Below are 103,232 nucleotides of genomic sequence, written 5' to 3'. Positions count from 1 at the left end.
CTGAGGAATGTATAGAAACCAACAAATCAGTTCAATCTTCACAAACAACATTCCGGACATTTGAATCCTGAGTGCTGTGTCTGGGCACCACCGATAGGCTAGCAAGTTTAAACCACGCTAAGCCTCTACTGTGACAGGCCAACTCTAAAGTTGGAACTACCTCTGTCACAGTATAAAAGAAGATGTCTGTACTATTTCAGTCAGTTTTCTGCTTTACCCTGCGTGGTGATACAGTGAACCCGTATATACGAAAATTGCATTTACCATTCTGAGCTTATGTTAAATAAAAATACTTAAAGTATATTCGGTGACTTTGAATCACATTTTATCCTGATACCAGATTTGATTGACGCAACCTTTGACAATCCGTCTTTCCAGTTGTTTGGGAGATGGGACTCCTGTATTGGCCTGGTCAGCCTTTGAAATGTGAGTTTTCCATCTTCTAGACTGGCTGGCCGTCAGGATTTGAGAGCACAGGCTACCCTAAGAAGTTGAGGAAAAATAACTAAACAATTTTTTTTAAATTATCACCTGAAACAAAATGTCATATTTACAATCTCCCAAAATAAATGTGATCACTGACGAGAGACAGGCTCTTCTCCATCTTGCGTTACTAACACTACACCTGTCTGTTCAGTAGCGGTGCAAGACTCTGTGAAGATGACGTACGCCGTAATTAAATAAATCACAAAGTAAATGGGGCGTCACTGAGGTAGCATGCAAGGCAGAGCAACGCAAAGTGAAGAAAAGCAAGCATGGCATAAGCAAAGCAATGCTACCCCTGCCTCTTCTGTACAGGAGATAGTATCATGCAATGGGAACAGAAGGGAGGAAGTTGTGTTGTGTAGGATGAGATTAGGGCATACAGGATTGAATTGTTCTTTTAAATTGATAGGGAAACATGGTACTGGAATGTGTGAATGGTAGAGGAAACGGTTGAACATGTATTATTTAGTGAATTTCTGACGTAGAAAGGAATATAATTTGATAGTGTCATAAAGGTTGGATGGGGATTGGGTGGATATTTTGGGTGAGGGGATGGGAGCAGTGAGGTTTGTAGTTTATTTTATTATAAATCCATGTTTAGTTTAAAAGCGACTCAAACGCCGATTTGGAAGTGTTTTTCTGTTGCTCATTGAAATCAAATTTTTCTAGTCTTAGAAATGTGTTTATTGACTGATTCTGCATTTTGTTAACGTTTGTCCCCCATGAGACACTGTAGACACCGAAGCCTATTTCACTTCCTCAGAATCCCCCAAAATAATCTAAGATAACTCAATAAATCTGTGATATATTTTGACGTTTTTACCGAGGATGTTTTGGTTGCGCAATTTTACATATAACTAAGGTGTTTGGTGCAGAATTTCTCAAGTAAAAAAAAGCGCAGGGTGTTGTATTATGTTAACAAAGTCGGAGCTGCTGGGCAGCTCACCCCTTGTGACTCATGGATGTTCCAAACTCCGTTTTAGTCAAGACTGACTTTGTCACCAAAATGATCCTATTTACACTTTGTAGTCAATTTTGACACTAGAATAACTGTTAGTGATTTATATCGATGCCACAGGCCGTTTTTCAAAGGGATCCGTTGCTTTTTAAAGGCAGTCACTCTTTAATAAGAGAATATAGTAGCGTCCCTCTGGGCACAGATGTCGGTTCAACGTAATTCCATTGAAATTACGTGGAAACCACGTTGATTCATCCAATGTGTGCCCAGTCTGGTAGGGAGCCTAATGTGACCGATGTGAAATGGCTAGCTAGTTAGTGGTAGTGCGAGCTAATAGCGTTTCAATCGGTGACTTCACTCGCTCTGAGGCCTTGAAGTAGTTGTTCCCCTTGCTCTGCAAGGGCCGTGGCTTTTGTGGAGCGATGGGTAACGATGCTTCGAGGGTGGCTGTTGTCGATGTGTGCAGAGGGTCCCTGGTTCGACCCCAGGTAGGGGTGAGGAGAGGGACGGAAGCTAAACTGTTACATTGGTGCCGTGACAAGGATCACTGGTTGCTGCGGAAAAGGAGGAGGTCAAAAGGGGGGTGAGTGTAACCGATGTGAAATGGTTAGCGGTGGTGCGCGCTAATAGCGTTTCAATCAGTAACGTCACTCGCTCTGAGGCCTTGACTAAACCCATTCGGAACTGGTCGGATCCTGACCCGGCCCTATCTGAGTAATGGAAGTATCAGATTTGTATTTATTTTTATGTTACTTTATTAACTGACTGATAAAGCGTGAGAGGAGGGAGAGAGAGGTGCCGCTCTAGACAGAGGGGAGAGTACTGTGAGCAAGTGACACTGGGAGCAGGGAGGGAGAGATGGCAACCAAGCCGACTTGCGCTAATGGTGCAAGACAACTGGGAACTCAGAAAAATACGAGGTCAAGTCATGATGTCAGTGGTCTTCAGGTCAGAAAGTTGGAGCTCTTGAAAGCTGCCCGAGTTGGAAAACAATTTTTCTCAGTCGGATGTAACGGCTGTCGCTCTCCTCATCCTCGGATGAGGTGAGGAGAGAAGGATCTTCAGACCAAAACGCAGCTTCAGGGAAATAAGCCATCTTTATTATAAATACGACGGCAACAAGAAACAAAACAAAACACTTTCAAAACTACAAAACAAGAAAACGACGTAGACGACAAAACCTGAACATGAACTTACTTAACTGAAACGTAAAACTCACGGACAGGAAACAGACTACATCGAAATGAAACAAACCGAAACCAGTCCCGTGTGGCGCAACGACATACACAAACACAGGAGACAATCACCCACAAACAAACAGTGAGAATGCCCTACCTAAATATGACTCTTGATTAGAGAAAAACGCAAACCACCTGCCTCTAATCAAGAGCCATACCAGGCAAACCAAAACCAACATAGAAACGAATAACATAGACTGCCCACCCAAAACACATGCCCTGACCATAAACACATAAAAACAACATAAAACAGGTCAGGACAGTTACAGTACCCCCCCCTCAAGATGCGCACGCCGGGCGCACAAGCACAAAGTCCAGGGGAGGGTCCGGGTGGGCAGTTGACCACGGTGGTGGTTCCGGCTCAGGACGCTGTCCCCATACCACCATAGTCACTCCCCTCTTCTGTCTACCCCTTCTACTGACCACCCTAACACTACCTTCCCCTAAATAAACAGCTAGCACCGGGACAAGGGGCAGCACCGGGACAAGGGGTAGCACCGGGACAAGGGGCAGCACCAGAACAAGGGGCAGCACCAGGATAAGGACCAGCACCGGAATAAGGGGCAGCACCGGGACAAGGGGCAGCACCGGGACAAGGGGCAGCACCGGGACAAGGGGCAGCACCGGGACAAGGGGCAGCACCGGGACAAGGGGCAACACCGGGACAAGGGGCAGATCCCGGCTGAAGGACTCTGGCAGGTCCTGTTTGGACGGCTCTGGCAGGTCCATGCAGGCTGACGGCTCTCGACGCTCATGGCAGACTGACGGCTCTCTACGCTCATGGCAGGCTGACGGCTCTCGACGCTCATGGCAGGCTGACGGCTCTCGACGCTCATGGCAGGCTGACGGCTCTCGACGCTCATGGCAGGCTGACGGCTCTCGACGCTCATGGCAGGCTGACGGCTCTCGACGCTCATGGCGCTCTGACGGCTCTGGCTGCTCATGGCTCTCTAACGGCTCTGGCTGCTCATGGCTCACTGACGGCTCTGGCTGCTCATGGCTCACTGACGGCTCTGGCTGCTCATGGCTCGCTGGCGGCTCTGGCTGCTCATGGCTCGCTGGCGGCTCTGGCAGATCCTGTCTGATTGGCGGCTCTGGCAGATCCTGTCTGGTTGGCGGCTCTGGCAGATCCTGTCTGGTTGGCGGCTCTGGCAGATCCTGTCTGGTTGGCGGCTCTGGCAGATCCTGTCTGGCGGGCGGCTCTAGCGGCTCCTGTCTGGCTGACGGCTCTAGCGGCTCCTGTCTGGCGGATGGCTCTGTAGGCTCATGGCAGACGGGCGGCTTTGCAGGCTCATGGCAGACGGGCGGCTTTGCAGGCTCCTGGCAGACGGATGGCTCAGATGGCGCTGGGGAGACGGATGGCTCAGATGGCGCTGGGGAGACGGATGGCTCAGATGGCGCTGGGGAGACGGATGGCTCAGATGGCGCTGGGGAGACGGATGGCTCTGGCCGGATACGGCGCACTGTAGACCTGGTGCGTGGTGCCGGAACTGGAGGCACCGGGCTAATGATAAGCACCTTCCTACTAGTGCGGGGAGCAGGGACAGGGCACACTGTATTCTCAAAGCCTACTCTATCCCTGATGCGTGGTACCGGCACTGGTGACACCGGGCTGAGGACAAGCACATCAGGATTAGTAGGGGGAGAAGATACAGTGGGTTCAGGGCTCTGGAGACGCACAGGTAGCTTAGTGCGTGGACCCGGAACTGGAGGCACCGGGCTAGATACACGCACTACAGGGAGAGTGCGTGGAGGAGGAACAGGGCTCAGGATACGCACTGGTAGCCTAGTGCGTAGTGTAGGCACTGTAGGTACTAGGCTGGGGCGGGGAGGTGGCGCCGGAAATACCGGACCGTGGAGGCGTACTGGCACTCTTGAGCATTGAGCTTGCCCAACCTTACCTGGTTGAATACCCCCGGTTGCCCGACCAGTGCGGGGAGGTGGAATAACCCGCACCGGGCTATGTAGGCGAACCGGGGAAACCATGCGTAAGGCAGGTGCCATGTATGCCGGCCCGAGGAGACGCACTGGAGACCAGACGCGTTGAGCCGGCCTCATGACACCTGGCTCAATACTCAATCTAGCCCTACCAGTGCGGGGAGGTGGAATAACCCGCACTGGGCTATGCACTCGTACAGGAGACACCGTGCGCTCTACTGCGTAACACGGCGCCTGCCCGTACTCCCGCTCTCCACGGTAAGCCTGGGAAGTGGGCGCAGGTCTCCTACCTGCCCTTGGCCCACTATCTCCTAGCCCCCCCCCAAGAAATTTTTGGGAATTACTCACGGGCTTTTTTGGCTTCCATGCCAGACGCGTTCCCTCATAGCTCCGGTTCCTCTCCTCGGTAGCCTCTGCTCTCCTCAGTGCCTCCACCTGTTCCCATGGCTTTTCGGGCTTCCAGCCACGTCTTCTTGCTGCCTCCTCAAACCACCGCTCCTGGGCTTTAGCTGCCTCCCTCTCTTCCTGGGAACGGCGATTTTCTCCTGCCTTAGCCCAGGGACCTTCTCCATTCATTATCTGCTCCCATGTCCAGAAATCCTTGTTTTTCTCCTGTCCCTTACTCCGTTTATTTTTCCCTTGCCGCTTGGTCTTAGCGTGGTGGGTGATTCTGTAACGGCTGTCGCTCTCCTCATCCTCGGATGAGGTGAGGAGAGAAGGATCTTCAGACCAAAACGCAGCTTCAGGGAAATAAGCCATCTTTATTATAAATACGACGGCAACAAGAAACAAAACAAAACACTTTCAAAACTACAAAACAAGAAAACGACGTAGACGACAAAACCTGAACATGAACTTACTTAACTGAAACGTAAAACTCACGGACAGGAAACAGACTACATCGAAATGAAACAAACCGAAACCAGTCCCGTGTGGCGCAACGACATACACAAACACAGGAGACAATCACCCACAAACAAACAGTGAGAATGCCCTACCTAAATATGACTCTTGATTAGAGAAAAACGCAAACCACCTGCCTCTAATCAAGAGCCATACCAGGCAAACCAAAACCAACATAGAAACGAATAACATAGACTGCCCACCCAAAACACATGCCCTGACCATAAACACATAAAAACAACATAAAACAGGTCAGGACAGTTACATCGGAGCTAGTTTTCTTTCAGAGTTCCCAGTTGTCTTGAACTCGGAAGTCTCTGATTTCCAAGTTCCTAGTTGTTTTGAATGTGGCATTATAGCTAGGTTATTTATCCTCAAATATGACTACGTAGTACCTGTCTTGACTGCATCAAACTGGGAGAAGCTAGTTAAGCTAGCTAGCTAGGCGAATTGAGGCTCCAGTGCGTGCTTTCTCATCCTACAGTTACAAATAACTGCATTCAGAATATTAAGTAGCAACCTACCTGTTGGCTCTTGGTCGTTGTAGCCTATCCTTCTTATTTAACTTTTAATTCCATAATTGTAATTCCATCTTCCATTGATTAGATATATTTTAACTTTTGCCAGACAGGCTCTATGACTGTAGCCTATTGCAGCTTTGATGACTTATGATTGGCCAACAACAACAAGCTATATGTGCCACGCTCCACTCTCGTGAAAAGCAAGAGCAGCAGCATATATTATAAAAATTATCCTCTGCAGCAGTCGCGTTCAGGTATGTACGGCCCTTCCGTACAAGTCAGTTAAATTACACATACCCCAGACTCTTGACAAACAGATCCGACCCAGACCTGTGACATTTCGAATTCATGATCCGGACCCGCTTGGTCCCGGATCTGGTATTCAGGTAGAGGTGGATCTGTGAAGACCTCTAGCTCACACTCCAGTACAGTAGGTGGTGATGTACACTACCATTCAAAAGTTTGGGGTCACTTAGAAATGTCCTTGTTTTTGAAAGAAAAGCTACTTTTTTGTCCATTTAAAATAAATCAAATTGATCAGAAATACAGTGTAGACATTGTTAATGTTGTACTATTGTAGCTGGAAATGGCAGATTTAAAAAAAATGGAATATCTACATAAGCGTACAGAGGCCCATTTATCAGCAACCATCACTCCTGTGTTCCAATGGCATGTTGTGTTAGCTAATCCAACTTGATTATTTTAAAAGGCTAATTGATCATTAGAAAACCCTTTTGCAATTATGGTAGCACAGCTGAAAACTGTTGTTATGATTAAAGAAGCAATAAAACTGGCCTTTAGACTAGTTTAGTATCTGGAGCATCAGCATTTGTGAGTTCGATTACAGGCTCAAAGTGGCCAGAAACAAATAACTTTCTTCTGAAACTCGTCAGTCTATTCTTGTTCTGAGAAATGAAGGCTATTCCATGCGAGAAATTGCCAAGAAACTGAAGATCTTGTACAACGCTGTGTACTAGTCCCTTCACAGAACAGCACAAACTGTCTCTAACTAGAATAGAAAGGAGTGGGAGGCCCCGGTGCACAACTGAGCAAGAGGACAAGTACATTAGAGTGTCTAGTTTGCGAAACAGATGCCTCACAAGTCCTCAACTGGCAGCTTCATTACATAGTACCCACAGAACACCAGTCTCAACATCAACAGTGAAGAGGCGACTCCGGGATGCTGGCCTTCTAGGCAGAGTTGCAAAGAAAAAGCCATATCTCAAACTGGCCAATAAAAAGAAAAGAATAAGATGGGCAAAATAACACAGACACTGGACAGAGGAACTCTGCCTAGAAGGCCAGCATCCTAGAGTCGCCTCTTCACTGTTGACATTGAGACTGGTGTTTTGCGGGTACTATTTAATGAAGCTTCCATTCAAATACTTGAATCAGTTATAGAACCCATTGGCCTTTATGGTTGTGAGGTCTGGGGTCCGCTCACCAACCAAGAATTCACAAAATTGGACAAACACCAAATTGAGAGACTGCATGCAGAATTCTGCAAAAATATCCTCTGCATAAAACACCAAATAATGCATGCAGAGCAGAATCAGGCCGATACCCGCTAATTATCAAAATTATCCAAATATTTTCTGGATCAAAATCCAGAAAATAACAGTTAAACTCTACAACCACTTAAAAGGAAGTGATTCCCTAATCTTCCATAACAAAGCCATCACCTACAGAGAGATGAAGCTGGAGAAGAGTCCCCAAAGAAAGCTGGTCCTGGGGCTTTGTTCACAAACAGACCAGAGCCCCAGGACAGCAACACAATTAGACCCAACTAAATCATGAGACAAGAAAAAGATAATTACTTGACACATTGGAAAGAATTAACAAAAAAACAGAGCAAACTAGAATGCTATTTGGCCCGAAACAGAGAGAACACAGTGGCAGAATATCTGACCAATGTGACTGACCCAAAATTAAGGAAAGCTTTGACTATGAACAGACTCAGTGAGCATAGCCTTGCTATTGAGAAAGGTCGCCGTAGGCAGACCTGGCTCTCAAGAGAAGACAGGCTATGTGCACACTGCCCACAACATGAGGTGGAAACTAAGTTGCATTTCCTAACCTAACATCGTTACAACACTGTATATATCCATATGACATTTGAAATGTCTTTTATTATTTAGGAACTTGTTTGATTGTAATATTTACTGTTCACTTTTTATTGTTTATTTCACTTGCTTTGCAAACGATGTGTAATGAGCTCGCACTCCAAAACAGTAGGTGGAAACACAGAGCTAGATAAGAGGAATACATGAATAGCGGAGGCCGTGACCAACGGACGTAACATTTTACATTTAACGTTGTTACAGGTGTCAAGCTTATGGGCATGTGGCAGCAGTGTGTAGGATGGAGGTTCCTAGGTGTGAGAAGTGTGCTAAAGGGCGTGAGATAAAGGAATGTGTAGCATTAGGGAAAGTAGTGGTATGTGTTAATTGTAGGGATGCCTTTGGTGCTGGGGATCAGAAATGTCCCGTGCGAGAGACTCAGGTTGAGGTTTCCAGGGTTACAGTAGTGCAGAAGTTGTCATATGTTGAGGCAGTGAAGAAAGTAGAGGAAGATGAGTCAAAGGGGAGTGATCCTGAGAGGAGTGGCGTGAGTAGTAGAACTGTACCAGTACAGAGGGGTAGGCCAATAATAAATATATGTTTCAGTAACATTGGATTTTTTAGCAATGGTTATCAGCTGTACTGCAGGGATGGAACATAAGTTGCAGAAAGTGGAGGTTGTGGTGGCAGCTGCAGAGATATTTCTGTGTGAGACTTGACATCAGAAGAGTTACAGGGTGTGTTGAGTGGTGATGTCCCATCCTTTCTGTTTGTTGGCATGAGGTAGGACTAATTAGATTTAAGTAGTGGAGTAGGGTGGTGTTTATTTTTTGAATTTGTGAGTTTAGTGTTAGATGGTAGGGTATCTGTAAAAACAATTTCAAGCAAAGTATAAGGGAGCTGTACTCGTCTAGTAGGTGGCAGTAATACAACATATTGGATGCCAACCCCCGTTAAACCTCGTCGAAGAAGGGTAGGGCGTGAATGGCCTCACACTCCAGTACAGAAGGTGGCGTTGTATGCACATCACGGTTGCGATCCGCCAATACAAAAATAATTTATCTTCAGTGCGTAAACGGAAGTGAACGGTGACCAAGAATAATTTCCACGTTAGCATTTTTGTTCTTTAAACGTTAATTATCACTCTGGAACTCAAAATATGACTAATTTAACTGTACAGCATCACGTTTACCTCAGATAGTCTTTAATTAACGTTGGAGACAGGACTTGGTTGATATACGTTATCTAGGGAACGTTAGCTAACTGCTAACATGGCTAACTGTATGGTTTTTCATACTCAAATAGCCTCCATCATGGAGGTGCTAGCGAATGCAGCCGTGGCAGATATCTGTAAACTCGTAGACGACGACTATGCAGTGTTTCGTTTGGAAATGACTCAAAGCCAGAAAGAGAACAGAGCATTGCGGAGGAAACTACAGCTACTGGAACTGAAGGTGGCACGAGAGCGCGTCCTCTCCAGTCGTCCCAGTAGTGTCAAGATCCTCGACAGACACAGAGGAATGGCAAGAGGTACATTTTGCTGGAGGCTGCGGGGCCTGTCGCCCCGTTTCGCTTTGCGCATGTGTGACCTTAGGTGCGTTATTAACCACTATGGTTAACCAGCATTCGGCCTTGTTCAGTTTTTAGATAGCTAAGTAATCAGGGGAATTATTGCATACTATCATATTCTAACCAGATTATTGATTTACTGCATTTCCTATTATTTACTCATCGAAAAAACAAAATAATGCATGGGACATAATCAATCTCTAATAGTATATCAAGGAGGTATGCGTGTTATCTTACATCCCTGCCAATTCTAGACACTGTCCGTGTCCAAATACCCATATTCTTGTACTAAATAGTATGCAAAAAAAGATAGACTTGAGTCAGAAAAGATGAGTGAATTCTACTAGATAAAACACCGAAATAAGTATACAGTATGCTAGAATTAGTATTTGGATACGGCCAGTGTCAATAGTAGTGATGCACTGATATGACATTTTTGGCCAATACAGATATCTGATATTTTCCTTGCCAAAATAAACAATACCAATAACCCGATATTTAAAATGTTTGCATCCTTTTAAGCATTCTAGTATAGTTAAAACACACATCGACACAGCGGTCTAAGGCACTGCATCTCAGTGCAAGAGGCGTAACAACAGTCCCTGGTTCGAATCCAGGCGGTATCACATCCTGCCGTGATTGGGACTCCCATAGGGCGGCGCACAATTGGCCCAGCATCGTCCGGGCCGTCATTGTAAATAAGAATTTGTTCTTAACTGACTTGTCTAGTTAAATAAAGGTTACACACACACACACACACACACCACTGTCCAAACAGTTATTTTGTTGGCATTTACGTATGTCCCCATTACCAGTAAAACATAATCGGAACCTATTTATTTCACTTACTTGCTGTGTTGTTCATTTGTTCAGTCGTTTTATTCTCAATCAGGGTTTCTATGGAATGTCGTTTCGGTCTTAGCGAGTCAAAAAAGACACTATGACCAATCAGGACCTGAATATGACTGCACGTCACATAATTGAACGCGTGCATTCGTTTTTTACGTAGTTATTACACATTGATTATGTCAACGATTCATTGATAAGTATGCTATGATGCTGGTGAAGTTGTCTCACGCACCTACAATGCTGGTCATAAAAATAAAAAAAAACTAGCTAGCTCATGGATGCAAACAATGTTCTTCCCCAAAAACATAGCAAAATGACAATCTGTTTCAGTAGCTATAGATAGCTAGCTAACTAAACTCAGCAAAAAAAGAAACGTCCTCTCACTGTCAACTGCGTTTATTTCCAGCAAACTTAACATGTGTAAATATTTCTATGAACATAACAAGATTCAACAACTGAGACATAAACTGAACAAGCTCCACAGACATGTGACTAACAGGAATGGAATAATGTGTCCCTGAACAAAGGGGGGGGTCAAAATCAAAAGTAAAAGTCAGTATCTGGTGTGGCCACCAGCTGCATTAAGTACTGCAGTGCATCTCCTCCTCATGGACAGCACCAGATTTGCCAGTTCTTGCTGTGAGCTGTTACCCCACTTTTCCACCAAGGCACCTGCAAATTCCCGTACATTTCCAGGGGGAATGGCCCTAGCCCTCACCCTCCAATCCAACAGGTCCCAGACGTGCTCATTGGGATTGAGATCCGGGCTCTTCTCTGGCCATTGCAGAACACTGACATTCCTGTCTTGCAGGAAATCACGCACAGAACGAGTAGTATGGCTGGTGGCATTGTCATGCTGGAGGATCATGTCAGGATGAGCCTGCAGGAAGGGTACCACATGAGGGAGGAGGATGTCTTCCCTGTAACGCACAGCGTTGAGATTACCTGCAATGACAACAAGCTCAGTCCGATGATGCTGTGACACCGCCCCAGACCATGACGGACCCTCCACCTCCAAATCGATCCCGCTCCAGAGTACAACAGGCCTCGGTGTAATGCTCATTCCTTCGATGATAAATGCGAATCCGACCATCACCCCTGGTGAGACAAAACCGTGACTCGTCAGTGAAGAGCACTTTTTGCTAGTCCTGTCTGGTCCAGCAACGGTGGGTTTGTGCCCATACACAACGTTGTTGCCGGTGATGTCTGGTGAGGACCTGCCTTACAACAGGCCTACAAGCCCTCAGTCCAGCCTCTCTCAGCCTATTGCGGACAGTCTGAGCACTGATGGAGGGATTGTGCGTTCCTGGTGTAACTCGGGCAGTTGTTGTTGCCATCCTGTACCTGTCCCGTAGGTGTGATGTTCGGATGTACCGATCCTGCGCAGGTGTTGTTACACGTGGCCTGCCACTGCGAGGACGATCAGCTGTCCGTCCTGTCTCCCTGTAGCGCTGTCTTAGGCGTCTCACAGTACGGACATTGCAATTTATTGCCCTGTTCACATCTACAGTCCTCATGCCTCCTTGCAGCATGCCTAAGGCACGTTCACGCAGATGAGCAGGGACCCTGGGCATCTTTCTTTTTGTGTTTTTCAGAGTCATTAAAAAGAACTCTTTAGTGTCCTAAGTTTTCATAACTGTGACCTTAATTGTCTACCAAGCTGTTAGTGTCTTAACGATCGTTCCACAGGTGCATGTTCATTAATTGTTTATGGTTCATTGAACAAGCATGGGAAACAGTGTTTAAACCCTTTACAATGAAGATCTGTGAAGTTATTTGGATTTTTACGAATTATCTTTGAAAGACAAGGTCCTGAAAAGGGATGTTTCTTTTTTTGCCAAGTTTAAATAGCTAGATATCATCATCTAAAATAACCTTAATTTATAAGACAGTTCTTATTTGATTAATGGTTTTCGGACTCATCTAGGTGAAGCTAGACACCATAAGGATTAGCCACAATAGTGGACTGTGGTTAGCCTTCAAAATAAATGTATGGCATAATTCTTTGTATTAATTTGCATCACTGTCAATGACATACTTTTATTTTGAAGGCAAACCGCAAAGTCCAATATTGTGCCTAATCCTTATTGTGGCTAGCTTCACAACACACAAACCGGTCCAGTTGAGCATCACTAGCCAGATGAAGCTAGCTGGCTGCTTATAACGTTAGCTTTGGGCAACAGGGTTAAGTAGCTGGCTAGCTATTTATTTTCATGAACTGAAGTTCAATTTCAATAGGTGAACAACAAGTAGCAACCTAGCTAATACTCACAAGGATTCCTTAATCATTGCTAAAAAGAATGAAAATGACTGCAGTTTCTACTGGTCATTGTTTTCAAGCTGGTTGTATTGGTGCTGGCTTGGTACCAAAGCTAAAGCTAGCTACCCCAGAAGTTGCGGTCCAACAAATTAGGCTTTATTACCAACGCAGTATTGTAAACACATCGTTCCTGGCCGGTGTTTGCTTGTTTGCAGACTTTTTTTACAGCTTTGACAGTGCTACTGTATCTTTTTTGACCACCAAATACCCAAACGGCTTTACATAGTATACATGTTGTGAAGCTAATAGCAGTGACGCTATTACTGTGTAACTCCGGTAGGGCAACATCTGAAAAATAGCGTACTTGGTAGTGTGTACCAGTGCTCGGCCAGTTGACGAAAGCCAACATCGCCCACGACAGGGAACGGTTGATTGTCAAGGGCAATGAATTCCATTATCTTGGCTTTAATGGATTTGTTCTTTGAGTTGTCTCACTGAAATTGTATTACTCTTTCAAATGACTGCTCGACTTAGCGTCATTACGTCATGTACCTACGTTATATAGGTAAGCACGGTAGCTTTGACATCGGTTTTTAATCATCGCCGTTATACTAGACATCGGGCTGATACCGATGTTGGCATTTTTAGATAATATCGGCCGACGTTCACCGATATATCGTGCATCCCTAGTCAATAGTGTACAATATACCGTTGAGCATTGACAGTAGCTAACCTAACCATCTCTTTTCCCCCCAATCACTCTCAGGTGAAGGACATCTCACTGGAGGCCACAGGAGCTTTGTGAAGCCAGCAGGACGCAATACATGGCGAGATGACCAACCAATCACTGTTGATGAGGGGAGTGGAACCTCAACCCAGCACGTTATTGTGATAGAGGTTAGTGTTGCATATAAAATGTTACTTTGTACAGCATGTCAAATGTGGCTCATTTTATTTCAGAAAGGCTATTCACTTCCTTACACGTACATCCTTATTTATCTGCCATAGGGGAGCTTGTGAGACTTCCCTATGACATTGTTATCCTATACAAATCATGTACCGGTAATAACCTCCTCTTCTTGTGTCAGTCTGTAGATGCAGAGGCTGCAGGGTCTGGGGTCAAGCTGGAGAGGTCTGAAGGAGAGGACCCAGGGCAAAGCAGAGACATCCAGACTGGAGCGGCTGGAGTGCTCCCTGTAGCCACGGAGGACCCCACCACCACGCCGCCCAGAACCCGACGCAGCATCACGGAGGTCTGTGGAACGCCGACCGCTGTCCTCAAGTCTGACACTGAGACCATAACTGTAGCACAAAGGCTTTTACAAACAGGATCTGACCACAGATCAGATCCAGAGAGACTGGGGCTGGGGCCACTGGGCTGTCCTCCTGCTCCTGGCTCAGAGTACCTACCGGTATTTCACCAGAGCCAGAAGACTAATTCCCGTGGAAATACTGATGGTGATGCGTTAGACACTGGCGGTGATGATCTGTCTTGTTTTTACACTACAGAGATGGACCCTGGCAACATATCCTTGGGTTTAGAGACACAGACTGATCTGTCTAGAGGGGACTGGAACCAATACAGCAGTAGTGTATACTCTGAAGGATGCCAAGATAAGAAAGGGGAGGTTATAGCGGTAGATGAAGTGAGTGTGAAAGTGGAGGGCGATGCTCCTCTTACATGGAATGCAGACGAGACTCACTTAGGAGAAGGACACTCACAAGGCAGAGATTTCTTAGATTACAGGGAAAGCTTAGAGACAAATCTAAATGTCTCGAGCCTCTCCCCTTTACACACGCTCAGTGATCGTGCCCCAGTGTCCACGTCGAAGGGGCCTTCCGATTCACACGGCCGCGTCCTTTTCGATCAGGTATTGAACTCAAATGACAGGGCTAGAGCCCAGGCTCAGGGAAGGGGAGCAACATCAGGCAATAGTAAAGAGAAACGGTTCCTCTGCATGTTCTGTAACAAAGGCTTCAGCTGCCTCCAGAAGGTGGAGATCCACCAGAGGGTCCACACAGGTGTGAAACCCTTCAGCTGTACCCAATGCGATATGCGCTTTGCTGAGGCTGGCAGCCTGAAGAGGCACCAGAGGGTCCACACAGGGGAGAAACCCTACAGCTGTACCCAGTGTCACATGCGCTTCACCCAGGCTGGCAGCCTGAAGAGGCACCTGAAGGTCCACATGGGAGAAAGGCTGTTCGCCTGAGGTTCTCAGAGAAGAGTTACCTCAGGATACCCTAGCAGAAAAACTATTCCACTTCATAGCTTATTACGTTTAGATCAAACCCTTCATTGTAGTGAGCAGAAAAGATCCACAGATGCATTTTGAATAACGAGAGTAAAAGATTTCATTGTTCAATATTTCTGGGTAGAATATTGTATCCAGACATTGTGTGATATACACTGAGTGTACAAAACATTAAGAACACATTGCTAATATCGAGTTGCATCCCCCTTTTTGCCCTCAAAACAACCTCAATTAGTCGGACATGGACTCGAAAGCGTTCCACAGGGATGCTGGCCCATGTTGACTCCAATGCTTCCGACAGTTATCAAGTTGGCTCTATGTCCTTGAGGTGGTGGACCATTCTTGATACACACGGATAACTGTTGAGCGTGAAAAACACAGCAGCGTTGCAGCTCTTGACACAAACCGGTACGCCTGGCACCTACTACCATACCTCCTTCAAAGGCACTTACATCTTTTGTCTTTCCCATTCATCCCTTGAATGGCACACATACACAATCCATGTCTCAATTGTCTCTAGGCTTAAACATCCTTCTTTAACCTGTCTCCTCCCCTTCATATACACTGATTGAAGTGGATTTAACAGCTGACATCAATAAGACATAGCTTTCACCTGGTCAGTCTGTCATGGAATGAGCAGGTGTTCTTAATGTTTTGTACGCTCAGTGTATAAAGAACATAAGCCTAAAAAGTCTGTTACATATTGTATGTGTACTGTGTAAGCTATATGATGTTTACAAATGCCTATTTCATTACATCCATTGAACTGCTTTCCCAAGACACTTTTAATGAAGAAATGAATACAATTTATCATGTTCACGCAGATTTTTAGTTGAGAAGTGCATATGTGGTTTTCATATGGTGTATTTAACACTTATGTTTAATGAACATAAAAGGATATTTTTCTAAGACGATCATTAAGACTCTTTAGTATACATCACATCTGATTTCACCCTATTCTGCATAAACAGAACTTTATAACCAATATACACTTGCTAAATATACCCACACACTAACAAACACTTACTGTAACACGTCAAAATAGTTTTGTCATGTTTGTCTGACTTTTAACTTATCGTAGCTGACTTATTTTTACCCACAACATCATATTTATGTCCATGATGAGTTTAAAAACAATTAAGTAATTCTGTAACTACAGTAAAGGACTCAAACGTAGTGGGGATGGGTAAACACTCCGGGGCCTTACTTGCAAAAATTTGAAAAAGGTTCAGATTTCTTTTTTTGTCACTGATCTACAGTGGAATTATGTTTTTACAAATTGATTAAAAAAGAAAAGCTGAAATGTCTTGAATCAGTAAGTATTCAAACCCTTTGTTATGGCAAGTAACAGTTCAGGAGTACAAATTTGCTTAACTCACATAATAAGTTGCATGGATTCACTCTGTGTGCAATAATTGTGTTTAACATGATTTTTTGCATGACTACCTCAACTCTACCCCACACATACAGTTATCTGTAAGGTCCCTCAGTTGAGCAGTGAGTTTCAAACACAGATTCAACAACAAAGACCATGGAGGTTTTCCAATTCATCACAAAGAAGGGTACCTATTGGTAGATTAAATGAAAAAAGCAGACATTGAATATCCCTTTCAAAATGGTGACGTTATTATATAATTACACTTTGGATGGTGTATCAATGCACTCAGTCACTACAAAGATACAGGCGTCCTTCCTAACTCAGTTGCCGGAGTGGAAGGAAACCGCTCAGGGATTTCACAATGAGGCCAATGGTGACTTTAAACCAGTTACAGAGTGTAATGGCTGTGATAGGAGAAACCTATGCATGGTCAACAACATTGCAGTTACTCCACAATACTTACCTAATTGACCAAGTGAAAAGGAGGAATCCTGTACAGAATAAGGCACTAAAGTAATACTGCAAAAATTGTGGCAAAGCAATTCACTTTTTGTCCTGAATACAAAGTGTTATGTTTGGGGCAAATCCAATAGAAAACATCACTCTCCATATTTTCAAGCATAGTGGTGGCTGCATCATGTTATGGGTTTGCTTGTAATCGTTAAGGACTGGGGAGTTTTTCAGCATAAAAAAGAAACAATAGAGCTAAGCACAGGTAAAATCCTAGAGGAAACCTGGTTCAGTCTACTTTCCACCAGACACTGGGAGATTAATTTACCTTTCAGCTGCGCAATAACTTAAAACACAAGACCAAACTACACTGGAGTTTTTTTTCTTCTATTTAACCTATATTTAACTAGAAAAGTCAGTTAAGAACAAATTCTTATTTACAATGATGTCCTACCCCGGGCCAAACCTGGACGACGCTGGGCCATTTGTATGCCGCCCTCTTGGACTCACAATCACGGTCGGATGTGATACAGCCTGCTTACCAAGAAGACAGTGAATGTTCTTGAGTGACCGAGTTACAGGTTTTCAAGCAGATTTAAGTCGAAACTATGGCAAGGCCTGAAAATGGTTGTCAAGCAATGATCAACAAACAATTTGACAGAGCTTAAAGAATAATGGGCAAGTGTTGCACAATCCAGGTGTGGAAAGCTCTAAGAGACTTAACCAGAAAGACTGATCCACTTGTCATGAATGGATGCCAGGACCTACCAGAAGGAGCAAAGGTTGGTATTGTAACATGTAAATCAATATGATTGCAATGGTTTAGATCTCCAAATGTAATTCACTGTTCACTTCATGCCTGACTACCCATCCACATCGCTCCGGTAGGTTTTGTCTGTCCTGTTCAAACTTCAACATAGTATCTGTTTGTGTGTGAGATATCACCTATTCTAACTGACATTGGTAATAGAACAGTGACTATGTTTGAATGGGTTCACAGATACAATGTAGAAAAATTGTAAAAATACAGAAAAACACTGGAATGAGTAGGTGTGTCCAAACTTCTGACTGGTACTGTATTTCATTACGCCATAAGTTATCTTCATACATTCTCGTTCCGCTACTGGACGGAGAGCATAGATGGAGAGCGTAGATTCTCGTCAGAGATCGCATTTATTTTGTGAAGTTGCAAAATATGACAATTTCATTCAGGACAGAAGAAACATTGTTTCAGTTGATAATAAAACATGTTTTGGTTACTTACTTTTTCCTTAACCTGTTTCTATAACTTTCCAGCAAGTCAAGCTATTTTACTAGCTAGCTAGATAAAAGCCAGGCTATATTGTAGCTAGTGACCTTCACCCCTAATAATTATCACAACAAACTAAGACTGGAGGCAACAGTCAATGTATAATTGGCTTAACAGCCAACGCGTTTTTTTTTGTTTTTTTTTTAAATATACAACTAAAATAGTACTCACTTATAGGTATGGGTAAATGTTTACAAGTTGCTAGCTATCCCATAAACCCATCTTCGAAAACCCCATAATTTAATCTTCTGTGGTTTGGTAACCTCCGATTCTTCGACGGACTCTGGCCGGACTAAAGAAGACTGCACAGGATGGAAAAATTCAAACGGAGCCTTCACTTGCATGGGGACGTTGCGATTCCACTCTGTGAATGACATCCAACGCAAGGTAATGGAGTGCTTGTGAATGAGGCATAATGCCTCGCTCACACAGGTTATTATTGTACTGTACATTTGACACAGTCTTCACAATCCACGAGGCGCATCACATCGAAAATAATCACACATTAGCAACTTCTTCGGTGGTTTATTACAAGTTGAAAAACATACAGTTTGACGCATACAGTTTGAAAAGCATACAGTTTGACGCAACCGGTGTGTACACGACTTTACACCGTGTAGCACCCACTTGAGTGATGCTACTCAAGAGCAGCCACAAAGGTCAGAATAGTTTATCACACTTCAGTTGCCACTTCTACGAGCTAACGCAGTCCTCTCTCCTCTTTTCCCCTCAAGCCAACTAACTGATTTGAATCATCAAAATGAAAAGATTATAATAAAAATATGAATAAAAAGAAAACAGGAAGTCAATTGAAACAATTGCATTACAAAAAAAACAACTAATGATGATAAATATAAAAAATGTGTACAGAAGGGATCAACCTCTGGCTGCTATTACGGCACCATGGCGACAAAAATCTCCCATGGCTGTATTAAACATTCCCACTCAATAATTGACTTACTCAGCCACACAAGTCACACACTCAAAGTTGGCTGTATTTATACTGATGTAGTCACTGTGTATATCAATGCAACAACAACCAAAACATGCTAAAGTCACTTACCTCTTAACTATTTCTCAACAGAGCTCACAACACAAGTTTATCTGGGTTATTCTGATGAAACTGGCACTTGACAAAAAATAAATAATATATATATACACTGCTCAAAATAATAAAGGGAACACTTAAACAACACAATGTAACTCCAAGTCAATCACACTTCTGTGAAATCAAACTGTCCACTTAGGAAGCAACACTGATTGACAATAAATTTCACATGCTGTTGTGCAAATGGAATAGACAACAGGTGGAAATTATAGGCAATTAGCAAGACACCCCCAATAAAGGAGTGGTTCTGCAGGTGGTGACCACAGACCACTTCTCAGTTCCTATGCTTCCTTGCTGATGTTTTGGTCACTTTTGAATGCTGGCGGTGCTTTCACTCTAGTGGTAGCATGAGACGGAGTCTACAACCCACACAAGTGGCTCAGGTAGTGCAGCTCATCCAGGATGGCACATCAATGCGAGCTGTGGCAAGAAGGTTTGCTGTGTCTGTCAGCGTAGTGTCCAGAGCATGGAGGCGCTACCAGGAGACAGGCCAGTACATCAGGAGACGTGGAGGAGGCCGTAGGAGGGCAACAACCCAGCAGCAGGACCGCTACCTCCGCCTTTGTGCAAGGAGGAGCAGGAGGAGCACTGCCAGAGCCCTGCAAAATGACCTCCAGCAGGCCACAAATGTGCATGTGTCTGCTCAAACGGTCAGAAACAGACTCCATGAGGGTGGTATGAGGGCGCGACGTCCACAGGTGGGGGTTGTGCTTACAGCCCAACACCGTGCAGGACGTTTGGCATTTGCCAGAGAACACCAAGATTGGCAAATTCGCCACTGGCGCCCTGTGCTCTTCACAGATGAAAGCAGGTTCACACTGAGCACATGTGACAGACGTGACAGAGTCTGGAGACGCCGTGGAGAACGTTCTGCTGCCTGCAACATCCTCCAGCATGACCGGTTTGGCGGTGGGTCAGTCATGGTGTGGGGTGGCATTTCTTTGGGGGGCCGCACAGCCCTCCATGTGCTCGTCAGAGGTAGCCTGACTGCCATTAGGTACCGAGATGATATCCTCAGACCCCTTGTGAGACCATATGCTGGTGCGGTTGGCCCTGGGTTCCTCCTAATGCAAGACAATGCTAGACCTCATGTGGCTGGAGTGTGTCAGCAGTTCCTGCAAGAGGAAGGCATTGATGCTATGGACTGGCCCGCCCGTTCCCCAGACCTGAATCCAATTGAGCACATCTGGGACATCATGTCTCGCTCCATCCACCAACGCCACGTTGCACCACAGACGGTCCAGGAGTTGGCGGATGCTTTAGTCCAGGTCTGGGAGGAGATCCCTCAGGAGACCATCCGCCACCTCATCAGGAGCATGCCCAGGCGTTGTAGGGAGGTCATACAGGCACGTGGAGGCCACACACACTACTGAGCCTCATTTTGACTTGTTTTAAGGACATTACATCAAAGTTGGATCAGCCTGTAGTGTGGTTTTCCACTTGAATTTTGAGTGTGACTCCAAATCCAGACCTCCATGGGTTGATAAATTTGATTTCCATTGATAATTTTTTTGTGATTTTGTTGTCAGCACATTCAACTATGTAAAGAAAAAAGTATTTAATAAGAATATTTCATTCATTCAGATCTAGGATGTGTTATTTTAGTGTTCCCTTTATTTTTTTGAGCAGTGTATATACAGTACGATTCAAAAGTTTGGACACACCTACTCATTCCAGGGTTTTCTTTATTTTTACTATTTTCTACATTGTATAATAACAGTGAAGACATCAAAACTATGAAATAACACATGGAATCATGTAATAACCAAAAAAAGTCTTAAACAAATCAAAATACATTTTATATTTGCGATTCTTCCAAGTAGCCACCCTTTGCCTTGATGACAGCTTTGCTGGGAAATGGCTCATTTATTGTGTTTGGTTTCATCATTTTAAGAACGAAAATTGAATATAAACCAATTTTCTCGTTTATGGTTTCAAAATTGTGCGTCGAGGAACAGAAAACAAAATGTATCCCATGTTTTATTTCGTTCATACCCAGAAGTACACGTTAGTTATTCACAGTGCATAGGGGGTTTGTTTACAGTCTGGGTTGATCTGCACTGTCGGCAGCACATAGAAAGGATTAGACCTTTGTGTGACAGAAAGTAAAAAATAGTAATGTTAGCTAAGATGCTGAATTTACCATGAAATTAGCATTCCAATAGAACGAAATCAACAACTGAAATTGGCTTGCACTAGGTGGCTAGCTAGCTAATGTTAATGCTTGCAAGCTAGTAAGCTGGCTAACTGTCTATAGTCTGGCTATAGTCATGTTAGCTAGAAGTAGCTAGTAGAAGTAAGTTAGTCCCTCAACCTGCTAAGATGAAGCTGCCCAGCCAGAGGTACTTGATGCAGAAAGGTGACATTTCTCCATTACATTCTGTAGCTAACTTAGTTAGATCTTCTGGCTGACTAATGCTGGTGCTTATTGGCTGAGTAATAATGAACTGAAGTTACTGTAAATCGTTACATATCTGGCACTTTGCATAGCTATTGCTTACACATTCACTACAACAATATCCAGTTAAACTACAGTCAATGCTAATACTGTGTGTTTGTATGGGCGGGTGTGGATTCAGAATGTGCCTGCAGGCGAAGGGCACAGTATGGCATCTGAGCAGATCATCATGAACTTCATCCATAGTTTGCCTCTGAATTGGTGTCCACATCAGGCTATTTACTTGTTACATATTTGTTAGACTGTGTCCCTTTCACAGAATTTGAATGATCCCTCCACTGTCACATGCTCTCTCTGTTTGTCTACAGGATACATTAAGGGAAGTTGCTTTGTTGTAGGCACCAATCCCACACTGCCAAACAACTACTACTTCATCCCCATCATCCTAAACTTTTCGAACTTTTGTTCAAGTACTCTTTGATTAAATCGGATTGATTAAATGTTTCATTTGCAAGTGTGTTTTTTTATTGAAAGTTGCGGGTTGTCTCTTTGTATGGAGTTAAACGTTTCAAAGGATAACTTGAGCATGAAGTCCATTTCCCAGTTAGTTTTGGCTCAGAGTAAAACACCTCAATCCCTGTTCTAATTTCAACAAATTCAACAAACCTTTACATGGTGTAATAGCTGATACATTGGTCTATCAAAATCTACATTTCAAATGTTGTTAATATTAAGTCAAATATTTACTTGTTTAGTCGCAAACTGAAATTAAGCGAACTTTTAAAATTTTAGCTACCAGGAAATGGTGAAGCGATTTCTGCATAGTGCATCTTTAAGACAACATTTATCAAAACCTGGGCCCGTAGCCACAAAGAGTCTCAGAGTAGAAGTGCTCATCGAGAGGATCAGGTCCCCATCATAGACTTATTCATTATGATCTAAAAGGCTAAACTGATCCTAGATCATCACTCCTACTCTGAGATGCTTTGTGGATATGGGCCCTGACCTAATACACTACATGACCACTACATGCTCGTTGAACATCTCATTCCAAAATCATGGGCATTAATACGGAGTTGGTCCCCCCTTTGCTGCCATAACAGCCTCCACTCTTCTGGGAAGGCTTTCCACTAGATGTTGGAACATTGCTGCAGGGACTTGCTTCCATTCAGTCACAAGAGCGTTAGTGAGGTCGGGGACAAGCATTTCGCTACACCCACAATAACATCTGCTAAACTCGTCTATGTGATAAATACAATTTTGACTGATGTTGGACGATTAGGCCTGGCTCGCAGTCGGCATTCCAATTGATCCCAAAGGTGTTCGATAGGGTTGAGGTCAGGGCTCTATGCAGGCCAGTCAAGTTCTTCCACACCGAACTCAACAAACCATTTCTGTATGGACCTCCCTTTGTGCACGGGAGAATTGTCATGCTGAAACAGGAAAGGGCCTTCCCCAAACTGTTGCCACAAAGTTGGAAGCACAGAATCGTCTAGAATGTCATTGTATGCTGTAGCGTTAAGATTTCCCTTCACTGGAACTAAGGGGCCTAACCCGAACCATGAAAAACAGCACCAGACCATTATTCCTCCTCCACCAAACTTTACAGTTGGCACTATGCATTGGGCAGGTAATGTTCTCTTGGCATTCACCAAACCCAGATTTGTCCATTGGACTGCCAGATGGTGAAGTGTGATTCATCACTCCAGAGAACACGTTTCCACTGCTCCAGAGTCCAATGGCTTCGAACTTTACACCACTCCAGCCGACGCTTGGCATAGGGCATAGTGATCTTACGCTTGAGTGCGGCTGCTTGGCCACGGTAACCCATTTCATCAAGCTCCTGACGAACAGTTCTTGTGCTGACGTTGCTTCCAGAGGCAGTTTGTTACTCGGTAGTGAGTGTTGCAACCGAGGACAGACGATTTTTATGCGCTACTCACTTCAGCACTCGACAGTCCCGTTCTGTGAGTTTGTGGGGCCTACCACTTAGCGACTGAGCAGTTGTTGCTCCTAGACGTTTCCACTTAACAATAACAGCACTTACAGTTGACCAGGGCAGCTCTAGCAGGCAAGACATTTTTCGAACTGACTTGTTGGAGAGCTTGCATCCTATGACGGTGCCACGTTAAAAGTCACTGAGCTCTTCAGTAAGGCCATTCTACTGCCAATGTTTCTCTATGGAGATTACATGGCTGTGTGCTCGATTTTATACACCTGTCAGCAACCGGTGTGGCTGATATAGCCGAAGGGGTGTCAACGTACTTTTGTATATATAGTGTAACATGCAGACAATAGTTAACATTGGGCTCACCTCAGTGATATTGTGTGGTCCTATGTTGCTCAGCTGGTTCCTCTGTGGGTTCAGGAGGAGGTGTAGTCTGGTTGTCCTCCATGACCATGGTCCCCTCAGGGTTCCCCAGACCCTCCTCCTTCACCAGCAGCACCTCCTATTCCTGGGAGAGGTGATACAGATTACACTGACATACACTCCCTCAGGTACTTACACACAGATGAACACACATTAAACATGGAGTGCTTACCCATCCCCACTACATTTGAGTCCTATACTGTATTTACAGAATGACTTCATTGTTGTTAAACCCATCATGGTGGACACATATGATGTGGATAAATATGAGTCAGCTATGATAAGTCAAAAGTCATCAGACAAACCTGACTAAACTATTTTGACGTGTACAGTAGGTGTGTTAGTGTGGGTATATTTAGTAATTGTATATTGGTTATAAAGCTCTGTTGTGTGTATGTCGAATAGGGTGAGATCAGATGTAATGTATATTAAAGGGATTCTCAAATAACGAGAACAAAGTCAAAATGTTTATTTATTTAACATACACGTTTTAAATTCACCGTATAAAAACCACACATACATCTGCATGAACTTGATAAACTGCATTAATATACTCATTAAAAGTGTCTTGGGCAAAAAATGAAATATTGAAGGGAAGTAATGAAATAGGAATTTGTGAACATCATATAGCCTACACAGTACAAATACAATATGGCTTAGGCTTTTATATGCATTATATATCACTATATCTGGATGCAATATTCTACCCAGGAATATTTAACACTGAAATCTGTTACTCTCATTATTCCAAATGCATCTGTGGATCTTTTCTGTTGACAACATTCATCTTTGTCTTTAATGCAGGGTTTGATGTCAAAGTCAGAAGCTATCAAATGGAATGGTTACTTTCTATGTTATAGAGTGGAATGGTTTTTCTGCTGCTGTATCCTCAGGTAGTTACTCTCTGAATGGCCTCTCTCCCGTGTGGACCTTCAGGTGCATCTTCAGATGGTGCTGGTGGGAGAACCGCTTCTCACACTGTTGGCAGCTGTAGGGTTTCTCCCCTGTGTGGACCCTCTGGTGCCTCTTTAGGTTGCCAGCATGGGCGAACCGCATGTGACACTGGGTACAGCTGTAGGGTTTTTCCCCTGTGTGGACCCTCTGGTGGATCTCCACCTTCTGAGGGCAGCTGAAGCCTTTGTTACAGAACATGCAGAGGAATCGCTTCTCTTTACTGCCCGTTTTTGATCCCCCTCCCCGAGCCTTGGACCTTTGGTCGTTTGAGTTCAATACCTGATCGAATAGGCCTTGTGAATCGGAAGGTGCCATCGACATCGACACTGAGTGTAAAGAGGAGTTGGTTGTGACATTTAGATTTGTCTCTAAGTTTTCCCTGTAGTCTAAGAAGTCACTGCTGTTGCCCTGCGAGTGTCCTTCTCCTAAATGAGTCTCGACTTCATTCCATGTCAGAGGAGCATCGCCCTCCACTTTCACAGTCACATCATCTAAGGCCAGACCCTCCCCTTTCTCATCCAGGCACTCTTCAGAATACACACTACTACTGTACCGGTTCCAGTCCCCTCTCATTGGATTAGTCTGTGTATCTAAGCCCACAGGCATGTCACCAGGTATCATCCCAGTCTCGGCAGTGTAAGAACAAGATGGATCATTGCCAGTCTGTAATGCATTACCTGAGTCCTGATGGGAGAGAACCGTCCTCGGGTTACCGTAAAGTAAATACTCTGAGCTGGGAGAAGAACGACATCCCAGTCCCCCCAGCCCCAGTATCTCTGGGTCAGATCCTGTGTGTAAAATCCTTTGTGTTACAGTTAAAGTGTCTGTCTCTGACTTGAGGACGGCGTTCTGCGTTCCACTGTCCTCTGTGATGCTGCGTCGGAGCCTGGGCGGCACTAGGGTGGCGGTGGAGTCCTCTGTGGTTACAGGGGGCACTCCAGCCGCTCCAGTCTGGATGTTTCTGCTGTGTCGTGGGTCCTCCTCTCCTTCAGACCTCTCCAGCTTGACCCCAGGACCTGCAGCCTCTGCATCTGCAGGCTGACAAGGAGGAGGTTATTACCGGTATATGAGTAGGATTAGATAACAATGTCGTAGGGAAGTCTCACAAGCTCCCCTATGGCAGATAAATGAGGATGTAAGCAAGTGAATAGCCGAGGTGAGCCTTTCTGAAATAAATGGGATACATTTGATGTACTGTAATTTTGATGTAATACTATGACACTAACCTCTATCACGATAACGTGCTGGGTTGAGGTTCCACTCCCCTCGTCAACAGTGATTGGTTGGTCATCTCTACATGTTTTGTGTCCCACTTGCTTCACAAAGCCCCTGTAGCCTCCAGTGAGATGTCCTTCACCTGAGAGAGTGTTTGGGGGAAAATAGATGGTTAGGTTAGCCACTGTCAATGATCAACACTATAATGTACACTATTGACCATTTTGACACTGTCTAGAATTGACAAGGATGTAAGGTAACACATTGCATAACTTCTTGATATACAATTTATAGACTGATTGACTATGTTCCATGCAGCATATTGTTTTCAATAAGTAAATAATAGGAAATTCCGTAAATCAATTATCTGGTTAGAACATCATATTTTGTCTTTGTGCAAAATAGCCAAGCAATTATTGCATACTATCCAACAAACTGACCAAGACCCAATTCTGGTTAACCATATGTGGTTAAGACATCTAAAATCACATCGTGGAAAAAGCGACAGGCCCTGCAGGCTCTTCGTTCTGAAAAATGTACCTCTTGCCATTCCTCTGTATCGGTCGAGGATCTTGACACTACTGGGACGACTGGCGAGGACGCGCTCTCGCGTTGTTCTATCTGTGCGCTCCCGTGCAACCTTCGGTTCCAATAGGTGTAGTTTCCTCCGCAATGCCCTGTTCTCTTTCTGGCTTTGAGTTATTTCCAAACGAAACACTGCATAGTCGTCGTCTACGAGTTTACAGATATCTGCCACGGCTGCATTCGCTAGCACCTCCATGATGGAGGCTATTTGAGTGTGAAAAACCACACAGTTAGCCATGTTGGCTAATGTTCACAGCTAGCTAACTGGCGTTACCTATATAACATTTATCAACCAAGCCCTGTCTCCAACGCGAATTAAATACTACAGGGTGTAAGTATGTGCTTCTGTGCAGCTAATTGGTCATATTTTGAGTTCCAGTGTGTTAATAAACGTCCAAATAACACAAATAAAAATGCTAACGTGTAAATTGTACTTGGTCGCTGTTCACTTCCGGTTACACTGACGAGAAAGGGATCTTATTGGTTGGCGTCATAGCTCAAAGGGTTTTAAATGAAAAAAACGAAATATTCCAAGATCCAAGCCTCACGATATTGGCCGTTCGATAGCCAATGGGCTCTCAGCATCCCTTTCACCGCCGCGTTCGAGGAGAAGCAGTCTGCTTTTCGCATTGCCGTGTCCATCCAGGTATTACGATTGACTGACAGATAACAAACTAAATGCCACGCTATATGTGAACTAAGCAAGCTAGCTAACGAATTAGATATGGTTACGAGTATAATTTCTTATTTTCAGATACAAAAAAATAGAGCTAAAGTAGCATAATTGAAGTTGGTATGCTGCGTTGCACTTCATGGAATCAATAAAAAGCTGTCTACTTTGACAGACTGAGCAGTAGTCTACCACTGGAAGAAAGTGAAGACAACTAACGTTACTCAGTAAGGTAGCTAGTTACGATCAGTGGTTGGAAAAAGTACCTAATTGTCATACTTGAGTAAAAGTATAGATACCATAATCAAGTAAAAGTGGAAGTCACCCAGTAAAATACTACTTGAGTATAAGTCTAAAAGTATTTTTTTCTAAATACACTTAACTATAAAAAGTAAAAGTATAACTCATTTCAAATTCCTTATATTAAGCAAAGCAGACTGCATAATTTTCTTGTTTTAAAAATTTACGAATAGCCAGGGGTACACTCCAACACTTAGACATTATTTACAAATGAAGCATTTGTATTTAGTGAGTCTGCCAGATCAGAGGCAGTAGTGATGACCACGTGTTCTCTTGATATGTGCGACAATTTTGCTGTCCTGCTAAGCATTCACCATGTAAACAGTACTTTTGGGTGTCAGTGAAAATGTATGGAGTAAAAACGACATTACTTTCTTTAGGAATGTAGTGAAGTAAAAGTTGCCAAAAATATAAATATTAAAGTACAGATACCACAAAAAACGACTTAAGTAGTACTTTAAATTAAAGTATTTTTACTTAAGTACTTTACACCACTGGTTACTATAATGTATCTATCTGGCTATGATCTATTAATCTGATCCCTTCTAGAATGTCAACAAAATTACAAGATGTCTGTGCACTTGTAAGGTAATAATAGATAATTGACCTTATGGTAAATGCGAACTCTAAATTATTGTCATGTCTAGCATGGCATGTATTTAAAACGATTAAAGTTATTATATTAATGCCACTTTCACATTTATGTTTCCATCATTTTAAGATATGGCAATCAGCAGTAGAAACAATAACAATGCGGTTTCCCCGCCCCTGGTACGGCGAAAAGCTGAGAGATGGGCCTGGAGAAATGTAAACACTCAAATTCATAGACAGATCTATGGATGCAAGGACCGACCATCCACAGTTTTAACCATGTTTTGAGGAGATATTTTCTTTGTTTACAAACACTGTAAACAAACATTGGAGTTAAACAAGCTTGTATTTTGGGTTCTGATGGGGTGCGACAATTGAACTAAGCTCATGAGGCATTTACAATTTATATTATTCAATAATCAATGGATACATATAGTTAATTTATAAGTCCAAAAATGGATGTAGGAACTGCTGATTGCCCCTTTAAAGTCTGCACATTGGACAAACTATCTATCAATGCCAATTGGAGACTAGCCCATTGGAAGAAGAGGTCAACCACCTCAGGTGTCAACTGCCGGTCTCTTCCACCTCAGAAAATGCAGTGCCTTGCCCACACCCAAGGCAGTAACAAGGGAGAGGGAGGCAAAATCCCCAGTCGACCAAATAACAGACCATGCCAGAGAATAAAGAAACAAAGAAAGTAGTTTTATATTTGTATCTCACCTCCTTCCCTAAAAAAAAGTCATATTATGCAATAAAATGTAGCCTAAGCTATGATATTGGATAGCCTATTCTTATCAACTATCTATTTTCATAGTGTGAATGATGGAAAGTTATTTTTTTTTTTTAAATCAAATGATTAATTGGCATCAGGAAGGTGCCTGTAATGGTGTCCTGCAATAACTGTATTTATGCTCTGCAACCACATTCTCTGTGTCTACATTAATAGGTCATGGATAGGACACACTAGACAGGACCCACCAGACCTAGAGCCATCTTGGGTGGTGCTCACCCCAGGCTGGCAAACCTGGATAAGGTGTTCTTTGTCCTTGATGTGATGTTCCCCCAAGGTGACATTCTGGTGAAATCCACCCTACTGGTAATTTATAGTGTCTGCATATCATCAGTCTACCATCATTCTATCTACAGTATAACTGCACAATATCCTACAAAATAACATTTTATGGGTAGCCAGGCTGGGACTCCTTGGGGCAGCCAGTCCAACACCTTTGTCCAGGAGTGTCAAACTCAATTCCAGGAGAGACTTGTCTACTGGGTTATTACCTTTGAATTCATGTTCAATTAAGACCTGGAAAACCAGGTGAGAGTTCCAAACTAATAAACGGATACTCACCCCTCCAGGAATTGAGTTTGACACCCCTGCCTTAGTCCTTACATCATGAAGTCTGAGCATAACAATACATTTGAAATGCCTGAATTCAGGATCAATTGAGCTTTCCCAAAAAAGATGGTGGCTGGGATAGGTTAATTTGGATTGCAGATTTTCTGGAGAAGAAAAACGGTTATACGGCCCATTTAAACTTTATCTTTACTTCACGACATGCCACTGGCTTTGAGTAAGGCCAGTGTGTCTATGTATGCGGATGACTCAACACTATACACGTCAACTACTACAGCGACTGAAATGACTGCAACACTTAACAAAGAGCTGCAGTTAGTTTCGGAATGGGTGGCAAGGGATAAGTTCGTCCTAAATATTTCCAAAACTAAAAGCATTGTATTTGGGACAAATCATTCACCAAACCCTAAACCTCAACTACATCTCGTAATGAATAATGTGGACATTGAGCAAGTTGTGGTGACTAAACTGCTTGGAGTAACCCTGGATTGTAAACTGTCATGGTCAAAACATATTGATACAACAGTAGCTAAGATGGGGAGAAGTCTTTCCATAATAACGCCCAACTCTGCCTTCTTAACAACACTATCAACAAGGCAGGTCCTACAGGCCCTGGTTTTGTCGCACCTGGACTACTGTTCAGTCGTGTGGTCAGGTGCCAAAAAGAGGGACTTGGGAAAATTGCAGTTGGCTTAGAACAGGGCAGCACAGCTGGCCCTTAAAAGTACACGGAGAGCTAACATTAATGACATGCATGTCAATTTCTTATGGCTCAAAGTGGAAGAGAGATTGACTTCCTCATTACTTGCTTTTGTAAGAGGTGTTGACAAGCTGAATGTACCGAGCTGTCTGTTTAAAATGCTCGCAGAGCTCAGACACCCATGCATACCCCACAAGACATGCCACCAGAGGTCTCTTCACAGTCCCCAAGTCCAGAACAGACTATGGGAGGCGCACAGTACTACATAGAGCCATGACTATGTAACCGATGTGAAATGGCTAGCTAGTTAGCGGTGGTGCGCGCTAGCAGCCTTTCAGTCGGTGACGTCACTTGCTCTGAGACCTTGAAGTCGTGGTTCCCCTTGCTCAGCAAGGGCCGCGGCTTTTGTGGAGCGATGGGTAACGATGCTTCGTGGGTGACTGTTGTTGATATGTGCAGATGGTCCCTGGTTCGCGCCCGAGTCGGGGCGAGGGGACGGACTAAAGCTATACTGTTACAACAATGCAAATGAATTACTTAAAAATCATACAATGTGATTTTCTGAATTTTTGTTTTAGATTCCGTCTCTCACAGTTGAAGTGTACCTATGATAAAAATTACAGACCTCTACATGCTTTGTAAGTAGGAAAACCTGCAAAATCGGCAGTGTATCAAATACTTGTTCTCCCCACTGTATATGTCAACTTAAGAATAGTTCCCAGATATCCCCTGCGTACATCTCGAGTCACACTGCTACAATTTCTCCCGGTTGTGGACACTCCTATGTCTGATAAGGTTAGTCAGGAAGGAGAAGCTCTTGTAACATAGTTTGCACTTGAAGGGCTTGTCCTTGGTGTGAACGGTCTGGTGCTCCCTCAAATAGTCTGCTCTAGCGAAGCGCTTCCCACATGTGGGGCAGGCGTACGGCTTGTCGGCGTCCGTCCTAATACACGGCCTCCCACGTTGTGACCCAATGACACCAGACGAGGCAGAAGCAGGAGTCACCACCCTCAGGTGGTTAGTCTTTAAGCTCCCTCCTTGACCTCTAGCCATTGTTTGGGTGTTGTTGGGATTGTGTGCTGTGTTATAGGATAGGTACCTCTTGTGGTGAACGCTCATCCTGACCCTGTCTGTATTGGTGGGGTAACCATGAGGTAACTGAGGAAGGCTAGACCCAGGTCCAGGCCCTCTATGAACCCATTCTCCAGGCATTAGACAAGATCCTGAAGGAGAAGACAGACTTCCTGTTAGACTCTCACCGGGGATGTCTCCCACTACTCTCTGTGAAGACTGAAGCCCAGGGTGACCTGCTCTGTTCATCATGGATACTGTGGTGTTTGTATCATAGGAACAGGAGGGTCTATCTCTATCAGCCCCAGGCCCTGCTTCATCCCTGCACTGAGACTGTAAAGAGAAGGGTCTGGGCTGCAGACTGGATCCATGACTGGAGCCTCTGTCTATCTGATGACCAGTAGGACTGAGGTTGTTTAGTCCACCTGTCCACTGGTTGTGTTCTGTGTGGTGGTTGTGGTGGAGTCTCTGTCCCTCATGGTTCGGTTCTGTTTCTGACTCGGAAAGGAAAAGTGACGGCTCCTGATCCAGGGTCCTGATCCGGAGCCAAGGTTTGTGACCAGCCGCCTCAGAGGTCCAGTCTCGCCTGCCAGCAACACCGGATATCAGCGGGTCCTCATGGACTGCAGACTGTAAACACAAATTGTACAGAAGAGAATAAAGGTTTATATAAGAAACTCTGCTGTACACACAAAACATTACATGATATTATACTCTTAACTACTGTTCAAAAGTTTGGGGTCACTTAGAAATGTGCTTGTTTTTGAAAGAAAAGCACATTTTTTGTCCATTAAAATAAATCAAATTGATCAGAAATTACAGTGTAGACATTGTTAATGTTGTAAATGACTATTGTAGCTGTAAACGGCAGATTTTTTATGGAATATCTACATAGGCGTACGAGGCCCATTATCAGCAACCATCACACCTGTGTTCCAATGGCACGTTGTGTTAGCTAATCCAAGTTTATAATTTTAAAAGGCTAATTGATCATTAGAAAACACTTTTGCAAGTATGTTAACCTCTTTGGGGTAGGGGGCAGTATTTTAACGTCCGGATGAAAAGCGTGCCTAGAGTAAACTGCCTGCTACTCAGGCCCAGATGCTAGGATATGCATATTATTAGTAGATTTGGATAGAAAACACTCTGCAGTTTCTAAAACTGTTTGAATGATGTCTGTGAGTATAACATAACTCATATGGTAGGCAAAAACATGAGAAAATATCCAACCAGGAAGTGGGAAATCTGAGGTTTTTAGTTTTTCAACTCTTTGCTTATCCAAGATACAGTGGAAATGGGGTCATGTTGCACTTCCTAAGATTCCACTAGATGTCAACAGTCTTTAGAACCTTGTATGATGCTTCTACTGTGAAGTGGGGGCGAATGAGAGGGGATTGAATAAGGTCTGCCATGAGCTGAGTTCCAATGCATTTCTGAAGACAAAGGAATTCTCCGGTTTGAACATTATTGAAGATTTATGTTAAAAACGTCCTAAATATTGATTCTATACTTCGTTTGACATGTTTCTACGGACTGTAATATGACATTTCGTCTGAACTTTTGCCTGGACCTGCCCGCGCGTTGTGAGTTTAGATTGTGTACTGAACGCGCAAACAACAAGGAGGAATTTGGACATAAATGATGGACATTATCGAACAAAACAAACATGTATTGTGGAACTGGGATTCCTGGGAGTGCATTCTGATGAAGATCATCAAAGGTAAGTGAATATTTATAAATGCTATTTCTGACTTCTGTTGACTCCAACATGGCGGATAGCTCTTTGGGTTGATTTGTCGTCTGAGCGCCGTACTCAGATTATTGCATGGTTTGCTTTTTCCGTAAAGTTTTTTTGAAATCTGACAGCGGTTGCATTAAGGAGGAGTGGATCTAAAATTCCATGTATAACACTTGTATTTTCATCAACATTTATGATGATTATTTCTGTAAATTGATGTGGCTCTCTGCAAAATCACCGGATGTTTTGGAACTACTGAACATAACGCGCCAATGTAAACTCAGATTTTTGGATATAAATATGAACTTTACCGAACAAAACATACATGTATTGTGTAACATGAAGTCCTATGAGTGTCATCTGATGAAGATCATCAAAGGTTAGTAATTCATTTTATCTATATTTCTGCTTTTTGTGACTCCTCTCTTTGGCTGGAAAAATGGCTGTTTTTCTGTGACTTTGCTCTGACCTAACATAATCGTTTGGTTTGCTTTCGTCGTGAAGCCTTTTTGAAATCGGACACTGTGGCTGGATTTACAACAAGTGTATCTTTAAAATGGTGTAAAATACATGTATGTTTGAGGAATTTTAATTATGGGATTTCTGTTGTTTTGGCGCCCTGCAGTTTCACTGGCTGTTGACGAGGTGAGACGCTACCGTCCCACATACCCTAGAGAGGTTTTAACACAGCTGAAAACTGTTGTCCTGATTAAAGAAGCAATAAAACGGGCCTTCTTTAGGCTAGTTGAGCATCTGGAGCATCAGCATTTATGGGTTCGATTACAGGCTCAAAGTGGCCAGAAACAAAGAACTTTCTTCCAAAACTCGTCAGTCTATTCTTGTTCTGAGAAATGAAGGCTATTCCATGCGAGAAATTGCCAAGAAACTGAAGATCTCGTACAACGCTGTGTACTAGTCCCTTCACAGAACAGCACAAACGGGCTCTAACCAGAATAGAAAGAGTGGGAGGCCCCGGTGCACAACTGAACAAGAGGACAAGTACATTAGTGAAAAGGGAGGGGCATGTAAGAAAGAGCGAGAGAAAAGACAAAGAACTATGCTCATGGAAATGCTAATACTTTCAACATGAAAGGCCGCTGACTCTATTTCAACTAAACTACTGAAAGAGCTGCTTCCTGTGCCTGGCCCTCCTATGTTGAACATAATAAACACCTCCCTATCCACCGGATGTGTACCAAACTCACTAAAAGTGGCAGTAATAAAGCCTCTCTTCAAAAAGCCAAACCTTGACCCAGAAAATATTATTTTAACTAATTGGCCTATATCGAATCTCCAATTCCTCAACAAAAAAAAATGAAAAATCTGTTGCGCAGCAATTCACTGCCTTCCTGAAGACAAACAATGTATACGAAATGTCTGGTTTTAGACCCCATCGTAGCACTGAGACTGCACCCGTGACGGTGGTAAATTACCTTTTAATGGCATCAGACCAAGGCTCTGCATCTGTCCTCGTGCTCCTAGACCTTAGTGCTGCTTTTGATTCCATCGATCACCACATTCTTTTGGAGAGATTGGAAACCCAAATTGGTCTACACGGACAAGTTCTGGCTGGGTTTAGAGCTTATCTGTTGGAAAGATATCAGTTTGTCTCTGTGGATGGTTTGTCCTCTGACAAATCAACTGTAAATGTCGGTGTTCCTCAAAGTTACGTATTAGGACAACTATTGTTTTCACTATATATTTTACCTATTGGTGATGTCATTCGGAAACATAATGTAAACTTTCACTGCAATGCGGACGATACACAGCTGTACATTTCAATGAAACACGGTGAAGGCCCAAAATTGCCCACCCTGGAAGCCTGTGTTTCATACATAAGGAAGTGCATGGCGGCACATTTTTTACTTTTAAACTCGTACAAAACAGAAATGCTAGTTCTAGGTCCCAAGAAACAAAGATCTTCTGTTGGATCTGACAATTAACCTTGATGGTTGTACAGTTCTCTCAAATAAAACTGTGAAGGACCTCGGCGTTACTCTGGACCATGATCTCTCTTTTGACAAACATATCAAGACTGTTTTAAGGACAGCTTTTTTTCCATCTACGTAACATTGCAAAAATCTTAAACTTTCTGTCCAAAAATGATGCAGAAAAATTAATACATGCTTTTGTCACTTCTAGGTTAGACTACTGCAATGCTCTACTTTCCGGCTACCCGGATAAAGCACAACATAAACTTCAGTTAGTGCTAAACACAGCTGCTAGAATCTTGACTAGAACCAAAAAATGTGATCATATTACTCCAGTGCAAGCCTCTCTACACTGGGTTCCTGTTAAGGCTAGGGCTGATTTCAAGGTTTTACTGCTAACCTACAAAGCATTACATGGGCTTGCTCCTACCTATCTTTCCGATTTGGTCCTGCAGTACATACCTACACATACGCTATGCTCACAAGATGCAGGCCTCCTTATTGTCCCTAGATTTCTAAGCAAACAGCTGGAGGCAGGGCTTTCTCCTATAGAGAGCTACATTTTTATGGAATGGTCTGCCTATCCATGTGAGAGACGCAGACTCCGTCTATTGAATACTTATCTCTTCAGTAGGTCCTATGATTGAGTGTAGTCTGGCCTAGGAGTGTGAAGCTGAACAGAAAGGCACTGGAGACACAAACCACCCTTGCTGTCTCTGCCTGGCCGGTTCCCCTCTCTCCACTGGGATTTTCTGCCTCTAACCCTATTACGGGGGCTGAGTCACTGGTTTACTGGTGCTCTTCCATGCCGTCCCTAGGAGGGATGCGTCACTTGAGTGAGTTGAGTCACTGACGTTATCTTCCTGTCCGGGTTGGCGCCCCCTCTGGTTTGTGCTCTGGGGTAGATCTTCGTGGGTTATACTCGGCCTTGTCTCAGGGTAGTAAGTTGGTGGTTTGAAGATATCCCTCTAGTGGTGTGGGGGCTATGCATTGGCAAAGTGGATGGGGTTATATCCTGCCTGTTTGGCCCTGTCCGGGGATATCGTTGGACGGGGCCACAGTGTCTCCCGACCCTTCTTGTCTCAGCCTCCAGTATTTATGCTGCAGTAGTTTATGTGTCGGGGGGCTAGGATCAGTCTGTTATATCTGGAGTATTTCTCCTGTCTTATCCGGTGTCCTGTGTGAATTTAAGTATGCTCCCTCTAACTCTCTCTCTCTCTCTTTTCTCTCTTCCCTCGGAGGACCTAAGCCCTAGAACCATGCCTCAGGACTACCTGGCCTGATGACTCCTTGCTGTTCCCAGTCCACCTGCTGCTGCTCCAGTTTCAACTGTTCTGCCTGCGGCTATGGAACCCTGACCTGTTCACCGGACGTGCTACCTTGTCCCGGACCTGCTGTTTTCGACTCTCTCTCTCTACCGCACCTGCTGTCTCTAACTCTGAATGCTAGGCTATGAAAAGCCAAATGACATTTACTCCTGAGGTGCTGACCTGTTGCACCCTCTACAACGACTGTGATTATTATTATTTGACCCTGCTGGTCATCTATGAACATCTTGGCCATGTACTGTTATAATCTCTACCCAGCACAGCCAGAAGAGGACTGGCTACCCCTCAGAGCATTGTTCCTCTCTAGGTTTCTCCCTAGGTTCCTGCCTTTCTAGGGAGTTTTTCCTAGCCACCGTGCTTCTACATCTGCATTGCTTGCTGTTTGGGGTTTTAGGCTGGGTTTCTGTATAGCACTTGTATAGCACTACATTGGCTGATGTAAAAAGGGCTTTATAAATACATTTGATTGATTCGAAAATAATTGCAATGTACATATTTACGATTGTATGGCTTTGTTGTCTCCCTGTTGAAATCGCCGGTCCATTTTCTGGAGAGTCAGTCGACAAAGTCTCTGGTTGTGTAAGTCTCTGGTTGTCCAACAGAGGTCACCATGTCCTTTGTAGTCATAGCTTGTTCCCTTTGTTCTTGAAGTGTCTGTTATAATGGATACGTCAGACGTACCAATGGTCGTTCGATAGGGAAATGTTCTCCTCTCGTCTTCGGTCAAGTTTCTATTTTACATATACAGCTGCAGACTGTGAATGTGTAGTCTTTAGTTTTGTAGATTTCTTAACCATTTGTAACGTATTAGGTTGGAACTGCACATAACTGGTCTATAGAGTGGTAGCCATTTCAAAGTGGAGACTCCCGTCCTTAAGTTTTCTTGACTAATGTACATTTCGTCACGAGTCCTATTTACGCACTCGGGGAAAAAGGGGCATTCCCTCCTTTTGTTGTAATGTCTGTGCTCACGTGGGCGTGGCTACTGACTTGGTTAAGACTTCATATGAAAAACAATTCTCTCATTTAGAAGGCGAACATCACATCTTCTCACAAATAGTTTCATATTTAATCATATCAGTTCCCCAACATTTGGATGTGTATATGATCACTGGGAAATATACACATTCCGATATACAGTTATGCTGTTCTACTGTCCTTAGTTACATCACCAATTAGTAATGAATTCGACAAGATTAGTCTTTAAGTACCCACGGTCCATTCCAACAGTTTTGGATTATAGAAATATTGTTTCATTATTCAACCTTTTGATGTTACCGTTTTGGCGGGAGAAATCTCCTTGTAACAAAGAGGTTTCTTTCCCCTCAATCCTGCCAAACCCAACGGCAGAGTTTCTACACGGTATTTACGACCGGTCATAAAACTGGTGGGGGAGAGGGGGGGATCTGGCCCTATGATCCTCACCCAACAGGGCAAGTCATGACACATGGTTATCAAAATGTCATGTCAGAGTAAGCCTCCACAAAGCACAGACCTTATCTTAAGTGTTTTTAAAATACCCTATTGGAAAAATGAATGGTGGATAAAGATTGTAACCATTTTCCTGTTTGACCACTAGGTTCTATGGGTATTATGACAACTCCACTGTGGGGCTCTATATATCCAAAACCAACAGAATGAACTACAAACTAACTAGTACTACATTACATGGGCCGTGTGCATTTTATATTGGTGTATCCTGAGGCAACTCCTCTCTGAGAACCTCTTCCCGCAGTGCATACAGGCAAACGGCCTCTCTCCAGTGTGGACCTTCAGGTGCATCTTCAGAGGGTGCTGGTTGGAGAACCTCTTCTCACACTGGGGGCAGCTGTATGATTTCTCCCATGTGGACCCTCTGGTGCATCTTCAGGTTGGACGAGTCAGAGAAACTGTCCAGAAACAGATGGCAGCAGAATAATTTGTCTTATGCATCATCGGATGGGTCTCCACCTGTTTGGGAAAACTGAAATCTTTCTCACAGAACGAACATGGGAAGCGCTTCTCTTTTATGCTGCCACCTTTACTGATTCAGTTTCTCCTACTGTCATTTGTCAATGAGCTTGTGTAGTCGTTTAGTGTTGAGGAACTGGCATTGTCTGAGGTCTGGTTTAACATAGGGAGAGTGTGAGGAAAATGAAGGCCAGGGAGTGTCTGTGTTATCGCAGGGTCCATATTCCAGTTGATACATCTTATAGACGGCAGGCTGAAGGAATTTTTTGCAATCATTACTTGTGACCCCACCCCAAATATAATGACACAACCTTAAAATCGGTATATTTCGATTTTTACATCAACAAATAATGTCAAAAGCATTACATTTTCATCTCTTATCAAAATTAAAACAAACTAAAAAATACATTTACTCATTAAAATTACCTTTCTCAAAAATGTTTGTATATTGTCCCATACAATAAACCATACTGTTCATTTTTTCAAAAAACATATACAGAAAATGCATTTAAAAACAAATATTGGCAACCCCACTTCAGTTGTGACCCCAACTTTGAATACCACTGTGTTAGGGGGTTAACCTGAGGCGCCATCAGTCTTTCTGAATCACAACTAGGACGGAGTCTGTGTCCATTCTCTCTAGCCTCATACAGACACATCCCCGTCCCCTCAGACCAAATCTACGCCTCCCCCTGGTCTCAGCCAGTCTGTTGTCATGAAGACTAATATTAGGGATGGGCACGTTATTAGAATATTTGAATATCAACAGACATTAATATTCGATTACATGGGAAAGTATTCATTTCTGAGAAAAAAAAATCAATGTCTATTTTAACAATGAAAAGGCTTTGTCTAAAAATAAATAAAATTATCTATGTGACGTTGCTACATAGCCTACAAGGATGGACCATTATATAAAAAAAAATTAAAAAAACAGGTGTAGCTTGTTGTTATTGTAATCAATCAAAGCGGCTCTACATTGAGAGGGAGATTTCTAATCGATGCAAAATGGAATAAAAATTACAGAATTAAGTTGGCTAAATGAGGAGTAGGCTACACTGATCATCCAACCGGTAGGCTGATGTTTCATATGAATAGAGTTGTAGACATGTACAGGGAGCATAGCAAAATAGCTTCAATTGGCCTTGCTACTTAGCTGACCGCTGTAGTTAGCTAACTTTTTTACGAACAATTTGATGGAGTCAAGATAGTCACTACCAGATGGTATGATAGATAACCTATGGCAACAACAAGTTTGTCTAACCAGCCTTAGACAGGTTTGGCTACTTTCTCTCTCTCTCCCTCCGTGCCAGACAAATACCCATCCCTAACTAAGATCGGATGTTGTTTTGTGTTTGACTGTCTGTTTCTGGTTGTGGTTAACAGTGTTGTTCCCCAGCCCAGAGTTGAGGATGCTGTCCCATCCACTGACCTCCACTATGTTGCCTCTGGTCCTGGCCTGCTTGGTGATGTTGTCCCCCGGGTCCCTGGCTGCACCGGCCTGGTTCTGGGAATCTAAGATGGCTGCCCAGTCTTCTCTGTTAGCCTCCAGCCAACCACCTGCAGGCAAAATAGACTTTACAAACATGGCAGAGAACTCTAATCATACGTTATAATGTGTGTTTTTGTATGTAAAGATAGGTTGTATTGATTTCATTTTATAAATGAAGAAAAAATAAAAGCCAGGTGCATCACTATTCCCATTGAAGATCTGTTACTGTATGTAGGCTATATGTACAGTACATTTGGAAAGTATTCAGACCCCTTCACTTTTTCCACATTTTGTTACGTTACAGCCTTATTCTAAAATGTATTAAATAAATGTTTTCCCTCATCAATCTACACACAATACCCCATAATGACAAAGCAAAAACAGGTTTTTATAAGTTCTTGATAATGTATTAAAAATAAAAAACAGAAATACCTTATTTACATAAGTATTCAGACCCTTTGCTATGAGACTCGAAATTGAGCTCAGATGCATCCTGTTCCCATTGATCATCCTGAGATGTTTCTACAACTTGATTGGAGTCCACCTGTGGTAAATTCAGTTGATTGGACATGATTTGGAAAGGTACACACCTGTCTATATAAGGTCCCACAGTTGACAGTACATGTCAGAGCAAAAATCAAGCCATGAGGCCGAAGGAATTGTCCGTAGAGCTCCGAGACAGGATTGTGTCGAGGCACAGATCTGGGGAAGGGTACAAAAAAATGTATGCAGAATTGAAGGTCTCCAAGGACACAGTGGCCTCCATCATTCTTAAATGGAAGAAGTTTGGAACCACCAAGACTCTTCCTAGAGCTGGCTGCCCAGCCAAACTGAGCAATCGGGGAAGAAGGACCTTGGTCAGGGAGGTAACAAAGAACCCGATGGTCACTCTGACAGAGCTCTAGAGTTCTTCTGTGGAGATGGGAGAACCGTCCAGAAGGACAACCATCTCTGCAGCACTCCTCCAATCAGGCCTTTATGGTAGAGTGGCCAGACGGAAGCCACTCCTCAGTAAAAGGCACATGACAGCCCGTTTGGAGTTTGACAAAATGCACCTACAGGACTCTGACCATGAGAAACAAGATTCTCTGGTTTGATGAAACCAAGATTGAACTATTTGGCCTGAATGCCAAGTGTCACGTCTTGAGGAAACTAGGCACCGCTCATCACCTGGCCAATACCATCCCTACGGTGAAGCATGGTGGTGGCAGCATCATGTTGAGGGGATGTTTTTCAGTGGCATGGACTGGGAGACTAGTCAGGATCGAGGGAGTAAAGTACAGAGAGATCCTTGATGAAAACCTGCTCCAGAGCGCGCAGGACCTCAGACTGGGGCGAATGTTCACCTTCAAACAGGACAACGACCCTAAGCACACAGCCAAGACAAAGCAAGAGTGGCTTCGGGAAAAGTCTCTCAATGTCCTTGAATGGCCCAACCAGAGCCGGGACTTGAACCCAATCTAACATCTCTAGAGAGACCTGAAAATAGCTGTGCAGTGAGGCTCCACATCCAACCTGACAGAGCTTAAGAGGATCTGCAGAGAATAATGGAAGAAACTACCCAAATACAGGTGTGCCAAGCTTTTAGTGTCATACCCAAGAAGACTGTAATCGCTGCCAAAGGTGCTTCAACAAAGTACAGAGTAAAGGGTCTGAATACTTACGTAAATGTGAGATATCTTTTTATATTTTTTTTATACATTTGCAAACATTTCTAAACGTGTTTTTGCTTTGTCATTATGGGGTATTGTGTATGGATTGGATTGATGAGGGGGAAAAAATGCAATCAATTTTAATATAAGGCTGTAACGTAACAAAATGTGGAAAACGTGAAGGGGTCTGAGTACTTTCTGAATGCACTGTATGTCAACCTTACCTTGCTCCCCCATCTTTAGTCCACTCAGCAGGTCAATGCTCTCTGGTCCGTCTTCTATAGTCTCCTCTTTGACTAGTAGCAGAGCAGGCTTCCCATCCTCCATGTCCACTGACTGTAAGAGATACAGAGTGAGAGGATGTTGGATCAAGAAATCTGATATGAACACCCTGCTATGGAGCATCTTCTGATTGGGCAATGAGGGATTTCAATGAGTACTATGCAAACATGTTAATTGATTTGATACTATGCAAACGTGTTAGTTGATTTGATACTATGCAAACGTGTTAGTTGATTTGATTACTTGACACTCTTTAATGGTTTGATCATTTAAAGGCATGGTCCCACACTTGAAGGTCAACTCCTTAGCTTAGAACCAAGTTCTCTGTTTTTAAACGGCCTATGTGGCATCGATATGACAGTCATTCTAGTGTCAAAATTGCCTACAAAGTGTAAATATGATACTTTTGGTCATAAAGTCAGTCTCGTCCAAAACTGAGTTTTGTTAGTGAGTTCGTCACGACGGTTTGGATTACTTACTTGCCCACTTTTGCCAATGATGCCCAATTGCCCAGAGACAACACTGTGGTCCAGCTGCCATGTGGACATTTGTTGTCAAGTCTGCATATGGGTCCAAAGCACGGCAAATAGGAGTGAAAATGGCCTTACATAAAGATGATGCAAACTTCCAATGCATTTCAAAAATATGGACAGGAATGGATTACATCCGACACAGTCAAATCTGCTGCATGTCAACCGTCAAACCACTGGTGTTGGTGAGTAATTAGCTAAGTAGATAACTGGTACTAGGTAGTAGCTACTTTTGGTTATACGACATTATTTGATAATGCAAGCGAGCCAGGCTAGCTATGATACCACAGATAAAAGTGGAATGATACCGTAGCTAGCTAAAATCGACTAGGGACATCAAACGTTCAGACTGCTGCACAGACACTTTGGAGGCTCTAGTCTAGAGCAGCTGGTTAAATTGTATTTAGGAGCATTTTTCAAAATTAAATTAAATTGTATTTGCCACATGCACCGAATACAACAGGTGTAGATCATACCGTGAAATGCTTACATACAAGCCCTTAACCAACAATGCAGTTAAGAAAAATAACAGTTAATTAAATAACAATAATGAGGCTATATACAGGGGGTACCAAACTCTCTAAATGGTTAAATGAGTGAAAAATAGATGTCATTGTTGCAATAGTTTCTGAGTGGGCAACATATACCATCATTTTAAATTGACATCTTTAATTATTTTTTGCCATATTAAATTACTGTATATTGCGCTAATTTCCCTAAATGTGGACAGTTTGTGTTACTACTTTACACAAGCTTGCATTTTCACCCCATAAAATGTTGTGGAATTACACGTCCTTTTTACCTCAGATTGGTGATGTTAGTATAAAGGTTTAGTCATCAAGATGACATAAGATTGATTGCTCAAAACAGATCAATATGTTTGGTTTTGTACAATTGATTTTGTCACACGCACTGGGATGCACAGAACTTAGAATGCAGAGTTAATTAAATGACCGAGAAATGGCAGGAAAAATTCAGAGCGGTCTCTCTATAAAAGTCGCTGGCCACACACCAGTACATGGATTAGACAGTCAAACTATCCCTCAACTAGCAGCCAACCTAGCTATGTTTCCATTAACCTGTCCTGTGATATTTTGTCGACATTTAGAAAGTTGACATAGAAAATAGATGCGACAATTGCCTGCTAGGGTGCGTTTCCATTTAACTATCTTGTGTCAATTAAAATGGCTGGACGTAATGACGTCATACCTAGAAAATATAAAAAAGTGTTGAATACAAATGTAGTGGGTGAAGTGTTTCCATTACCCATTTAGGCAAATTGCGCATTAATAAATTGGCCAAAGCCTGTATGCCCTCCCACCTATCTCTTTCATGTCTCAAGTAGCCCACGAAAGCCAGCATGGATAAAATGCAAGAATTTACAAATATTTGCCATATTCTAATAATTATCATGTGCCAAAGTATCGCTGCAGTACGTGCCATGGTGAAACTTGCATTGATAATTGGACGGTTAAACTTGCATTCAGCCAACCAGAAAAGCAATTGGAAGCAATTCAGCAATTCTTCAAAGTCAGGACAAAGATCCTGCAAAGAAACATTATTTTTATATTAAGGCCTACATTTTGACACCACGTGCCCCCGCGTACCTTAAATTATTCGGCAATAATTTATTTTAAAAAACACAGTTCATTATCATTTGTCACAATAAAGAAAAATCCACCCGTTGAATGGATAAAACGGTTGTCAAACTTTAGAAAATGTCTCCTATTTCTGCCGTTTCCATTACGCATGTTGCAGTACATGCATCCTCATCTCCCCACTCTCGTCCAATTGATTTCAACATGATATCGACAAATAAGTGAAACGTTTCTCTTTCCATTTTGGCGACCCCCAAATCAAAATGCATCACTCAAAAATGTAGCTGACTGTCTTCTGCAGGTTGTTCTGTAACCAGTGGCAATTTTAGCATGTAAATATTGGTGGGGCATAGCTGATTTGGCTGACTTGCTTAAGTTATGGATAGGGGGCAGCATTTTCACGTTTGGATGAAAAGCGGGCCCAGAGTAAACTGCCTGCTACTCAGTCCCAGTTGCTAATATATCCATAGTATTAGTTGATTTGGATAGAAAACACTCTGAAGTTTCTAAAACTGTTTGAATGATGTTTGTGAGTATAACAAAACTCATATGGCAGGCAAAAACCTGAGAAAAAATCCAACCAGGAAGTGGGAAATCTGAGGTTGGTCGTTTTTCAACTCATTCCCTATTGAAGATAGAGTGGGATATGGGTCATGTTGCACTTCCTAAGGCTTCCACTAGTTGTCAACAGCCTATAGAACCTTGTTTGATGCTTCTACTGTGAAGTGAGGCCGAATGAGAGGGGAATGAGTCAGAGGTCTGCCAGAATGCCTTGAGCTCGTGACGCTCGTTCACGTGAGAGCGAGCTCTGTTCCATTGCTGTTCCATTGCACAAACATACATGTATTGTGTAACATGTTGTCCCGGGAGTGTCATCTGATGAAGAATATCAAAAGGTAGTGATTAATTTGATCAATATTTCGGCTTTTTGTGACTCCTCTCTTTGGTTGGAAAATCGTTGTATGCTTTCTGTGACTAGTTGCTGACCTAACATAATGATATGTTCTGCTTTCGCCGAAAAGCTTTTTTTAAATCGGACACTGTGGTTGGATTAACGAGAATTTTATCTTTAAAATGGTGTTTAATACTTGTATGTTTGAGAAAACTTTATTATGAGATTTCTGTTGATTGAATTTGGCGCCCTGCAATTTCATTGGCTGTTGGCGAGGGGTTCCAGTCCTAGACAGGTTAAACAAATGTGGTTTCTACTGACATCTGAGATGTACAAACTATGGCATAAGGGGACGACGAGCAGATAAAAGGCCATCCGTAATTTCGATTAAGACATTAATGAGCGAGCTAGGACGGACGTAGTCAATATAACTATTTGTTCAGCATCTTTGAAATGTACAGCGACAGAATTCAGAAAATGGCCCTTTCTTACAGTATTCTCCGTGTACACCAAGTCAGAACTGTAGGATAAATAAATGGGGCATATAAGCAGACAATGAAAGCTCTTACAATATTCAATGATTACATTTCTCTAAAACAGGTTATAGTCTACATGTGCACCACCAAGTCAGAACAGTAGGTGGAATTAAGAGGGGAAAATAGACCAAATTATTTGCTAAAAATGTGGGGCTCAAAACAGAGCCCCATCTGCCCTGAATGATGGGTCGCCACTGGATGTAACAAATATCTCCAGTGTTTGTTTTAGCTGTGTTAGGTACAACAGTGTGTACAACCTGATTTCCCCCCTAACCGATATCAGTGATTTATTGCCACTTGTCAAAACAGGGTTTTTGGTGTGTGTGCAGTTCATAAGATGCTCGTTTAAAAAAAATGGTCATTGGGGGTAACTGCCCACCCCCCTGTAATTCACATTAAGACCGCAAGATGTCACCAAACATTTTCCCTGGCTGTCACTGTTCTTGCTGAACAAAATATTTAATCAGAACCTTTGGAGATATTTCAACAAAATGATTTTGTGGTAAGTTGATCTAATCTTTTGAAATTTTGAAAACGTTGTAGATATATTCCAATGAAGTTAGATCCATATATTAAAAAAAATATATATATATATATATTTTTTTAATATATATATATATTTTAAATATATATATTTTTTTACCCCCAATTTCCTGGTATCCAATTGGTAATTAAAGTCTTGTCTCATCGCTGCAACTCCCGTACGAACTCAGGAGAGGCGAAGGTCAAGAGCCGTGCATCCTCCGAAACACAACCCAACCAAGCCGCACTGCTTCTTGACACAATGCCCACTTAACCCGGAAGACAGCCACACCAATGTGTCGGGGGAAACACCGTACACCTGGCGACCATGTCAGCGTGCACTGCACCCGGCCCACCACAGGAGTCACTAGTGCGCGATGGGACAAGGAGATCCCTGCCGGCCAAAAACCTTCCCTAACCCAGACAACGCTGGGCCAATTGTGCGCCGCCCCATGGGTCTCCCGATAGAGCCTGGACTTGAAATAACAGCCTTAAAATAAATAATCCACTTCATTTTTGAGTAAAGTAGTAATATGTTCGATGAGTGTTTTGGGGGCAACTCGCCCCTCCCCCCAACCTAGGGGGTAACTGGGCCCTGGGGGCTAGTTACCCCTTTATGGTTATGGGTGTGTTTCTACCTGTCATTTAGACAATGACTTAGTTAGTTAGCTCTAGTTTATGCTAACCTGCTAGCTTGCAACTTCACCAGCAGTAAATGCTAGCCAGCTAGCTAGTTAGCATAAGCTGCTAGGAGTACTAGCTAGCAACCTTACTACCAAATCGTCTGAGGTAAAATACATAAAAAAGATAACATAACTACATTTTAGTTGTAAATGTTTCCACTAGTGACTGATATAGCTTTACAGTTAATGCAGCATTATAGCCTTTTATGTCATAAGGCTAAGTTAGATAGCTATCTACATTTTTAAGAGAGAGCTTTTCAATTGGCATCTCTCCCCCTGTTTTCAGTCACAGGTGGGGATTGGATTAGGTGTGAGCAGTGCAGGAGGTGGGCTCATGAGTTGTGCTCTAATTTTACTGGGGATAGCTTTATTTGTGACCTACAGGTACAAATTAAAATCGTGCAATAGCAAAGCATAAGAGTTGCCACATCAATGTTACACTGAGTTAATTAGTTGTTAATAAATGTTATATCCCAATGTTATTTAATGTTATTATTTATATTCCATTCTAATATTATATCCCAAAGATGTTTTTTTTATGAATTAAAAACAACTATTGAAAACCTTTTGCTCCTGAATGTAATTTTAACATATTCTATTATTCAAATCATATTTAGTGCAATTTGTACATAATGGATTGTATGTAAAAGGAACAACAAAGAAACAATAAAGGAAATGTATATGTGCAGGTGAGTTAAAAAGAGGGACTTTACATCAAATCTCCTCATAGTGGGGATATGGGGGGCAGTTACCCTGGTACTATTGAAAAATGCCCCTTTTCTAAAAACAAAATTTCATGAACAAGTGTAAACTGTAGCCATGTATTTTCCTTTATAGTTTATTCACCTAAGCATGACCTTCATTGATTTATTTTGATATAAAAAAAACATGTTTTGATGATATGCCAGAAATCACCAAAACGGGTTTGCTCTGCCTAATCAATTTAACATGAAATGTGATGTAATGTAGCATGTCTGAGGAAGATGTGCATACATGTTGCTAACGTTAGCTACCTTGCTAACAGCAGATAACTGTAGCCCATTGGCATAGGATGTAGCCAGCTTGCTTTCAATAATGTTTAACTCAAACTGGCTAGCTAACGTTAGGAGCTGTTACAGAAGGCTGAGGCAGTGGCCAGACACCAGTCCCGCTTCAGAGTAATGGAGGACACTTGAATCAGGTTGGTCACATTGAATCTGGTCAATGGTCAAAATACTATCTGTCCTGGAATTCACCCAACTACCACTGATAATGTAATCAGTGCCGTGTGTCTTGTATGGACTACTCCTGGGCCCGAGTGAGTAATGCCAACCAGTCTGTGCTATGCTGGCACTCTGATTGGCTATGTTCAACCGTGTATTTACTGTTGGCTTCCATGACTGTATGGTGACAGTCTTTCTCTCCCTCCCTCTGTGATATAGGAGCTGGGTCGGATATAGGAGCCGAAGTCGGGCTCCTTCATGACCAGAATGTGTGAAGAGAAGGGCCTGGAGCTGATCATGCCCATCAGGCTTTGGCAAACAGCTCAAAAGTTGATTACTAACAAGACAGTACATCGCAAGTGTTTAGTAATATCACAGTTTCACATCTGCCTGTAGTTATTGAACTCTGTCTGTTGGACCCATGGGTTGAGGCAAACTCTGTCATATCCAAGATGGAATGTCATGCACTCCACCCCTCCTGCCACCTGACTACACCTGTCTATAACCTGTAATAGATTACATAGATGGAAGGGACTTCATCACCCATTGGAGACTTGAAGACAGAACCTCACCCAGAGAGCTGGGTGGTTTGACAGCCACATCCTTAGATTTGGCCAAAAAGACAAATAGAATGACATTCTAGTAATGGTTAGATAGCTGAAGTTGCACTCTACACACAACTTAGTTAGTTATTCTGCAATTACTGCATCCAAAATACCAGAAGGTTTTCAGTGTAAATGCAGTTACAGTCCAAAATACCACAGTCGACTGCAGTTACTGCACTTTTACTGCAGTTTCAAAACTGCAATCTTTTTTTGTAAGGGATTTGCTAGGTAAGTGTAGGCATATTGTCTTTATAAGTACACCAATATGATATTTACAGCACACAATGTTTTGTCTTTGTAACATGAACACACATCGATTTTTGGGGGGATAATTATACAACGGGTGGTTCTAATCCTGAATGCTGATTGGTTAAAACCGCATTCCAGGCAGTGTCAATTCCACAAGTTACCACCGGCTAAATCTATGACATTAAAATGACTATTTACCCTGTTCCACCTGACTGCGCAATCCACTGTCTCATCAGCCCAGCCAGGCAATTTATAAACTTGATCTCCAATATAAAAAGGCATCTTGACATTATCTCACATTTCTTTTAGACTAACATTTATTTTTCAACAGCGGAGATTTGTATAAACCTTGCTGTCTGTCTCCCCGACATTTGCAACATTGTTTCAATATTCAAATTCGATCTCCAGTTTTCCCATAGTAATGAACGTGTTGGGAGTCGGGACAAGACAGACAGACAGGCAGGCAGATTTTCTCAGCCAGTCTAAATCATGAATCAGCATCATCATGTCCACATGTAGCCTACAACTGTTGTCGGAATATTAGTAGCTCTGGGATTTGTCTCCCGGAAAGATCTAACAGCGGATATAAGTATAGACAAGATGACACAAAACTAGCCAGTTCTAGAATATTGTGTTGTAGGACAGCTAAACTTGCAGTTGATACCATTTCCACAGTAACATGTATTTACATGAAGCGATGAAACTAAGTTGCAAAATACTTTTGTAGCAAGGTGTTGTAGAACGAGTGTCTTATGAAACACATTCCGGACACTAGCTAGGTTCCATCCAATTGGTGACAGATTGGCGACAAATTCCCAAGTAATGAATTTAAAAAATACAAGTTAAATGGGTTTCCATTGCATTTTCAGATACACTGATGGTTCTGTCACAAAATATGTTGCTTTATATAGAGAATGTGCCCACTCAGGTCTTGGCACGTGCGATCTAGCCAACAGCTCGCAGATGAAATACGGGTATAGCCCACATGATGAGATTATTATGGACAAAAGAGCAAGAGTATTTTTACTTGTCAGATGGCGGCCAAGCATCGATCATCATGTCACCAGAATAAGACCCTCAATATTTATCGGAAAGGACCATCTAGCACTTTCACCACCCTGTGAGGTTCATCATAACTTATTTCATCTGTAGCCTAATAAACTGCATTGTTTCCTTAGTCGTAGTGGGAGGATCCAAGTTTACTTCGATATGATGGATATTATATCAATATTTGTGCATGAAGGCGTTTTCACCAAATGTTGTTTTGTCCACATTTGGAACGTTTACCGTCAAATGTGTTGTTTCCATCAGGCCTGTCCTGACATTTCTGATCCGACATGTACTTTACTCATATAAAAATGTTGGATGGAAACTTACTGGCTCTTGCTACGTTGCTACCTTGCCATAACTAATTTGACAGAGAAATATCAGCTAGATAAGACGCCAGCTGCAGCTATCACCAAGCTATGCTAGCTAGCTGATGACAGCTTGGCTAAACACAAGGTCAACGCAGGCTTTAGCCTACACATAAAACTGAATTGACCCTTCGCTAAGCCACGCACCCACCTTGGTTACTTTTGCAACCTCGGACAACATTTTCCCGGGATGCCCAATTCCCCATTCAACCACTGGCGAAATCCCCTCATGGTAATCTCAAACTGTGTTTCTAATACAATGAGATTAAACACAGACTACCCCTGGTTAATCAGGAAACTCTTGGGTATGTTGTGGTGGACTGTCATTACAACCACTTCACGGGAACCTGGTAAAATTCTATTTGTAGTGTAGCTAGGTAGCCACTGACTGGTTCTGAATTCACTGTCAGCATTCAGTCAAAGCTATAACTGCTTTTTGAGCTAACTAGTGCTCGTATACTGATGTCGACAGCAGATGGGATTTGTATTCATAACATTGCTAACTTAGCTAGCTAACATTACCTTTTGAGAAAACAAGTGGTGGTCAATGAGACTGAGAGCTAGCTAACCAGCTAAGCTAGCAAACAATGTAACAAAAGTATAATTTTGGATTCAAAAAATACTCCAACAGGCTCTGCATTTCAGGAATCACAGTAACAAGTACTCCTGGTGCACTGTTAAATGATTTAGCCATGCAAACATAATTTTTTTGCCACAGCCCTTCTTCGATGAGGTTTAATGGCGGTTGGCATTAAATAAATGTTGCATTACCACCACCTACTACACTGGAGTATAACTCCCTTATACATTGCTTAAAAAAAATATAAACTCAGCAAAAAAAAGAAACGTCCTCTCACTGTCAACTTCATTTATTTTCCGCAAACTTAACATCTGTAAATATTTGTATGAACATAAGATTCAACAACTGAGACATAAACTAAACAAGTTCCACAGACATGTGATTAACAGAAATGGAATAATGTGTCCTTGAACAAAGGGAGAATCAAAATCAAAAGTAACAGTCAGTATCTGGTGTGGCCACCAGCTCCATTAAGTACTGCAGTGCATCTCCTCCTCATGGACTGCACCAGATTTGCCAGTTCTTGCTGTGAGATGTTACCCCACTCTTCCACCAAGGCACCTGCAAGTTCCCAGACATTTCTGGGAGGAATGGTCCTAGCTCCCACCCTCCGATCCAACAGGTCCAAGACGTGCTCAATGGGATTGAGATCCAGGCTCTTCGCTGGCCATGGCAGAACACTGACATTCCTGTCTTGTAGGAAATCACGCACAGAACGATTAGTATGGCTGGTGGCATTATCATGCTGGAGGGTCATGTCAGGATGAGCCTGCAGGAAGGGTACCACATTAGGGAGGAGGATGTCTTTCCTGTAACGCACAGCGTTGAGATTGCCTGCAATGACAACAAGCTCAGTCCGATGATGCTGTAACACACCGCCCCAGACCATCCACCTCCAAATCGATCCCGCTCCAGAGTACAGGCCTCGGTGTAACGCTCATTCCTTCGATGATAAATGCGAATCCGACCATCACCCCTGGTGAGACAAAACCGTGACTCGTCAGTGAAGAGCACTTTTTGCCAGTCTTGTCTGGTCCAGCAACGGTGGGTTTGTGCCCATACACAACGTTGTTGCCGGTGATGTCTGGTGAGGACCTGCCTTACAACAGGCCTACAAGCCCTCAGTCCAGCCTCTCTCAGCCTATTGCGGACAGTCTGAGCACTGATGGAGGGATTGTGCGTTCCTGGAGTAACTTGGTGCAGTTGTTGTTGCCATCCTGTACCTGTCCCGCTGGTGTGATTTTCGGATGTACCGATCCTGTGCAGGTGTTGTTACACGTGGTCTGCCACTGCGAGGATGATCAGCTGTCCGGCCTGTCTCCCTGTAGCGCTGTCTTGGGCGTCTCACAGTACGGACATTGCAATTTATTGCCCTGGCCACATCTGCAGTCCTCATGCCTCAATGCAGCATGCCTAAGGCACATTCACGCAGATGAGCAGGGACCCTGGGCATCTTTCTTTTGGTGTTTTTCAGAGTCAGTAGAAAGGCCTCTTTAGAGTCCTAAGTTTTCATAACTGTGACCTTAATTGCCTACCGTCTGTAAGCTGTTAGTGTCTTAACGACCATTCCACAGGTGCATGTTCATTAATTGCATGGGAAACAGTGTTTAAACCCCTTACAATGAAGATCTGTGAGGTTAATTGGATTTTTACGAATTATCTTTGAAAGACAGGGTCCTGAAAAAGGGCCATTTCTTTTTTTTGCTCAGTTTATATAAATCAACAAATACCATACCATCTAACCCTACACTCACTAAAAACCACCACCCTACTCCACTATTTAAAACGATTTAGTGCTACCTCAGGCCAACAGCCTGAAAGGATGGGACACCACCACTTAACACACCCTGTAACTCTTCTGATGTCAAGTCTCGCACACCCAAATATCTCTCTGAATCTGCCACCACCACCTCCATTTTCTGTGATTTACGTTCCATCCCTGCAGTACAGTTGATAACCATTGCTATAAATGCCAAAAATCCAACCTTACTGAAACATATATCACTTGTTGCCCTAGCCCTCTGTACTGGTACAGATCTACTACTCACACCACTCTTCTAAGGATCCTTCCCCCTTGACCCATCTTCCTCTACTTTCTTCACTGCCTCAGCATACGACAACTTCTGCACTACTCTAACCCTGGAAACCTCAACCTGCCTCTCTCGCACGGGACATTTCTGATCCCCAGCTCCATGGGCACCCCTACAATTAACACATACCACTACTTTCCCCAATGCTACACATTCCTTTGTCTCATGCCCTTCTGCACACTTCTCACATCTAGGAACCTCCCTCCTAGACTCTGCTGCCACTGCACTTAAGCTTGACACCTGTAACAACGTAATGTATTTGGCACAAAAGCTTGTACGGGATAACTTATATATCCTAACATCCCTTTGTCGGGCAAAGACTCAACATCAAAACTCAAAAGGACAGCCAGCGACTCTTCTGTTTCACCACTCACCCTCCCTCTTTGTGTCGCACCAAATGACGAGCATTATAAACACCGGGAATCTTCCCCTTCAGTTGGTCAACTTTCACATTTACCCCTACCCCAGTAATCACTCCTCTCAATGACACCCTTCCTTGAGAGCAAAGCAAATCACCTCTCTTGTTCCCATTCATTTAACGTGGAGCGCCTGCTGCCTCTGACCAGCAGAAACCACTTTGCCATAGCCCTCACTGGCTTTCATGCAATTTAAGCGTGAGCTTGTCCGAGGACTTGACAACAGTTGAAATCCATTGGAGCATGGCGATTGGTTACCCAAAATTCTAGGGCGGGGCTAAGCAAAGGGTCAATTAGCTGACCGTCGTGGGAGAAAGGCCTCAACTTCAAAACTTTGTTCTCTTCATAGCAAAATTAGCTTACCTCGCTGTACTCACTACTACCCTTGTTTGTTGTGATTTAATGGCAAAGAAACACCCACATCAAATCCAGTGACGGTCGGTGCCATTTAAGATGAGAGATGATGATTTTTTTTATGAGCATGGCCTTACTTCTATTACAGCATATTGAATGACTGTCATTCATATTTTATTAATCCAGCTCAATGTAACAATCGACAGGTTTAGGATACTACATGATACTCATATTTTCCATATACCCATCATGAGGTTGCTACAAAAGGTCAAGAGAAAAATCTGAGTAATTTAGAAGGTTGACACATTCAACACCGCCTTGCACACTCTTGCCTGCATCTAGCTGATCTAGGGTGTAGTCATTAGTCCTACAGTTGCAAATGAGAGTTTCTATTGGACAAATTAAGGTATGGTTATCCCAGTTTCGTTCCATTTGCTTCAGTTTAATAAATATTTTTCAACAAAATCGGCAGAATGAATACACCCCTGATCCCCGCAAACACAGTTCCCTTTCATAGCAGCTACATACAAAAAGCATGATAATTTGCCCAGTGTATAATTCCTACTCACATCTATGCGCTCGTCCTAGCAACTTTTCCCTTCGCTTGTGGACTTCAGTGCACAATACAACAGCTGTATGTGACCAGACAAAAAACATTCTTCTCCAAATCAAACCTTCATTCCATAACTGCTAACCGATACACACAGCCTACATAGTTGTCACCTAACGTCATAGTCAACATAGCTAGCTACTAGAACTTATGCGTTAATAAACCAGCTACAAATGTTACAGTGTACAGCAAGCAGTTTAGCAGTTACACCGACGGGCCCCGGTGGCAATAAATTAATAAAAACAAAAGCTTAACTTGACTCAGAAGAGTTCCAGTGATAGTAATAGCCAGCTAGCTAACATAGTATCCCTCGCTGTTTGAGCTGGGTGTTTGAGTAGGCTAAACTAGCTAGCTAGCTGCATTCGCTAGCTAAATGCAAATAGAGCAAAAATAAATAACAATTTGGGGATGAGGTAGTTGGGTGGGCTATTTACAGATGGGCTATGTACAGGTGCAGTGATCGGTAAGCTGCTCTGACAGCTGATGCTTAAAGTTAGTGAGGGAGAAATAAGTCTCCAGCTTCAGTGATTTTTGCAATTCGCTCCAGTCATTGGCAGCAGAGAAGTGGAAGGAAAGGCATCCAAAGGAGGAATTGGCTTTGGGGATGACCAGTGAAATATACCTGCTGGAGCGTGTGCTACGGGTGGGTGTTGCTATGGTGACCAGTGAGCTGAGATAAGGCGGGGCTTTACCGAGCAAAGACTTTTAGATGACCTGGAGCCAGTGGGTTTGGCGACGAATATTAAGCGAGGGCCAGCCAACGAGAGCATACAGGTCGCAGTGGTGGGTAGTATATGGGGCTTTGGTGACAAAACGGATGGTAGTGTGATAGACTGCATCCAATTTGCTGAGTAGAGTGTTGGAGGCTATTTTGTAAATGACATCGCCGAAGTCAAGGATTGGTAGGATAGTCAGTTTTACGAGGGTATGTTTAGCAGCATGAGTGAAGGATGCTTTGTTGCGAAATAGGAAGCCGATTCTAGATTTAATTTTGGATTGGAGATGCTTAATGTGAGTCTGGAAGGAGAGTTTACAGTCTAACCAGACACCTAGGTATTTGTAGTTGTCCACATATTCTAAGTCAGAACCGTCCAGAGTAGTGATGCTAGTCAGATGGGCGGGTGAGGGCAGCGATCGGTTGAAGAGCATGCATTTAGTTTTACTAGCATTTAAGAGCAGTTGGAGGCCAAGGAAGGAGTGTTGTATGGCATTGAAGCTCGTCTGGAGGTTTGTTAACACAGTGTCCAAAGAAGGGCCAGAAGTATACCGAATGGTGTCGTCTGCGTAGAGGTGGATCAGAGAATCACCAGCAGTAAGAGCGACATCATACAGAGAAAAGAGTCGGCCCAAGAATTGAACCCTGTGGCACCCCCATAATACCATTCAGACAGTAGTTCAGCGGGCTCACCTCAGTGAGACTGTGTGTGGTCCTGTGCTGGTCAGCTAGTTCCTCTGTGGGTTCAAGAGGAGGTGAAGTCTGGTTGTCCTCCATGACCATGTTCCCCTCAGAGTTCCCCAGACCCTCCTCACACCCCTCCTCCTTGACCAGCAGCACCTCTGGAGCCTCCTCCTCCTGGAAGAGACAGATGATACAGATTACTGAGTACTACACTGTAGTTACAGGATTACTTAATTGTTTGTTAAACCCATTATGGTGGACATAAATATGATGTTGTGGGTAAAAATACATACAAAAGTCATCATCAGTCAAACCTGGGGGAGGGGGAGGGTGCTGCAATTGTTTTCGCCAAAGGGGGGGATCCTGGACAAATATCAAATCCTTCCACTAATACAGGACTATTAAAGGCCCAGTGCACTACTTTTGTGAACAAATATTTGTGTACAGTAGGTGTTTGTTAGTGTGGGGGTATATTTATTTATATTTAAGTGTATATTGGTTATAAAGCGCTGCTGGGTATATGCAGAATAGTGTGAGATCAGATGTGAGGTATATTAAAGAGAGTCACAATGAAAGTCTTAAAATGAAAAGTCAAATTTTGTGTTTATTAAACGTGAACAAGTTTTAAATACACCATATGAAAACCACACATGCACGTCTCAACTAAAAATCTGAATAAACTTGATAACCTGCATACATTTTCTCATTAAAAGTGTCTCTACAGAAAAATCTGTAGTGGTGTCACGCCCTGGCCTTAGTATTATTTGTTTTCTTTATTATTTTAGTTAGGTCAGGGTGTGACATGGGGTATGTGTGTGTTTTGGGTGATTATATGGTATAGGGGGTGTTGGTTGTAGTGTATGGGTTTGTGTTGAGTGTATGTGTCTAGGTATGTCTATGGTTGAGTGTAGGTGTTTAGGAAAGTCTATGGTTGCCTGATTTGGTTCTCAATCAGAGACAGCTGGTTATTGTTGTCTCTGATTGGGAGCCATATTTAAGGTAGCCATAGGCTTTAGGTGTTTGTGGGTAATTGTCTATGTTGAACGTTTGTTGCTTTTTGTGTGCACTAACGTTTATAGCTTCACGGTCGTTTGTTGTTTTGTTTTGTTAGTTTGTAAAGTGTTTTGCTTCGTTTTTCCTTCTTCAAATAAAAAGAAGATGTCTTATTTTTCACATGCTGCGTTTTGGTCCGTCTCTCCTCCACACGATCGTGACAGAATTACCCACCAAACAAGGATCAAGCAGCGCGATCAGTGGCAACAGGAGCAAGGAACAAAGGATTCATGGACATGGGAGGAGATTTTGGATGGAAAGGGACCTTGGGCACAACCGGGAGAATATCGCCTCCCTCGTGAAGAGCTGGAGGCAGCGAAAGCCGAGAGGAGGCGATATGAGGAGGCAGCACGGAGGCAAGGCTGGAAGCCCGCAAGTACAACCCAAAAATTTCTTGGGGGGGGGCTTAGAGGTAGTGGGCCGAGGGCAGGTAGGAGACCTGCACCCACTTCCCAGGCTAACCGTGGAGAGCGGGAGTACGGGCGGACACCGTGTTACGCAGTAGAGCGCACGGTGTCTCCTGTACGTGTTCATAGCCCGGTGCGGGTTATTCCACCTCCCCGCACTGGTAGGGCTAGATTGGGCATTGAGCCAGGTGCCATGAAGCCGGCTCAACGCGTCTGGTCTCCAGTGCGTCTCCTCGGGCCGGCTTACATGGCACCAGCCTTACGCATGGTGTCCCCGGTTCGCCTACATAGCCCGGTGCGGGTTATTCCACCTCCCCGCACTGGGAGGGCGACGGGGACCATTCAACCAGGTAAGGTTGGCCAGGCTCGGTGCTCAAGGGAGTCAGTACGCCTGCACGGTCCGGTATTTCCGGCGCCACCTCCCCGCCCCAGTCCAGTTCCACCAGTGCCTACACCACGCACCAGGCTTCCAGTGTGTCTCCAGAGCCCTGTTCCTCCTCCACGCACTCGTCCAATGGTGCGTGTCTCCCGCCCATTACCACCTGTGCCTACGCCACGCACCAAGTCTCCTGTGCGTCTCCAGAGTCCTGTGCATCCTGTTGCTGCTCCCCGCACTAGCCTTGAAGTGCGTGTCCCCAGCCCGGTACCACCAGTGCCGGCACCACGCACTAGGCCTAATGTGCGTATCCAGGGTCCAGTATGCCCTGTTCCTTCTCCCCGCACTAGCCTTGAGATGTGTGTCTCCAGCCCGGTACCACCAGTTCCAGCACCACGCACCAGGCCTACAGTGCGCCTCATCCGGCCAGAGCCATCCGTCTCCCCAGCGCCATCTGAGCCATCCGTCTCCCCAGCGCCATCTGAGCCATCCGTCTCCCCAGCGCCATCTGAGCCATCCGTCTCCCCAGCACCATCTGAGCCATCCGTCTCCCCAGCGCCATCTGAGCCATCCGTCTCCCCAGCGCCATCTGAGCCATCCGTCTCCCCAGCGCCGTCTGAGCCATCCGTCTGCCCAGTGCCGTCTGAGCCATCCGTCTGCCCAGTGCCGTCTGAGCCATCCGTCTGTCCCGAGCCATTAGAGCCGCCCGTCTGTCCCGAGCCGTCAGAGCCGTTCGTCAGTCAGGAGCTGCTAGAGCCATTCGTCAGACAGGATCTGCCAGAGCCGCCAACCAGACAGGATCTGCCAGAGCCGCCAACCAGACAGGATCTGCCAGAGCCGCCAACCAGACAGGATCTGCCAGAGCCGCCAACCAGACAGGATCTGCCAGAGCCGCCAACCAGACAGGATCTGCCAGAGCCGCCAACCAGACAGGATCTGCCAGAGCCGCCAACCAGACAGGATCTGCCAGATCCGCCAACCAGACAGGATCTGCCAGATCCGCCAGCGAGCCATGAGCGTCCAGAGCCGCCAGCGAGCCATGAGCGTCCAGAGCCGCCAGCCAGCCATGAGCGTCCAGAGCCGTCAGCCTGCCACGAGCGTCCAGAGCCGTCAGCCTGCCATGAGCGTCCAGAGCCGTCAGCCAGCCATGAGCGTCCAGAGCCGTCAGCCAGCCATGAGCGTCCAGAGCCGTCAGCCAGCCATGAGCGTCCAGAGCCGTCAGCCAGCCATGAGCGTCCAGAGCCTTCAGCCAGCCATGGGCAGCCAGAGTCGCCCGCCAGCCATGGGCAGCCAGAGTCGCCCGCCAGCCATGGGCAGCCAGAGTCGCCCGCCAGCCATGGGCAGCCAGAGTCGCCCGCCAGCCATGGGCAGCCAGAGTCGCCCGCCAGCCATGGGCAGCCAGAGTCGCCCGCCAGCCATGGGCAGCCAGAGTCGCCAGTCAGCCGGGATCGGCTGAATCCGCCAGTCAGCCAGGATCTACCAGAGACACCGAAGCGGATATTGACAATGCTGGAGTGGGGGCCACATCCCGCACCCGAGCCGCCGCCATATTAGGGCCCACCCCGGACCCTCCCGTTTTGCGGCCCGGAGTCCGCACCTTTTGGGGGGGGTACTGTCACGCCCTGGCCTTAGTATTATTTGTTTTCTTTATTATTTTAGTTAGGTCAGGGTGTGACATGGGGTATGTGTGTGTTTTGGGTGATTATATGGTATAGGGGGTGTTGGTTGTAGTGTATGGGTTTGTGTTGAGTGTATGTGTCTAGGTATGTCTATGGTTGAGTGTAGGTGTTTAGGAAAGTCTATGGTTGCCTGATTTGGTTCTCAATCAGAGACAGCTGGTTATTGTTGTCTCTGATTGGGAGCCATATTTAAGGTAGCCATAGGCTTTAGGTGTTTGTGGGTAAATGTCTATGTTGAATGTTTGTTGCTTTTTGTGTGCACTAACGTTTATAGCTTCACGGTCGTTTGTTGTTTTGTTTTGTTAGTTTGTAAAGTGTTTTGCTTCGTTTTTCCTTCTTCAAATAAAAAGAAGATGTCTTATTTTTCACATGCTGCGTTTTGGTCCGTCTCTCCTCCACACGATCGTGACAAGTGGAATGAAAGTATGATGTTCACAAATGCCTATTTCATTATAGCCTACACCAGTGGTTCTCAACTGGTTTTTGCCTGGGGACCAAAATTTTACAATGACAATTGAGTCGCGACCCAATATTATGGACTGTTGATGATTACATTCTGTAATGTTGTATTGCAGCTGCCTTCTTGGGCAGGCTTCACTTGCAAAATAGACTGTCTCAATGGGCAACTACTATTGTATTAAAGAAAGTAATTACACAGCCATATTAACTGAGAAAACATTTATTGTAAATTCAAGAGAATAAGCCATTTTAATTAGGAGACCAGTTCAGGAGTGGGGTGTAATACATTATCCGACTCAGAACATGACATCAAAACCAGTCCAATAATGTTAATGAACAATAACACATACCAGTTTTTAAAATAGAAAAAACAGCAATCATTAGGAATTCTTAATCATCAATTAGCATGTGAATAGTTTCACAACCTTAAAGTTTGTTTAAAGGTATACGTTTTTAACCAGTTAAATAACATGTAATATGAATGTCAGAATTAATTAACAATAATAATTAACCTAGTGAACAATAACTCATGAACCTGTTTATTTATTGTGTGTGGGCGGGTGTGTGTGTGTGTGCGTGTGCGGGTGTGTGGCCTATCAGTGGGAAAGCTGGGGGTGTTTCTTCAGTTTGATACGTTTATTGAAGTTCGGGGTAATGGTTGACAGGGCAACTCGGAGGTCATGCTGGTTGTCCAGGCTGTGATGGGAGTACCATAGGGCTGCACACAATTGGCCCAGCGACGTCCTGGTTTGGCCAGGGTAGGCCGTCATTGTAAATAAGAATTTGTTCTTAACTGACTTGCCTAGTTAAATAATGGTTAAATGTTTGAAACATTTCCAGTTTGTTTCTGCTTTTAGTTTTCATCTTGGCCATAGCAGAGAAGCCACTTTCACACAGATAGGTGGTGCTGAACGGTAGCATGATTCTGATTGCATGACAGGCAAGAGCAGGATACTCTCCCATTAAGCTGCACCAGAACTGTGGCAGTGTCATTTCCGGGACGCCCATGCTCAGTCCGCGGTCAAATGACAGCTCCACCAGCTGATCCTCTTCATTGCTTGGCAACGTGACACTTCCCACCTCCTCCCGAAAGGAGTCCCATATCCAGTCGTCTCGTCTCTTTTTCTCCTTGGGGAAGTAGTCGCAAAACTTTCCCTGCAGCTTGACAAGATGCTGTTTAACGTTTTTTTTTCAGTGTGTCGCTGAGCGCTTTGTTGATCAGATTCTGAATCTCTAAATCAGCATTGGGAAACATGTCAATACTCCTGTTAGAAACATGATTTGACCAAACGGTAAGCTTCATATTGAAGGCATCCACTTTGTCCCTCTGTTCAAATCAATTGTGCCCCCTCCTTTGCATTGACAACTTGAGCAAATTCAGATGATCAAAACTATCTGCCAGGTAGGCAAACTGTGAGAGCCATTCCTTACAATCGAAATGTTTGTGCAGAGATTACTTGTTTTCCTAAAGAGACACAGCAATCTCGGCTCGAAGCTCATAAAAGCGACCCAACACTTTACCACTGGAAGCCAGCGGACCTCTGCATGATAAAGTACCTGCTGGTGCTCGCTCCCCATATCCCTACAGAAGGCCTGGAAACACCTTTTATTTTTGATATTGTTGACACACTTGATCACATCCTGGAGAGTGGCGTGGAGCTCAGGCACCATGTCCTTCGCTGCCAATGCCTCCCTGTGTAGGAAGGAGTGGTTCCACGTCGCACTCGGTACTCTCTTCAGGATTCGCTTTACTACTAGATATTTGTGCGACCCCCAAGTTGAGAATCCCTGGCCTACACAGTACAAACACAATATGTAACAGACTTTTTAGGCTTATATATGCCTTTTATCTCACACAATGTCTGGATGCAATATTTTACCCAGGAATATTCTACATTGAAATCTGTTACTCTCGTTATTCAAAAATGCTTCTGTGGATCTTTCTGCTGACAACATTGAAAATGTATCATTGTCTAACGCAGGGTTTGATGTAAAAGTCAGAAGCTATCGAGTGGAATGGTTACTTTCTATGTTATAGTGGAGTGTTTTTTCTGCTGGTGTATCCTTAGTTAGTTACTCTCTGAATGGCCTCTCTCCCGTGTGGACCTTCAGGTGCATCTTCAGATGGTGCTGGTGGGAGAATCTCTTCTCACACTGGGGGCAGCTGTAGGGCTTCTCTCCTGTGTGGACCCTCTGGTGCCTCTTCAGGTCACCGGTCTGGGCGAAGCGCATGTGACACTGGGTACAGCTGAATGGTTTCACCCCTGTGTGGACCCTTTGGTGCCTCTTTAGGCTGCTAGCCTGGGCGAAGTGCATGTGACACTGGGTACAGCTGAAGGATTTCACCCCTGTGTGGACCCTCTGATGGATCTCCACCTTCTGGGGGCAGCTGAAGCCTTTGTTACAGAACATGCAGAGGAACCATTTTTCTTTACTATCACCTGCTGTTGCTCCCCCTCCTCGAGCCTTGGCTCTTTGGTCCTTTGAGTTCAATAACTGATCGAAAAGGACACGGCTGTGTGAATTGGAAGGCTCCATCGACGTGGACAATGGGTCCCGATCCCTGAGCCTGTGTAAATGGGACTGGGTGGCGACATTTACATTTTTCTCTAAACTGTCCCTGTAAACTAAGAAATCTCTGCCCTGTGAGTGTCCTTCTCCTAAGTGAGTCTGGTCTGCATTCCATATCAGAGGAGTGTCGTCCTCTACTTTCACAGTCACTTCATCCTCGACCAGACCCTCCTCTTTCTTATCTAGGAACCCTTCAGAATATGCACTACTACTATACCGGTTCCTGTCCCCTCTAGACAGATCAGTCTGTGTCTCTAAACCCAAGGGCATGTTGCCAGGGTACATCTCTGTAGCGTAAGAACAAAACGGATCATGGCCAGTCTCTAACACGTCACCTGAGTCCCGATGGGAATGAACCATCCTAGGGCTCGGGTTACCGTAAAGTAAATATTCTGAGCTGGGAGCAGGAGGACAGCGCAGATTCTCCAGCTCTAGTCTCTCTGGGTCTGATCTGGGGTCAGATCCTGTGTGTAAGAGCCTGTGTGTTACAGTTACAGTCTCTGTGTCCGTCTCTGACTTGAGGACGGCGTTCGGCGTTCCACTGACCTCCGTGATGCATCGTTGGGTCCTGGGCTGCGGCGCTGTGGCGATGTCCTCCGTGGCGACAGGGTGCGCCACTCCCACCGCTGCTCCAGTCTGGATGTCTCTGCTGTGTCGTGGGTCCTCCTCTCCTTCAGTCCTCTTCTGCTTGACCAGAGACGATCCTCCAGGACCTGCAGCCTCTGCATCTGCAGACTGACACAAGAAGAGAGGAGGTTATTATCGGTACATGAGTTGAATTGGATAACAAAGTCTCACAAGCTCCCCTATGGCAGATAAATAAGGATGTACATGTAAGCAAGTGAATAGCTGAGGGGAGCCTTTCTGAAATAAACAGACCACATTTAATGCACTGTAATTTGTTTACGTTACACTATGACACTAACCTCTATCACAATAACATGCTGGGTTGAGGTTCCACTCCCCTCATCTATAGCTATGGGTTGGTCATCTCTCCACAAGTTGTGTTCTGCTGGCTTCACAAAGCTCCTGTGGCCTCCAATGAGATGTCCTTCACCTAAGAGAGTGATTGGGGGAAAGAGGGTGCTTAAGTTAAGTACCACTGTCAATGCTCAGCGCTATATTGTACACTATTGACACCGTCTACAATTGGCAAGGATGTAAACAGGGCTGGACTACCACATCTGGGGACCTGGGGCACTGAAATTATTGACACCCTTGATAAAGATGAGCAAAATAAATCATTTAAATACTGAGCTACATTGTATGCAAAAAAAATTGGGGAAATTATATTATATTATACTAATACAATTGCTCAGAGAACAATATTTTGTTTTACACCCGTTTTTAGATCCTTTCAATACCTTAATGGCACCGATACTTTTTCTGAAATGCTTTATGAGTTGGAGAACACATTGGGAGGAATCTTATAACATTCCTACATACAGAATCCTTCCAGATCCTTGATATCCTTTGTCTGCGCTTATGGACTGCCAACTTCAATTCAAACCATAGGTTTTCAATGGTTTTCAAATCCAGAGACTGAGATGGCCATTGCAAAAAAATTATTTTGTGGCCAACTAACCATTTATTGGTGGATTTTTATGTGTGCTGGATGATCCACTTGCCGCCAAGTTTCGGCCTCCTGGCAGAGGCAACCGGGTTTTGGACTAAAATGCTGGTACTGGGTCATGATGCTGTTGATATTAACAAGGGCCCCAGGACCAGTGGAAGCAAAATAGCCCCATAACATCAAAGATCCACCACCATATTTTACAGTAGGTATGGGGTTGTTTTCTGCTCATTTCGACGCCAAATCCACCACTTAACCAGCATGGCTACCACAGCATTCTGCAGCGATACGCCATCCCATCTGGTCTGCGCTTAGTGAGATTATCATTTGTTTTTCAACAGGACAATGACCCAACACACCTCCAGGCTGTGTAAGGGCTATTTGACCATGAAGGAGAGTGATGGAGTGCTGCATCAGATTGACCTGGCTTCCACAATCACCCGACTTCTACCCAATTGAGATGGTTTGGGATGAGTTGGACTGCAGACTGAAGGAAAAGCAGCCAACAAGTGCTCAGCATATTTGGGAACTCCTTCAAGATTGTTGGAAAAGCATTCCAGGTGAAGCTGGTTGAGAGAATGCCAAGAGTGTGCAAAGCTGTCATCAAGGCAAAGGGTGGTTACTTTGAAGAATCTAAAATATATTTGGATTTTGTTTAACACTTTTTTGGTTACTACATGTTTCCATTTGTTATTTCATAGTTTTGATGTCTTCACTATTATTCTACAATGTAGAAAATAGTAAAAAAAAAAACAAAAAAAAACCCTGGAATGAGTAGGTGTGTCCAAACTTTTGACTGATACTGTGTATCAAACAATTGGATCCAATGAACTGAGCAGGCGGGGCTGACATGCTTATAGCGTTGCTAGGACTCTCTAAATATGTGCATAAATGTATAATATTGTGCTGTTATTATTTCTATTAATATGATCTATTATGATTATTTATTTATTTTTTCAGACTGTTTTCCATGTTATTTGGTTAGTTCTCTTAAAAAGCACCCTCATAGATATGCAATAGACCTACGGTGCTTTGAATGTGTTAGTGAAGGGTGGCAGTATTGAATTATGTTTTCATGGGACTGCCCATATTTCCCTCTGGCCTACGCCAATTGGCGGCCAAGGATTTGCCTTAGGACACAAAGGTGCGTCATGAGTCAGGGAGATGGTCTGATGGTCTTGGGCCTAGATATGGGGGAGGTTTTAGTGGGTGGACTATTAGGACAATTGGAGGTTTACAAAGTTGCAGCTACAGTATGCTTAACAGTGCAAATATTATGGTACAGCTATATGGACACTTAATCAACCTGGTGCTTTTTAATGGTAAGTTTACAAACATTGGTTGTGGTAAGTATAATTGAAATGTGGGTATCGTTATGGTAAGTGGAGAAATAAGTATAGCCAGTTACAATTGCAATGGCTTAGCAGATCATAAAAAAAGTAGGTACATTTCTACCTGGCTAAAAGAGAAAGAATATAATATCTATTGTTTATAGGAAACTCACTACAAATATAGATGAGACTGGGAGGGAGAAATATTTTTGTCATGGGCAAAGAAACTCAAAAGGGGTGATTATACTAATTAATAAAAAATGTAATCTGATTGTTCACACTGGGCAAATAGATCCTCAAGGAAGATAGATTATTTTAAATATGCTATTGGACCAAAAACAGATATGGCTAATTAATCTATATGGGCCAAATAATGATGATCCACAGTTCATCGAAAATATATATAATAATCTATTGAGCTCACAAGCAACGAATGAATCTATTATTATGGTGGGAGATTATAATACGGTTTTAAGTACCTCAATGGATCATAAAGGAAATCGTACAAACTATCACCCTCAAGCACTTAAGGAGATCACAAATATCATGGCTAAATTAGAACTAGTGGATATATGGAGGCTGAAAAACCCTGACCTTGTGAGATATACACGGAGGAGGCTTAATCAAGCTAGCCATCTGGATTACTTCCTGGTCTCATTCATCCTGGCATCAAAAGTTTAAAAAGTATTAATAGGAGACAGAATGTGATCGGACCACCATCTAATTGAGCTCCATATAACTCTTACAGAATTTCCACGTTGACGGGGATATTGGAAATGTAATCAAAGCCTATTGGATGACAATTTGTTCTTAATTAACTAGAGAAAATAATTAATAATTTACTTTTTTCTGCACAACAGAAGATCCCCTTATTGTCTGGGTAACTTTTAAATGTACTTTTAGAGGCCATTCAATACAATACTAATCAAAAGCAGTTTAGCTCAAAAGAGATTAGACTAATAGAGGAAATAGTGGAAATAACAGCGCAGGTAGATGGTAATGGAAACTGTATTATAGGTTAGAGGAAAAACAAAACGAATTGGAGGTACTTATTCAAGAACAATCAAGAGTAATGTATTATAAAAATAAAGCGAATTGGATGGAAAATTGTGAAAAATGCACAAATGTTTTATTGAATCTTCAACATAGAATTGCTACAAAAAAGAACTTACAGAAACTCATTACAAATGATGGAATCATCCATGATTCACCAAATGATATTTTGAAAGAGGAAGCAAAATATTTTAAGCAAAATATTTTATTTTCAGTCTCCTCCATTTCCACTGAATGATGTTAACTGTAAGGATTTCTTTCCTAATAATAATGTAAAATTAACAAATTTACAGAAAGACCTGTGTGAAGGCCAATGTACAAAAGAGGAACTGTTTAAGGCAATTAAATATTTTCAATATGGAAAAACACCAGGGCTTGATGGTATACAAGTAGAGGTACATCAGACCTTTTTGATGTACTCAAAGATCCAGTATTAGCATGTTTTAATTAATCCTATAAAAATTGTAGACTTTTAGGTACTCAACAAGAAGGTCTGATTTTATTACTACTAAAAGAGGGCCCAGGTGATAAGTATAAAGATCCAGTCTATTTAAAAAACTGGACGCCTTTTACACTTCAATGTCGTGATGCGAAAATCCTGCCGAAATGCATTGCACATAGAATTAAAAATGTTTTACCAGATATTGTTCATCCTGATCACACATGTTTTTTACATGGACGATACATTGGAGATAATATACGACAATTACTTGAAACAATTGAACATTATGAAACTTCAAAGATATCAGGCCTGGTCTTCATAGCAGATTTTGAAAAGGCGTTTGATAAAGCACGACAAGAATTTATATATAAACGCCTGGATTACTTTATTTTGGTGAATCTCTTATACAATGGGTTAAGTTATGTACAGCAACCCCAGATGTAAAATAGTAAATAATGGTTACTTCTCAGAAAGTATTGAGCTTTTAAGAGGAGTAAAACAAGACTTTCTGTTGTTTCCATATCTATATACTACAGTATCCCAGCAGTGCTTCCCTTCCCTCTTTTTTCTACACATTTACTCATGCTCTTATGTTGATTCATTTTAAGTCCAGGTTACATTCTGTAACATGCAACATCAAGAGTAATGCAGTCATCTCCTGATAAATGAGTGAGTGAATGCATGTGTTTATGTACATAATGCATATACTTAAATGCAGACTCAGTGATAACGTGACCACACGCAGTAGTGTGAACCACCCTCCAAGATCTCACTTTTCATTACATTATCTACAGCTACTGTTATTGTCATGTTGGTCAATCTAATCTGTAAAGAACTTGTGCTTGCCATTTCATCCTGGGCACAGTGAGATACACAGATGCCCTACATACACTAGCACTGCAAACACTCCAAGAGTGAAAAGAGCAGCTGTGCCTGGATTTTGCAATCTCCTTCTTCAAGTGCCCCTTTGGACACTGGCTGCCTGTCGAGGGCAAGTGACAGGCAGAACCACCCGTAGCACCCACCTCCTTTCTATCCCACATGCCAGAACAGAGAGATAGCAACAAAGATAGCAACAACAACAACAACAAAATCACCCATACCCTATTTCTGTGGACTCTGAGGATCTCCCTCATCTCATATGATGTACTTTACTTCTCATTCATACTTTTGTTATCTCAACTAAATGTTTTTTTATTGTTTATGTTTCGATGTTAGCCTATACCTATATATTTCAGTCTATAACTGCCACGTGGGTCTATTAAATAAAATAAACAAGTTCACGACACATCTGTTCCACAAAAATAGAAACCTTTTACATTTTTCAATCTTAATTACTGACAGGTTGGTTTTCACAATTTGTTCATTTAATTAATCAATTGGGTTAATTAATCGCTGTAAATGCTTTTTTGGTATTTGTGAGTTCAACATTATTCAACTGTTTGTTATCTCCTGTATTATATCCAACCACAAGTGCACTACTGTAGTACTGAGCTATGACATGTGGTGGAGGAAGGGAGACAGGAAAAAAATAATAATAACATGACTAATGAAAGCATACTTTCGTGTAAAACAAGACAAGGGGAGGGAAGCTCAAAATACAAACATGCCAGCCAGATGAGCCAGTGTATTAACTGAATTGCACATGAATGAATTGATAATAGCTGCATAGGAGCTCACTTGGTGATCTGAAAGCTAAGTTAATGTGCAGTTTCCACGTTTTTTTGTTGTTGCTATTTTGAATCGTAGAAACTCGTTTTAGCAGCATAATTGTCACGGGAAATCAGCTTTGTTTACATACCGGTTTTGTCTGTAATGAGCTCCAAAATTGGACGCATTAGTTCATCACACCATTGATATAGCAACGGACGCAAACAACTAATTGAATCCTATTGTGGAGCAGAGATGGACACATTTTGGTAAATGGACAGAATTTGTCATGACAGGCCATCAATCTTAAAAGTCTTTTGGGGGGGTTGGGGCCCCAGGGCAGTTGCCAGTTCGGTAATCTGCCTTGGATGTAAGGTAACACTACTCATTACTTCTTGATATACTACTTATTTATTATGTTCCATGCATCACATTCTTTTAATTGAGTGTGACAATAGGAAATTCAGTAAATCAAGAATCTGGTTATAATTTTATATTGTGTCTTTGTGCTAAAATAATTTGCTCTTAATTGACCTGCCTGGTAAAATAAAAAAAATGCACGATAGCTAGCTACCTAACTAAGTATTCGGGGGAAGTATTGCATACTACTAACCAAAAACTGACCAAGACCCAAATCTGGGTAACACATCTCAACACATGCGCATATTGGAACAGGGCGACAGGCTCCGCAGCTTTGGCCATCTGCTAAATGTACCTCTTGCCATTCCTCTGTATCGGTCGAGGATCTTGACACTATTCGGACAGGCGAGGACGCGCTCTCGCGTTGTCCTCTCTGCGCGCTCCCGTGCAACCTTCAGTTCCAGTAACTGTAGTTTCCTCCGCAATGTCCTATTTTCTTTCTGGCTTTGAGTTATTTCCAAACGAAACACTGCATAGTCGTCGTCTACGAGTTTACATATATCTGCCACGGCTGAATTCGCTAACACCTCCATGATGGAGGCTATTTGAGTGTGAAAAACCATAACGTTACTGTTACAGTTAGCCATTGTTAGCAAACGTTAACCAGATAACATCTATCAACTAAGTTCTGTCTCCAACGCGAATTAAACACTACCTGGAGTAAGTATATGATGCTGTGCAGTTAAATTAGTCATATTTTGAGTTCCAGGGTAATAATAAATGTCTAAATAACAACAATAAAAACGCAAACGTGGAAACTGTTCTTAGTCACTGGTCACTTCCGTTTACACCGAAGAGAAATGATCTTATTGGTTGGCGTCATAGCCCAAAGGGTGTGGTTAAATTGATGCGCTCTATTCTTTTAAATACGGTACTGCTTATTACATCAAATATCTTATGATCATTATCTTTCAAGCTGAGAGCAGACTTGTTTAGAAAGAATAGAGTAGAAAATAATGACTTAGTTCCATTTACATCATCTCATATTTGTATTTATTACGGATCCCCATTGGCAGCAGCTACTCTTCCTGAGGTCTGGCAAAATTAAGGCAATTATACAATTTAAAAAACATTACAATACATTCATAACAGATTTCACAACACACTAAGTGTGTGCCCTCAGGCCCCTACTCCACTACCACAAAATCCACGTGTACAGTGCAATGTTATCATGTGTGTGTATGCATATGTCTGTGCCTATGTTTGTGTTGCTTCTCAGTTCCCACTGTTCCATAAGGTGTTAAATATATATTTTAAATCTGATTCTACTGCTTGCATCAGTTACCTGATGTGGAATAGAGTTCCATGTAGACATGGCTCTATATAGTGCTGTGCGCCCATAGTCTGTTCTGGACTTGGGGACTGTGAAGAGACCTCTAGTGGCATGTCTTGTGGTGTATGCATGGGTGTCTGAGCTGTGTGCGTGTCATTTAAACAGACAGCTCAGTACATTCAACATGTCAATACCTCTCACAAATACAAGTAGTGATGAAGTCAATCTCTCCTCCACTTTGAGCCAGGAGAGATTGACGTGCATATTATTAATGTTTGCTCTCTGTGTACATCTAATGGCCAGCCGTGCTGCCCTGTTCTGAACCTATTGCATTTTTCCTAAGTCCCGCTTTGTGACACCTGACCACACGACTGAACAGTAGTCCAGGTGCAACAAAACTAGAGCCTGTAAGATAAATATTAAACTGTCCTTGTTTTAGCCTAGATTTACTGTCTCTCTAAAAACAGGTATTTACACAAGTACAGTACCAGTCAAGTTTGGACACACCTACTCATTCCAGGGTTTTTCTGAATTTTTACAATTTTCTACATTGTAGAATAATAGTGAAGACATCAAAACTATGAAATAACAAATATGGAATCATGTAGTAACCGAAAAAAGTGTTAAATAAAAATATATTTTATTTGAGATACTTCAAAGTAGCCACCCTTTGCACACTCTTGGCATTCTCTTAACCAGCTTCACCTGGAATCCTTTTCCAACAGTCTTGAAGGAGTTCCCACATATGCTGAGCACTTGTTGCATTTGAAATGATTTAACTATACAAATGATATCTGGACAGTCGAACTACATGTGTTTTAAAGAAAACATTTTTTTTTTTACTTTGCTCACGGGTGCGCTGTGCTCTGCTTGTTTCGGCAGAAGGGTGGAGAGGGGCGAGAGAGGAGCAGGTGTGTGTGAGACAGTCAATATGTGGCACAGAGGGAGACCGAGAAAGTATCCAAACCAACTTGCGCTAGTTAGACAAACTTGCTGCTGCCTTATCATACCATCTGGTAGTGTCTGTCTTAACTGCATTACATCATTGTAAAGAAGCTATTTAGCTACAGTAGCTAGCTAGCTAGCAAAAGTAGCAAGTCTAATTGAGGCTATTTAGCTTTGCTCTCAATACTTGGCTACAACAACCCCATTAATATGAAACAGCCTACCTGTTGGTTGATCGTTGTAGCCTACTCCTTCTCATTTAGACAATTCAATTCCGCTATTGCCTTTTGCGTTGATTAGAAATCTCCCACTTCACTTGCTACACATGGAGCCTCTGAATGTAGCGCCGCTTTGATTGACGACAATAAGAAAAAGCTCCTGTGAAATGTGTGTAGGTTACCGGTGCCTCTTTATGGGGCACACTCATTACTGTAATAAAATTGTATTAACATTTTGAATGTAATGGTCTATCCTTGTAGGCTATGTAGAAATGTCACATAGATAATTGTACTTAATTAGAGACAAAAGCCTTTGTTGTTAAAATAGGCCTATATATGTTTCTCTCAAATGAATACTCTACCAAGTAAATAAATACTAATGTCCATGGATATTTGAATAACAGTGCCCATCTCTAACTCAGTCCCTGCAATGATACAAAAATAACCATGTCATTCAGCACAGTCAATTTTGTATTTAACCTCAACAAAATGGTCATACTCACATAAGGTGAAGTACAGTACTTTTATTGCACAAAAGATGCATGTGACAATTAGAATAACTTTTCTCAGTATAGTAACACTTGACCTTTTCTGTAAATCTGGTACCCTCACTTTGATAGAATACTTTGGAAAAGGTTCAACATTAGATTACACACAGCTTCACGACTTGAATTAAGGCACTATCATTTCCTCATAAAACACCAGCATCATGGTTGTAAAGATGGGGAGGTCTGTCCATGATGGATATGCTTTGCTTTTTGACACCACACTCCACAAAGTAAGTCCTGCAGGCTCTAGATTATTACCTCTTGATTATTGTCCAGTCATGTGGTCAAGTGCTGCAAAGAAGGACCTAGTTAAGCTGCACCTGGCCCAGAACAGAGCAGCATGTTTTGTTCTTTGTAATCAGAGGGCTAATATCAATAATATGCAAGCCAGTCTCTCTTGTCTAAGAGTTGAGGAAAGACTGACTGCATCGCTTTTTTTTTATTTTTATAAAAAACATGAATGTGTTGGAAATTCCTAATTGCTTGCATAGTCAACTGACACACACACTTAACCCACCAGACATGCCACCAGGGGTCTTTTCACAGTCCCCAGGTTCATAACATATTCAAGGAAAAGCACAGTATTGTACAGAGCCATGATTGCACGGAACTCGCTTCCATTTCATATAGTGCCAGTGAACAGCAAACCTGGTTTAAAAAAAACAAATCAACACCTCACAACACCTCTCCCCATGTGACCTACTTTTTGGGTGTATGTACTAACATCCACCAATCAGGCCTTTATGGTAGTGGCCAGATGGAAGTCACTCCTCAGCACCTCTCCCCCATGTGACCTACTTTTTGTGTGTACAGTGCATTCAGACCCCTTGACTTTTTCCCACATTTTGTTACATTACAGCCTTATTCTAAAATTGATTAAATCTACACATAATACCCCATAATGACAAAACAAAAACATTTTTTTGGATATTTTTGCTAATTTATATCACATTTACATAAGTATTCAGACCATTTACTCAGTACTTTGTTAAAGCACCTTTGGCAGTGATTATAGCCTCGATTCGTCTTGGGGATAACGCTACAAGCTTGGCACACTGTATTTGGGGAGTTTCTCCCATTCTTCTCTGCAGATCATCTCAAGCGCTGTCATGTTGGATGGGGAGCGTTGCTGTACATCTATTTTCAGGTCTCTCCAGAGATGTTTGATCAGGTTCAAGTCCGAGCTCTGCTCTTTATTAAAAATAAAAAACAGATACCTAATTTACATAAGTATTCAGACTCTTTGCTATAAGACTCAAAATTGAGCTCAGGTGCATACTGTTTCCATTGATCATCCTTGAGATGTTTCTACAACTTGGAGTCCACCTGTGGTGAAATTCAATTGATTGGACATGATTTGGAAAGGCACACACGTCTGTACAGTTGAAGTCGGAAGTTTACATACACCTTAGCCAAATACATTTAAACTGAGTTTTTCCACAATTCCTTACAATTAATCCAAGTAAAAATTCCTTGTCTTAGGTCAGTTAGGATCACCACTTTATTTTAAGAATGTGAAATGTCAGTCGAGAATGATTAATTTAAGATTTTATTTCTTTCATCACATTCCCAGTGGGTCAGAAGTTTACATACACTCAATTAGTATTCGGTAGCATTGCCTTTAAATTGTTTAACTTGGGTCAAATGTTTCTGGTAGCCTTCCACAAGCTTCCCACAATATGTTGGGGGAATTTTGGCCCATTCCTCCTGACAGAGATGGTGTAACTGAGTCAGGTTTGTAGGCCTCCTTGCTTGCACATGCTTTTTCAGTTCTGCCCACACATTTTCTATAGGATTGAGGTCAGGGCTTTGTGATGGCCACTCCAATACCTTGAGCCATTTTGCCACAACTTTGGAAGTATTCTTGGGGTCATTGTCCATTTGGAAGACCCATTTGCGACCAAGCTTTAACTTCCTGACTGAGGTCTTGAGATGTTGCTTCAATATATCCACATGATTTTCCATCCTCATGATGCTATCTATTTTGTGAAGTGCACCAGTCCCTCCTGCAGCAAAGCACCCCCACAACATGATGCTGCCACCCCCATGCTTCACGGTTTGGATGGTGTTCTTCGGCTTGCAAGCCTCCCTCCTTTTCCTCCAAACATAACGATGGTCATTATGGACAAACAGTTCTATTTTTGTTTCATCAGACCAGAGAACATTTCTCCATAAAGTATGATATTTGTCCCCATGTGCATTTTATGGCGATTTTGGAGCAGTGGCTTCTTCTTTGCTGAGCGGCCTTTCAGGTAACGACGATATAGTATTCATTTTACTATGGATATAGATACTTTTGTGCCTGTTTCCTCCAGCATCTTCACAAGGTCCTTTGCTGTTCTGGGATTGATTTGAACTTTTCGCACCAAAGAACATTCATCTCCAGGAGACAGAACGCGTCTCCTTTCTGAGCGGTATTACGGCTGCGTGGTCCCATGGTGTTTATACTTGCGTACTATTGTTTGTACAGATGAACGTGGACCTTCAGGCGTTTGGAAATTGCTCCCAAGGATGAATCAGACTTGTGGAGGTCTACTAATTTCTTTGAGGTCTTGGCTGATTTCTTTTGATTTTCCCATGATGTCAAGCAAAGAGGCACTGAGTTCGAAGGTAGGCCTTGAAATACATCCACAGGTACACCTCCAATTGACTCAAATTATGTCAATTAGCCTATCAGAAGCTTCTAAAGCCATGAAATAATTTTCTGAAATTTTCCAAGCTGTTTAAAGGCACAGTCAACTTAGTGTATGTAAACTTCTGACCCACTGGAATTGTAATACAGTGAATTAAGTGAAATAATCTGTCTGTAAACAATTGTTGGAAAAATGACTTGTGTCATGCACAAAGGAGATGTCCTAACCGACTTGCCAAAACTATAGTTTGTTAACAAGAAATTTGTGGAATGGTTGAAAAATGAGTTAATGACTCCAACCTAAGTGCATGTGTTACGAATCCCTTTGGCCCGACAATCTAGGGGGGATGGTAATGGGACCCGTAACATAACTCATGCAAATTATAGTAGTGACAAAGTAAGAGTGAGAACGAAATAACCACGACAACTAATATCTACCGTCAAACACTCAGGGTTTATTTACAAACACACGGTAATGGGGAGCAGGAAAGGGGGCTGAGCTGGACCCAAGGAATGAAACAATAAGCATCCAAAAACACCCCTAAGCTAGACTAGCCTATGTAACAACAGTTAACTAACTAACCAAAAATACAGTGGGTGGTCCGCCCAGTTCTAACTAGTGTATTTAACAAAGTATTCCTACGGGTAAAGTATGCCCATGGGCGACTTATCTGGTTACCCCCTTTTCCCACCATCAAACAAACACTCAAACACCATAACCAAACATAATACTCACAGGTGGGGACAAAGTGACATGTATCCTCTAAACCACACAAGAGATCTACAAACTTATGGCATTTACAGAGAGATTGAGCTTCTGAGAAAACAACTGACTGGGTTTTTAAACCAAGGGAAAGGAACTGTGATTGGGTAGGAGAAAAGGAGCAGGTGTCTTCTGATTAGCGACTGATTGATGACTGATTGGGGAATGATGATTGTCACCTGTGAGTAGGGGAAAAGGAGAGAAAAGAAATACATAGGATACACACAGAATACTTGTATCCGTAACAGCATGTAAACTTCTGACTTCAACTGTATAAAGGTCCAACATTTGACACTGCATGTCAGAGCAAAAACCAAGCCATGAGGTCGAAGGAATTGTCCGTACAGCCCCGAGGCAGGAACGTGTCGAGGCACAGATCTGGGGAAGGGTACCAAAACATTTTTTGCAGCATTGAAGATCCCCAAGAACACAGTGGCCTCCATCATTCTTAAATATAAGAAGTTTGGAATCACCAAGACTTTCTAGAGCTGGCCGCCCGACCAAACTGATCAATCGGAGGAGAAGGTCTTGGTCAGGGAGGTGACCAAGAACCCGATGGTCACTCTGACAGAGCTCCAGAGTTCCTCTGTAGAGATGGGAAAACCTTCCAGAAGGCCAACCATCTCTGCAGCACTCCACCAATCAGGCCTTTATGGTAAAGTGGCCAGACGGAAGCCACTCCTCAGTAAAAAGAAAATGACAGCTAGGGATGTTGCAGTGACAGTATTACCGCCACACCAGTCACAAGTCATGAAGGCCATCAAATTCCACGTGACTTTTGAGTCACGGTAATTAGGCTTCTCCATGTTCTGATGCTGCTGCTGGTTAGTAGCCTACCAAACTCACTAATTGCCTGGTACTCAGCACTCTATGGTCGCTCTAATCCCTCTGACGTCAATGCAAATGTAATCAATCAATCAAATTTATTTTTGAAGCCCTTTTTACATCAGTGGATGTCAAAGTGCCAAACAGAAACCCAGCCTAAAACCCCAAACAGCAAGCAATGCAGATGTAGAAACACGGTGGCTAGGAAAAACTCCCTAGAAAGGCAGAAAACTAGGAAGAAACCTAGAGAGGAACCAGGCTCTGACGGGTGGCCAGTCCTCTTCTGGCTGTGCCGGGTGGAGATTATAAGAGAACACGGCCATTAAGGCCAGATTGTTCATCAAGATGTTCAAGATGACCAGCAGGGTCAAATAATAATCACAGTGGTTGTAGAGGTTGCAACAGGTCAGTACCTCAGGAGTAGATGTCAGTTGCGTTTTCATATCGGCGCATTCAGAGGTCGAGACAGCAGGTGCGGTAAAGAGAGAGAGTCGAAAACAGCAGGTCCGGGACAAGGTAGCACGTCCCGTGAACAGGTCAGCGTTCCCTAGCCACAGGCAGAACAGTTGAAACTGGAGCAGCAGCACGACCAGGTGGACTGGGGACAGCCAGGAGTCATCAGGCCAAGTATTCCTGAGGCATGATCCTAGGGCTCAAGTCCTTGGGGAGGGGAGGGAAAGAGAAGGAGAGAGAGAGAATTAGAGGGAGCATACTTAAATTCATACAGGACACCAGATAAGACAGGAGAATTACACCAGATATAACAGACTGACCCTAGCCCCCCGGCACATAGACTATTGCAGACTAGACTACTGGAGACTGAGACAGGGGTGGGTCGGAGGACACTGTGGCCTGGTCCAACGATACCCCTGGACAGAGCCAATCAGGCAGGATATAACACCACCCACTTTGCCAAAGCACAGCCCCCACACCACTAGAGGGATATCAACAGACCAACTTACTACCCTGAGACTTGTCTGAGTATAACACACAAAGATCTCCTCCACTGCACAAGCCCGAGGGTGCGCAATCAAATACTTCATGAGAGCTCATGAGTTCATGTTGTGCAACATTTCTATAGGCTATGCAACTGCGAGAGAAAATAGAGTGATGGCCTCTACTAAAAAGAGGAGGATTACATCAGCTTTCTACAGGCTAGGCCTATTATATTTATTTCTCAACTTTCCTAATATTAAGCACATTGCTTATATTTACAACAGGAGTATAGCCTACCTGGCTGGCATAAAAATGAACCACGGGAAAAGCGTCCTCGATTCGCTATTTAAGTGCATAGATGACATGTATTTTACGGGAAAAGCGTCCTCCATTCGCTATTTAAGTGCATAGATGACATGTATTTTTTCCCTCTGCTCCTGTTTCGATACAGGTGAATGATAATGTCCATTCTAAATCAAAACAAATTTCAAAATATTATTTAGTATATGTAAAGACAAGATTTAATCAAGAATAGTCTAATGGGTGACAATATTAGCCTATCACTTGTGAATTATATATTATCACTTGTGAATGATGCCCAGCATAAGAAACAATGTCTTTTCCCCCAATTTTTTCAAATCATATTCACACACCTCATGTACGTAGCCTAGCCCATAGGCCTACAGTATATGTTGGATTTTTTTATTTCACCAGGTAGGCCAGTTGAGAACAAGTTCTCATTTACAATTGCGACCTGGCCAAGATAAAGCAAAGCAGTGCAACAAAAACAACACAGAGTTACACATGGGATAAACAAACGTACAGTCAATAACACAATAGAAAAATCTATGTACAGTGTGTGCAAATGAGGTAAGATTAGGGAGGTAAGGCAATAAATAGGCCATAGTGGCAAAATAATTACAATTTAGCATTAACACTGGAGTGATAGATGTGCAGATGATGATGTGCAAGTAGAGATACTGGTGTGCAAAAGAGCAACAAAAAATAAATAACAATATGGGGATGAGGTAGTTGGGTGGGCTATTTACAGACGGGCTGTGTACAGGTGCAGTGATCAGTAAGCTGCTCTGACAGCTGATGCTTAAAGTTAGTGAGGGAGAAAGAAGTCTCCAGCTTCAGTGATTTTTGCAATTTGTTCCAGTCATTGGCAGCAGAGAACTGGAAGGAAAGGCGGCCAAAGGAGGAATTGGCTTCTTGACACAATGCCCACTTAACCCTGGAAGCCAGCCCCACCAATGTGTTGGAGGAAACACCGTACACCTGGCGACCGTGTAAGCGTGCCCAGCATTTCACAGGAGTCGCAAGAGCGTGATGGGACAATGACATCCCTGCCGGCCAAACCCTCCCCTAACCCAGACAACGCTGGGCCAATTGTGCGCCACCCCATGGGTCTCCCGGTCGCGGCTGGCTGCAACAGAGCCCGGACTCGAACCAGGATCTCTAGTTGCACATCTAGCACTGCGATGCAGTGCCTTAGACCACTGCGCCACTCGGGAGACCCTAAACCTATATGTTTTGATGAGGTTTGTAAATGTAAATGTGGGCAGTTCTTCCAATATTTTCAATATTCACCTCGCAGTTGCGTCCCTGATGTGTCTGTCTTCACTTGTAGCCTGTGAGAAAGATCTGATCACGTGATGGTGAACCATGACAGTGGTGATTCGGAGCACACACCACTCAGGGAGAAGGGCATAATGGCCAAAGGCCGCAAAAGGCATGGCATTTTTTAGGGTGCATTACGGCCACACAAAGGGGATGCCGCCCTTAAAATTCTACGCATTATCAAGTGCTTGTCAAATTGTGAATGAGTGACTGATGTAGTGTGTACAACCTGCGCAAAAAACAAAGCAGAGCTCATGCCTTTTAAGTTACTTTTTTCAAATCATCATTAGAGTCACATCATGCAGCCTTACAATGTATTACAAATCAAAACATTTAGACCAACATTTGCAGAACAACTAAAGTTACTTAATAACTCTAAATTAAGCATATAGGACTACCTATTTCTTTGTTAACCCCTCAACACAGAATAACTGCACGTGCGCACTCCCTCAAATCGTTTGGAGAAAATATCCTTTATTTTTTTCAGCTTTGTTGAATTGTATTCTTCATTCTGTAAAATAATGCCACGGTATTCTAAGCTAATCTTGTCTGCTAAATGAAATAGTGTAGCCCACAGCCAATTGGCATAGCCAGATCAGGACCTAACATAAGGACAACTCAGAGTATGCTATTCTGTTCTTGTGAAATAGACTACATTTTCTTCATATCATGCTTCTTTAGACCTGTCTAAAATAAATAATAGATTTATTGTGAAGGTGTAGGCTTTATTACATGGTTTTATTATGCTTTTTAAAATGTAGATGCTCCCAAGGTCTGCATCAGTGGCTTGTAGGCTGTGTGTGGAAGCCAGGAGATGCTAAACGTGTCCATGTTAATTAACGGTCAATTACCGTGAGACAGTGTTGTAGCAATTTCCTGTATTACCAACTGAGGAGAGTTACAAACCACACACCAGTCAGAGTTATACTTAAACTTCATCTTTAATAATGTGAGCTTTACAATAGCCTTTTGACTCTCAGATCAATTCAGTGTCTGTAATGAATTCTGAGAGTCCCTACAGTAGAATACAAAGATCTTTTATAGCCAAGATACACCCCTCTCAACTTACATGACGAACCACAGATCTTAGGAAATCTTCACAAAGGGCCTTTTACTTGAGAGAGGAGTATCCCATAGCCAGATAGCATTCGCTATAAATTATCGTTCAGTTTGGTCTCTAAGACGAGGTTCTAATCTCGTTCCTGGTACTTCATAGTACAAAAACATTACCTCACTATCTGGAAGGCTCTTTAGGCTTTATTGGCCAAAGACATCGTAAATCTCCTCTGTCAGTGCTGTCTCAGAGGCCCATCCTCAGTGGAACACACACACACAATAGTCGACAGATTATATTCTATCGAATAAAACAACCATTCAAATGCAATACAAAGATTATAATATAATCTTACAAGCACTATAACATAATCTTGCAATTTTCCACGACAACAGTCCGTTATTTGCTTGACAATCACCGGTTGACGAAAATTGGTGCCCGCCACTGCCCCAATGAAAGCCCGCTTGGAGTTTGCCAAAAGGCACCTGAAGGACTCTCAGACCACGAGAAATAAGATTCTCTGGTCTGATGAAACCAAGATTGAACTATTTGGCCTGAATGCCAAGCGTCATGTCTGGAGGAAACCTTCCGCCATCCCTACAGTGAACCATGGTGGTGGCAGCATCATGCTGTGGGGATGTTTTTCAGCGAGCAGGGACTGGGAGACTAGTCAGAATCGAGGGAAAGATGTACGGAGCAAAGTACAGAGAGAACCTTGATGAAAACCTGTTCCAGAGCGCTCAGGACCTACAACTGAGGCAAAGGTTCACCTTCCAACAGGACAATGACCCTAAGCACACAGCCAAGACAACGCAGGAGTGGCTTCGGGACAAGTCTCTGAATGTCCTTGAATGTTCCAGCCAGAGCCCGGACTTGAACCCCATCGAAAATCTCTGGAGAGACCTGAAAATAGCTGTGCAGTGACTCTCCCCATCCAACCTGACAAGGCTTGAGATGATCTACAGCGAAGAATGGGAGAAACTCTCCAAATACAGGTGTGCCAAGCTTGTAGTGTCATACCCAAGAAGACCCGAGGGTGTAATCGCTGCCAAAGGTGCTTCAACAAAGTACTGAGTAAAGGGTCTGAATACTTTTGTAAATGTGATATTTCAGTAAAGAAATGTTTTATAAAATGTGCTAAAATTTCAAAAAACCTTTTTGCATTGTCATTATGGAGTATTGTGTGTAGATTGAGGGGGAAAAACAATTGAATCCATTTTAGAATAAGATTATAACGTAACAAAATTTGGAAAAAGTCAAGGGGTCTGAATACTTTCCGAATGCACTGTATGAATACTAATCAGGATACAGTATATCAGTGTTTTATTTTTCATAAATGTTTTACAAATGTTAGAATTCTTCTTACACTTTGACATTAAAGAGTATTTTGTGTAGATTGTTAACATAAAAAGTACAATTAAATCCATTTTAATCCCACTTTGTAACATAACAAAATGTGTAAAAAGTCAAGGGGTGTGAATACTTTCTGAAGGCACTGTACAAATCTAGATGAAAATCTGAAATCTATTACTCTTGTTATTCCAAATGTATTTGTGGATCTTTTCTGCTGACAACAAAAAATGCATATTTGTCTTTAATGCATGGTCTGATCTAAACATCAGAAGCTATCGAGTGGAATAGTTACTTTCTATGTTATAGATGGGAATGGTTTTTCTGCTGGTGTATCCTGAGGTAGCTCCTGTCTGAGAACCTCTTCCCACAGTTAGTGCAGGCGAACGGCCTCTCTCCCGTATGAACCTTCAAATGCCTCTTCAGATGGTGCTGGTGGGAGAACCTCTTCTCACAGTGGGGGCAGGTGTAGGGTTTCTCCCCTGTGTGGACCCTCTGGTGCCTCTTCAGGGTGAACGAGTGGGAGAAACTGGCCCGGCATAGGTGGCAACCGAATGGTTTCTCCCCTGTGTGCATCCTTTGGTGGATCTCCAGCTGTTTGCGGAAATTGAAGGCTTTCCCACAGAATGAACATGGGAAGCGCTTCTCTTTGCCACCGGATCTGATGATAGCGTCACCACTACTGTCATTTGTCAATGGGCATGTGTAGCCATTTAGTGTTGAGGCACTGGCATTGTCTGAGGTCTGGTTTAACATAAGGAGAGTGTGAGGAGGATGAAGGCCAGGGAGTGTCTGTGTTGTCACAGGGTCCATGTTCCAGTTGATAGATCCTATAGAAGGCAGGCTGAAGGCAGCACCTTTTAGGGGGTTTATCTGAGGCGTCATCAGTCGCTCTGAATCACAACTATAGGAGCAGGACGGAGCATCACTAGCCGAGTCTGTGTCTGTTCTCTCCCGCTGCATAGGGACACGCCCCCGTCCTTGCAGACCAAATCTACCCCTCTCCCTGGTCTCAGACAGTCTGTCGTCATAGAGACTAAGTTCAGCTGTTGCTTTGTGTTCGAATGTCTGTTTCTGGTTGTGGTTAACAGTGTTGTTCCCAAGTCCAGAGTTGAAGACGCTGTCCCATCCACTGACCTCCACCATGTCGCCTCTGGTTCTGCCCTGCTCAGTGATGTTGTCCCCTGGGCCCTTGGCTGCACCAGTCTGGGCCTGGGAATTCAAAAGGGCTGCCCAGTCCCCTCTGTTAGCCTCCAGCCAATCACCTGCAGGGAGAGGTTAGAAAATAGACTTTACAAACATGTTGTTGTTTTTTTGTCAATTACCTGGTCAAGTTCATACATTATTAGGGATTCATAACCCTTAACCTTATTACACATTTTGTTGTTACAGCCTGAAATCAAAATGCATTAAAAATAAATAAAGAATCTCACCCATCAACACACAATATCACATGACAAAGTGTAAACATGTTTAAAAAATGTTTTAGCAGATTTATTGAAAATGAAATACAGAAACATCTAATTTATATAATTATTAACCCCCCTGAGTCAATACTTTGTAGAAGCACCTTTGGCTGCGATTACAGCTGTGAGTCTTTCTAGGTGAGTTTTCCACACCTGGATTGTGCAACAATTGTGCAACATATTTGCAAAATTCCTCAAGCTCTATCAAATGGGTTGTTGATCATTGCTAGACAACCATTTTCAAGTTTTGCCATTGATTTTAAAGTACGTTGAAGTCAAAACTAACTCGGCCACTCAGGAACATTCACTGTCTTGGTAAGCAACTCCAGTGTATATTTGGCCTGTTTAAGGTCATTGTCCTGCTGAAACGCAAATTAATCTCCCATTGTCTGATGGAAAGCAGACTAAACCAGGTTTTCTAGGGTTTTGCCTGGGCTAAGCTCCATTACGTTTATTTTTTATCCTGAAAAACTATACAGTCCTTAACGATTACCCATGCCCATAACATGATGCAGCCATCATTATGCTTGAAAATATGGAGAATGGTACTCAGTAATGTGTTGTATTGGATTTGCCCCAAACATAACACTTTGTATACAGGACAAAAAGGTAATTGCATTGACAATTGTTTTGCAGTATTACTTCAGTAACTTGTTGCAAATAGGATGCATGTTTTGGAATATTTTATTCTGTACAGGCTTCCTTCTTTTCACTCTGTCAATCAGGTTAGTATTGTGGAGTAACTACAATGTTGTTGATCCATCCTCAGGTTTCTTTCCTCTCCGCAACTTTATAGTGACTGGTGTAATTAAGTGTAATTAATAACTTCCCTATGCTCAAAGTCTACTTTATTTTTTATTTTTTTACCCATCTACCAATAGGTGCTCTTCTTTGCGAGGCATTGGAATTGGAAAACCTCCCTGGTTAAATCTGTGTTTGAAATTAACTTCTCGACGGAGGTTTACAGATAATTCTATGTGTGGTGTACAGAGATGAGGTAGTCAGTAAAAAATCATGTTAAACACAGAGTGAGTCCATGCAACTTATGTGACTTGTTAAGCAAATGTTTACTCCTGAACTTACTTAGGCTTGCCATAACAAAGGGGTTGAATACTTACTGACTCAAGACATTTCAGCTTTTCATTTTTTATTAATTTGTAAACATTTTGAAAAACACAATCTCACTATGACATTATGGGGTATCGTGTGTAGGCCAGTGACAAAAAAAACTCAATTTGATCAATTTAAATTCAGGCTGTAACAACAAAACGTGAAAAAGGTCAAGGGGTGTGAATCAAGGGAGGCTCCTTAGAGGAGGAAGGGGAGGACCGACCTCCTCAGTGAATTTCATAAAAATAAAGTTCCTTTTTAGATAAAGCTATACTAAATATATTAATAAAATAAAAAAAAATGTTATTTGTCACATGCGCTGTATACAACAGGTGTAGACCTTACAGTGAAATGCTTACTTACAAGCCCTTAACCAACAATGCAGTTATAAGAAAATACCCCAAAAAAGTAAGATAAAAATAACAAATAATTAAAGAGCAGCAGTAAAATAACAATAGCGGGGCTATATACAGGGGGTACCGGTACAGAGTCAATGTGCGGGGGCCCCGTCCGGTGTCGAGGTAATTGAGGTAATATGTACATGTAGGTAGAGTTAAAGTGACTATGGCCCCCCCATGCATTGCCCCCCATGGGGCAATGCAAATAGTATGGGTAGCCATTTGATTAGATGTAATGGAGTCTTATGGCTTAGGGGTAGAAGCTGTTTAGAAGCCTCTTGGACATAGACTTGGTGCTCTGGTACCGCTTGCCATGCGGTAGCAGAGAGAACAGTCTGACTAGGGTGGCTGGAGTCTTTGACAATTTTTGGGGCCTTCCTCTGACAACGCCTGGTATTAAAGTCCTGGATGGCAGGAAGCTTGACCCCGGTGATGTACTGGGCCGTACGTACTACCCTCTGAAGTGCCTTGTGGTCGGAGGCCGAGCAATTGCCATACCAGGCAGTGATGCAACCCGTCAGGATGCTCTCGATGGTGCAGCTGTAAAACATTTTGAGGATCTGAGGACACATGCCAAATCTTTCCAGTCTCCTGAGGGGGAATAGGTTTGGTCGTGCCCTTTTCACGATTGTCTTGGTGTGCTTGGACCATGTTAGTTTGTTGGTGATGTGGACGCCAAGGAACTTGAAGCTCTCAACCTGCTCCACTATGGCCCCGTCGATGAGAATGGGGGCGTGCTCGGTCCTCCTTTTCCTGTAGTCCACAATCATCTCCTTTGTCTTGATTACATTGAGGGAGAGGTTGTTGTCCTTGCAACACGCGGTCAGGTCTCTGACCTCCTCCCTATAGGCTGTCTCATCGTTGTCGGTGATCAGGCCTACCACTGTTGTTTCATCGGCAAACTTAATGATGGTGTTGGAGTCGTGCCTGGCCGTGCAGTCAATCATGAGTGAACAGGGAGTACAGGAGGGGACTGCGTTCGCACCCGAGGGGCCCCCGTGTTGAGGATCAGTGTGGCGGATGTGTTACCACCTGGGGGTGGCCCGTCAGGAAGTCCAGGATCCAAGTACAGAGGAAGGTGTTTAGTCCTAGGGTCTATAGCTTAGTGGTGAGCTTTGTGAGCACTATGGTGTTGAATTCTGAGCTGTAGTCAATGAATAGCATTCTCACATAGGTGTTATTTTTGTCCAGGTGGGAAAGGGCAGTGTGGAGTGCAATAGAGATTGCATCATCTGTGGATCTGTTGGGGCGGTATGCAAATTGGAGTTGGTCTAGGGTTTCTGGGATAATGGTGTTGATGTGAGCCATGACCAGCCTTTCAAAGCATTTCATGGCTGCAGACGTGAGTGCTACGGGTCGGTAGTCATTTAAACAGGTTACCTTAGTGTTCTCGGGCACAGGGACTATGGTGGTCTGCTTGAAACATGTTGGTAATACAGACTCAGACAGGGAGAGGTTGAAAATGTCAGTGAAGACACTTGCCAGTGGGTCAGCACATGCTCGGAGTACATGTCCTGGTAATCCGTCTGGCCCTGCGGCCTTCTGAATGTTGACCTGTTTAAAAGTCTTACTCACATTGGAGAGCGTGATCACACAGTCGTCCGAACATCTGATGCTCTCATGCATGTTTCAGTGTTACTTGCCTCGAAGCGAGCATAGAAGTTATTTAGCTCGTCTGGCAGGCTCGTGTAACTGGGCAGCTCTCGGCTGTGCTTCCCTTTGTAGGCTGTAATAGTTTGCAAGCCCTGCCACATCCGACGAGCGTCGGAGCCGGTGTAGTACGATTCGATCTCAGTCCTGTATTGACGCTTTGCCTGGTTCGTCGGAAGGCATAGCGGGATTTCTTATAAGCTTCCGGGTTAGTCCCGCTCCTTGAAAGCGGCAGCTCTACCCTGTAGCTCAGTGCGAATGTTGCCTGTAATCCATGGCTTCTGGTTGGGGTATGTACACTACCGTTCAAAAGTTTGGGGTCACTTAGAAATGTCCTTGTTTTTGAAAGAAAAGCAAATTTTTTGTCCATTAAAATAACATTGAATTGATAAGAAATACAGTGTAGACATTGTTAATGTTGTAAATGACTATTGTAGCTGGAAACGGCTGATTTTTAATGGAATATCTACATAGGTGTACAGAGGCCCATTATCAGCAACCATCAGTCCTGTGTTCCAATGGCACGTTGTGTTAGCTAATCCAAGTGTATAATTTTAAAAGGCTAATTGATCATTAGAAAACCCTTTTGCAATTATGTTAGCACAGGACCTCTGTACGCCTATGTACAGTTGAAGTCAGACGTTTAATCCGAGTAAAAATTCCCTGTTTTAGGTCAGTTAGGATCACCACCTTATTTTAAGAATGTGAAATGTCAGAATAATAGTAGAGAGAATTATTTCTTTCAGATTTTATTTCTTTCATCACATTCAGAAGTTTATATACACTCAATTACTATTTGGTAGCATTGCCTTTAAATTGTTTAACTTGGGTCAAACGTTTTGGGTAGCCTTCCACAAGCTTCCCACAATCATTTTGGTGAATTTTGGCCCATTCCTCCTGACAGAGCTGGGTTAACTGAGTCAACTTTGTAGGCCTCGTTGCTCGCACACACTTTTTCAGTTCTGCCAACACATTTTCTATAGGATTGAGGTCAGGGCTTTGTGATGGCCACTCCAATACCTTGACTTTGTTGTCCTTAAGCCATTTTTCGACAACTTTGGAAGTATGCTTGGGGTCATTGTCCATTTGGAAGAGCCATTTGCGACCAAGCTTTAACTTCCTGACTGATGTCTTGAGATGTTGCTTCAATATATCCTCATGATGCCATCTATTTTGTGAAGTGCACCAGGCTCTCCTGCAGCAAAGCACCCCCACAACATGATGCTGCCACCCCCGTGCTTCACGGTTGGGATGGTGTTCTTCGGCTTGCAAGGCTCCCCCTTTTTCCTCCAAACATAACGATGGTCATTATGTCCAAAGAGTTCTATTTTTGTTTTATCAGACCAGAGGACATTTCTCCAAAAAGTATGATCTTTGTCCCCATGTGCAGTTGCAAACCATAGTCTTGCTTTTTTATGGCGGTTTTGGAGCAGTGGCTTCTTCCTTGCTGAGCGGCCTTTCATGTTATGTCGATATAGGACTCGTTTTACTGTGGATATAGATACTTTTGTACCCGTTTCCTCCAGCATCTTCATAAGGTCCTTTGCTGTTGTTCTGGGATTGATTTGCACTTTTCGCAAAATCTCTAGGAGACAGAACCCGTCTCCTTCCTGAGCGGTATGACGGCTGCGTGGTCCCATGGTGTCTATACTTGCGTACTATTGTTTGTACAGATGAACGTGGTACCTTCAGACATTTGGAAATTGGCCTTGAAGGCATTGAAATACATCCACACGTACACCTCCAATTGACTCAAATTATGTCAATTAGCCTATCAGAAACTTCTAAAGCCATGACATAATTTTCTGGAATTTTCCAAGCTGTTTAAAGGCACAGTCAACTTAGTGTATGTAAACTTCTGACCCACTGGAATTGTGATACAGTGAATTATAAGAGAAATATTAACAATGTCTATACTGTATTTCTGATAAAATGTGTTATTTGAATGGACAAAAAAAATTGCTTTTCTTTCTAAGTGACCCCAAACTGTTGATAGGTGATGTATATATTTATTTTTTTACTTTCACTTGTCTAGCTAGCGTACGCCCGGCTCAAACAGAGAGAGAGAGCCAGCTAGCTAACATAGCACATCTAACACTGGAGCTCTTCCAAGTCAAGGTAAGCTTTTGGTTTTATTAATTTACTCCCGCCGGTGTAAATGCTAAACCGCTTGCTGTAAACTAATGATCGTTGCTGATTTATTAATGCTAGTAGCTAGATATGTTGACTATGACGTTAGGTGACAACGATGTGTTGTCTACACACCTAACTGTGTCTAGCGGTTAGCAGTTATGGAATGAAGGTTTGGCACGTTTTTTTTTGCACTGAAGTCCAGGAGGAGAGCGCATAGATGCGAGAAGGAATTATACAATTAGCAAATGATCATGCTTTTTGTATGTGGCTGCTATGAAAGTGAACTGTGTTTGTGGTGATCAGGAGTGTATTCATTCTGATGATTCTGTTGAAAAACATTTCTTAAACGGAAGCAAACGGAACAAAACGGGAATAAACATACCTACATTTGTCCAATAGAAACTCTCATTTGCAACTGTTGGACTAATGACTACACCATAGATCAGCTAGATGCAGGCAAGAGTGTGCAAGGTGGTATTGAATGTGTCAACCTTCTGGATTACTCTCATTTTTCTCTTGACCTTTTGTAGCAACCTCATTATGGGTATAGGGAACATTTGAGTATCATGTAGTATCCTAAACCTGTCGATGTTACATTGGGCTGGATGAATAAAATACGAATGATAGTCATCCAATATGCTGTAATAGAAAAGGCCATGCTCATAAAAAAAAAAATCATCCTCCATCTTAAATGGCACCGACCGCCACTGGTGTGAATACCTACCGAAGGCACTGTATCTACCTCAAACACTCCAGTATCAGTGCACATTGTACATGTGGTACTGGCACTGACCCTGTATATAGCTTCCTCTCTTATTTCTCCTTTTTAATATTTTTTATTAGTTACAGTGGGGCAAATACTTATTTTCCACCATAATTTGCAAATAAATTCATTAAAAATCCTACAATGTGATTTTCTGGATTTTTTCTCTCTCATTTTGTCTGTCATAGTTGAAGTGTACCTATGATGAAAATTACAGGCGTCTCTCATCTTTTTAAGTGGGAGAACTTGCACAATTGGTGGCTGACTAAATACTTTTTTGCCCCACTGTATATTATTTGATATTGAATACTGTACTTCTGGGTTGGGCTTGCAAGTTAAAAATGTCACTGTACTTGTGCATGCGACAAATAAAACGTGAAACTTCTGAAGGTAAACATAACTTGTTTTGATTTTATTTTATGAATGAATGAAGAAAAAACAATAGCCAGGAGTATCACTATTCCCATTTAAGATATATTACTGTATGTAGGCTATATGTATTTCTCCCTTACCTTGCTCCCCCATCTTTAGTCCACTCAGCAGATCAATGCTTTCTGGTTCGTCTTCTATTGTCTCCTCTTTGACCAGCAGCAGATCAGGCTTCCCATCCTCCATGTCTACTGACTGTAAGAGATACAGAGTGAGAAGATGTTGGATCAAGAAATCTGATATGAGCACCCTGCTATGGAGCATCTTCTGATTGGGCAATGAGGGATTGCTATGTAACATGTAAATGTAATGCTATTGCACTCTTTAATGGTTTGATAATTGAAAGGAATGGTCCCACACTTAAGACAAAATTAATCAAGACCTGGGCCCGTATCCACAGAGTCTGAGAATAGAATTGCTGATCGAGGATCAGGTCCCCACCTGTCTATGTAGTCTTATTCAGTATGATCGAAAAGGCTAATCTGATCCTAGATCAGCACTCCTACTCTGAGGCTTTGAGGATATGGGCACTGAACTAATACCATTCAGACAGTAGTTCAGTGGGCTCACCTCAGTGAGACTGTGTGTGGTCCTGTGCTGCTCAGCTGGTTCCTCTCTGGGTTCAGGAGGAGGTGTAGTCTGGTTGTCCTCCATGACTATGGTCTCCTCAGTGTTCCCCAGACCCTCCTCCTTCACCAGCAGCACTTCTGGACTCTCCTCCTCCTGGAAGAGAGGTGATACAGATTACACAGACATACACTCCCTCAGGTACGGACACACACAGATAATAAACACTTTCAACATGGAGCGTTTACCTATCCCCACTACGTTTGAGTTCTATACTGTAGTTACAGAATGACTTCATTGTTGTGAAACCCATCATGGTGGACATACATATGATGTTGTGGGTAAATATGGAGTTAGCTATGATAAGTCAAAAGTCAGACAAACCTGACTAACCTATTTTGACATACAGTAGGTGTTTATGTGTGTATGTGTAGGTATATCGGTTATAAAGCACTGTTGGGTATATGCAGAATAGGGTGAGATCAGATGTGATGTATACTAAAGAGAATCAACAAGTCTTAGAATGAAAAGTCCCATTTTGTGTTTATTAATCAAACAAGTTTTAAATACATATAGCAAGATTGTTATAATACTGTTATTGCATCAAATGGTTGTTTTATGCAATAAAATAGGGGGTTCTAAGAACACTTTCATCTGTGTGTGTTCTACTGAGGATGGGCCTCTGGGAGATTTAACACTGACAGAAGATTTACAATGTTTTTGGGTGATACTGCATTCCAAAGCATGGGTTAATGTTTCTGTAATGGGGTACCAGGGGGAGCTGGGGTCCAGACTATGGTTTCTACACAATGAGATCAGTCTTTACAGCAGATACTGTTTGCTGTGAATTATTAGTATCTTTCATACGAATCCTAACCTTGTGACCCATTCTATACATCTGTGATTTGTCATGAACATCCAGGAGGATGGACTTCGCTATAAAATGCTGTGGCTTAGTCCTGCTGGTTGGGCTCTCAACGAATCACATACGGGGGGGCTCGTTGACAAGCTCCATTACTGCAGTAATTAAATAACCAAGTTTACTTGTTTTGAAGAAATGTAAAAGTCTCTCCTTTTGATGACAATAATTCCATGACATACACCATATGAAAATCACACACACATCAACAAAAAATCTGCATGAACTTGATAAACTGCATTCATTTTCTCACTAAAAGTGTCTTGGGAAAGAAATAAAGTAATTGAATGAAATAGGCATGTGAACATATAGCCTACACAGTACAAACACAATATGTAACAGACATTTTAGGATTATATACACTCAACAAAAATATGAATGCAACATGCAGCAGTTCGTATACAGTAGCAAGAAAAAGTATGTGAAACCTTTGGAATTACCTGGATTTCCGCATAAATTGGTCATAAAATGGCATCTGATCTTCATCTAAGTCACAACAATAGACAAAGATACCGTGCTTAATCTAATAACACACACATTATTGTATTTTTCTTGTCTATATTGAATACATAATTTAAACATTCACAGTGTCGGTTGGGAAAAGTATGTGAACCCCTATGCTAATGACTTCTCCAAAAGCTAATTGGAGTCAGGAGTCAGCTAACCTGGAGTCCAAACAATGAGACGAGATTGGAGATGTTGTTTAGAGCTGCCTTGCCCTATAAAAAAAAAAAAAACTCACAAAATTTGAGTTTGCTATTCACAAGAAGCATTGCCTGATGTGAACCATGCCTCGAACAAAAGAGATCTCAGAAGAACTAAGATTAAGAATTGTTAACTTGCATGAAGCTGGAAAGGGTTACAAAAGTATCTCTAAAAGCCTTGATGTTCATCAGTCCACGGTAAGACAAATTGTTTATAAATGGAGAAAGTTCAGCAATGTTGCTACTCTCTCTAGGAGTGGCCATATGGGAAAGAAGACTGCAAGAGCACAGCACAGAATGCTCAATGAGGTTAAGAAGAATCTTAGAGTGTTAACATCTCTGACGAGTTTACGATACGTAAAACACTAAACAAGAATGGTGTTCATGGGAGGACACCACGGAAGAAGCCACTGCTGTCCAAAAAAAACATTGCTTCACCTCTGAAGTTTGTGCACCTGTATCTTCCACAGCGCTACTGGCAAAATATTCTGTGGACAGATGAAACTACAGTTGAGTTCTTTGCAAGGAACACACAACACTATGTGTGGAGAAAAAAAGGCACAGCACACCAACATCAAAAACTTATTCCAACTGTAAATGGTGGAGGGAGCATCATGGTTTGGGGCTGCTTTGCTGCCTCAGGACCTGGACAGCTTGCTATCAGACGGAAAAAACGAATCCCCAAGTTTATCAAGACATTTTGCAGGAGAATGTAAGGCTATCTGTCTGCCAATTGAAGCTCAATATAAGTTGGGTGATGCAACAGGACAACAACCCAAAACACAGAAGTAAATCAACAACAGAATGGCTTCAACAGAAGAACATACGCCTTCTGGAGTGGCCCAGTCAGGGTCCTGACCTCAACCCGATTGAGATGCTGTCGCATGACATCAAGAGAGCGGTTCACACCAGACATCCCAAGAATATTGCTGAACTGAAACAGTTTTGTAAAAAAGAATGGTCCAAAATTCTTCCTGACCATTGTGCAGGTCTGATCCACAACTACAGAAAATGTTTGGTTGAGGTTATTGCTGCCAAAAGAGGGTCAACCAGTTATTAAATCCAAGGGTTCACATACTTTTTCCACCCTGCACTGTGAATGTCTACATGGTGTGTTCAATAAAGACATGAAAAAGTACAATTGTTTGTGTGTTATTAGTTTAAACAGACTGTGCTTGTCTATTGTTGTGACTTAGATGAAGATCAGATCAAATTTTATGACCAATTTATGCAGAAATACAGGTAATTCCAAAGGGTTCACATACTTGTTCTTGCCACTGTAAGGAAATCAGTCAAATGAAATAAATTCATTAGGCCCAAATCTATGGATTTCACATGACTGAGAACACAGATATTCATCTGTTGGTCACAGATATCTTTAAAAAAAAGCAGGAGCGTGGATCAGAAAACCAGTCAGTATCCAGTGTGACCACCATTTGCCTCATGCAGTGCGACACATCTCCTTGGCAAAGAGTTGATCAGGCTGTTAATTGTGGTCTGTTGAATGTTGTCCCACTCCTCTTCAATGGCTGTGTGAAGTTGCTGGATATTGGCAGGAACTGGAACACTGTCGTAGACGTCGGTCCAGAACATCCCAAACATGCTCAATGGCTGACATGTCTAAGTATGCAGGCCATGGAAGAACTGGGAAATGTTCAGCTTCCAGGAATTGTGTATAGATGCTTGTGACATGGGGCAGTGCATTATCATGCTGAAACATGAGTCGATTGCGGCAGATGAATGGCAAGACAATGGGACTCAGGATCTAGTCATGGTATCTCTGTGCATTCAAATAGCTACGAATAAAATGCAATTGTGTTCGTTGTCCGTAGCTTATGCTTGCCCATATCATCAGCCCACCGCCACCATGGAGCATTCTGTTCACATCAGCAAACCTCTGAGGTGACTTATGGTAGAGAAGTGAACATTCAATTCTCTGGTAACAGCTCAGGTGGACATTCCTGCAGTCAGCATGCCAATTGCACGCTCCCTCAAAGGCGGGGCATGTTTCGGAGTACGGATAACTCCACCTTCGCCTCCCAAGCCCGTTCGGGAGTTTCAGCGATGAGACAAGATCGAAATTGGTGAGAGAAATATGGAGGTAAAAAAACTTGTGTGACAAAACTGCACATTTTAGAGTGGCCTTTTATTGTCCCCAGTACAAGGTACACCTGTGTAATGATCATGCTGTTAAATCGGTTTCTTGAAATGCCACACCTGTCAGGTGGATGGATTATCTTGTCAGAGAAACTCATTAACAGGGATGTAAACAAATTAGTGCACATAATTTGAGAGAAATAACCTTTTTGTGCATATGGTAAAGTTCTGTGATCTTTTATTTCAGCTTATGAAACATGGGACCAACACTTTACATTTATATTTTTGTGCATTGTTTATATGCCTTATATAAATTATTTTTCCTCATCAATCAACATACAATAATAATCCCCAGTTTACAATTGGCTCATTCATCCCCCTCCTCTCCCCTGTAACTATTCCCCAGGTCGTTGCTGCAAATGAGAACGTGTTCTCAGTCAACTTACCTGGTAAAATAACGGTAAAATAAAATAAAATAAATAAATAAATACCCCATAATGACAAAGCGAAAACAGGTTTTTAGAAATGTTTGCAAATTCAGACCCTTTGCTATGAGACTTGAAATTGAGCTCAGGTGCATCCTGTTTCCATTGATCATCCTTGATGTTTCTACAATTTGGAGTTCACCTGTGGTAAATTCAATTGATTGGACATGATCTGGAAAGGCACACACCTGTCTATATAAAGGTCCCACAGTTGACAGTGGATGTTAAAGCAAAAACCAAGCCATGAGGTCGAAGGAATTGTCCGTAGAGCTCTGAGACATGTCCCCAAGAACACAGTGGCCTCCATCATTCTTAAATGGAGGAAGTTTGGAACCACCAAGACTCTTCCTAGAGCTGGCCGCCCGGCGAAACTGGCCAGGGAGGTGACCAAAAAAAATCGATGGTCACTCTGACAGAGCTCCAGAGTTCCTCTGTGGAGATGGGAGAATGTTCCAGAAGGACAACCATCTCTGCAGCACTCCACCAATCAGGCTTTTATAGTAGAGTGGCCAGACTGAAGCCAATCCTCAGTAAAAGGCACGACAGCCCACTTTGAGTTTGCCAAAAGGCACCTAAAAACTCTCAGACCATGAGAAACAAGATTCTCTGGTCTGACAAAACCAAGATTGAACTCTTTGGCCTGAATGCCAAGCATCACGTCTGGAGGAAACCTGGCACCATCCTTACGGTGAAGCATGGTGGTGGCAGCATATGTTTTTCAGCGGCAGGGACTGGGAGACTAATCAGGATCGAGTGACAGATGAACGGAGCAAAGTACAGAGAAAATCTTGATGAAAACCTGCTCCAGAGCGCTCAGGACCTCAGACTGGGTTGAAGGTTCACCTTCGGGACAAGTCTCTGAATGTCCTTGAGTTGCCCAGCCAGAGCCCGAACTTGAACCCGATCGAACATCTCTGGAGACCTGAAAATAGCTGTGCAGCGACACTCCCCATCCAACCTGACAAAGCTTGAGAGGATCTGCAGAGAATGGGAGAATCTCCCAAAATACAGGTATGCCAAGCTTGTAGTGTCATACCCAAGAAGACTCAAGGATGTAATCTCGGCCAAAGGTGCTTCAACAAAGTACAGAGTAAAGGGTCTGAAGACTTATGTAAATGTCATACTTCAGTTATTTTTTACTACTTTTGATTTGTCACTATGGGGTAGGTTGATGAAGAAAATATATAAAATCAATTTTAGAATAAGGATGTAAGGTAACAAAATGTTGAAAAATACTTCCTGAATGTCTGGATGCAATATTTACACAAGAATATTCAACACTGAAATCTGTTACTCTCGTTACTTGAAATGCATCTGCTGACAACAATGAAAATGAATCTTTGTATTTAATGCAGGGTTAGATCTAAGTGTCAAAAGCTATTGAGTGGAATGGTTTCTTTGTTATAAAATGGAATGTTTTTTCTGCTGGTGTATCCTGAGGCATCTCCTCTCTGAGAACCTCTTCCCGCAGTGCGGACAGGCAAATGGCCTTTCTCCCGTGTGGACCTTCAGGTGCATCTTTAGGTTGCCAGCCTGGGCGAAGCGCATGTGACACTGGGTACAGCTGAAGGGTTTCTCCCCTGTGTGGACCCTCTGATGCCTCTTCAGGTCACCTGTCCGGGCGAAGTGCATGTGACACTGGACACAGCTGAAGGGTTTCTCCCCTGTGTGGACCCTTTGGTGCCTCTTCAGGTTGCCAGCCTCAGCAAAGTGCATTTGACACTGGGTACAGCTGAAGGGTTTCACCCCTATGTGGACCCTCTGGTGGATCTCTACCTTCTGGGGGCAATTGAAGCCTTCATTACAGAACCGTTTCTCTTTACTATTGCCTGATGTTGCTCCCCCTCCCCGAGCCTTGGCCCTTTGATCCTTTGAGTTCAATACCTGATCGAAAAAGTCCCGGCTCTGTGAATCGGAAGGCCCCATCGACGTGGACACTGTGTCGAGATCCCTGAGCGTGTGTAAAGGGGAATGGGACGCAACATTTGGATTAGTCTCTAAGCTTTCTCTGTAATCTAAGAAATCTCTGCCTTGTGAGTGTCCTACTCCTAAGTGAGTCTCATCTACATTCCATGTCAGAGGAGCCTCGCCCTTCACAGTCCTCTCATCTATGACTATAACCTCCCCTTTCTTATCTAGGCACCCTTCAGAGTATACGCTACTACTGTACCGGTTCCAGTCCCCTCTAGACAGATCAGTCTGTGTCTCTAAATCCAAGGGCATGTTGCCAGGGTCCATCTCTGTTGTGTAAGAACAAGATGAATCATTGCCAGTCTCCAACACGTCACCCGAGTCCCCATGGGAATGAACCTTCCTCAGGCTCGGGTTACCGTAAAGTAAATAATCTGAGCCAGGAGCAGAAGGACAGCCCAGTGGTCCCAGCTCCAGTCTCTCTGGGTCTGACATTTGGTTAGGTCCTGTGTGTAAGAACCTTTGTGTTACAGTTAAAGTCTCGGTGTCTTTCTCTGACTTCAGGACAGCATTCGGCGTTCCACTGACCTCCGTGATGCTGCATTGGGCCCTAGGATGGGGCGCGGAGGCGAAGTCCTCCGTGGCTACAGGGGGCGCCACTCCCACCGCTCCAATCTGGATGTCTATGCTGTGTCGTGGGTCCTCCTCTCCTTCAGTCCTTTCCTGTTTGACCAGAGACGATCCTCCAGGGCCTGCCTCCTCTGCATCTGCAGACTGACACAAGAAGAGAGGAGGTTATTATTGGTACATGAGTTGTATTGGATAACAATGTCATAGAGAAGACTCACAAGCTCCCCTATGGCAGATAAATAAGGATGTCCATGTAAGCAAGTGTATAGCTGAGGGGAGTCTTTCTGAAATAAACAGGACACATTTGATGTACTGTTATGTTACACTATTACACAAACCTCTATCACGATAACGCGCTGGGTTGAGGTTCCACTCCCCTCATCAATAGTTATTGGTTGGTCATCTCTCCATGTATTGTGTCCTGCAGGCTTCACAAAGCTCCTGTGGCCTCCAGTGAGATGTCCTTCACCTAAGAGAGTTATTGGGGGAAAACGGGTGGTTAAGTTAGGTACTGTCAATGCTCAACACTTAATTGTACACTAATGACACTGACTACAATTGGCAAAGCTGTAAGCAGGGCTGGACTACCACATCTGGGGCCCCGGGGCATCTACAGTGGGGCCCGAAATTATTGACACCCTTAATAATAAAAATGAACAAAAATGACTGTATAAAATAAATCCTTACAATACTGAACTTTATTGCATGCTCCAAATTGCTCTGAGAAATAGATTTTGTTTAACAAGTAATAAATACAATTCTCAAAAAGGGTAGGGGTCCAAATTATTGACACTACTGTTTTCAATACCTCACCTTGTGAGGATAATGGCAGGGAGCCTTTTCCTAATGTTTTTTGAGTTGGAGAACACATTGGGAAGGATGTAAAGCCTTGTTCACACTGAAGGCCTTGACGCTCAAATCAGTCATTTCCTGACATGGCTACGCTAGTTGTCATAGCAACGTCGGGTGTGCGCACAGTTGTGTAGGCTGATTGGTGGTGGTGCACATGCTTCCTATCACTCAGAACTTATTTAGCAAGCTAAGGTGACAACAATGCCTGCTATGAACGCTTTTAAAGATCCAACTTTCAAAATTTGTCCTTTTTGGCTAGTCACAGCAGTCAACTAGCTGGCTGGGAAGCCGTTTAGCTTTATAGCATATTCACTCATTTGTTTGTAAACGATGAACAAGCTAGTTAGCTACCAAAAAAACTGTCAACAGAGTAGCTAGCAAGCAACAAGATATGCCAAATAAGTCTTAAAAACCACTCGAGGGCAAATAAATCAGATTTGACTGTTCAGACAAGTTGCATGGCCAGGAATCAGATTTGTATGGCTTGAAATATCTGATTCAATGTGCTTTTTGGCTGTCAGAATGCAGGAAAAAGATCAGATTCAAATCAGATACGCAAGAAGAAGAAAAAATTGTCACTTCAAACTGCCAATCTGAACAAGGCTATAGACCATTCCTCCATACAGAATCTTTCCAGATTCTTGATATCCTTCGTCTGCGCTTATGGATTACTTCCACTGGCCCCAGGACCAGTGGAAGCAAAATAGAGCCATAACATCAAAGACCCATCACCATATATTACAGTAGGTATGGGGTTATTTTCTGCTCATGCATCCTCATTTCAACACCAAACCCACCACTGGTGTGCGTGGCCAAAGAGCTCTATTTTCATGTCATCCAAAAAAGGGAAACACCTGGAGTTTGCTAAACAGCATTGTCACTTGGATTGGAAGCGGTGCTTTAGTCAGATGACATGACCATCAGTGGTGGTGAAAATAATATACAAAAAGTCATACAATATAGTTCAGTATTTGAATAATTTATTTTACACAGCCATTTTTGCTCCTCTTTATCAAAGGTGTCAATAATATCGGACCCCACTGTACCTCCAGGGCAAATGTGCAGTTTTATAGCTAATCTCATGCTATTTTACACATTTAGCTCATTTCAAGCTCATTTCCTGCAATTCTACATATTTTGCCATGAGGCAGAGAGAAAAATGTACTGTTTTATAGCTAATCTCATGATATTGTACACATTTTGCCTTGAGGCTGAGAGAAACTTTTTGAGTTTTTAACCGAATTCCCTGCAATTCTACAAATTTTCTACAGTTTATGACCTGTTCATATGCTATCTGGGGTGGCCTAACCTCCAGGTGACCCACAACCAACTCACAACCACCTCCTCCAGGACTGCTGCTCTGGGCATGTGGCAGCAGTGTATAGGAGGGAGGTTCCTAGGTGTGAGAAGTGTGCTAAAGGGCATGAGACAAAGGAATGTGTAGCATTGGGGAAAGTAGTGGTATGTGTTAATTGTAGGGGTGCCCATGGGACTGGGGATCAGAAATGTCCCGTGTGAGAGACTCAGGTTGAGGTTTCCAGGGTCAGAGTAGTGCAGAAGTTGTCATATGCTGAGGCAGTGAAGAAAGTAGAGAAAGATCGGTCAAGGGGGAGGGATCCTGAGAGGAGTGTTGTGAGTAGTAGATTTGTACCAATACAGAGGGATAGGCCAACACGTGATATATGTTTCAGTAAGACTCGATTTTTAGCATTTACAGAAATGGTTATCAACTGTACTGCAGGGATGGAACGTAAGTCACAGAAAACTGCAGAGAGGTATTTGGATGTGCGAGACTTGACATCAGAAGAGTTACAGGGTGTGTTAAGTGGTGGTGTCCCATCCTTTCAGGTTGTTGGCCTGAGGTAGCACTAAATAGTTTTAAATAGTGGAGTAGGGTGGTGATCTTTTTTATTTTCTTCTTTTGTGTAGTGTTAGATGGTATTTATTTATTTATTCAAGCAAAAGTATAAGGGCGTTGTACTTCAGTCTAGTAGTTGGCGGTAATGCAACATTTATTGGATGCCAACTGGCGTTAAACCTCATCGAAGAAGGACTGCTGCTCAGAATAAATCCCTTTAGTTTGCAGGGTACAGCCTAACTCACAACGTTCAAGTTTCCCCTCACCAAACCAAACATTTGCTGAGTGCCCCCCAAAAATTTGAGGCAACATTGGCCGTGAGGTGTTGCTTTATTCATTTTTTAAAAACCAGGTTTGCTGTTCACTTGCGCTATATGAGATGGGAGTTCCATGCAATCCCGGCTCTGTATAATACTGTACATTTCCTTGAATTTGTTCTGGACCTGGGGACTGTGAAAATACCCCTGGTGACATGTCTGGTGGGTTAAGTGTGTGTCAGTGTTGTGTGTAAGTTGCCTATGGAATTTTCAACACATTGTTTCTTATAAAAACGAGAAGCGATGTAGTCGGTCTCTCCTCAACTTTTAGTCAAGAAAGACTGGCATACATAGTAATGAAATTAGCCCTCTGACTACAGTGAAGAGCAAAACGTGCTGCTATGTTCTTGGCCAGCTGCATGTTAAAATTTGCTCAATGCCCCAAAAATGTTAAGGGAACCTTGCCCACAACTGGTGCTTTCATATGCTATCTGGGGGAGCCCGACCTCCCCAAGCAAAATATTGGGGCCCCCAAAATATTGGTGGGGGCCCTGGGAGGTTAAGACACATGTGCTGCGTGCCGTTTGGTAATACGGCCCTGGATGTAACGTAACACTTATAATAAATTCTTGACATTTATTGATTTTGTTCCATCCATCACATTATTTAAATTGAGTATGACAATAGTAAATAAAGTAAATCAAAAATCTGGTTTGAATAGTCTTTGTGCAATAAGTATCTCTTATTAATTAACCTGCCTGGTAAAATAAAGGTAACATGGGGGAAAAAATGCACGATAGGGGAAGTATGGCATACAATCCAAATTCTGACCAAGACCAAACTCTGAGTAAGACATCTGAACACATGCGCAGAGGGAAACAGGACAACAGGCCCCGCAGCCTGGGCCTTCTGCAAAGTGTAGCCTACCTCTTGTCATTCCTCTGTATCGGTCGGGGATCTTGACACTACTGGGACGACTGGCGAGGACGCGCTCTCGCGTTGTCCTCTCAGCGCGCTCCCGTGTCACCTTCAGTTCAATTAGCTGTAGTTTCCTCCGCAATGCCCTGTTTTCTTTCTGGCTTTGAGTTATTTCCAAACGAAACACTGCATAGTCGTCGTCTACGAGTTTACAGATCTCTGCAACGGCCGCATTCGCTAGCACCTCCATGATGGAGGCTATTTGAGTGTGAAAAATCATAACGTTTGAGTTACAGGTAGCCATTGTTAGCTAACGTTAGCAGCTAACTATCATTAACTATATCACCTATATCAACCAAGTACTGTCTTCAACGCGAATTAAACACTACCAGGGATACATAAGTAATGCTGTGCAGTTAAATTAATCATATTTTGAGTTCCAGGGTGTTAATAAATGTATAAATAACAAAAAACTGCTAACGTGGAAATTGTTCTTGATCACTGTTCACTTCCGTTCCGTACTTCTTCGTGTGGTTTTCCGGCCGGCTAGACGCTTTGTTGGGTATTACTGCCTTTCACTGTTCGGAAAGTGCATTGCACATATTTTGGTTAAAAGACTTAAGTCACGCATTTTTTTGTGAAATTTAGCAATATACCACGTTACTTCTTAGTAATACAAGTATTGTATTAGAAACATTACAAAGCATGGTCATCCGTTTTTAGTTTTTTGTATGTAATTATGGCCCAAAAATATTTTGACTGATAAAATTAAAAAATGGGTGGCTGGTAGATTTTTTTCCTGTACCTGCCAGTGGCTGGTGGACCAAAAAGTTAATATTAGGCCTTGATGTTAGCTGATTAAGATTGTCATAGAACAAAACGTATAAGATCTAAGCCAGTGGTTGTATCCACATACCCATTCTACATCCTAAATAGAAAGGCCGTTTGAGTATGTGATTCTTGTTTTATAGTATGTGACATTTTGAAAATGTTGTACGCTTTAAATGCCTGGATGTCATACTCATTTCGGCTTGTCATGTAGTATGAATGAATTGTAAACTTTTTGGACATTTCACACCCACAATGCATTCAAACCGGAAAAAAGGAGGACATTGAGATATCATAGTACTCTGGAAGTAAAACAAAAAACTAATTTAAGTTGGCAAAGAAGACGAGCAAAGAGTCTCTGTGTTAAAATGTAATGTGTGTTTTGTTGTCCTTAAAATGATCATGACCATTGAATTGAACATCTTTGAAAACAGATTTATAAATAGGGATGATATTTGGATTTAGAACTGTGTATCCAGAGATTTTTGAGGATGCACTTTCTGGTTTATATCTGCGAAGCCATATCAAAGTAGTACGCTACGGCTGTGGCATAACGCATACTTTTTACTAAACATTGTCATAAATAGTATGAGACAATTTGTTTTATACCTTTATTTAACTAGGCAAGTCCGTTAAGAACAAATTCTTATTTACAATGATGGCCTAACCCGGACGACGCTGGGCCAATTGTGCGCCGCCCTTTGGGACTCCCAATCACGGCCGGTTGTGATACAGCCTGGAATCGAACCAGGGTCTGTAGTGGCGCCTCTAGCACTGAGATGAGTACATACCATGCAGTTTAAGTTTATAGTACACTGGTATGGGTATTCAGACACAACCTGTGTTTACCACAGACGTTATTTCCGGCATTTATCCAAAAACTCCATTAATTTCCCTTTAGGCTTTGTACAACAAACCATGGCGGGTGTTAGTGCCTATGAAAAGACACCCAACACACTCCACCACCTCTTCACACTACATTGGCCCTAACAGGTCCTACACCAACACCGTCGGCTTGGAAGCTGGAACCCCTTCACTACATTGGCCCTAACAGGTCCTACACCAACACCGTCGGCTTGGAAGCTGGAACCCCTTCTCTCAAAACCCCCGTAGTTCCTTCTACATTCAAATCTGACACCCCAAAACTTCTCTGCTACTACCAATTCAATCTTCTGTACCATCTGTACAGTACAATTTAAAGGGATACTTCAGGATACTACTTCCCCAGGCAGATGAACTAGTGGATACCATTTTTATGTCTTTGTGTCCAGTATGAAGGAAGTTAGAGCTAGTTTCGCAAGCCAATGCTAACTAGCTCTATCACAATGTATCTGTTAGCATGCGCTTCACGAATTGTACTCCCACTGGGCCCAAGACATCTCTGGCATTTTCCTGGTCATTTGGCTGAGGCTTGGAAGCCTTCACCTCACCTCTCAGCGCAGGTTCTTACAATTCATTTTTCTCAGGTTAAATTTCTGAGAGTTCACCATCTGTCGACTGCTCAGGGTTTTCAGGAGAGGAACATCAAATCAAACTTTATTTGTCACATGCGCCAAATACAACAAGTTACCGTGAAATGCTTACTTACAAGCCCTTAACCAACAGTGCAGTTCAAGAAGAGTTAAGAAAATATTTACAAGGGACTCCCGGGTGGCGCAGTGGTCTAGCTGTGCCACCAGAGATTCTGGGTTCGAGCCCAGGCTCTGTCGCAGCCGGCCGCGACCGGGAGGTCCATGGGGCGACGCACAATTGACCCAGCGTCGTCCGGGTTAGGAGGGTTTGGCCGGCAGGGATATCCTTGTCTCATCGCGCACTAGCGACTCCTGTGGCGGGCCGTGCGCAGTGCACGATGACCAGGTCGCCAGGTGTACGGTGTTTCCTCCGACACATTGGTGCCACTGGCTTCCGGGTTGGATGTGCGTTGTGTCAAGAAGCAGTGCGGCTAGGTTGGGATGTGTTTCTGAGGATGCATGGCTCTCGACCTTCGCCTCTCCCGAGTCCGTATAGGAGTTGCAGCGATGAGACAAGACTGTAACTACTACCAATTGGATACCACGAAATTGGGGAGAAAAAAGGGGTAAAGAAATTTAAATAAATAAATAAATAAAACATTTACCAAACAAACTAAAGTAAAAAATAAGTAACACAATAACATAACAATAACGAGGCTATATACAAGGGGTAGCGGTACAGAGTCAGTGTGCGGGGGTACAGATTAGAGGTAATTTGTACATGTAGGTAGGGGTGAAGTGACTATGCATAGATAATAAAGAGTGAGTAGCAACAAAACAAATATAGGTGGGGGGTGTCAATGTAATAATCCGGTGGCTGTTTGATTAATTGTTCAGCAGTCTTATGGCTTGGGGATAGAAGCTGTTAAGGAGCCTTTTGGTCCTAGGCTTGGCGCTCCGGTACCTCTTGCCGTACAGTAGCAAAGAAAACAGTCTATGACTTGAGTGACTGGAGTCTCTGACCATTTTATGGGCTTTCCTCTGAAACCACCTATTATATAGGTCCTGGATTGCAGG

The 103,232-nt window shown here is 43.0% G+C and overlaps 5 protein-coding genes across 7 annotated transcripts; 1 reads left to right on the top strand and 4 right to left on the bottom strand.

The window, feature by feature from the left end:
• The first annotated feature begins 9,161 nt into the window (after positions 1 to 9,161).
• On the top strand, positions 9,162 to 15,943 carry LOC139566795 (uncharacterized). Its single transcript, XM_071388116.1, has 3 exons — positions 9,162 to 9,634; positions 13,549 to 13,679; positions 13,871 to 15,943. Exons 1-3 carry the CDS (start codon positions 9,376 to 9,378, stop codon positions 14,990 to 14,992), a joined length of 1,512 nt encoding a protein of 503 aa, XP_071244217.1. The 5' UTR covers positions 9,162 to 9,375; the 3' UTR covers positions 14,993 to 15,943.
• An 8,559-nt stretch (positions 15,944 to 24,502) lies between these two features.
• On the bottom strand, positions 24,503 to 27,294 carry LOC139566796 (uncharacterized). The gene is made up of 3 exons (XM_071388117.1): positions 26,758 to 27,294; positions 26,229 to 26,359; positions 24,503 to 26,040 (listed from the first exon to the last, which is right to left on the bottom strand). Exons 1-3 carry the CDS (start codon positions 27,038 to 27,040, stop codon positions 24,946 to 24,948), a joined length of 1,509 nt encoding a protein of 502 aa, XP_071244218.1. The 5' UTR covers positions 27,041 to 27,294; the 3' UTR covers positions 24,503 to 24,945.
• A 934-nt stretch (positions 27,295 to 28,228) lies between these two features.
• LOC139566741 (uncharacterized) lies at positions 28,229 to 69,357 on the bottom strand. Of its 2 annotated transcripts, none has more exons than XM_071388023.1 (7): positions 68,858 to 69,357; positions 63,020 to 63,150; positions 62,640 to 62,828; positions 55,558 to 55,722; positions 41,810 to 41,921; positions 39,874 to 40,001; positions 28,229 to 32,124 (listed from the first exon to the last, which is right to left on the bottom strand). In XM_071388023.1, exons 1-7 carry the CDS (start codon positions 69,147 to 69,149, stop codon positions 31,177 to 31,179), a joined length of 1,965 nt encoding a protein of 654 aa, XP_071244124.1. In that variant the 5' UTR covers positions 69,150 to 69,357; the 3' UTR covers positions 28,229 to 31,176. The 2 variants fall into 2 exon arrangements, with proteins under 2 accessions (XP_071244124.1, XP_071244125.1); XM_071388024.1 differs by lacking the exon at positions 28,229 to 32,124 and adding an exon at positions 35,175 to 38,380.
• Positions 69,358 to 75,579: 6,222 nt separating this feature from the next.
• Positions 75,580 to 100,412, bottom strand: LOC139566756 (uncharacterized). Of its 2 annotated transcripts, XM_071388048.1 has the most exons (7): positions 99,886 to 100,412; positions 96,330 to 96,460; positions 95,950 to 96,135; positions 89,249 to 89,401; positions 88,762 to 88,873; positions 81,867 to 81,994; positions 75,580 to 76,426 (listed from the first exon to the last, which is right to left on the bottom strand). In XM_071388048.1, exons 1-7 carry the CDS (start codon positions 100,178 to 100,180, stop codon positions 76,385 to 76,387), a joined length of 1,047 nt encoding a protein of 348 aa, XP_071244149.1. In that variant the 5' UTR covers positions 100,181 to 100,412; the 3' UTR covers positions 75,580 to 76,384. The 2 variants fall into 2 exon arrangements, with proteins under 2 accessions (XP_071244149.1, XP_071244148.1); XM_071388047.1 differs by lacking the exon at positions 75,580 to 76,426 and having other exon boundaries at positions 80,644 to 81,994.
• On the bottom strand, positions 89,419 to 95,943 carry LOC139566803 (zinc finger protein 32-like). The gene has a single exon (XM_071388130.1). It carries the CDS (start codon positions 95,854 to 95,856, stop codon positions 94,852 to 94,854), a length of 1,005 nt encoding a protein of 334 aa, XP_071244231.1. The 5' UTR covers positions 95,857 to 95,943; the 3' UTR covers positions 89,419 to 94,851.
• Positions 100,413 to 103,232: the final 2,820 nt, after the last annotated feature.

The sequence above is a fragment of the Salvelinus alpinus genome, chromosome 39, assembly GCF_045679555.1.
Source record: "Salvelinus alpinus chromosome 39, SLU_Salpinus.1, whole genome shotgun sequence".
In the NCBI taxonomy this organism is placed as follows: Eukaryota; Metazoa; Chordata; class Actinopteri; order Salmoniformes; family Salmonidae; genus Salvelinus; species Salvelinus alpinus.
Note: the sequence above shows the minus strand (reverse complement) of the source record. Positions and strands in the feature narration are given on the sequence as shown.

What these genes read in the sequence shown, in the direction of transcription:
- LOC139566795 (XM_071388116.1), top strand. Translation starts at nt 9,376, where the DNA reads ATGGCTAACTGTATGGTTTTTCATACTCAAATAGCCTCCATCATGGAG. An exon ending in ACACAGAGGAATGGCAAGAG is followed by an intron (nt 9,635 to 13,548) that starts GTACATTTTGCT and finishes AATCACTCTCAG; the next exon opens with GTGAAGGACATCTCACTGGA. An exon ending in AGCACGTTATTGTGATAGAG is followed by an intron (nt 13,680 to 13,870) that starts GTTAGTGTTGCA and finishes TTCTTGTGTCAG; the next exon opens with TCTGTAGATGCAGAGGCTGC.
- LOC139566796 (XM_071388117.1), bottom strand. Translation starts at nt 27,040, where the DNA reads ATGGCTAACTGTGTGGTTTTTCACACTCAAATAGCCTCCATCATGGAG. An exon ending in ATACAGAGGAATGGCAAGAG is followed by an intron (nt 26,360 to 26,757) that starts GTACATTTTTCA and finishes ACACTCTCTCAG; the next exon opens with GTGAAGGACATCTCACTGGA. An exon ending in AGCACGTTATCGTGATAGAG is followed by an intron (nt 26,041 to 26,228) that starts GTTAGTGTCATA and finishes CCTCCTTGTCAG; the next exon opens with CCTGCAGATGCAGAGGCTGC.
- LOC139566741 (XM_071388023.1), bottom strand. Translation starts at nt 69,149, where the DNA reads ATGGCTAACTGTAACAGTAACGTTATGGTTTTTCACACTCAAATAGCC. An exon ending in CCCAACGATGCATCACGGAG is followed by an intron (nt 55,723 to 62,639) that starts GTCAGTGGAACG and finishes TGTCTCTTCCAG; the next exon opens with GAGGAGGAGGCTCCAGAGGT. An exon ending in CCACACACAGTCTCACTGAG is followed by an intron (nt 41,922 to 55,557) that starts GTGAGCCCGCTG and finishes TATCTCTTACAG; the next exon opens with TCAGTGGACATGGAGGATGG.
- LOC139566803 (XM_071388130.1), bottom strand. Translation starts at nt 95,856, where the DNA reads ATGTCAGACCCAGAGAGACTGGAGCTGGGACCACTGGGCTGTCCTTCT.
- LOC139566756 (XM_071388047.1), bottom strand. Translation starts at nt 100,180, where the DNA reads ATGGCTACCTGTAACTCAAACGTTATGATTTTTCACACTCAAATAGCC. An exon ending in CCCAATGCAGCATCACGGAG is followed by an intron (nt 89,402 to 95,949) that starts GTCAGTGGAACG and finishes CCTCTCTTCCAG; the next exon opens with GAGGAGGAGAGTCCAGAAGT. An exon ending in CCACACACAGTCTCACTGAG is followed by an intron (nt 88,874 to 89,248) that starts GTGAGCCCACTG and finishes TATCTCTTACAG; the next exon opens with TCAGTAGACATGGAGGATGG.